At 43.6% G+C, this 121,896-nt stretch overlaps 1 protein-coding gene across 7 annotated transcripts; it reads left to right on the top strand.

Moving 5' to 3' along the window:
• The first annotated feature begins 15,742 nt into the window (after positions 1-15,742).
• Positions 15,743-114,133, top strand: LOC6585241 (optomotor-blind protein). 7 transcript variants are annotated; one of them, XM_032732580.2, is made up of 7 exons: positions 15,743-16,923; positions 60,983-61,096; positions 61,186-61,348; positions 103,016-103,162; positions 103,243-103,319; positions 110,107-110,366; positions 110,500-114,133. In XM_032732580.2, exons 1-7 carry the CDS (start codon positions 15,887-15,889, stop codon positions 111,615-111,617), a joined length of 2,916 nt encoding a protein of 971 aa, XP_032588471.1. In that variant the 5' UTR covers positions 15,743-15,886; the 3' UTR covers positions 111,618-114,133. The 7 variants fall into 7 exon arrangements, with proteins under 7 accessions (XP_032588471.1, XP_043866642.1, XP_032588474.1 ...); XM_044010707.1 differs by having other exon boundaries at positions 110,110-110,366; XM_032732583.2 differs by having other exon boundaries at positions 110,116-110,366.
• The last annotated feature ends 7,763 nt before the right edge of the window (positions 114,134-121,896 follow it).

Raw genomic sequence — 121,896 nt, forward strand, 5'->3', positions numbered from 1 at the left:
GAGCTATTCAGTTTTAAATGTGGCGCTCCAGCCCTTCGCAGCAAGGGCTTGAGCTGAGGGGGCAGTGAAGAGAGGGCGGTGAGGGGGGTGGGGGGTTGGGGGTGCTGAAAGTGGTGGCATTGAAATTATTGTAAGCTGTTAAGCGGAGAGACGAACAACGAGGTCAAAGTCGGCAGTTGGCAGTGGAGAGCGAAGTGCGCGCCAGAGACGCTGAGAGTACGGGCTGTTGCATGGGGGAGTACGGGCAGTAAGGGAGGCCCGGATAGTAGTCCTATAGAGTGCTGCTGCAGAGTGTTGTATGCTATGCTCCATTGTTATGATGATTGTTGTTGTTGCTGTTGCTGTTGTTGTTGCTGTTGTTGTTGTTGTTGTTGTTGTTGTTGTTATTACCGGCGGAAGAATGGAATTGCCGTTGGATGGATGCTTCTTAGCTAAGCGAACCGGCGAGGGTTGAAACCTTCGAGCACATTGTCGCGCACTTAACTAAACTTTATACATATATACAGTTATATACATACATATATATATATATATATACATATATTGTTGTTGTTGTTGTTGTATCTAACTGATATCTATATCTATATGTCTATTGAGCGACTAACGCGCCAGCTGACGTCCCTGAAGGTCCTTTAGCCGTGGCATCCCTGCTGCTGCATGCGGCTGGGTTGGTTTGGCCTCAACAACATTTGAGTTTCATTTACAGCGCACGCAATTTTGTATCTATAGACAAACACTCGACTATGCTTGTTGTTGTTGCTGTTGTTGTTGTTGGTAGTAGGGGTTGCTGCTGCTGCTGCTGCTGCTGATTTTGAACGTGTTGTAATCCCATTTGCAGGATTGCGGATTCAGGAATCAATTACGAATTTAATTTATAACAGCGCGCGCGTCCTGCACAGGAAGCCAACAATATTTAGAGAGAAAGAGATGGAGTGAGACAGGCAGAGCCAGGGGGAGAGCGAGCACTCTTTCTTTCCTTTTTCCTTTTTTTTTTTTTTTTTTTTTTTTTTTTTTTTTTTTGATCATATTGATTTTGCTCAAGCTGCAGGTTTTTGGCCTTCAGCTGAAGCACTTCATTGAGCGCTTGAAAGCTGTCAAGTCAATGCAGACCATGTTACTTGACTAGGCAGAGCAGACAGAGAGTGAGAGGGGGGGGGGGTAGTCGCCGAGAGCGGGCAGGAGACGGGCTATGCGGAACAGCTTGCTGCTGTCTGACAATGTCAGGTGCTCAACTTGAACTGCTGCAAGTTTCAGTTGCCACCCCCACTCTATCAGCCACCCTACCACCCCCTCTCCGCCCTCCATCCCGCACTTCGCCCCGCTCTATTTGCCTGTCAAAACCAAGCTGAAATTCTTTTTTATTTCTTCACATTGCTGAAATGATTTCGGCTACATAAGTTGTGCGCCATTTCCTACTCTGCCCCCACTCCCCACTCCCCACTCCGCCCTCAGCCTCTGCTTCTGCTTCTGCTCCACCTTGTTCATCTCCATTCAGCTTCATCTGCATAATGTATACAACAATTTTCTTCTCAATTTTTATTTATTTTTATTTTTTTCTTTTTTTGTTCCCTTAGTTTCGTCTAACAATTTGGCGCATTTTCACGCGATTTTTGTTTGTTTTGGCTTCGTTTGGGGCTTGTTGTTTGGCTTGGCTTTAATTGCTGTGCAAATGTTGTCGAAAGCTTCGAAAGCTTTAAGTGAATTACTCTTAAAGCTGCTTAACTAGGCGTCTGATTCGAGAAACGCAATTACTTGACTCGAAATCCGATTTTCTTAAGTGAAGCTAGAAAAATCGCTTCTTTTTTTTTTAAAGAAAAGTAACTTTTTCCATATGCAATTTATGGGGTGGATCCAAAAGTGAAATAAAAGTAACATAGAATACTTGATTTCAATTGAATTTATAATAAATTAGATAATTTCCAACATTACTAATTTACTGAAACTTTCACATAAAGCTGCTGAAAGCTCTTTGTTTCGAGCCTTTCGCACTTTTCAATTGAGTTGTGTCTCTTATGCACTTTATACATTCTTAAAGCTCTCTGTCAACTACTCTAGATTTCAGCTCGAGCTTCTTCTTCTTAGATCATTTTTTCCATTACTAATTTACTAAAGCTTTCTCATAAAGTAGCTGAAAGCTCTTTGTTATCCGCTTGAGCTTGATTTGCAGCTAAAGAGACATTCGTAATTGAAGCTTTAATTGAATTGAACTTGTGTCTAGCATGCACTTTCTACATTCTTAAAGCTCTCTATCAGCTACTCTAGATGTCAGTGCGAGCTTTAAGCGACGCTGACTCATCAAGTCAATGCGACTTTTGCCAACAGCTTCACTTGGCATCACTTAATACAATATCATAATGGCCAAGGAGCTGGCTGCCAGCTGCCCTCGCCCCCGCCCCCGCCCCCCACTGGGCTCGGGGCGTCCTGCGTGTGGAGCTGGACGTGGGACGCTGTTTTGTCGCAGTCGACACAAAAGTGAATTCCAATTTCAATTGCACGTCCAAGGAGCCATTCGCATTGTCAGCCAGGGCCCAGGAACCCACCACCCAGCGAGTGTCAGCCGCTATCTATCTATCTCGCTCTCTCTCTCTCTTTCACTCTCACTCTCTCGCTCGCTCTTGTTGCTTGCCTGCGTCTGACTTTTACATTAATGAGCATGTTTTTATTTATAAGTGCTGCTGCTTCTTCTTCTTATGTTTTTCTCTTTTCTTTTGGCTTTCTTTTCCTTTCTTGTCTTTTTCCGTTTATGCTCTTTCTCTTTCTGTTTTGCCTTTGTTTGCGCTGTGCTGTTGTTCGAGGCTTTTCTCGCAGTGTATTTACATTTATTGCGCACAGTTTGACATTTTTCTTCCTCTTGCTCCTCCTCTTTCTCCTCCTCCTCCTCCGCCTCTTCTTCTTCTTCTCCTTTTTCTTGTGCTTGTGAAACGCTCGATTTCATTTGATGTGCCCGCTGGCGCGTCCTTTTCCTTCGGCCTGGTCACTCATTTAGCTGATTGCAGGAGCAGTCCCCCATCCCCACCCCCACGCCCCCCATCGCCCCTGCACTACCCACCCCACTGATCCATTGTTGTGCTGTGCAGTGTCCGACACGCAAAGCTCTCGCGCTGCCTTGTTTACAATCGCACCTCGGCATCGGGCGTTTGCTTTTGCGTTTGCGTCTATTGACCTGCAGAGGGCGCCACTGTGCGCAGCCTGTGGCATAATTGCTGAGAGTTTCGTCTGCCTGGCGCCTTTTTATGGCACCTGCTGGCTCGCTCGCACGCTCTCTACCTCTCTCTCTCGCTCTCTCTCTCTCTCTGTCTCTCACACCTCGGCTTAGTCAAATGCAGGCAAATAAACTTTACACACACGCACACTCACACACACACGTACACAGACACTCAGAGAGAGAAAGAACTGCAATTCTAAGAGTTTTTTTTTTTTTTTTTTTAATGAGTTGAGTTCGCCTCGTGCGGTCAGCAGGGGCGGCGGCAGAGCGAAGGGGGCGTGTCTAGTGGCTAGTGGCAGCCTCTACTCCGGCTCAGTTGTTTTTTGCACTTTTGCTCTGCTGTTGATTTGCGCTTTTTGCATATTAAATGAAAAGTTTTGCTTTTTAGCTCATCATAAAAAACTTCTCTATGCTGGCCCAGGTGTCGTGTTTTCATTTACACCTGCTGCCTGCCCGCCAGCCCGCCAGCCCGCCTGCCGCCTGTTGCTTCTTTGTCGTGGTTGTTGTTGCTGTTGTTGTTGTTGCAGGGCAAGTTTTAGTTGCAATAAATTTGCAATTGATAATTTCTTTTAGGCTAATTGAGGCCTGTGGCCATATAGAGAAACTCTGCTAAGAGAGATTATCGAAGTTGTTAAGCTGAGCTGAGGAAGAAGCAGAAAGCTCTCTCTTAGCTGCAGCGAACGTGGCCTATAGCCAAGCAATCTCAGGCCAGACTAAGTTCTAGCTCTGTCTTGGTGTAATACGCTTTGAGGACATTAGAAAAATAATTTGCTTCCAAAATATTAATAGAATTCCCTTTGACTGGATCAAAATTGAATTTAGAATACCTTAGCTCTCGCCTCTCTATGCAATTCTCATCAATTCAGCTCAACTGTCCTAACTCTATGATAGGAAAAGATTTAGTAAAGAACAATTCGATTGATATGAACAATGTATTTGATATGAGAATCCATAAGAAACGCCTCTCTTTGCAATTCTCAATATTGATTTGCATATTAACTCAGTGAGAATTGATGTACCATCTATATTGAACTCAAAAATAATAAAAATACGATAAATTGTCAAGCTATTTGATATCGGCATGGGTATAACAATCGCCTCTCTATGCAATTCTCATAAGCTCAATTCAAGTGAATTGCATGAAATATGATAGGAATGAAGTAAACAGTGATTACATTTTTGTTTGATCTATCTGCTTATACAATAGTGAAACATAAAAAAAGGGAATATAAATTATATTATATAATTTATTATAGGACTCAAAGGGAAATAATGAAGGGGTCTCCCACCCCTCGCTCTATTCCTCTCTATCTCTATTCTTCTCTCTCTCTCTCTCTCTCTCTCTCTCTTCTCTCTCTCTCTCTCTCTCTCTCTCTCTCTCTCCCCTCTCCCTCTCTCTCGCTGCCCTTCTATGCAATTCTCAAACATCAAATAAACTAAATTTCCAGCAGCCCATTTGACGCAATTAACCTGGCTGAGCGCATGAAATCAAGATGAAATAATAGGTATTATGTTACATATTCAGATTAAGCGGCAATTGTTATCTGACTACGGAATGGAAATGCCAAAGCGATTAAGACGTAAGCATCGATTACCCAATGCCCAAAATAATTGCATAGATAATAATTTAACACGAAATTGTAATAGGATTCCAAGGAGAGAGGGAACAAGAGAGAGAGGGAGAGTGAGGGAGGGAGAGTGAGGGTGCGGGTGGTAGGAAAGTGTATATATAAAGTTGACATTTATCAAAATCTTGTTTTTTTTTTTTTTTTTTTTTTTTTTTTGCCTTGAAAGAAATGAGGCCAAATCAATCTGAAAATGGCAAATTGAAAGCAGAAAATGCCAGACCAAATAATGGGCGACAATTTCAGATATATGTGCACACAAACGCGCGCACACACACACACACACACACACATATATGTATATATGTATACACATATATATAGCGAAGTTAGCTCTTGGCTGGCAGGAGACGCCATTTGCTGGCCAAGTAGCAAGCGGCATGTGCTGTAGGTGCTGTAGGGGGCGTGGGCCATGAGGGGGGGTGGGAGGGTCAGACAACAAGGGAAGCTGATGCTGGTGCTGCTGCTGCTGCTGCTACGGCTGCTGCTCAGACAGAGACAACGCGAAGACTGCGGAAAGCATTAGACTTCAGTGTGTGTGTAAATGTCTCCAGTGTGTGTGCGTGTGTGTGTGTGGTGTTAGGAATATTGTCAAGCTGCTGCTGTTGTTGCTGTCGGTGTGAATCTTGTGTACTTTTGGCCACTCCTTTGGCTGACGCCCAGCATTTGGCTCACAGCACAGCCCATTCGCCTGCGTCTTGGCCAATCGCTTGTGTAAACAAGCCAAGGCAGTTTCCCTCTTGGGCTCCTCGACACCCTCAGCCCCCGCCCTCAGCGCCCTCAGCCCACCCTCCCCGCCAAGTCCGCTCAGCTCGTGAAGTTTTTCACACAAAAAGTGTTGGCTGCCCAGTCGTTGCTCCCTCTGCCGCACCACCCCTGTCTCCCTCTCCCACTCTCTCTCTCTCTCTCTCCCACTCTCTCTCTCTCTCTCGCTCGCTCTCTCTTCGCCAAATGCAGAACGATTATTCATATTGCAGCTTGTGCTTTGCCATCCATTTATCTTGCCACATTGTGTTGCCACGCCACGCCTGCCGCCCCTCGCACCTCCTTGCTCTGTCCTCGCCTCGTTTCGCTAGCGGCGTGGCTCGCAAAACGCTTTTGTGTGTTTAATTGCTTGTGAAGAGCGCTTTTCAATGGAAAATGCACACACAAAAAGCAAAAAAAAAAAAAAAAACAAAATGTGGAAGTCGAGAGAAGAAAGAAATGCTGAATAGAAGCTAAAGTCGCAGCAGCAGCAGCAGCAGCCGCAGCCGGAGCAGGGGCAGGGGCAGCTGCAGCAGCAGCAGAAGAAGAATAAGACGAAGAAGTTGTAAATGGCAAATGGCAAAAGTGAAAAATTTTGACATTTTGTGGCCTGGCCTGAAACGTTATTTGGCACCTGCACTTGCGTTGCCCTCCAAGAGCAACTCCCCTTGCCCCCTCGCCCTAGCCAGCTGTAATCAGCTCTGCCCCCTGCTCTGGCTGTGCATTAATTAAAACACAAATGATTCGCAACACGTTTGCACAAAAAGTTCCTTAATTCCATTTGTGCAGACAATGAAAATGCCAAAGCATACTTTACAGCAGCTCTTAGGAGTGTGTGAGAGAGAGAGAGGGAGAGGGAGAGGGAGAGGGAGAGAAGGATGTATTACATGTGTGTGAATTAGTTTCATTCACAAGAAACTTTACAGCAGGAGTTGAGCGACAACGAGCCAGAAATACCCTGTACAAAAAATGTAGATAGAGAGATAGATGGAAAAGGAGTGAGAGAATGAGAGAGAATGAGATAGAGAGAGAGAAAGAGAGAAACACACAGAGAGGATGAAAGAGAGACAGAGATGGTGAAAGTGATGAAGAAGAAGAGGAATGTAAGTGAGAGAGACAGAGGAATATAAGGAAACAGCTGTGGGGAGGAAAACGAGAAAGCAAAATAGCCAGAAAGAGAGTAGAGATGAGATAGACAGAGTAAAACGAATACATATAGAGAATGAAAATGAGAATGAGAATGAAAATGAGAATGAGAATGAGACTGAGAATGAGAATGAGAATGAGAATGAGAATGAGAATGAGAATGATAATGATAATGATAATGATAATGATAATGATAATGATAATGATAATGATAATGATAATGATAATGATAATGATAATGATAATGATAATGATAATGATAATGATAATGATAATGATAATGATAATGATAATGATAATGATAATGATAATGATAATGATAATGATAATGATAATGATAATGATAATGATAATGATAATGATAATGATAATGATAATGATAATGATAATGATAATGATAATGATAATGATAATGATAATGATAATGATGATAATGATAATGATAATGATAATGATAATGATAATGATAATGATAATGATAATGATAATGATAATGATAATGATAATGATAATGATAATGATAATGATAATGATAATGATAATGATAATGATAATGATAATGATAATGATAATGATAATGATAATGATAATGATAATGATAATGATAATGATAATGATAATGATAATGATAATGATAATGATAATGATAATGATAATGATAATGATAATGATAATGATAATGATAATGATAATGATAATGATAATGATAATGATAATGATAATGATAATGATAATGATAATGATAATGATAATGATAATGATAATGATAATGATAATGATAATGATAATGATAATGATAATGATAATGATAATGATAATGATAATGATAATGATAATGATAATGATAATGATAATGATAATGATAATGATAATGATAATGATAATGATAATGATAATGATAATGATAATGATAATGATAATGATAATGATAATGATAATGATAATGATAATGATAATGATAATGATAATGATAATGATAATGATAATGATAATGATAATGAGAATGAGAATGAGAATGAGAATGAGAATGAGAATGAGAATGAGAATGAGAATGAGAATGAGAATGAGAATGAGAATGAGAATGAGAATGAGAATGATAATGATAATGATAATGATAATGATAATGATAATGAGAAGGAGAAGGAGAAGGAGAAGGAGAAGGAGAATGAAAATGAGAATGAAAATGAAAATGATAATGAGAATGAGAATAAAGAAATATGGAAAAGGAACTGCATCGAGAATGAAGCTCATAGAGGCAGCACAAGAGCAAATAGAGAAAAAAACGAGAGCAATAAAGAGTGAGGCAGAAAAAGTAATGGAATAGGAGAGACTTGTAGAGAGATTATATGTACGAGAATGCGACAGAGAGCTAGAAAGAGGGAGAGAGACAAATGGGAACCAAATAAAGGCCTACCAAGAGAGAAAGAGAGGGAGATACATACATATATGCATATATGTAGATAAAAATTTAAACCTAGGATAGTTTGAAGAATCCTTGTGTAACTCACCTAGAAGCTTTTAACATGAGGGAGCACAGCCATTCCAAATGAATCTCTAGCTTAACAATATCCGACAAAGGGAAAAGATGAATCCATAATAAAAAATCTGTATATGTATTTCCATTTCTACTTCAATTCAGTGTCTGCACTCTGCATACCCTTTGTGTGCAGTTGCCAGGGCATTCAACGGGCAGCAGACGGCAGACGGCATCAGGCATCAGGCATCAGCTCGGAATGCACTTTGTTTTTCACACATTGCCCTAACTGATTAACTTTTGTGTGAGCTGAAAAAACAAAAACAGTTGCAGCAGTAGCAGCAGCTCAAAGCTGCTGCATGCGTATGCTTTGTACAGTTATACAAACACACACACACACACACACATAGAGAGACAGAGAGTGAGGGCGAGAGCAGAGCAGACAGCGCAGTGCAAACAACGTATAAAGGCAATGTCTGTGCTGTGTCTGACTGTGTGCGTGTGTGTGTGTGCGTGTGTGTGCGTGTGTGTGTGCGTGTGTGATAGACAGGCGTGAAGTTAATTAAACAATAAATACACACACACACATACACATACGCGCGAGCTTGCATACAGTAGCAGAGAGAGAGAGCGAGAGCGAGTGAGAGCGAGAGCGAGAGCGAGTGAGAGCGAGAGCGCGCGTGAGTTAAAAATGGCGAAAAACTATGGACTACACTTGGCAGCTGCTGGCGTGAAATTCAACACAACACCAATGCCTATCTGTGTGCGTGTGTGTGTGTGTGTCTGCACACATATGCATTAAGGCTGCTGTTGCTGTTGTTGTTGTTGTTGTTGTTGCTGTTGCTGTCGCTTTGCGCTGTAATTGAGCAATTGCCGTTTGCTGGCGGCCTTTTTGCCGGCATTTGGCAATTTGCTTGGCGCTCCAAAGTAGGCAACAAAACATGGCCAGCGGCTAGAGAGAGACATAGAGATAGCGCGACAGCACACCATTCAGCTGCAGGTGTGTGTGTGTGCAGGTGTGTGACTGTGCGCGAATGTGTGTAAATAGTTGCCTACAATTAGCTGTTTTGGGGCAACCAAATCGTTTCAAGTGCTCACAAGACTCGCTGCCAAAGTAACGAGTAAGAAGAGGGATAGAGGGAGATGTAGACAGAGAGAGAGAGAGGGTGAAGAATTCCTCTCTTCTTCATCCTCTCTCTCGCCCCCCTCTGAGAGGGGAAGAGGGAGAGAGAGACAGAATGAATTTAATCTTTACTCGCTCAACTGCAACGAGTTAAAGTTAAGAAAATCTGAAAAAAAAAAATAAAAGAAAAATGTAAGAAATATAAAGTACGTTCCATAAGCAAATATACAGTAGAATCCGGCTATAACGACTCCGCTTATAGCGTCTGTACGGCTATAGCGACAAAAATTCTGGTCCCCAGACCCGGGTATAACGACAATCCCTTGAGTATCGTTATAGCCGGATTCTACTGTACATAGAACATTCAAATCGCTGTTGAGAAATGAGACGCAAGTAGTTCGAGCATTGCTTCAGAAGAGTGCAATGATGTGCATTAACAGATATGCTTTACTCACTGCAAAGTAACGAGTGCAAGAGAAAAGAAGAAATGCAATCAAAATTGAAATGGAAGACATATATAGACATAGTTGTTATTGCTCAAGAAACACAGTAACGACTCGAAAGTAGCGAGTGGAGAGTAAGCTGCGACGAGTGAATAGCAAAATGGAAATTAAATGGCGAAAAGTAGAGAGTGGAGTAAGCAGATGGAAAGCTGAGCAGAAGGAGAAAGAGAACAGAGCGAATTCAGAGTAGGAAAGAGAGGGAGAGAGAGCAGTGCAACGAATGCAAAGTAACGAGTCGAAAGTAGCGAGAACAAAAATGAAATGAATTGCGCGAAATACAACGAAGTCAATAAATAATAAATAAAAAGTAGAGGATGAAAACTAACGAATGAAGATAAACGAGTGAGTACATAGAGACATAGCTACATAGCGAGTGATTAACTGTTATTTCGCTGGCTTGGCAAGAGAAATGGAAACTCAGTCTGTCTGTGGATTACTCTCTATTGGATTCACAAAAATCCAAGCCAATTCGCTGCAATCAGAAGAGAGGCGCAGTCAGTGCGAATCCTGAATGCCCTGCAACTATATTATAGTATTATAAGGCCTACACGGTTTTTACAGTTCATCATTAATTGAACAAAAACAAAAACATGCGCGAGCGAAATTAATCGCCTTAATTTTTGATAATGATATTAATAAGCTTTTTGCCAAAGAGCATTGGAATTCGCACACATGAAGCAGAAGCCAGAGCGAGCGTGAGAAAGGGGGGGAGGGGGGAGGGGGTGAGGGGGAGAGAGCTTGCTACACGGCTCCATTAATATGCGGCATATGAACTGTGCTTATGTGGCGCCCGAGTGCCTTGGTGCTCGGCTTGCTGCCCCCTGCATCCTTCGTCCTATGTAAATGCTGCGATTCTTATCCAATCGTGTGTCCGTCTGCATGGCTGTGTGTGTCTGAGAGTGTCGGTGCACACACACACGCACACACACACACACACACGTACAGCTAGAGCTACTCTGTCTGCGTTTACATAAGGCTAGACATTTATTATGGCGCGATTCTTTGGCTTTGTATTTGTGTTTGTTAAAGCCAAGCCATGTGCGTGTGGGTGTATGTGTGTGTGTATGTGTAACAAGCTTTCATTGTTTTTGGCAGCGTGAAATTCAAGTTTATGCTAATTTTATTGATTGCCATTGCACAGGCAGACAGAGGCAGTGGGCGTGGCCTGGGCAAAGACAAGCTCGGCATGCGACATTTTTCTCAGTGAGAGAGAAAGAGAGAGAGAGAGAGAGAGAGAGAGTGAGAGTAAGAGCAATAGAGCTAAATCTAAACGCTTGAAGCTGGCTAATGGCCAGCATAATGTTGTTTATTATTTACACACACAAACACGCACACACACACACGCTCGCACACACACACACACAGACACGCGCTAGTCAAAGTGTTAACCCATTCGTCGTCACCTTTTGCCCCCAACATATTTGGATAATTTAACGCGCGCCGCTTGTAAATTTTCACACACACACACACACACACACACACACATGCATACACAAATACAGGCGCAACTAAACCATGTTAAGCAAATAAACATGCCCACACACAGGCGTGTGAGCGAGCGCGATAGAGAGACCTCTCATCTTCCACCCCCTCCCCTCTCTCACTCCCCCTCTCTGTTGATCCCATTGGGGAAGGCAGCCAGTCAAATAAACGCCGTCAAATAAAGTTTTTCAGATAATTATGAGGCAGCTAGCAGCTGCCCTGTCTCTCTGTATGTGTGTGTGCGTCCACGTGTATGTGTGTGTGTGTGTGTGTGCACATATAAACTTTTAATTAGCTACAAAGCGCCAACAAAAAATCAGACGAAATTTACTATGCGACGCTTGTATGGCCAAATAGCCAAAACGAGTGCGAGCGAGAGAGCAAACGAACGACAGGGTGCGAGTGGAAGCGAGAGCGCGAGAGTGGAGAGTAGTAGTAAACGAGAGCGCACTTACGGCTAAGCTCGCTCGCTCTCGCGCCAGCTGCAGATGCTGTGGTGTAAGTCTTATTCAACACACCACGGCGGCAGCAGCAGCTGCTGCACACTCACACACACACACACAAACACTGAGCTAAATCAATACACAAACAAGCGGCAGAGAGTGAACAGCAGCAGCAGCAGCAGCAGCGGCAGCCGATTTTGGCCAGGCGTTAGTCGGCATTTTGGTTGGTTGTTTTTTAACACCTTCTGAGCATACTTCGAGCATTTGCTGTTGTTGTTGTTGCTGCTTTTGTTGCTGTTGTTGTTGCTGTTAATATTCATTTGCTCTTTAAGTTACAGCGCCGCAGCAGCAGCAGCGCCTTCATAGCCTTAGCATTAGCGTCGAGTGCGGCCAATTGAACTGCAATTAATGTAAGAAGGCTTTGCGTTTACTTAGCCCATTGTTTATGTCTGGGCCCAAAATATACATTTTGACTATGTACACCCGTTTGGGCTTCTAAGCCAACTAATCGCCTTTCACTCCAACAACAACAACAACTGCAACAGCAACAACAACAACAAGACTCGCCACAGGTTTGGCTGACGTGTAGCATCCTCATTGTCTTTTCTTCACCACAGCAACAGCTACGACGACGACGTTGGCGTCGCTGCTGCTGTAATTTTTCACACCACAGACACCGACACACACGCACACATATATACATACGTACACTCTCGCACACATCCATGCAAAGAAATGTTGTCACCTCTTACACAGTTACAACAACAACAGCAACAACAGCAAGAGCAGCAGCAGCCACCACGACGTCGCGCCATTTCACTCACACACACGGCACGGCTAAGGCACGGCGCAGAGGAGTTAACATTGCCGCCGCCATTGTGAGGTGTGGTGTTAACTAGCTGGCGCGTCGCTACGTACGTGTGTGTGTGCATGTGTGTGTGTGCATGCTCTCTGTGCGTATGTATTTGTGGTTAAACTTGTCACACAAGCTGAGCACTGCTCAGTAGCAGCAGCAACAGCAACAACAACAACAATGGGAACAGCCTGTCGGGTAGCAAGTTCAACGTCGTCGTCGTCGTCGTTGTCGCTGTCGTTGCGCTTGTCGTCTTTTTCTTGCGCACAGGCGACGCAAATAGTGCCAGCCAGCTCACTCACACACACACATACACGGCTTGTGTGTGTTATTATACTGTATGTGTGTGTGTGAGTATATGTATGAAAACGTGTGACAAAATACATTTGCGTTGCCGTTTTTGCTTTTTGGCGCCGTCGCCGTCGTCGCTGCCAAAGCTTCTTTGTCTGCTGCTGCTGTTGTCAGTGTACGTGTGTGTGTGTGTGTGTGTGTGTGTGTGTGTGTGTGTCTATGCTTGTGTGCGTGTGTATGTCTTCTGCTTGAGCTTTGCCTTTCATTTGCACGCCTCGTCTCGTGCCGTCTCGCTCACACCCACGCCCACCGCCACTGGCCGTGTTTGCGCAAACTTAGCGTCAAGTTTGTCACACGCGCGCCTGTCCAGCTCTTCTTCTTCTTGCTGCTGCTGCTGTAGTTGGTTTTGTTTTTGCTGCTCCTCTTTTTGCTCGGCTTTTTCGCACTTGCGAATTTGTACGTTGCTTAGGCGTCGGCAACGGCATCGGCATCGGCGTCAGCGTCGTCAGCGCCGAAGTTGCTGCCTCTTCCGCTGCTGCTGCTGCTGCTGCTCCTGTCGCGACATAAATCTCCTGTATTTACATTTACGGACGCACAAAAGCTGCCAAAGCGGCAAAAGCGCGTTTAACTTTGAAATGCGGCGCCTAATCCGCACTTATCGCCCGCCCCCTACCCCACAATGCCGTAGGTGTGGCCGTTAGTTGGAAGTGATATTCTAATTGGACATGTACATGTACATATGTAGTTTTCGTGTAGCGCTCGCAATTCAATTGGAAAATCGGCAGAAATAATTCCAATAAGGAAAAAGCTTTAATTCCAATTGCCAAGGGGTTCAATAAATTGTGTCACAAGTTCTGATTGGGGAATCGGCACCGGTAGCTTCAATTAAACATTTTAATTGGAAAAAATCAATTCAATCATATTTTTTTAAGAACTGAAAAGTAGAATTAGTCATCATACATTTTATTACCATATAATTGGGCATTTCTTAACAGTATTTCGTAATAATTTGAAGCGCAATAGTACATTTTCAGAATTATTAAAAATATTAAAAGTTTAGTTTAATTTTGTAAGAGCTTTGCCTGCGATCACTTTTGCTGTTGCTCTCTCGCTCTCTCACAGGCGCTTTCTACATATATTCTGATCAGAAAAAGGTCAGTCTAGGTCAAATCAGCACGCGTTGTGTTCCAACTCGACTGTCTCCCCCCTTCCCCTGTCACTCCTCGCTTTACTGTTGTTTGCCTTATCTGTGTTGCCTTTTATCGCATTTACTGTGCTTTACTCACCTCTGCCCGCCAAGCGAACACCCCACAGCCCACAAGAACCCACCCCACCCCATAGCACATCACATACGCTATGCTCCTTGCGCAGCACATTCATCAAGCCTCCCTCTCACTTTAGCTCAGCGCCCCCTCTCCCTCTCTCACCCACTCACCTCCCCCTTCGTCGGTCCATCAAAACATTTGACCATTGAAGCGCATTTTTCGCTTGCGCGTCATTTGTCAACTTGGCCGTTACCCCAAAACCCAACACATCTCCCGTCCCCGTCTCCCCTGGAGCTAACAGCTTTTTTTTGCTTTCTTTTGTACTCGGACGTTTTTTTTTTTTTTTTTTTTGGCTATGATTTACTACACTCTAGCAGATTATTTTTATTTTAGTTTTTTTTTTTTATACATACATATATATATGTATATTTGTTTGTGTGTGCTTTTATGTGCTGCTCTCATTTTGAGGCATTTTTCTGGCGCGCTGCACTTTTGGTGTCAGCTGCCTTGTTACTTCTAACACGCTTCATGCTGCTTGTCACACGCCTTGCGACGGCCTGACGCTGCCGACGTCGGCGCCGCTGCCGCTGGTTGGTTTGTCACAGTCGTCTTGTTGTTTGTCTGCACGCACACATATACACGCTCTCACACAAGCCAATACACACACACACACACATATACAGTAAAGCGTCAACTCAACACTTTGGTTTTAGGTTTTCTTATTGGAGTCGCACTCTCAGCGTATGTCTCTCAGTCTGCCCTGCTCCCACACTCTAGCAGCCGTAGTGCGCAACATACCCAATCCGACTCACTCGCACGCCCAGCAACAAAAACTCAACACACCACACCATACACACACACACACACACGGTACACTCTCTCACTCACTCTCGCTCACTCAACACTCGTCTGCTACTCGCCAAAAAGCGCTGCCCACCCGGGCAGCGACTGAGGCAGCATTGTCGTCGTCGTCGTTGCTCGTGTATTGTTTGTTGTCTTCGGGGGTTGCGCTGCCTGCGTACGTCTGTGTATTTTCCAGTTTGGAAGCGACCGGCGTGTAGTTCGTATCGGCGTCGTCGTCGTTGGCCCGTCTCTGTCAGTTATTTTGTCGTGAACGTTCTCTAGCAAACAAATAATTCCCATTACTCTTTTTTTTTCTGGTTGGAAGCTGCACAATTTGTTAATAACAATAAAAGCCCAGCTGTGCCAGCAGCAGCAGCTCAAGTAAAAGTGACTGCAGCAGCAGTAGCAGCAGCAGCAGCTTTCAATAAGCCTGCGTCGCCGTCGCCGTTGCCGTCGTCGCGTTGACGTTTTGCCGCCGCCAAAACAAATAATTTTTTTGAAATTTGATTGAAACCAAAAAGAGAAGCAAAATTTATAAAGAAAAAAAATATTTATAATTTTTTTTTAAACATATGAAGCACAGCAAAAATAACAACAACAAAACAACAGCAACAAAAGAAAATAGAAAAATATACTACACAAATATGTGCGTGTGTGTGTGTGTGTGTGTGTGTGCAAACAAAAAGTATATAAATAAATAAATTAAAATTTATATTGAATATATAAATATATATCTAGAAAGAGATAGAGATAGAGAGAGAGATAGAGAGAGAGAGATACATATATCAAAGTACCTGTTCAACTGGCGAACTCGAACTCGAATTCAAACTCGAAACGTAGTTTGTACAATTTATTGCGTGACGCACATGTTGTTGTAAATTGTAATGTAATGAGATACGACGTCCAGGAGCTGCTACTTCATCAGTCTGCTGAGGATCCATTCGCCAGGTTCGCAAATGGGATGGCATATCATCCATTTCTGCAGCTCTCGCAAAGACCCACTGACTTCAGCGTCTCGTCGCTGTTGACGGCGGGTAGCAACAGCAACAGCAACAACAACACCAACAACAGCAACAACAACAACAACAGCAACAACAACAACAACAGCAACAACAACAGCAGCAACAACAACGCAGCTCAAGCTCTCAGTTCGCCAGGCTCGGGCGGTGCTGCAAATTTTCGCGGCTCGCCCTCGCAGCTCTCCCCGCTCAGTAATCACAGCAACAACAATAACAACAACAACAACAACAACAGCAACAATAAGAACAACAATCACTTGAACAGCAGCGAATCAGCATTGAGCGGCAGCCAGGCCAATACGCCAACGGCGACGCCGCCGCCGCCGCTGCCGCCCGTTGGAGTTGCTGCCGCTGGGCCGCTGCCATCTCTACCCGCGCACCACTCACCCAGCGTTGCACCGCCGCCGCCGCCACCGCCACAGCAGCAACCACCTGCAGCTGGACTGCCACAGCATCCAGTGCATCCAACGCATCCGCCGCCGCTGCCCCAACAGCAACAGCAACAACAACAACAACAGCAGCAGCAGCAGCAGCATTTGGGAACGCAGCAACAGCAGCCGCCGCCGCCGCCATATTTTCCGGCTGCAGCGCTTGCCGCACTGGCCGGCAGTCCGGCGGGGCCGCATCATCCGGGGCTGTATAGCGCCGCCGGCGGTTTGCGCTTCCCACCGCATCCAGCGCATCCGCACGCCCACCATCCGCTGGGCACCGCCTACACCACCGCCGAGGACGTGGTGCTCGCCTCGGCCGTCGCCCATCAGCTGCATCCGGCGATGCGACCGCTGCGCGCCCTGCAGCCCGAGGACGATGGCGTCGTCGACGATCCCAAGGTCACGCTCGAGGGCAAGGATCTATGGGAGAAGTTCCACAAGCTCGGCACCGAAATGGTCATCACCAAGAGCGGCAGGTAAGCAGAGTGTCAATGCTAACATCGATCCAAAACCAGATCCAAATCCAGATCGAACATTAGGGACATAGAGCAGGGTATCCCTGCAATAATTTGTTGAGTGGGGTCTCCCAGGAACCCATAAGGTGTTTCTGATTGAGAGTTCTTAGTGATCCATCGATCGATTGGTAAATCCTATTGACTCTTGAGATCTTGAAAGTGAAAGTCCTTAAGTGCATATGAAAGTTCCACAACTTGAATAAGATCTTTTGATCTGAATCTTTGAGCAACAGCTCTATGTGATACACACACACATCTACATATATAGATCTTTGGAGTGAACTATCCTAGTTAATGAAATTGAAAAGTGCTTACTATAAATATATATCAAGAGATCTTTGATGGTTCTTCGGCTTCCTCCTGGGGGTTTTGAGTTCTTAAAAGAGAATACAATTGGTATACAATTTTTTCTATGATGTCAACTTCAAGCAAGATCTGTGTGATATATGTACCTTTTGTCCAGTGAAAATATTCTAGTTAAAGAAAGTCTAGAAGATCTATGATCTCCTAAACCCTTAGCCCCTTTTCTCTCAGTGAAAAATTCAAAGTTGTGTTTTACTTAGAATATTGATTAGAATGTGAAAATAAAGTCTAGAAAGCAACTTCCTTAGTGAACTGTTTCTCTCTGATCCTTCGATCCATAATACCTACTTGATCTAAAATAATTCTCTAAAAAGTGCTTAATTCGTATGGAATAAATCTGTCAATAAAATTGCTGAGCCCAAATTTAAACTGTGAAATGATAAAAATCTTTACCAAAAATAAGTTTGGATATAAGAATGTTCCCCCGAGATCTTTGATCTATGATACTTGTGTGAGTTTCAATTTCTAGGTGAATCTCTGGGTATTAGCCCAGACACTCACACTCGAATATATATTTTGATAGAATATTAAATTCTATTTCATTTTCATTTGACTAATGATAGTTTTTCGAGCTTTCATTTCAAGTGCGGTTTTTGTGATAAAATGCAATAGCAAAGTAAACTTCCGAAAAGGTTCTTTGTGATCCCTACATAGACACATCGCTTAGAGTAGCTCCAGCTGTTTTTTTTTTTTTTTTTTTTTTTTTTTTTTTTTTTTTTTTTAAATCCCCAGTCTAGCCTCTATTATGATTAGGAATTTATTTGGTATGGAGCATATAAAATATAAATTTTCAACGAAGAACATGTCTACAAGCACCCTTCACGAAAATTTCATAGGGTCTCTAGATCTGCCTTTACATCAAAACTTTCAATTTTTGTAATATAATTATACAATTAAAATTTAGATGCTCAATTCCAGTTCTGATGTTTACTTTGATTATTTTTCAATTCTCTTAACTGAGAAATATCGATATAAAGATTCTGCAAAAAAAAAAAAAAAATAATTTATTCTTCTATCAATTTCCACCCAATTCCAATTCGTACAGCTAACTATTTTTATAGAGTTCTTCTCTACATAAACTATATAAATTGTGATATACATGTATATCTATAATATATATGTGTATCTATATATATCTACATATATGAAAATAATGAAAATATTATTTAGGCCACTTATCATTCTAAGCTGCCTTTCTTAGTTGGTTTTTACCTACCTAGTAATACCCATTAGATTTCCATTAATACAAATTAAGAGCTGCATAGTTTGTTTGCTTCAGTTTGAGACAGTCTATTGGGATAGATGTGAATATTCTTAAGTTCATGGCAGCGTTGCCAGATCAACAATTATAATTCGAAATCGCTTTTTTTGTTCACCAATATCTCTGCCTCCTTTCTATGAATTTATATGCTCTTTGATCTAATCGCCCTCAGTTCTCTTCGTCTAGCCAAAGGAAAATATTTTCTTATTTTATGGTTATACCAATTACCACTAAGTGCTCTATATACTCGATATGTTTGCCTTGTAAATCGCATCTGAATGTTTCAAAAGCTTCTAGATGTGCTCACTTGCTGAACTTGCCTTCCTTCCTTCCGTTTGTACGTTCGTCCTTCCCTCGCTCCTTTCGTCCTTTGCCAATTGATATAGATCCCCTTTGGTAGACCTTCTCTATGATGCACTTCCTGACATTTTGTAGGACAAATAGCTCTTAGCCAGATATGCTGTTTGGCTTTTTCGCTCAATCTTTTTGGCCATGGCCCGTCGAACGGACACCGTTCGCTCAAAACGTTTTCGCGTAGGTCAATGCTTGAGCATCACGAGTTGGACGAGATGAGCGAGCGAACCCCAATGCCTGGGCAACCTTTATCCTTGCCAGCTACTTGAGCACGTGTGGCGTCTCAAGCATCCTAACGTTCTAATGTGCCACACACACTCTCTCACTCCCACTCTCCCTCTCTCTCTCTCTCTCTCTCTCTCTCTCTCTCTCTCTCTCTGTCTCTCTCTCTCTCTCTCTGTCCTGCTGTTGGCGAATGTAGGTGAAAAAGCAACGCATTTTAGAATCCTCGCCAGGATATATTCACAAACCTCTGTCTGTGCGTGCCTTCGTTATCCTCTTTAGACGCTGTGCCTGGCGCGTGAAAATGCGTTTCAAGATTCACACCTACTTGAGAGAGCGAGCGTTATTCATATGAGTGTCTGGTGAATGGCAACTGAATCTCTCCGAGTGCCAATTGAAGTGCGCCACAGCGACACGGTGAATGACTCAAGTGAATTTAAGTGAATGTGTTAGCATAATACTCGGCGAATAGTCAGCAAGTGCATTCATGTGCACTCATGAGTGGACATGTCATAGCAATGTGAAGTACAACAGTTGTATTCACTTGCATTCGTTCAATATTGCTTGAGTGTTTCTTTCCGAATTCAACTACACATATGCATGTATTCACTTGACACTCATGAATACACTCATGAAGTAAACTAATCATTTTTTTTTTGAGTACAGATATGTGTATGTGTAATATCAAAAATATTCACTGGTATTCAATCATTCATTCTGTACATATACTCATTTAGGGTTTCGAATACTTTTTGTACTCATTTTTATTCATTGTTTGATTAGATTGATTTCTTATGTATTCATGTTAGGCTCAACTGAAATCACATTTCTGATTGAGTATATATGAATCTATAGCAAAACAATTGTATTCGGAATTCATATTCATCTGATTCATATGAATATTATTTGCTTTGCATTTCCTTTCACATTCAGAGATTTTCCGAAGCCGCTCTTATTTTAAGCAAGTGAATGTTTATTCACTCAACTGTTTCATTTGATTCATGACTGCCAATGATTCGTTTACTCTTGAATGCATTTTCATATTCACTCAATTGTTATTGATTTAAATGATTCATTTGTACTTTTACTATTTGAGTATTCGTTTTGAGTTCGTTCATATCTCATTAAATTTTCAGCTTATGTATGCCCGCTGTTTCACAGCTTTGGCATTTATTCACTTATTCACTCAATGATTCATTGCGTTTTCGCTTTTGTTTGCCAAACTACAAATTTCTTTGACGCCTCGAACGGCGCTTTAAGCTCTTTGCCCTTCGGTCGCACCTCCCTCACCCCTCCTGAAATGCCCTAGTGGTGGGTGGTGGGCGGTGGGCGGTGCTGGGTAGCGGCTGTTCGCGCTGTCAGCCGTTGCAGTTGCCCAACAACAACACCAAAAGCTAAGCAAATATTTGCAAAAATAGTTTTTCGCTCGCACCCCGCCAAACCACCCCCCCCTCCCCGCCTCACCCGCCAGCCGCTCCGCTAACAGAAAAGAAAAGTTTCTCGTGCACCGGCGTCTGTTGGGCGTCTGTTGGCGCTGGGCGTGGCGCCATACTATGGCCACGCCCACCATTGACGCGCCCAAACAAAGCAGGCGCGCCGCCTTTATAAATATGTAAACTTGCATTGCGCCGCTCAGCGCCAAAAAGTTTATTGCCCCCACTCCAGCCCCCTCTACCACTCCCACACTCTCTCTCTCTCTATCTCTGTCTCTCTCTCTCTCTTTCTGTGGCACTCGCTCGTTAATCCTTAAGCTCATTAGCAGCTGGCGCTCAAGTGTGAAACTAAACCAAGTGGCCATCCATAAACATAACCACTCCAACTGCCACGCCCACCGCGCGCCCTCAAGCCCACACTGCCGCTCTCTCTCTCTCTCTCTCTCGCTCTCTCTAATGAGTTGAGCCGGGGTCAGCGCACAGAAGCTGAATGCTGCGAAAGTGTTGCGCCTAACATGCAATTGTTGTAGCTAGCCCCAGCGCCTCCTGCCGCCCCCTGCTGCTGCTGCTGCCACTGCTGCTGCTGCTGCTGTTGTGGCAGCTGCCCCCACCACGTTTTGAGTGGCTTGTAAAAAGTTTTTTAAGTACTCATTCATTTGTTCTACCGTACAGCACACACACACACACACACACACACACACACACACACACACTGTGAGAGAGACGGCCGCAGCTTGTGGCAAGGCGCTTGCCACATGTGTAAGTTGCAACTTTTGTGCACGCCACATGCGCCTGCTGCACGTTGTTGCTGTTGTTGTTGTTGTTGCTGTGGCATGCAAATCGCATTGAGACGTCGCTCCCTACAATGAGCCCCCTCACGAGCGCCCCACCCCCTCGTTGGCCCAGCTAGTGCGAAAACTACAAGTTGTTTGTTGTTGTTGCCCGTGGTGCAACGTGTTGTTGCAACACCACCACCACCACCACCACCAACACCACCACCACCAACAACACCAACACCATCATCATCATCATCATCATCATCATCATCATCAATGTCAAAATTATTGTTTTTGTTATTTGCCAGCAGCAATAATAACCAGCCCCCGCCCCTGCCCCCCCTGCTCCCTGTTCGTGCCCCTACTTGAGCAACCACTCGACAGTTGGAGCTGAGTGTGAATGAGTGTTTGTTGTTTGTTAGCGTATTTATTTATTTATTTAGCACACACATTTGAATGTTTATGTTTTAATTGCACGCACTCACTTCTTATTCACATCCGATGTCAGTGAGTGCAGTGTGAATGAGTATGAGCAGCTCTGAGTGGGTGCGTAATATGAGTAGCTTGGATAGTAAACTCCATTCGAATTTGGTGTAGTGCATTCATTCACGTGAATACACCCAAATATGCATAATATGTATTGTGAATACATGCAATTTGGACTATGAATAGTTCATGAACATAAAGCCTATATCAGCTACTCATTCATATATATCAAAGTATGTGAATGCTATATGAATAAGAATGCGTGTAGATAATTGTATTCACATATTCATTGAGCAGCAATTTGAATAGTTGCTGATGATTCACTGTGGCTTTACACACTGCTCTCAAGATTATTCAATCATTCCATGAATGAATATATAAAGTTGTGAACTTAACTATTGCCTGAAATGATGAATATATTCACTTCTTCAACTGAATGAATTCATAGGACAACTTTGTCTAGAAACATTCGTTTAATATTCATAGCCACATTCGCAAGTCTATTCATATTCATGATTCACCATTCGTCAAACGTTATTTGAAATCACTATTCGAATATATTCACGTATTGTAAGCAAATATTCAAAGTATTCATACAATATACTTTATAAATTTATTTAATATAATCCATTCAATGGAAAATATTCAATATGATTGTAAATTTGATATTCGTATTCACAGCTGAATAGTGAATAAACTCGCCTATTCAAACACTCGCATTGTCACCTTATATTCACATATCCCCCACGACTCGAGATTTTCCCTTTGCTTGGCTTCCGAATCGGAATGTCAAAATGTGTTGTAATTCATTTGATTTATTCGAATCATCTGACTACGATTCGAACCAGCCAACATTTGGCCACTCTCCCTCTCTCACTTATTGTCCCTCTCTCTCACTCCTTCTCGCCCAATCAGGGGCTGGCCGACAGTCGCGTCTGTCGCTGATTCAATTAGAATCTTGTTATTCGACTCGCAAATGCGCGACAAAATGTCGCTGGCAATTAAATTGCCTAGCCCCAATGCCTCCCTCTCCCTCTCCCTATCTCTATCTCTCTCTCCCTCTCGCTCTTGGGACTTATCAATTAATTGAAATGATTTCTCGACACGACTCGCAGTTTTTTTTTTTTTTTTTGCCTCTTGCTTTTACGACTCGCTCGACCGACTTGACAACACTTTTTGGCGCGTGAAAGTGCAAAAAATCAAGCAGCTGGCATTATCGCCCGATATGATAGTTCCCATATACCCTACAGTATATAGATATATAGAAATAGATGATATAGATATAAATATAGATATAGATATAGATATAGATATAGATATAGATATAGATATAGATATAGATATAGATATAGATATAGATATAGATATAGATATAGATATAGATATAGATATAGATATAGATATAGATATAGATATAGATATAGATATAGATATAGATATAGATATAGATATAGATATAGATATAGATATAGATATAGATATAGATATAGATATAGATATAGATATAGATATAGATATAGATATAGATATAGATATAGATATAGATATAGATATAGATATAGATATAGATATAGATATAGATATAGATATAGATCTCTCTCTATCTATCTCTTAGATCTTTCTATGCGACTGCCTCGTAATACCCTACATAGTATATACCCTATAAATTTTTCGCCTAGATGAATTGCTTTGATTCGCTGCTTGCAATTCGCAGTTGGCAATTGAGGACGACAGCGCATAGACGAGCATCATTTGCCGCCTGCCCCACCCCCTCGCCAGCCCTCTGTCGACAACTGTAATTGATGTCAGGCCCGTTTGTTTCGTGCGTTAATGTGTTATAAGGGATCGGGCCAAGGCATCGGCTCGACAAATGTTTAATGACACGGCCCGAAAGGCAGCAACAGTCCCACCCCCAACCCCCAGCCCCCAACACACGACCTCCTACCCTTAGCCCCGCTGCCTCATGGCCCAAAGTCCAACTAAAACCCCCTACTCACGGGCCGGGGCTGGGGGTGAGGGGTCAGCCCTGTGAGCAACCGCCTGTCAAAGTTCACTTGTTTAATTTTCATAAATAAAAATGGTTCGGCTCCTGCTGCTCCTGCTGCTCCTCCTGCTACGACCTGGCTGCGATACTTTGGGTAAATATTCAGCTGACGTTTCTTTCGGGGGCAATCAAAGTGCACTGGCACGCCCCCCAGCAGACTCTCCCCCAGCTCTGCTGCTCCGCAAAGCTTCAATTAAATGGGCGTAACGCATTTGCTTTTCCTTCATATTAGGGCTTTTCTTTGCTTCAACTTCCAGTTCTTCAATTTTCTTTTCCATTTTTATTTGCCACACGCTTTGCGCTGTTTTTTTTTTTTTCCACACACCAAAGTCATTAGAGGCGGGAGGGTCTAAAATTTTGTTACACTCGCCACGGATCCCTGACTCTACCCAATCAACGGCCGCCCGGCTAACCCCCCACCCAAAAAGCGTTTTTCATAATTGTGTGGAAATTGTTGTTCGGAAAGAAGTTCGAGTCGGGCTAGGCGAGGCTAGGCGAGGCTAGGGTCTTCTCGATGTGCTAAGTTGACAAATGCGTGGCAAGTGCCTTTAGTCCTTTGAGTCCTTTGAGTCCCCCCTCATTCCGCTGCACGTAATTTGCCTGGCTGGTTGGCTATCTGCTGTCATTTTTTGCTCGACAATTTTGGCCCATGAAAAATGCATAATAATTGCAGTACTTTATCGAGGCGAACTCCTGACCCATCCTGCCAGCGATTTGTGCATTATTCAACAGACGAACTCGTCGTAATCGCTGCCATCTAATAACCTAACTAATTGGCCAAACCATTAACGATCCATCAATAAACCAAAGATTACGCACTTAACTAACATCCATCGCTATGAATATCCAATGATGTTTGCCTGACTTCATTCCTGAGAACGTCTACTCTATATATAGAGGCCTGGCCTATAATATCTAGAATTATGATAGTATTAGGCTTATGCGTAGGCAATTTCGAGTTATGGTCTGAAAACTGAACCTCTCAACTGACTTTTATTACCGTTTCATAGTTTCAAACGGTTTTTATGTTTTTTTTTTTGTAGCTCCAATAATTTGAGAACTAATCTAAACTTCCTTAGATCTAATTAGATTGATGGTTATGTTGGGAGAGATGTGTATAAAAGAAGCTAAAGTGGGAAAAGTGCGACTATATGTGGGTGTACGGGTATGCTCGACTGGCAGCTGCCCTGGTTAAGATAAGACGAACAAAGCACAGGGAGAAATGCCATGGGGGAAACAAAGGCAGTGAGAGAGAGAGAGCGTGAGAAAGAGGGAGAATGGGAGGGAGAGAAAGAGAGAGAGAGAGAGACGATAAAGAGAGAAACAAAGGGGAGAGCGAGGGAGAGAGACCGTGAGGTTGACAAAGCGAGAGAGAGTGTGAGAGAGAGAGAGAGAGAGAGAGACATATAGAGCGAGAGGTGGTGAGATAGATAGAGAGACATAGAAAGAAGCAGAAAGAGAGAGAGATAGAGAAACTGTGAGCTACGCAGTTTTATACATTAGCCAAAAAGCCAATATACCCACCTCTAGCATTGCGTACAGGGTATTCTCAAGCACAGACACAATGCACAAATTACAATAAAAATGCAATAAACTGAAAGGGTCACAAGCCGCAGCAAAAGCAGAAGAAGAGGAGGAAGAAGAAGAAGCGGACTGAAGAAGCAGTAGCAGTAGGCCAGGGTCAGTGGCAGGGGCAGGGGCAGGGGCAGAGGCAGGGGGTAAGTTGAAGTAGAGGAAGAGCCCGGCGCAGTGCGTTCGCTTGACAAACGATTTGCATAATAAACGCTTATCAAATAATGTTTAACGGCTAATGGGCAGGCGCGTTTGGCTTTGGGTTTGCTGTTAATTTAAATTGCATTTGCGCCCACTTAAAATTAAATGAAAATTAATTTGACGAAATACAGAATGAGAGTGAGTGAGTGAGTGAGAGAGAGTGGCAGAGAGTGGGAGAGAGAGAGAGAGAGGAGAGCAGTAGAAGAAGCTAATTAAGTGAACGCTTCCGTCGCCTACGCAGCGGAAGTCAAAGCTTGGCTTAATGGGCGACTCTCCGAAATTGGGCATCAAGCGAAACCGAAACCGAGACCCGGACCCGAAAAAACAACAACAACAGCATAAAACAACAATCAGAATGAAAAAAAAAAAAATACTGTCTGAAATTGGTAACAAAATGCCGCTAAGTGGCTAACTAAATCGAGAATTCCGCTGTTTACACGCTCCGCTTGCCTAATGAGTCTCTCTTTAGTGCCCCCTCCCCTGCCCTCCCCTGCCCTGCGCTGCCGCTGTCGCTTAGTCTCCGCTGATAAGGTGAATGCGTATGTATTTGCTCTAACTGGCCGACAGGTGGCGCTGTGCCGTTTGTGGGGGGCGCCAGCGAACGCAACTGTACTTGGCAAAACGTCGTCTAGTCGAAACTTTCGCTTTTAGCGCAGACGAAGATGAAGAGATAGAGAGAGAGAGAGAGAGCGACAGACAAAGTAGAAGAAGATGTAGAAGAAGCAGAAGCAGCAGCAGAAGGACAAGACAAAGTGGAAAGGAACAGGAACAAGAATTGAATATTAAACGCATATTGCATACATTTTGTGAAGTATGCATGAAATGCATAAAGCAAAGATGGCAAAAAGGAGAAAAATATGATGACAAGAAGAACAAAAATGATGATCATAATGATAAAGCGTTCTATATGTGTGTGCTCATAATGATCTTGTTGACGGGCCTGCTTTATAATGAAGAACATGACTTCGATTCGCCAGAACCAGAACCAGGCGAACGGAGGAACCCCAAAAAAAAAAAAAAAAAAAAAAAAACAAAACAAAACAAAAAAGAACCACAGCACAAGAGAACACAAAAAGGAAAAGGAAGAATGGAGCCAGCAACAAAAACAAAAACAAAAATAAAAAAATATAATAAAAAGCTGCGACGGCGTCTTTTTGGCGCCAGAAAAATAACGACAATGCCTGACGAAATGCGACGTGTAGAGCAGGAGCAGGAGCAGGAGAGCAGGAGGGCAGAGAGAGGGGAAATAAGCATGACAAGAAGGTCGCTCTGTCAGTGGGTGTGGAGAGAGCGAGCGCAGGTTAAAAGCACTGCCTGTGTGTAGAAAGTGAATTGGAGACTGAGAGCCAAAGACAAAGCGGGCGAATGAGAAGGTCAATGGGTGTAGAAACTGGGCTGGAGACTTGGAAACAAATTGAGAAGAGAGCGCAGGCAGCACATGTGCATGTGCGTGTATGCGTGCGCGTGTGTTTGTGTTAGAGCAGCAGTAGCTAAATGCAAACAAAATTGCAGCACAGCGTGAAAGTGCAAAAGGGACGGGAGAAAGCAACATACGAGCAGAGCCAGAGAAACAGATAGCAGCGGCAACGACGCCGCATTCGGCTAAAAAGAAATGTCAAAAACAATGAGAACGGTCCAATGAATTTGACAAACATTTCCTAGATGTGCGCTGGCAGATCAAAGAAGGCGACGGCGACGACAACGACAGCAGCGACGACGCAACGGCGACGACGACGACGACAATCTGCAGACGTAGATCTGTGTGTGTGCGCTGGCTCTCTTTCTCTCTCTGTCTCTGTTACTCGCACATTTTGGCCAAGCTGGCAAATTAGTCAAATTAGCTGAGAGGATCCTCGCCTCTCTGCGAGCTTTTTCTTTTTTGTTTTTTTTGTTGCTTCGCCTGCTCTTTTGTCTCGTGGCATATTCACGCGTTGTGCGCAAACCCGGCTTGGCTTTTAGCATTAGTTTACACTTGATTAGAACGCTAATTGGCTCAGTGTAGGTAGAAGAAGGAAGGATGCGCGTTGCTTCGGGCAATACAATCGTCGTCTGTCGTCGGCTGTCGTCGGTCGGCTGTTGGTTATCGGTCGTCGGTTGTCGGTTGTCGGTTGTCGGGCGAGCAGCAGCGAGTGCTCGCAGCGCACTCATTGAGCTATTCACTGAGCTGCGCAATTTTCGCGGAAATGAGCGCAAAAGAAAGAAAGAACAAAAACAAAACTTGTTAAGACAGATGTGTGTCAGGGCCTCAGTGTGTGAGAGCAAGAGAAAAAGAGAGAGTTACTAATTGGCTGTATAAGCGCTCAATCTATAAGCTACGCACTAAGCAGGTTTTGTCTTTCTATTTATGTATATTGTCTACAAGTGCAAGTGTATATACACATGTATGTGTGTGTTGCTTTCCTTGTGGAGCGATCGAGCTTTGTTCTGCTGCTGCTGCTGCTGTCATGAAAGCTTTTTTGTCTTGTGATTCCTTCATTTGCGCTGTGCTTTGGTGTTGATTATTAATTTTGATTTCAATTCTCCACTTGACTCGCGCTGTCTCGCTCGCACGCATGCCGCTGCTGCTGCATGCTGCTGCTGCTGCTGGTGGTGCTGCTGCTGCTGCGCTGTCACCGTCAACGAAAACGCTTTATGAATTTTAAGTGGCAAAAATTGACGAGCTGCTGCTTTGGTTTTATTCCTTTTTTTATTGTCGCTTATACATATTTATGTAATTCTGCCTCTCTCTCACACTCCCTTTATAGCTATTTATTTAATATTTCTGTGGAGTCGAGAAGAAGTTAAATATATTATATGTACAAATTGTATGAAACATTTATTTGGTGCGTTTTTAACTGCGCTGCGTGTTCTGTGTGCCTGATGCGACGCCAGCAGCGACATCAACTGAGATTACGTTTTTGGTAACACACACACACACACACGCACCGAGCGAGACACAAACACACACACAAAATATGTAGACCCGTTTGAAATTTATGAATAAAAATTCATTTTTTCTGAGAAATAAAAATCAAATTTATGTAGCACCTACGTAGGAACGTTGCATTGAAATTAACACGCAGCAGCAGCAGCAGAAACATAAAAACAGAATCACAAAAAACAGTAAAATAAAAGCAATTACGCACGCACGCAAAGCCAGAGCCACTATGAAAAGAAGCAGAGCTTAAGAGAGGGGGAGGGAGAGAGAGAATGTAGAATGACTGACTGAGTGAGCAAGGCAGTGAGAGTGAGCGAGAGTGTGAGTGTGAACGAGCGAGCCTAAGTCCATGCTTGTGCTCGCCAGCTAACCACCACCACCCACAGTCGTTGAGCTCAATGGCTCGTGGATTCGGCTGACGCGACGTCGGTGCTGCTGCTGCTGCTGTTGCTGTTGCTGTTGCTGCCGGCGCTGCTGCGTTATAGGTGTCAATGACGTGCGCTATCAGTTTTCATTCATGCCTCTGTTAACTTTGGCTTTGGCTGCTAAACTACTTGGCCACAACAACAACAACAACAACAACAACAACAGCAGCAGCAGCAGCAACTGCATTTTTCCTACTCTCCTTGTTGTTGTTTTTTAAGCTTTACGCTATTTTGCATGCGTCTGCTGCCGGCTGTTTGCAATTTCGCACTCTCTTTCACTCTCCCGCTCTCTGCGTGTTCGCGTCTGTGTGTATGTGTGTGTTTGTGCAGTCAATTAACGCCAAACAAAAGCTTTGTGTGCGAGAGTGTGTGTGTGTGTATAACGGTGTCTGCGCCTCTGTGTATGTGTGGGTGGTGCGCTCAAAAAATGAACAAAATGCAGCACTGAAAGTTTTGCATTTTTGCTGTATTTTATGCGCTGTATATTTGTGTGTTTATGCCTACGTGTGTTTGTGTTTGTGTGCGCTTCTGTTGTTGTTTGTCTGCAGCGTGTTAATTGAGTGTGAAGTTCAGCTTTTGTTGTTGTTGATATTAATTGTTAAGCAACAAAGGCGCGAAATATGTTTTAGCTGCCAAAAGCTCTGCGACAGCACCAACACCAACAACAACACCAACAACAGTCACAGCTGAGGCTTGCGTGCCGACGTCGCGTCTCAGCAGCTGCGCCTGCCACAGCAAGTGTTGATTTCATTAATGCAATTGCAACCAACAATAACAGCGCTAGCAACAACAACAACAACAACTACAGCAAGTGCAGCTAGCAGAGCGACAAGTTTCTTGCGCGCTCTCCCCCTCTGCCCGCGTCCTCTGCCGGCGCTCTCCAACTCTCCAACTCTCTTTCGCTTTGCTGCGTTTGCTTTTGGTGTGATCGTGTGTTGACTGCACTTAATTGTCGTCGCCGTTGCCGTCGCCGTTGCCGTTGTCGCTGCCGCTATCGCTGTCGCTGTCGACGTCGACGTCGCCGCCACGTTCGTTGTCACTTTGAGTTAACAACTCGATTACACGCAGCGACTGCGCTGCCGCCGGCCATGTGCAATTTTTGAATTATTAATGAATCTCAGCTACGGCTACAATAAAAAAAAGGAAAAGAAAAAGAAAAAATACAGAAACTGAGCAGCAGCAGAGACTGCGCTAATAAAAAACAATTAATATAAAGTGTATGTTTAGTGTTGACAGTGTTGTATTTGTTGTTGTTGTTGTTGCTGTTCTTGTTGCTGTTGTTGCCGTTGCCGTTGCTTTGGCTGTTGTTGCACTCTTTGATTATTTGTACTATTAACGCGTCGAGAACTCGTTATTCGCTGTCTTGGTGGATGTGTGTGCGCGCACCTCGTCGTATGTAATTACTTTTAGTTGGCCATAATTTGTCAATTGCTATTTTGTTGCACTGGCAATCGCAGCAGCGACCGAGACAACAGCAGCTACAACAACAACAGCGATGCTAGCAGCAGCGGAAGTGCAAGTGCGCAATCAAGGGCCAAGGCGAGGGAGCGAGAAAGAGAGAGAGAGAGAGAGAGAGAGAGAGAGAATGAAATAGACAGGCAGCGTAGCTAGCGAAAAGACTTGTGGAAAGATGCAGCTAGTCGCTACTCCTTACCAATTACTCGCTAATCGTTACTCGTTACTCGCTACTCGCTACTCGTTGCTTCTGCTAAGCTGTCTGTTTCTCTATCTCGTTCTCTTAAATGCAAGGCAAAGCTTTGAGTTATTTTAGCGCGTTTGTAGAACTCGCTCTTTTTGCAGCGATTTCTCCTTCACACTTACTCGTTATATTATTTTCAGCTTCTCAGCTGTTTGTTTGCTACTCTTTAGCTGGCTTCGAATCACAACATTTTATTCCGTAAACTGTTTGTTGTTATCTACTCGTTACTCGCTACTCGCTGCTCGCTACTCTTTGTTGGGAAAGACTCTTTGCTACTATCTAATCATTGTTTATACTTATCTGATAAGTTTTTAATTCAGAGCATATTATCAAGCGGGCTGCTCAAGTTCTTCTCGTTACTCGTTACTCGTTACTCGCTTTTCGCTACTCTTTGTTGGGAAAGACTCTTTGCTACTATCTAATCATTGCTTATACTTATCTGATAAGTTTTTAATTCAGAGCATATTATCAAGCGGGCTGCTCAAGTTCTTCTCGTTACTTGTTACTCGCTACTCGCTACGCGCTACTCGTTGTTGGTATAGACTTTATGCTACTATCTAGTCATTGTTTATACTTATCTGATAAGTTTTTGATACATAGCATTTATCATTGTTCAAGCAAGTTCTTCTCGCTAATCGTTACTCGTTACTCGTCATTCGCCACTCGCCAGGCTTTAGCCAGTAGTGATACGCTAAGCAAATCAAACCCACTCACCCACACACTTACGCACATCCAGAGCCTCGTTTAGTACAATTCATAAACAATCTCTCGTTTCTTTCTACTCGCTGAACCTGTCCGACTGCAGCGGCGCCTAGCTGCGTTCCTCTTGGCCGCTTCGCAAGCCCAGCAGCCGCAGCCGCAGCAACAGCAGCAACAACAACAAAGTAAATTTGCCAAACGAGCCGCAACTCAGGCTCAAGTCTCGGGATCCAGTGTCCAGTTGTTGTTGTTGTTGCTTTTGTATTTTTTTGGGTCTTCGCTCTCGTTTGTTTGTCCGTCCGTCCGTCCGTCCGGCCGTCTGTCTGTTTGTCTGTGGGCTCATTCGTCTGTGCTGCGGCATGTCCTGTCTTGAGAGCCGCTTTGTTCGCCTGCCATCAGGGACAACAGAATCGACGCTTTGTTTGCGTTTCTTCTTATTTATAAGCCAGGTCAGCTGTCCCTCTTCCCTCTCTCGCGCTCTCTCTCTCTCTCTCTCTCTCTCTCTGATCGAGGCAACCCTCATCCAGTCAACATGCAACCCTGTTACCCTGTTTGTTTTGTTTGTTTGTTTGTTGTTTTCTTATTCACATTTTGTTGTTGCTCTTGTTGATCGTTCAATAATGGGCCTGGAGCGCCAGGTAAGCCACATTCGCATTCACATTCACATTCACATGAAACACTCACACTCACACACACACTCGCCTCTGTCTTGTCTGCCCTGGGCCCTCGGCTTGGCCTGTTTGCTTTGTCCATTGAGGCATCCATCAGTGCATGGATGCCGTCCGCCCTCGCTGCCGGCTCAGCTCCGCTCGGAGTTCGGTTTTCGGTATCTGCATTTCATTATCATGAGCCGCTGGGCTTCGAGCGTGTTTGCCTGTCAACGATTATCACGCAGCTGAATCAGCTGATTCGGACAGAGAGCTTTTAGCTGAAAGCTCAGCTGCATCCCAACAAGAACAACGAGGCGAATAAGAAGATGAAGTGAACACAGCCCGAAGGAGGTAGTTCGATCAAACACCTGCCTCCTCGAATTGATTTTCGTATGGGGCTTTCCTATTAGCTAGCCAATCTTAAAGCTATGCGAGCTTTTCGCTTAAGCTGCAAAATCGAATTTTGTTTTGCTTTCTAGAGTTATCCAGCTAATGGATTGATACATATGATAAATTTATTTAAGCACAGTTTGATTATACATAGAAATCCAATATTGATATTATTCAGATAGAGATTTTCACGAAAGAGCTTTGCACATATTAGGACTTATATAAAAATAATAATTACTTAAAAATATATATATGAAAAATGTTTATGTTATTAATATTACCAAGAAATATATTATTATACACGCAGAGCTTAAAGCTCTGGGGATCCAATTATAAGTGCAAGATTTTATTAGCTGTGTAATCTAAGTCGAGTTAAGAATATGGTAAAGCTAAAGCTAAACCTGATAGAATCAGCATTTCAATAATCTATTACTCTATTTGTACTCAAAACTTTTGGGTCAAGCTTAAAACTGTATTAAAAGCTTAAATGCTGTTGAGCTGTAAGCGTAGGGCACGTAAATAGTTCAACAAATGAACAATATATCTCAATAAATTTATGATATTCATACATATCTCATAGGAAAATATATTGTAAATTTGTTGAGCTTCAATTTATTGCTAAAGCTTGCAGCTTATACTCTTTCTCTCTCACTCTCCCTTGCTCTGACTGTCGCAGCATCTGTCAGCCGCTCACCTCTCTCAGCCTAGGAGCTTAAAGCTCATTAATAATATTTATTATTATTATTATTATTATTATTATTATTATTATTATTATTAATATTATTATTATTATTATTATATGATAATTACATATTAAAATATATATAAATATTCAGAATAATCATATTAAAAAATAATAAAAAATTAAAAATGAAATAAATTAATTATAGTCACAATAAAAATGAGTAATAATAAAATTGATAAAAATCATAAATATTAATAAGAATATATATTTGGCATGCCCTCATTATGCAGTTGAGCCAACGGAATGAGAAATGAATTTCTTGTCGCTCCTCTGTCGATCAGCTCGATTAATACGTTGTTTGGCACCAGCCACGCCCACTTGTGCAATTGGCCCCCTCCGTCTGCCACTCTCTCTCTCCTCTCTCCTCTCGCCTCTCTCTCTCTCTCTCTCGATGTTGCGCCCTTTGCCCGGCTGCTGATGAAAAGTAAACACACCACAAATTGGACAGTGGAACACATGTTTGGCGCGTTAAATGCTCGAGCGTGTTATTTATAACGTTTTTCTCTGCTGCCCGCTGCCCGTTGGCCGCTGCCCTCAGTCTGTCGTCGTTTGTTGCTGTTATTTTTTTGTTTTTTTTTTCTGCTCACTAACCAGGCCAACAGCGGACAAACGGCAACAGCTCTGGCTGCGCCTTCGTCTGCGGCATTGGCTCCGCTGCCTCCAGACACCTAACCATTCCCAGTGTTCTCTTGGCTCTCGTTGTTGTTGTTGCTGTTGTTGTTGCTGCTGTAGTTGTTGTTCTTGTTAAGACGCGTGTACCTCTGTTGCCAGTTGTTGTTGTTGTTGTTGCTGTTTGGTCAACACCTTTTGTAGACTTTGGCTCTGGGCAAGAAAGTTCCACAAAAACAAAAAACAACAAAAATGAGGAGAAGAAAAACGGCAGCAGTTGTAAGTGGCCCTCGTTGCTGCTGCTGCTGCTGCTGCTGTTGCTGCTGCTCGGCAACCGCAAGAAATATGCGTGTGGATAGAACGTCTGCTCTGGCTCGTCCTTTTGAGCCCTGTTTATGACAGTCGCAGCTAGCTGGCGTCATCAGCCAGAGATCAGCTGGGTCCTTGAGCACAACTGACGCCAGCGAAGCAACAGCCGCAACACGAGCACAGCGACACGCAATGCCACGCAATGCCACTGCTGCCAAGCTGACTGCTAATTGTATCTGAAAGATACATTGCTCAGTAGCAGCAACTAGCACTGGCTAAGCAATGGGAACTAGACTGAATTCGATCACCAGGTACCCTGTGCTAGGCTGATCGGGAATATCTATAATATATAATATCTGATCTATAGCTATAACATATATAAATATATAGCAGCTAGATTATATAATACTCTATAATGTGCTGACTGGGAAACCGTATCTGAAACTGCTAAAAGATACTCTATAATGTGCTGACTAGGAAACAGTATCTGATAGATACTTTAAGGGTAGTATATGTCATGCTTCTTATTAGGGAAAAGTATCTAAGAGTTACTATCACACGTTTTGTATTGAAGAACTACTATCACAGTTGTTTATGCAATGCTGGTTTTGAATGGATATCTCAGATAAGGAAAAATAAGAAAAAAGTATCTAACAGATACTTAAAACAAATAAAATGTCATGCTTCTACTGGAAAAGTATCTATGTAATACTATCCATGTTTTATATACCAAGCTCATTGGGAGAAAGTAACTGAATACCCTATATACATTATAGATGCTCTATCTAAAATACTCTATAGCTATACTTATGATAGGCAAAGCTCAACTGTTAAATAGAAGTTAGGGTAAAAGTTTCTTAAAGATACTTTTAGACGCACAATCTATTACGAATGGAACTTAAGACTATATATATAGAGTATATAGAGTGTAGATGGATAGAGTAAATATAGAGCATATAGAGTGTAGAGTATACAGAGAGTATAGAGTATATAGAGATAATAGAGTATATATACCATATCAGAAAGATAGTCTTGCATTGTCGTGCTATATATGTATCTATAAATATATAACAATAACTGTATCTATATATTTATCCATACCTATATATTTACAATCATATGTATATGTATTTATTTACACCCATATCTTGACATATCTATATGTCTGATCCATATTATATTTCTGACTTTTTTGAAGTATTCTTAGATTACATTTATATGATTCGCAACAGAAGCCCTAGAGTCTTATCAAGTGATCGATTATAAATAAAGTTTCATTTCGTTTTGCATAAATTTCTCTGCCTACCTCTCTCCCTCCCTCCCTCCCTCTCTCTCTCTCTCTCTCTCTTTCTCTCTGCCTCTTTCATTGTTTGAGCAGCTTTTTAGCTGGCTAATAAGATAATAATCAGATAAGATTAGATAAGCTCGTTTCAGTTTCAAGTTTGATTTGCATGGAATTTCTCGAAATTTTCAATTGTTGCTGCTTCAGGTCTAGCGACATGAGAAAGAGAGTTTTGACTAGCCTATGGCATTCAAGCAGATCTGTATATGTGTGTATGTGTATAGTATATATGTATGTGTGTATATCAATGCGTATATGTTAGCAGTTTATCTTGAATCTATGCAACTCGCTCACATCCTGGCGGAAACCTTATCCAAAAAGTGTACAACTTTTGCGCTCTCTCTCTCTCTCTTTCTCTCTCTCTCTCTGTTGACTGCCCACTCGCAACAGGTGCCCGAAGAGAGACGAGCTAAAGGCTTTTGCTGTTTTGTTGTTGTTGCTGTTTTTCGGCCAGGCTGCTGTTGTTGTCGCGTCTGTTCGCTTATCAGCCAGGTAAGCAGGCAGTCAGCAAGGCAGCCAGCCAGCCAGCCAGCCGGCCAGCCAGCCAGCCAGCCAGGTAGGTTGGCTGAGGTTTCTGCACAGTTTCTGCGAATCGTGTTGATTTGATTTATTTAAACAAGAAGGCAAAAGCCAAGAGTTGGCCAGCCTTATCGCAGCGCCTCGATCATAAATAAGAATTATGCTTATAAACATGCATTCGCTGGCGAACCACATGCAGCACCACATGCACCACCCATGAATGAAGCCAGGCGTGTGGATGTGCAACCTACCTGAAGTCGCAGCAACAAGTTCTGCTCGCTCTCTGTGGGCAGTTGCAGTCACACACACACACACACACACACACACACACACACACACACACACACACGCACACACACACATACAGAGAGGCACACACACTTACAGAGCGGCACACTCTGTGTGTGGGACATTAGAAATGGCCACATTCTGTTTCCTCAAACAAAAACCCCTCTCGGCCCGCCCCCTGCCCCTGCCCCTGCCCCTGCCCCGAATGGCATCCAGTTTGTGGGGCCTGTTAACAACATTTAAACGCAGCTCGTTTAGAATCTGATTGTTTTCTGCTGCGTCCGTTGCTCGGGCTCCTCGTTGACTCGTTATGACGCCACTCCAACTCCATCTCTCTCTCTCACACTCTCTTTCTCTGCCACTCTGTTTCTCTCTCTCTCTCTTTCTTGGTCTGCTCACTTGGAGCTTGTTGACTTTGAGGATTTATGAGTGTCTGACGTGTGTGATGACTGTTATTAGCCCCAGCTGCCCCTGCTGCGTCCTCTCTCGCTCTCGCTCTCGCTCGCTCGTCTCCCTCCCTCTCCCTCTCTCTCCCGTTGCTCGCTGATTGCCTTGAACGGATGTGCGGCTGGGCAAGTGCCTGTGGCTATGTGGCCAAAGCCTGCTGCGATCCTCGTCTCTTTGATTAGCATCATTCGCTTCATTCCGATCAATCTCATCATTCATTCATTCAATTCCATCACTTTCCACGCACTTATCTTTCGCTTTAACCTGATTACATATATTCATTCACATTATTTGCGTTGCCATTCAAATCACTCAATATATTTGCATTTATCCTCCTTCATATTGGATGAGCATCAATACTATGATCATCGTCATGTCTTACATCGCTTGAATGTGTCTCATTACATTGACATCATCATCATCATCCTGTTCATCATTCTGATCATTTATATCACTTTTATCATTATCCGTATCATTTTTGTTTTATCTATATCAATATTCATTATCCATATGTTTATTATTATCCCTTATCCTATATCAATAGTCTTCTATATATAATTTTCTCTGTTCTTATTACTCACTTTTATTATCCACATCCTTATCGTTTCTCCCTTAACCACGTTTATTTCTATTCACTCCCTTCTAATCATTCCTCAGCATTATCCATATCCTTTCCATCACTCATCTGATTCGCTTCACTCTCAAGATATCTTATAGCTCTATATAAATATCGACATCCTTCTCCTTATTCTGTTGCCCTTATCATTATCCTTTTGTGCTTTATCCAAAATACTAACTTCATTCTTTACACTTAATATCCACATCCCTTTGTCCATTATGATTATCCTTTAAAAATATGCTTTATTCTGTACCATTATCCGTTAATGGATAATGGTTCATTTAAGCCTTTCTTATCATGCTCACACTTATCCATATCAATGTCCGCACCCATCCTATCATTTTCACTCCAGTTAATATAAATTTCGGTATTTCTTAGGGTTTTCCCATCATTCTTAGACCATTCAAGCATTAGCCACATAGGAACACTTGGGTTATTTACATGCTAAGGGCACCATTGCCAACCCCTCCCTCTACTGCCACTCGCACTCCGCACCCACATATAGTAGGCGTGGCAGCAACAAGTCCAGCGAACGCATTTCGAACTGTTGCTATATTTATATATTTAAATTTAATTTGGCTTGCAGCCCCCAGTCACAAACCGAACCGCCTCCGCCCACCCGGCGCCCACTATCTGCCAGCCGCCAGCCACGCCCATTTGGTTTCTTAAGCGTTTCTTTATCTTGGCTTTGCTTTAAGCTCACTTAAGCGCTAAATGCGCATAAATTACTTACACTTTGCCAAGCAAACATTGACAGCGCGCCGACACGCAGTACAGCCACGCCCCCGCCCACCCAGCGCCCAACTGAATCGCCGCCCCGCCCCCGTCGACAATTCGTGAAGAGCGACGAGCGCAAATCAACGAGCCGAAAAACATTTGACGCACAATTTAATTAAAAAACAAGACAAGCAAACGAAAAGCTTGATCCAGCCAACCCCCAACCACCCCCTAGGCTAAGGGCAGCAACCCCCAACCCTCTGTCTCGCTCTCCGTCTCTCTCTCTCTCTCTCTCTCTCTCTCTCTCTCTTACTGTCTGTGCTGCTCAAGCATATTTAAAACTTGGTCATAAATATTTAAATAGCGTCTTCTATCTGGTTTGTCTCCTTGCTTTCTCGCTTCATCTCCTGCTCCTCGTCCGTCTCCGGCCATCTATCTATTTGTAGCTGCATCTCAGTTATTATTATTTTTATTTTTTTGTACCTAGTTTGCCAAGCGCCGCCCCACTCTGTATTTTTTTTTCTCTGCTTCTGTGAAGTGTTTCCACTTGCGTATCTATGAGATACTTTTTGTATCTTTTGTGCTGCTTTCCATCCACTTGTCAATTGAGCACAAAGATACTTGTAAATTCCTAAGCTTAAGTGTAGCTACAGAATTTACCTGCATAGATATACTTTGCATCTGTATCTCAATTTCTGTATATATAAATGCTTATATATCTTTATCTATTTCTATATTTATATCGATCTATATTTTTTTCTCTTTATAGATATTAAAAGATTTATTTATTGTTGCACTCAAATTATCTGCTTTGAAGTACTTATAATAAAAAGCTGTTTTTTTTTTTTTTTTAATTTGCAACTTCAATTAGAGCGAAAAAACAACAAATGCACTTATAAAAGTTGCAATTGAAATAAAAAATTGCTGCAAAATTGTTTTCATTTTCTTTTTCATTTTTTTTGCCTCGGCCTTTTATTGTTATTGTGGCTTTTGATTATTGTGCGAAAAATCACACAACGCACGCAGCCAGCGGCATGCATATTAAACAGCATGCGTGCGAGCGAGACAGCCAGAGGGAGTGGGAAAGGGAAAGGGTGGCGGGGACGGACAGCTGAACAAAAATTAATAAATAAATTGCCTTAAATAAGCGACAAGTAGCATAAAACGGCGGCAAATGCGCACGCAAAACAAAAAAAAACACACACACACACACACATCAACCAAATTTATATAAACGAGTTGAAGATGAGCAGTAAAAAGCAGCAACAACAACAGCGAAATAAAATAATAAAGCAACAAAACTGGCAAATCACAATCAAAATTAAGCAGCAGCAACAACAAAAGCAACAGTAATAACCGTTTGCTGCTTTGCATGCAAAAGAGGCAGCGCCCGGTTGCTGTCGCTTTCGCAGTCGCCGTCGCCGTCGCCGTTACCGTTGCCGTTGCAGTCGCCTTTGCTGTCGACGGCGTGACAAGTGTAGTGAAATGAGCAAACACATGTGCTTCGCACACACACACACATGCATATGCACATGCATATAAGCACACACAGATAGAACGCAGGGCATAGGACAAGCAAAACGGCAACAACAAAACAACTGACCAACAGCGCAAAAATAAAAATTAAGCAAAGCACAAAGCAAACAAAGCAAAATGCCAACACACACACGTACATGCACACATGCATAGAGAGACAGCGAGACAAAAGCACCAAATAAAACTGTTGTGCGGGGGCGTGTGCTATCTCGCTTGCGCTCACCCACTCAACCGCATGCAGCGCAAATGAACTGCGTGCGGGCAGAACGAGAGCGCGAGCGAGAGCAAACAATGTGTGCAGAACTTTGTCGTTTTTTGCGTTCTTTTTGTGTGTTTTGTTTTTGAACTAAGACAGCGCAAGCGAGTGAGCGAGCGAGAGAGAGCGAGCAAGCGAATGTGCAAGAGAGGGGTGGGCATGGGCTTGAGCATGGGCTGGCTGGTGTGGTGGGCTCGTTGGCAAAGTCCGAGGCCAGGGTGTGCAAACTGTCGGCGTCGCTGCTGTCGCTTGCGCCGTCGTCGTCGTGTGTTTTGTGTGTCTGTGTCAATTGACCGAAAATGATGGCGACGGCGTCCAAAATGTTGAGCAAAAATGGCGCACATGTGTGTGCGTGTGTGTGCATGTGCATGTGTGCGCTTGACAGCAGCCGCAATTATGAGCAATTATGACAAAACAAAAAAAAAAAAAAAAAAACCAAAAAATAAATAAAACCCCGAAAACAATCAAACAAACAAAAGCGACGGCCATTTGAGGTGCTCGGATTCGAGCTGGATTCGTGTCTGGTTGGCGGTGGGGGTGGTGGTTGAAGTGAGTGCCTGTGGGTGGGGTGGGGCTGCGCAGGGGCGTTGTGGCGCCCATGTAAATAATAACTGTAATAAGCAGCAAAGCAACAACAACAACAAATAGAAAACATAAAATTAGAGTTTTATGCAAACAAAATGTAACAAATAAAACAAATGTGAATTGGGGTTAGGTAAGTGGACAAAGCTTTAGCTAAGTGTGTGTGAGTGCGTGTGTAGGGGTAGCTGAAGGCCAGCTAATTAGGCGCGCTGTAGCCAGCTATGATTTAAGTGAATAATTTCATAAAAATAGAATTTTGATAAAGTTTTCAACAGAGAGAAATCGAAAACTGTTCCTAGAGCTGATTGTGTTTTATGAATGTCTTTTAATCCATTGGGAATACCCTGCGCTCTCTCTATACACATTTCGCTCTCTCTCTCTCTCTCTCTCTCTCTCGCTTTTTGTCTCTCTGCTCTTATCAGTGTAGCAATAATTCAGTGAACTCGAGCTATAGATCTTTTTAATGTCATTTGCGTCTTGTGTCGGAGAAGTGACATACGAAATGCCACATAAATCAACACCCAGAGTCGCATCCCCGTACAGCCATGTCGGCGCTTATCGATTGGGGGACGATCTACAACTGCATTTCAATTCATAACAATTAAATCGAAACAATAAACAAAACAAACAGAACTTGAAGCGCGGCTTGCGAGTGGAAGCCGACGCCGAAACTGTGCGAGATTAGAGAAACGGCCCGAAATATAAATATTTCGATGGGGCCAACGGGTTCAGCACGGTTTTTAAACGGCAGACAGAGAGAGAGAGAGAGAGGGGGGAGAAGGAGAGAAGGATAGTGGGTGAGTGAGGGGGCTGCAGCAGTGAGGGGGCTCTGCGCTGTGTAGTTATCAAGCACTTGCTCTGAAGACGCGCTGAGTTATGCGCCCTGCCCCCGACTCGACCGTTAGCCGTCGCTGTTGACAGGCCCCGCATAATCTACCCCCTCCTTAACCTACCCAATTCTTATCTGCTGCAGCGGAGCTGCTGATAAGTTCAGTCTCTGTGGCTCAGATGCTGCATACTCTATGGATGCAGAGGCAATTGTGACTTACTTGGTGATTTGGTTGAATTCGGGTGGAGAGATAGAGAGAAAAAGAGAGCGAGAGAGAGAAGAGATAATATTAATAATCATAATAATATTAACTATACAGAAGAGAGGGGAAAAATAGGTTAAAGAAAGAGAATTATATAGAGAAGGAATAAACTAGATGGAGGGCAGCTAAACAAAGAGAAGGTTAAATAAAGAGAGAAAGATATAGGGAAGGATAGGTAAGTAAAGAAGGAGAAGTCGATAGAGAGGGAGACAAAGAGAGCAAGAGATTGAGATAAATAGAGAGAGAGAGAACGAGAAAGAATGGAGAAAAGAGAGTGGAAGCAAGAGATAATAAACATGGAAAGAAAATGATAGTAAGGCAGAAAAAGTGAAAAATATTAGAAAACGAGGAAGAGATTGATAATATAGACTATATAGATAGAAAATATAGACTATATATAGGTAAAGAGCGAAAGGCGTAGAAGGAGAGACAAAGATTAAAACAATAAAAGAGAAAGATTGAAAGCAAAAATGGAAGCAAGATAGGCATAGCTTAAGTATATGTATAAAGTAGATTTACTATGAAGATAAATAGATGGATAGATAGCTGCAAACATCTGAATAATCTATATAGGAGAAATGAGAATCTTTACTTTTATTTTCAGATCGAAAGTTGCTATGGGTATTACTTATCAGAAGCTGTACATAACTCGTTAAAAAAATTTCAAATATAAAAATCTATAAAAAAAAAAAAACAGTACATAACTCAAAAATTCATCACATAGGCTTGATCGTAACTCGAATAAACTCAAAATACAGAAATGATCCACTTAAGTTGAAGTAGTCTTAAGTAAATAGATATACATGTAGATAGATATAGCTATATAGATATCTATTTAGCATTGTTACTCGCCCACTTAGCCTCCATTTCGTGCAGAGAATTTGAAATTCGTTTCACTCACTCGAGCCTCAGTCGCATTTGTTGACTTCGGCTCGTTTCACGCATTTTCCATAATTAAGCGCACAAATTGTAATTACATGCGATTTGATTTATACATATGTGTGCATACATATATTTATAGTGATTGGGAGTTATTTATGTTTAATATATATTATATTTATATTCATGCATATGCGAGCTGGAAGCGCCTGGCCATGGAATTCCCACAGCGCGCCGGACAGCTGAGCACTTAATCCTAGCGCCACACAAGCAACAGTCGCAGCCTGGCAACAGGATTGCCTTTTTTTTCACTTCTCTTTCTCCTTCTCGTTGTTGTTGTTGTTGTTGCTGTTGTTGTAGAGGCATCAGCGCTCAGCGGGTCGCTTGGTCCCTCCGGTCCGTTTGCGTCTGGGCCCCGCTTAATGACATGGCCATTCATTCTGGGCCGCAACGAGCGAGGCTGAGACGCTTGTGGGCGTTGCCGCTAACTGACAGCCAGCCAAGGGGCAGGGCAGGACGCGTTTCGCTGCATGCGAATGTGCAAGAATGAGAGAGCGAGAGAGAGAGAGAGAGTGAGTGGAGGAGTGTAGGAGGGTTATCTGTTGTTATGCCTTCATAAATTGTTTTATTATTATATAGACTTGAAATATGGCCTATAAGCAGACGTAAGCGGTCGCTGTCAGTTTATTGGTTTAACTAATTTGGGTTACCTTGTCCCTGTCCCTGTCCGTGTCCCTATCGCTACCCCCCTGCCCCCTCCACCAGAGGCACCTACCCATGCCAGCAACCTGTGCTGCTCTCTGCGCCTTGGGTAATTAGTCTTTATGGCTGCAGCTGCTCCTGCTGCTGTTGTTGCTGTTGTTGTTGCTGCTGCTGCTGCTGCTGCTGCGGGCGCTGACAGCAACTTTGACAACTACTTTGACGTGCGCTGGCTGGACTATTTTTCACTTTCATCTGGCAAATTTGTCATACTTACTTTGTATGCTGCTTGAGTAATTGATATTTTGCACTGACGTGCACTTTGACAGCTACTTTAATGTGCATGTTAAAGTTTAATTGGCTCTTTTCATGGTATATGTCAATAATATAGAAGTTTCTTATAATGATTTTGATATTTGGCTTAATATTCACTTTGACAACCACTTTGACAGCAACTTTAATGTTCAAGTTAAAGATGCATCGAGTATTTTTATGATATATGTCAATAATATAATTGCATATTATAATGATTTTGATAGTAGGTCTACCGATCACTTTGACAACCACTTTGACAGCAACTTTTATGTTCATGTTAAAGTTTCATTGGGTATTTTCATGGTATATATTAATAATATAGTTCTATATTATAATGATTTTGATATTTCGCTTAACATTCACTTTGACAACCACTTTGACATTCATGCTCATAATAATTCTTATTGAATTTTAACTTGAATATAAATATAATTTGGTCAATTTTGACACTGACTAGAAATTGACGACCGGTTTGACAGCCACTTTCAAGTGACTGCGATTTGAATTATTCACGATATTTTGTTCGTTTGTTTGCATGAACTGCATGTCAGTTTTGATCATCACTTTGACGTTCACGTTAAACTGCAGCTTGTTTGCCTTAATGAAACTTAACATCTTCATTTATCGCTTATGTTCCACAAGCAGCAGCTGCCGCTGACATCCGCTTTGACGTTCACGTCAAATGCTAATTCAACTTAATTCACAAAAATTTGTCAAATAAATTTCAGAATTCGCAATTTGCATGCAATTGTAATTCAATAAAATTCAAATTAAATGCCAACAGCTGCTGCCCAATTGGGCTCCTGTTTCATTTCCTTTCGTTTTTTTTTTGGGAGCATATGTAAAGAGCGTTGTAATCTCCATGTTAAGTATATGCACCCTCGTTGCGCCAGTTATCGATAGTTATCGATGCACATTCGAAAATGTGTTGACAAACCTGCCCAAAGAGATTAAAGGATATCTCCAGACTCTCCCTCTGTCTCTCCCCTTCTCTCTCTCTCTCTCTCTCTCTCTTTCTCTTGCTCGCTCCCCGGTGTCAAACAAAACTAAAACAACGAAAATAAAATATATGTAAAAAAAAAAAAATCGACAACAATTTTGTTGTCACAAAGGCGAACTGTCAACAGCCGTCGCTGCTGTTGTTGCTGCTCCTGTTGTTGTTGTTGTTGTTGTTGGCAGCTGCAGGTGCTCCTTTAATCCCCGCGCTTGTTGACAAAGCAGCGACGGGGCGCGCGGGACGCCGCTCGAGTCTGCATTTTGCCAGAGTCTTTGTTTTAACGTCTGCACACACACACACACACACACACACAGAGCGACTGTCGATTTGAACAGCAGATAAAAAACATTGACAATTGACGCTTCTTTGGCAGGCTGGCAGCGTCTTTGAACCCTCAACCTCAACGATAAACGACGACGCTGCACAGGTGCATCAATGGACAGCATTTAGCTGCGGCTGATAGCGCAACGCCTTTTAAATGTGCCACTGTGCCACACGGCTACTGTCTTGTGCCATGTGTGTGAGTCTGAGTGTGTGTGCGTGTGTGTGTGTGTGTGTGTGTGCGTGTGTGTGTCATCTAATTTCCATTAGGCTTACCAAACTCAACTCCAAATGAAGTCGGAAGCAAACTTTGACTGTGAGCCAGGCGTGCATCATGCTAAATGCATATCTAAATATTTCATGATTATTTGAAATAGAATTTGAGAGAGCTGAAAACATTTGATAGTTGATAGGAATTAGTTACAAAGTATAGTAGAAGCAGAATATATCAGTAGAGAGGAACTGAGCAAACGGATAGTTTGAGGGAAGAGGAAATCGAAAAGCAACAGAAAAGTTAGAGATGATATAGGGGAAATATATAGAGCTAGACTTATTGTCAAATATATAGAGTAAAAGGGAGCTAAACAGGATTTTGTTGAATGGGATACACAAGGATCTGAGCAGGTTTGTCAATCTATCTAAGCAGCCTCTTGGTTAGATCCTTCTGAATCTAACCAGCTTCATGGTTAGATCGTTCTGAATCTACATTTACCCCCACTTTCTTCGTATATCTGATTCCCTTTCTTTGATTGTATTCCGCTATAATCTATAGCGAGTAATACTCTAGGCTTGAGGTCGCTTAGAGAGCTCTACACATTTGAGCTCTACTCTTTAACCAACTTTAAGTATCAAGCTTAATCAGTGAGCTGTTTAGGGAATTATTATCGCGTGAAGCTCAAGGCAGAGTCAGCTTTATGTGAGTTTAAAGCTTTAATCAATTTCTCCCGCTGCTTCTCTCTCCCTCTAGCGCTCTCTGTCTTCCTCTCTTTGGCTTTCTCGATGAGTTGTACATCTAGTGATATATAGCCAAAGTCTAGTGATATAATCCAAAACTTTATTTAACTTTCTCTTTCTTGCCTTCTCTCTTCCACCTAATGTCGAGCTAGGCTCCAACTCTGAGATATAGCTAAAATTTAGGCATATAATTCAAGACTCTCTGTCTCCCTCCCTCTCTCTCTCTCTCTCTCTCTCTCTATCTATTTATCTCTCATACTTTACCCCTCCCTTCCTCGTTTCCTTCGATAAAGGATAGCAAACTGCTTGCTAGACCTCCCTCAGCTGCCCAATCGGACTATAGAAAATTGTGTGGCTACCGCTAAACTGGATAGAGTCACCAAAGTCACGATGAGTCGCTGGCTCATTCGTTTGATATGCCGCACACCTTGCCCCGGCCATTTGATAGCATTTAGTGTTCTGTCATTACGTAATTCGGGCGGCATTTATATATATGTGTATGTGTATGTGTGTATGTCTGCAATATAAATATATTTTATCAGCGTTAACAATAACTGTATCTATATATTTATCCATACCTATATATTTACAATCATATGTATATGTATTTATTTACACCCATATCTTGACATATCTATATGTCTGATCCATATTATATTTCTGACTTTTTTGAAGTATTCTTAGATTACATTTATATGATTCGCAACAGAAGCCCTAGAGTCTTATCAAGTGATCGATTATAAATAAAGTTTCATTTCGTTTTGCATAAATTTCTCTGCCTACCTCTCCCTCCCTCCCTCCCTCTCTCTCTCTCTCTCTCTCTCTCTTTCTCTCTGCCTCTTTCATTGTTTGAGCAGCTTTTTAGCTGGCTAATAAGATAATAATCAGATAAGATTAGATAAGCTCGTTTCAGTTTCAAGTTTGATTTGCATGGAATTTCTCGAAATTTTCAATTGTTGCTGCTTCAGGTCTAGCGACATGAGAAAGAGAGTTTTGACTAGCCTATGGCATTCAAGCAGATCTGTATATGTGTGTATGTGTATAGTATATATGTATGTGTGTATATCAATGCGTATATGTTAGCAGTTTATCTTGAATCTATGCAACTCGCTCACATCCTGGCGGAAACCTTATCCAAAAAGTGTACAACTTTTGCGCTCTCTCTCTCTCTCTCTTTCTCTCTCTCTCTCTGTTGACTGCCCACTCGCAACAGGTGCCCGAAGAGAGACGAGCTAAAGGCTTTTGCTGTTTTGTTGTTGTTGCTGTTTTTCGGCCAGGCTGCTGTTGTTGTCGCGTCTGTTCGCTTATCAGCCAGGTAAGCAGGCAGTCAGCAAGGCAGCCAGCCAGCCAGCCAGCCAGCCGGCCAGCCAGCCAGCCAGCCAGGTAGGTTGGCTGAGGTTTCTGCACAGTTTCTGCGAATCGTGTTGATTTGATTTATTTAAACAAGAAGGCAAAAGCCAAGAGTTGGCCAGCCTTATCGCAGCGCCTCGATCATAAATAAGAATTATGCTTATAAACATGCATTCGCTGGCGAACCACATGCAGCACCACATGCACCACCCATGAATGAAGCCAGGCGTGTGGATGTGCAACCTACCTGAAGTCGCAGCAACAAGTTCTGCTCGCTCTCTGTGGGCAGTTGCAGTCACACACACACACACACACACACACACACACACACACACACACGCACGCACACACACATACAGAGAGGCACACACACTTACAGAGCGGCACACTCTGTGTGTGGGACATTAGAAATGGCCACATTCTGTTTCCCTCAAACAAAAAAACCCCTCTCGGCCCGCCCCCTGCCCCTGCCCCTGCCCCTGCCCCGAATGGCATCCAGTTTGTGGGGCCTGTTAACAACATTTAAACGCAGCTCGTTTAGAATCTGATTGTTTTCTGCTGCGTCCGTTGCTCGGGCTCCTCGTTGACTCGTTATGACGCCACTCCAACTCCATCTCTCTCTCTCACACTCTCTTTCTCTGCCACTCTGTTTCTCTCTCTCTCTCTTTCTTGGTCTGCTCACTTGGAGCTTGTTGACTTTGAGGATTTATGAGTGTCTGACGTGTGTGATGACTGTTATTAGCCCCAGCTGCCCCTGCTGCGTCCTCTCTCGCTCTCGCTCTCGCTCGCTCGTCTCCTCCCTCTCCCTCTCTCTCCCGTTGCTCGCTGATTGCCTTGAACGGATGTGCGGCTGGGCAAGTGCCTGTGGCTATGTGGCCAAAGCCTGCTGCGATCCTCGTCTCTTTGATTAGCATCATTCGCTTCATTCCGATCAATCTCATCATTCATTCATTCAATTCCATCACTTTCCACGCACTTATCTTTCGCTTTAACCTGATTACATATATTCATTCACATTATTTGCGTTGCCATTCAAATCACTCAATATATTTGCATTTATCCTCCTTCATATTGGATGAGCATCAATACTATGATCATCGTCATGTCTTACATCGCTTGAATGTGTCTCATTACATTGACATCATCATCATCATCATCCTGTTCATCATTCTGATCATTTATATCACTTTTATCATTATCCGTATCATTTTTGTTTTATCTATATCAATATTCATTATCCATATGTTTATTATTATCCCTTATCCTATATCAATAGTCTTCTATATATAATTTTCTCTGTTCTTATTACTCACTTTTATTATCCACATCCTTATCGTTTCTCCCTTAACCACGTTTATTTCTATTCACTCCCTTCTAATCATTCCTCAGCATTATCCATATCCTTTCCATCACTCATCTGATTCGCTTCACTCTCAAGATATCTTATAGCTCTATATAAATATCGACATCCTTCTCCTTATTCTGTTGCCCTTATCATTATCCTTTTGTGCTTTATCCAAAATACTAACTTCATTCTTTACACTTAATATCCACATCCCTTTGTCCATTATGATTATCCTTTAAAAATATGCTTTATTCTGTACCATTATCCGTTAATGGATAATGGTTCATTTAAGCCTTTCTTATCATGCTCACACTTATCCATATCAATGTCCGCACCCATCCTATCATTTTCACTCCAGTTAATATAAATTTCGGTATTTCTTAGGGTTTTCCCATCATTCTTAGACCATTCAAGCATTAGCCACATAGGAACACTTGGGTTATTTACATGCTAAGGGCACCATTGCCAACCCCTCCCTCTACTGCCACTCGCACTCCGCACCCACATATAGTAGGCGTGGCAGCAACAAGTCCAGCGAACGCATTTCGAACTGTTGCTATATTTATATATTTAAATTTAATTTGGCTTGCAGCCCCCAGTCACAAACCGAACCGCCTCCGCCCACCCGGCGCCCACTATCTGCCAGCCGCCAGCCACGCCCATTTGGTTTCTTAAGCGTTTCTTTATCTTGGCTTTGCTTTAAGCTCACTTAAGCGCTAAATGCGCATAAATTACTTACACTTTGCCAAGCAAACATTGACAGCGCGCCGACACGCAGTACAGCCACGCCCCCGCCCACCCAGCGCCCAACTGAATCGCCGCCCCGCCCCCGTCGACAATTCGTGAAGAGCGACGAGCGCAAATCAACGAGCCGAAAAACATTTGACGCACAATTTAATTAAAAAACAAGACAAGCAAACGAAAAGCTTGATCCAGCCAACCCCCAACCACCCCCTAGGCTAAGGGCAGCAACCCCCAACCCTCTGTCTCGCTCTCCGTCTCTCTCTCTCTCTCTCTCTCTCTCTCTCTCTCTTACTGTCTGTGCTGCTCAAGCATATTTAAAACTTGGTCATAAATATTTAAATAGCGTCTTCTATCTGGTTTGTCTCCTTGCTTTCTCGCTTCATCTCCTGCTCCTCGTCCGTCTCCGGCCATCTATCTATTTGTAGCTGCATCTCAGTTATTATTATTTTTATTTTTTTGTACCTAGTTTGCCAAGCGCCGCCCCACTCTGTATTTTTTTTCTCTCTGCTTCTGTGAAGTGTTTCCACTTGCGTATCTATGAGATACTTTTTGTATCTTTTGTGCTGCTTTCCATCCACTTGTCAATTGAGCACAAAGATACTTGTAAATTCCTAAGCTTAAGTGTAGCTACAGAATTTACCTGCATAGATATACTTTGCATCTGTATCTCAATTTCTGTATATATAAATGCTTATATATCTTTATCTATTTCTATATTTATATCGATCTATATTTTTTTCTCTTTATAGATATTAAAAGATTTATTTATTGTTGCACTCAAATTATCTGCTTTGAAGTACTTATAATAAAAAGCTGTTTTTTTTTTTTTTTTAATTTGCAACTTCAATTAGAGCGAAAAAACAACAAATGCACTTATAAAAGTTGCAATTGAAATAAAAAATTGCTGCAAAATTGTTTTCATTTTCTTTTTCATTTTTTTGCCTCGGCCTTTTATTGTTATTGTGGCTTTTGATTATTGTGCGAAAAATCACACAACGCACGCAGCCAGCGGCATGCATATTAAACAGCATGCGTGCGAGCGAGACAGCCAGAGGGAGTGGGAAAGGGAAAGGGTGGCGGGGACGGACAGCTGAACAAAAATTAATAAATAAATTGCCTTAAATAAGCGACAAGTAGCATAAAACGGCGGCAAATGCGCACGCAAAACAAAAAAAAAAACACACACACACACACATCAACCAAATTTATATAAACGAGTTGAAGATGAGCAGTAAAAAGCAGCAACAACAACAGCGAAATAAAATAATAAAGCAACAAAACTGGCAAATCACAATCAAAATTAAGCAGCAGCAACAACAAAAGCAACAGTAATAACCGTTTGCTGCTTTGCATGCAAAAGAGGCAGCGCCCGGTTGCTGTCGCTTTCGCAGTCGCCGTCGCCGTCGCCGTTACCGTTGCCGTTGCAGTCGCCTTTGCTGTCGACGGCGTGACAAGTGTAGTGAAATGAGCAAACACATGTGCTTCGCACACACACACACATGCATATGCACATGCATATAAGCACACACAGATAGAACGCAGGGCATAGGACAAGCAAAACGGCAACAACAAAACAACTGACCAACAGCGCAAAAATAAAAATTAAGCAAAGCACAAAGCAAACAAAGCAAAATGCCAACACACACACGTACATGCACACATGCATAGAGAGACAGCGAGACAAAAGCACCAAATAAAACTGTTGTGCGGGGGCGTGTGCTATCTCGCTTGCGCTCACCCACTCAACCGCATGCAGCGCAAATGAACTGCGTGCGGGCAGAACGAGAGCGCGAGCGAGAGCAAACAATGTGTGCAGAACTTTGTCGTTTTTTGCGTTCTTTTTGTGTGTTTTGTTTTTGAACTAAGACAGCGCAAGCGAGTGAGCGAGCGAGAGAGAGCGAGCAAGCGAATGTGCAAGAGAGGGGTGGGCATGGGCTTGAGCATGGGCTGGCTGGTGTGGTGGGCTCGTTGGCAAAGTCCGAGGCCAGGGTGTGCAAACTGTCGGCGTCGCTGCTGTCGCTTGCGCCGTCGTCGTCGTGTGTTTTGTGTGTCTGTGTCAATTGACCGAAAATGATGGCGACGGCGTCCAAAATGTTGAGCAAAAATGGCGCACATGTGTGTGCGTGTGTGTGCATGTGCATGTGTGCGCTTGACAGCAGCCGCAATTATGAGCAATTATGACAAAACAAAAAAAAAAAAAAAACCAAAAAATAAATAAAACCCCGAAAACAATCAAACAAACAAAAGCGACGGCCATTTGAGGTGCTCGGATTCGAGCTGGATTCGTGTATGGTTGGCGGTGGGGGTGGTGGTTGAAGTGAGTGCCTGTGGGGGGGGGGGGGCTGCGCAGGGGCGTTGTGGCGCCCATGTAAATAATAACTGTAATAAGCAGCAAAGCAACAACAACAACAAATAGAAAACATAAAATTAGAGTTTTATGCAAACAAAATGTAACAAATAAAACAAATGTGAATTGGGGTTAGGTAAGTGGACAAAGCTTTAGCTAAGTGTGTGTGAGTGCGTGTGTAGGGGTAGCTGAAGGCCAGCTAATTAGGCGCGCTGTAGCCAGCTATGATTTAAGTGAATAATTTCATAAAAATAGAATTTTGATAAAGTTTTCAACAGAGAGAAATCGAAAACTGTTCCTAGAGCTGATTGTGTTTTATGAATGTCTTTTAATCCATTGGGAATACCCTGCGCTCTCTCTATACACATTTCGCTCTCTCTCTCTCTCTCTCTCTCTCTCGCTTTTTGTCTCTCTGCTCTTATCAGTGTAGCAATAATTCAGTGAACTCGAGCTATAGATCTTTTTAATGTCATTTGCGTCTTGTGTCGGAGAAGTGACATACGAAATGCCACATAAATCAACACCCAGAGTCGCATCCCCGTACAGCCATGTCGGCGCTTATCGATTGGGGGACGATCTACAACTGCATTTCAATTCATAACAATTAAATCGAAACAATAAACAAAACAAACAGAACTTGAAGCGCGGCTTGCGAGTGGAAGCCGACGCCGAAACTGTGCGAGATTAGAGAAACGGCCCGAAATATAAATATTTCGATGGGGCCAACGGGTTCAGCACGGTTTTTAAACGGCAGACAGAGAGAGAGAGAGAGAGGGGGGAGAAGGAGAGAAGGATAGTGGGTGAGTGAGGGGGGCTGCAGCAGTGAGGGGGCTCTGCGCTGTGTAGTTATCAAGCACTTGCTCTGAAGACGCGCTGAGTTATGCGCCCTGCCCCCGACTCGACCGTTAGCCGTCGCTGTTGACAGGCCCCGCATAATCTACCCCCTCCTTAACCTACCCAATTCTTATCTGCTGCAGCGGAGCTGCTGATAAGTTCAGTCTCTGTGGCTCAGATGCTGCATACTCTATGGATGCAGAGGCAATTGTGACTTACTTGGTGATTTGGTTGAATTCGGGTGGAGAGATAGAGAGAAAAAGAGAGCGAGAGAGAGAAGAGATAATATTAATAATCATAATAATATTAACTATACAGAAGAGAGGGGAAAAATAGGTTAAAGAAAGAGAATTATATAGAGAAGGAATAAACTAGATGGAGGGCAGCTAAACAAAGAGAAGGTTAAATAAAGAGAGAAAGATATAGGGAAGGATAGGTAAGTAAAGAAGGAGAAGTCGATAGAGAGGGAGACAAAGAGAGCAAGAGATTGAGATAAATAGAGAGAGAGAGAACGAGAAAGAATGGAGAAAAGAGAGTGGAAGCAAGAGATAATAAACATGGAAAGAAAATGATAGTAAGGCAGAAAAAGTGAAAAATATTAGAAAACGAGGAAGAGATTGATAATATAGACTATATAGATAGAAAATATAGACTATATATAGGTAAAGAGCGAAAGGCGTAGAAGGAGAGACAAAGATTAAAACAATAAAAGAGAAAGATTGAAAGCAAAAATGGAAGCAAGATAGGCATAGCTTAAGTATATGTATAAAGTAGATTTACTATGAAGATAAATAGATGGATAGATAGCTGCAAACATCTGAATAATCTATATAGGAGAAATGAGAATCTTTACTTTTATTTTCAGATCGAAAGTTGCTATGGGTATTACTTATCAGAAGCTGTACATAACTCGTTAAAAAAATTTCAAATATAAAAATCTATAAAAAGAAAAAAAAACAGTACATAACTCAAAAATTCATCACATAGGCTTGATCGTAACTCGAATAAACTCAAAATACAGAAATGATCCACTTAAGTTGAAGTAGTCTTAAGTAAATAGATATACATGTAGATAGATATAGCTATATAGATATCTATTTAGCATTGTTACTCGCCCACTTAGCCTCCATTTCGTGCAGAGAATTTGAAATTCGTTTCACTCACTCGAGCCTCAGTCGCATTTGTTGACTTCGGCTCGTTTCACGCATTTTCCATAATTAAGCGCACAAATTGTAATTACATGCGATTTGATTTATACATATGTGTGCATACATATATTTATAGTGATTGGGAGTTATTTATGTTTAATATATATTATATTTATATTCATGCATATGCGAGCTGGAAGCGCCTGGCCATGGAATTCCCACAGCGCGCCGGACAGCTGAGCACTTAATCCTAGCGCCACACAAGCAACAGTCGCAGCCTGGCAACAGGATTGCCTTTTTTTTCACTTCTCTTTCTCCTTCTCGTTGTTGTTGTTGTTGTTGCTGTTGTTGTAGAGGCATCAGCGCTCAGCGGGTCGCTTGGTCCCTCCGGTCCGTTTGCGTCTGGGCCCCGCTTAATGACATGGCCATTCATTCTGGGCCGCAACGAGCGAGGCTGAGACGCTTGTGGGCGTTGCCGCTAACTGACAGCCAGCCAAGGGGCAGGGCAGGACGCGTTTCGCTGCATGCGAATGTGCAAGAATGAGAGAGCGAGAGAGAGAGAGAGAGTGAGTGGAGGAGTGTAGGAGGGTTATCTGTTGTTATGCCTTCATAAATTGTTTTATTATTATATAGACTTGAAATATGGCCTATAAGCAGACGTAAGCGGTCGCTGTCAGTTTATTGGTTTAACTAATTTGGGTTACCTTGTCCCTGTCCCTGTCCGTGTCCCTATCGCTACCCCCCTGCCCCCTCCACCAGAGGCACCTACCCATGCCAGCAACCTGTGCTGCTCTCTGCGCCTTGGGTAATTAGTCTTTATGGCTGCAGCTGCTCCCTGCTGTTGTTGCTGTTGTTGTTGCTGCTGCTGCTGCTGCTGCTGCGGGCGCTGACAGCAACTTTGACAACTACTTTGACGTGCGCTGGCTGGACTATTTTTCACTTTCATCTGGCAAATTTGTCATACTTACTTTGTATGCTGCTTGAGTAATTGATATTTTGCACTGACGTGCACTTTGACAGCTACTTTAATGTGCATGTTAAAGTTTAATTGGCTCTTTTCATGGTATATGTCAATAATATAGAAGTTTCTTATAATGATTTTGATATTTGGCTTAATATTCACTTTGACAACCACTTTGACAGCAACTTTAATGTTCAAGTTAAAGATGCATCGAGTATTTTTATGATATATGTCAATAATATAATTGCATATTATAATGATTTTGATAGTAGGTCTACCGATCACTTTGACAACCACTTTGACAGCAACTTTTATGTTCATGTTAAAGTTTCATTGGGTATTTTCATGGTATATATTAATAATATAGTTCTATATTATAATGATTTTGATATTTCGCTTAACATTCACTTTGACAACCACTTTGACATTCATGCTCATAATAATTCTTATTGAATTTTAACTTGAATATAAATATAATTTGGTCAATTTTGACACTGACTAGAAATTGACGACCGGTTTGACAGCCACTTTCAAGTGACTGCGATTTGAATTATTCACGATATTTTGTTCGTTTGTTTGCATGAACTGCATGTCAGTTTTGATCATCACTTTGACGTTCACGTTAAACTGCAGCTTGTTTGCCTTAATGAAACTTAACATCTTCATTTATCGCTTATGTTCCACAAGCAGCAGCTGCCGCTGACATCCGCTTTGACGTTCACGTCAAATGCTAATTCAACTTAATTCACAAAAATTTGTCAAATAAATTTCAGAATTCGCAATTTGCATGCAATTGTAATTCAATAAAATTCAAATTAAATGCCAACAGCTGCTGCCCAATTGGGCTCCTGTTTCATTTCCTTTCGTTTTTTTTTTTGGGAGCATATGTAAAGAGCGTTGTAATCTCCATGTTAAGTATATGCACCCTCGTTGCGCCAGTTATCGATAGTTATCGATGCACATTCGAAAATGTGTTGACAAACCTGCCCAAAGAGATTAAAGGATATCTCCAGACTCTCCCTCTGTCTCTCCCCTTCTCTCTCTCTCTCTCTCTCTCTCTTTCTCTTGCTCGCTCCCCGGTGTCAAACAAAACTAAAACAACGAAAATAAAATATATGTATAAAAAAAAAAAATCGACAACAATTTTGTTGTCACAAAGGCGAACTGTCAACAGCCGTCGCTGCTGTTGTTGCTGCTCCTGTTGTTGTTGTTGTTGTTGTTGGCAGCTGCAGGTGCTCCTTTAATCCCCGCGCTTGTTGACAAAGCAGCGACGGGGCGCGCGGGACGCCGCTCGAGTCTGCATTTTGCCAGAGTCTTTGTTTTAACGTCTGCACACACACACACACACACACACAGAGCGACTGTCGATTTGAACCGCAGATAAAAAACATTGACAATTGACGCTTCTTTGGCAGGCTGGCAGCGTCTTTGAACCCTCAACCTCAACGATAAACGACGACGCTGCACAGGTGCATCAATGGACAGCATTTAGCTGCGGCTGATAGCGCAACGCCTTTTAAATGTGCCACTGTGCCACACGGCTACTGTCTTGTGCCATGTGTGTGAGTCTGAGTGTGTGTGTGTGTGTGTGTGTGTGTGTGTGTGCGTGTGTGTGTCATCTAATTTCCATTAGGCTTACCAAACTCAACTCCAAATGAAGTCGGAAGCAAACTTTGACTGTGAGCCAGGCGTGCATCATGCTAAATGCATATCTAAATATTTCATGATTATTTGAAATAGAATTTGAGAGAGCTGAAAACATTTGATAGTTGATAGGAATTAGTTACAAAGTATAGTAGAAGCAGAATATATCAGTAGAGAGGAACTGAGCAAACGGATAGTTTGAGGGAAGAGGAAATCGAAAAGCAACAGAAAAGTTAGAGATGATATAGGGGAAATATATAGAGCTAGACTTATTGTCAAATATATAGAGTAAAAGGGAGCTAAACAGGATTTTGTTGAATGGGATACACAAGGATCTGAGCAGGTTTGTCAATCTATCTAAGCAGCCTCTTGGTTAGATCCTTCTGAATCTAACCAGCTTCATGGTTAGATCGTTCTGAATCTACATTTACCCCCACTTTCTTCGTATATCTGATTCCCTTTCTTTGATTGTATTCCGCTATAATCTATAGCGAGTAATACTCTAGGCTTGAGGTCGCTTAGAGAGCTCTACACATTTGAGCTCTACTCTTTAACCAACTTTAAGTATCAAGCTTAATCAGTGAGCTGTTTAGGGAATTATTATCGCGTGAAGCTCAAGGCAGAGTCAGCTTTATGTGAGTTTAAAGCTTTAATCAATTTCTCCCGCTGCTTCTCTCTCCCTCTAGCGCTCTCTGTCTTCCTCTCTTTGGCTTTCTCGATGAGTTGTACATCTAGTGATATATAGCCAAAGTCTAGTGATATAATCCAAAACTTTATTTAACTTTCTCTTTCTTGCCTTCTCTCTTCCACCTAATGTCGAGCTAGGCTCCAACTCTGAGATATAGCTAAAATTTAGGCATATAATTCAAGACTCTCTGTCTCCCTCCCTCTCTCTCTCTCTCTCTCTCTCTATCTATTTATCTCTCATACTTTACCCCTCCCTTCCTCGTTTCCTTCGATAAAGGATAGCAAACTGCTTGCTAGACCTCCCTCAGCTGCCCAATCGGACTATAGAAAATTGTGTGGCTACCGCTAAACTGGATAGAGTCACCAAAGTCACGATGAGTCGCTGGCTCATTCGTTTGATATGCCGCACACCTTGCCCCGGCCATTTGATAGCATTTAGTGTTCTGTCATTACGTAATTCGGGCGGCATTTATATATATGTGTATGTGTATGTGTGTATGTCTGCAATATAAATATATTTTATCAGCGTTATCTGTGGCTCTGGCATTGACTTTGGGCCTGGAGCATGTCAATGGAAAATCGAAATGCCAATTACAACTCAATCGCTGTGGCAGGCAGAGGCAGAGGCAGAGGTAGAGGCACAGGGAATGCAGCAGGCAGCAGGAGCCGAGCCCAAGTGCTTGAAGCCAGGGCTAATTGATTAGCCATTAACCTCAATAGGGATGCGAGCGAGTGAGCCAGAAGTATGCAGCGGTACAGCTCACACCTCACACACACACACACACACACACACACGCACACGCACACAGTCGTTGGCTTAATTAGGCTTAATTATGGGCTCTGGGTTGCTGCGAGCAGCGCGCTGGGTCGAGCCCAAGTAGCCTGCCAAACACTTTCAAGCCACATTAACAGCTCGTTGTTGTTTGTTATTGCTCTGCAATAAAAACAGCCAGCAGCAGCAGCAGCAGCAGCAGCAGCAGCAGAGAGAGAGAGAGAGAGAGTTGGTCATATGAGGAAATTGAATTAGCTGCAACAACAACAAGGAAAGAAAGAAATAATGTGTGGCCTCTTGAGCAAAACAAACAACTTTCGGTCAAAAGGTGCAAGTTTTACACGTAACGATTTGCACGAAGCCAAGAAGACGACGAAGAAGAAGCAGACGAAGAAGCTGAAGCAGAAGAAGAGGAAGATGAAGAGGCAGAAGCAGCAGCCACAGACTCAGCCTCAGCCTCAGCTTTGGCAAACACAAACGAGAGCAAATCGTTTTGTTGTCGAGCACAGCTCGAGCTACCTACACACACACACACACACACACACATAGAGAGCGCGAGAGAGACGCAAGAGGGGGACAGGGGGCCGACAGGGTGTGGGGCGTTGCTGTGCGCGTGTGGTGGGCCGATTTGTTTTTAGGGGCCAAGCGTCTTGGCTCCAGTTGGCGCTTGCGGCTATGGGGCTATGCGTCTCGACTCGAGCTCCAGCTTCAGCTTCAGCTCCAGCTCTGGCTCTGGCTCTGGCTCTGGCTCCAGCTCTGGCCATAACAAGCTGCCAACAACTGGCGCCAAGTGCTCAATAATGTTAACGAGCTATTCAGTTAAGACAACAGCACAGCAACAAAACCCAAAAAAAAAAAACAGAAAAAAATTGAAGAGAAGACAAAAAGGAGCAGAACAGAAACGATGCCAAAAGGAGCCCAACTAACCAGGCAGACGTGCCACGGCCTCAGTTGCCAGTGCCATGTCCCAAGTCTCTTGCTCTGTCGCTGTCTCTATCTCTGTCTCTGTCTCTGTCTCTGTCTCTGCCAGTGTCTCAGCCTCGTTGCGAGTCTCGTTTGCTGCTGGCTCGCAAATAAAAAATAATTTGCAGTCGAAAAAGGCAGTCGAACGTGGTGGGGGGAACGCAGAGGCCCAGCCCGGCTCAAGGCAGACGCTGCCTGGCAAGACGTGGGCCGCTGGCAGCAGCTTTTTGGCATTGCGAATGGCCCGAAACGTTGGAATACCCTGGAAATGGCGAGTGGGTATTAGAGAGCAATAGAGAGAGAGAGAAAGAGAAAGAGAGAGAGAGAGAGAGGTACAGATAGGGGGAGAAAGAGGATAACAAATAAAGGAAAAAGAAGTTAGCAGATAGAGTGAAAGAGGGCAATAACAGATAGAAGGTGAGAGAGGATTACGGATAGACAGAGATATAAAGGATAACAGACAGACAGTGAGAGAGAGCGAGAGAGAGGATTACGGATAGACAGAGTGAGAGAGAGGATAGCGGATAGACAGAGAAAAAGAGAGAAAGAGAGAGAGGATAACGGATAGACAGAGTGAGAGAGAGAATAACCGATAGACAGAGAGGGAGAGAGAGTGTGAGGATATCAGATAGATGGAGCGAAGGTAACAGATAGAGCGAGAAAGAATCTAACAAATAGAGCGAGAGGGTAATAGATTGAGGAAGATGGGAGAGCAGAATGATAGATAGATAGAGAGAGAGAGAGAAAATAACAGATAAAGAGAGAGGGAACGTTACAGATAAATTGAGATGCTATAACAGCTAGAAAGAGAGGGGATAACAAATAAAGGGCGGTGAGTTAACAGATAGAAGGAAGTGAAAAAAGAGATAGGTAACTGATAGTTGAATAGAGGGTAACAGAAATAGAGGTAGAGGTAGGAGGTTAGCAAATAGAGAGAGAGAGTTTAAGAACTGAAATTGACCGATAGAGGAAGAGAGGGTAGTCAACAGGAGGCATAATCGTCAAAGACCATAAAGCATACAGTTCCTGAATTTTCGTAATACAAGGTTACGTATAATATATGATATATGTGATTTATCATAATTACATATGATATATTTTAATTAGGCATTTTCATAAATATCTATAAAAAGCTTAATCGACAAAGGTTTTTAGTTACGATTTAAGAACTCCTTGAACTCCTTCAAGTTCGTTTCATTCATTGCTCAAGTTCCGCTTCGATTCCTTATATAACTCTTTATGTATATATGTATATCTCTCTTTCGTTATAAATATCTCTCCTCTCCGCATCCTCGCTCACTTTTACGCACTTACAGCGTATGCTTGTCGTCGTGCATGCCCAGCTGGCGCATCTTGAGCGCTCCTGCTCTGCCCACTGGCTCTGCTGGCTGCTGGCCCCGCTTCATCTTTTGCAGCTCTCTAAATAGAAACATCGCTGCAGTTCGTTCAGTTAGTGCCTCGGCCTGTCTTTCGTCCGTTTCGTCTGCCTGTCCAGCCGTCCATTCGTCTGTCCGTCTGTCCGTTCGTCAGTTAGTCATTTAGGCAGTCAGACATCAGTCAGCTTGTTAGCCTCTGCCCAGAGTCAGGCTCTCTTGTTGGCCCGGGCTTGTTTGGGGGCCTTTTTGTTGGAGTTTTTGCCTTTTCGCTTTTTTTTTTCGTTTTTCGTTTTTTTTTTTTTTTTTTTTATCAAAATGCAGGCGCAGCTGATGATGATCTGTGAACATGAACAAGACGTTCGTTAAATTTGATTCATGAGGCGCTGGCGCTCGACCAGAGCCGGAGCCAGAGCTGGAGTCGAAGACGGCGACCAGGGCAGCGATTGAGTGATTGCTACTTAAACTTATAATTTTCATATTTGTGTGTGTGTGTGTGTGTGTGTGTGTGAGGGTGCAGCCCTTTACTTGGGTGGTTAGCTGAGGCGAGCTAGAGCCTTAGCCTGGTCACTGATCGCCTTGGCTTGGCCATGTAATTTTCGAGTTTGCGCATTGCCACCAACATGGCCAGAACATGGACTAAGGCTAATCAACAAGCCTCGGTCTCAGTCCCAGTCGCAGTCGCAGTCGCAGTCGCAGTCTTAGCCTTAGCCGTGGCCGTGGCCAATTTGAATTTCGGACTCGACTGCGCTCGAGCGCCAGTCTGGAGCTGGAAACAATTTGCGGCTTGGCGCCACTTGATAACCTGGCAACGACGTGGCGACTCGACTGATCGCCGTTTGGGGTTTTGTTTGCTTTTCGCCAGGCACTGATAATGATGATGATGATGATTGTGATTGTGAGAGAGTGCCTGTGTGCATGTGCATGTGCATGTGTGTGTGCGTCAGTGTGTGTGCATCTGCTGGGGCATTTTGTGGAGCCTGCTGGTGGGCTCCCTGAGAACCGCTGCTGCGTTTAGGCTTTATGCCGTGCTGATTAATGTTTTATTTGATTACCCAGCCAAAATGACTTGTGCTCCAGCTCGCTCTAACCACAACTCTTCCCCCCTTTCTCTCTCTCTCTCTCTCTGTTGCAGACAAATGTTTCCGCAAATGAAATTTCGTGTTTCGGGTCTGGATGCCAAGGCTAAATACATATTGCTACTGGATATCGTTGCGGCGGATGATTATCGTTATAAATTTCACAATAGGTAAGTGTGTGTGTGTGTGTGTGTGTGTGAGTGTATGTATATACTTATATATATATTTCAATAAATATGAATCTCCTTTTCTCCAACAGTCGCTGGATGGTCGCTGGCAAAGCGGATCCCGAAATGCCAAAACGCATGTACATCCATCCAGATTCGCCCACAACGGGTGAGCAATGGATGCAAAAAGTTGTTTCATTTCACAAATTAAAATTGACCAACAATATTAGTGATAAACATGGATTTGTAAGTACTGTACGTCTTCTTTGTTTACCGCATTAGTTATTTAAGCCCTAGATCCTGACAACAAAAAACGTATATCGATGAAAAAAAAAAAAAAAAAACAGATCAAAACAAAATACACGATATATATTTTCAGTTCATTCTTATCAGTTATCATTGTAACTGAACAAATGGCATCGATGGTTACAAAACTTGACAGGTTGCAGAAGTTTCGGAGTGATGCATAACTTAAAGTCGGACTGATGACTTGTTTTTCGGAGTAATGTGAATCATGAATTTGTACTATCAAGGCGTGTTTTATATAGGAAATATATTTTATATACCAAAAGTTATATGAAGAGTAATTCGGAGTAGTGACGACTCTTTCGGATTCAATTCGGACTAATGTACATTATGAAGTTCTGCTTGCTGTGCGTATTTGTTATACGTTCGATGTAGTATATGTGGTCTCAGAAGCCATTCGGAGTGATGACTACTTTTTCGGAGTAATGTCATTCATGAATTTTTACTAGCAACTAAATTCGGACTAATGCATAGTGAGTTGCTGCTAGCAATACGTAGCTGATATAGGTTTAATGGAGTATAGGTGGCCTTGGGAGTCATTCGGAGTGATGAGTAGTTTTTCGGAGTATTGCAAATATTGAATTTTTGCCAGTAATGCCCATTGTGTTTAAAGTGTAATTAAAGTATGTATTACAAGAAATTCAGAGTAATTCGAGTTATTCGTAGTAATTCGGAGTGTGCATTTTAGCTCGGTTTTCAAATGATTTGAATGTTTTCGATACGGATGTGTGTTTAGTAAAGTAATTATCAAACTTTCGGAGTACTTCGGAGTTGGCTCTGGTATATCTATTGACAAAGTTGTTGATCTGCTAGTTTCGCATTGCTGCAACTGGAAATGTCTCTCATTTCCGCAGCTCGATGACAGCTGGACGAACACGTGCTGCAGCGGCAGCCGCTGCCGACTTCAAAGCAAATCATTATCTAACTGTATCACACATAAAGACATGCATATATGCGTGTGTGTGTGTAGAGGATGCTCTGCTGCGGCACCTAACACTCGCCTCCACTGCCTCCAAGTTCCTGCTCCCAGCTGGCTTATCAATGCAAAATTTGCGTAGCTGGCGAATGCTTTAAGCGCTGCCCGGCGCCCACTTTGAAGTATCGCAGCCAAGCAGCGCCACAGACGGCGGGACAGCGGGACAGAGAGCAGCGAACAGCGTCTTATCTAAAACTTCTCACACGCACGGATAAGACGCACATAAAGACGGGAACGGCGTCTATGACGACGACGACGACGACGACGACGACGACAACTTTCGTTTCATTGCTGGGGCGCAGTGAGCGCCAAACAAATTGGCGGCTTGGCTTTTGGCGGCTACTCGATGGTGGCCGATGGTGCACGGTGGTGCATGGTGGTGCACGGTGGTGCTCGGCGGCTGCTTGGTGGTCAGTTTGTTTAGCCGCCAAGGCCGCTGCTTTTGAACTTTGCCGCTGCCGATCGCGTAAATTTCATCAACTGCTGCGCAAATTTTGCAGTTTCTTTTTTATTGATCAGGCAAAGGCAGCGGCGGCAACGGCAACGGCAACGGCGGCGGCGGCGGCGGCGGCATCGCAACGGGTGGGCAAAACAGCGCGCAGCGTCGCAATGATGGCGACGCTGGCGGGCGCCATGCAGTTTTGTCATGTCTGCTGGCCCGGCTGCCCCGCCTACCCCGCCTACCCCCACCGCCTTTAGCTGTGCTTTGCCTCTTTGCATGCCAAGTCATAAATCGCGCGAGCCGAACAAGACGGCGCAGACATCAGCGAATGCCATAAGGGCTACAACAACAACATCGTCGTCGTTGTCGTTGTTGTTGCTGTTGTTGCTGTTTTTGCTGTTGTTGTTGTCTCTGTGTGCGTGGGCTTTGGCTCCTCCGCTAAGTAGCCTGTGTTGGCCATTAATTTCGCTTAGTTCAAACGCCGCGTGCCGACACAAGGCGCTGCGTGTGTTCCCCGCCCAAGACAGAGAGAGAGAGAGAGAGAGAGAGAGAGAGAGAGCTGTAGAGAGAGAGAGGCAGTGCTCCAACAGCTGTTGTCGCTCTCAGCAAACGCTCAAATCTATAATTTAACACATTTTGCGGTCAGCGGACGGCACCTGGCACCGAGGTCAGCCCCGCTGGCCGCCTCCCTCCTCCCGCCTGCCCACCGCACTCACGCGCTCGACTCCTGCCTGAATGCTTGAATTTGTGCCCGCTGGCTGCGTGTCAAAACAACAGTAAGTCGTTGCTGCAACGCCCACCGCCCACATCTATATAATTGTATATATATATGTGTGTGTGTGTTGTGAACTGTGCTTGCATGCCCATTTGACCTGCCAACCTGAGTCGACATTGAAATGCACTTAGCTCGCAGGCCAGCAGCAAAAGCTAGAAAAGAATTTCACAAAATTATGAACAACAAACAAACGGAAAAAAACGCGCGCGTTTTAAAACGCCCCAAGCGCATATGTGTGTGCGTGCCGGTGTATGTGTGTGTGTGTATGTGTGTTTATACTGTCGGCCATATTGCGGCTGTCGCAACCCTAAAATACGAACAACAACAACAACAAATTTATTGAAATGAACTGCACCGAGGGTTGGCCTCACTTCTCGTTCAGTGTCTGAGGTGTTGGCTAATGCGTTTAATTGTTGTAGCTGGCGCAATGCCTTTGCCAATTAAGCCGCCCGCCCCACGTAGGCTAAAGACTGATCCCCCCCCCCATCCTCACTCTCCTGCTCCTGCTCCTCCTCCTCCCTGCCTGGCAGCACTTTAAGCGGTGCCCTGAGACGTTGTCAAGCAGCGGTCCAGCTACAGTGCCAAGGACCTAACGACCCAAAGTGCTGCAGCAGCTCATCCGACTCCTGCTCGTCGTCTCGCCGACTCCCTCTGCCTGTCTGCCTGCCTGTCTGCCTGTCTCTTGGTCTGCCTGTCTGGCATTAGTTTCATTTATAGTTCAAAGCATAGTTGGCCATCTTCAAATGGCATCTGCAGTGGCTCGTTGTGTGCTCATTCAGCCATGGCCAAGTGGTCGTCGCCCTTGCGTCGCTGTCGCAGGAGCGGCAGGAGCAGACCAAGCGCAAAAAATTTATCACAGCCAAGTTGACAAATAAACTGAAGTGGAGTTCCATTTCCGCTGCTCGACTGGCCCTTGAAACGCAAATCAAATTAATTGAAGCTCACATGTCCTGTCAAGCCTTTTCAATCCTTATCCTGTTATCCAGCCTCAGATCCTGCTCCTGCCGCTGCCACTGCCGCCGGTCGAGCGACCGTTGCTCCTGTGGCTTGTCTTGAAACAATTCGCTTAGAAAATCAAAGGCGGCCCGCAAAATCATGTGCGCCCGCCCCCTCTCTCTCTCTCTCTCTGTCTCTCTTTCTCTCTCTCGATGTGTGTGTGTGTTTGCATTGAGATATGGGATATGGCCAATTTGTCTGTCATAGCCAGGCAGGTAGTCATCTTGTCTTGCCTGCTAGGTGTTGCCCAAAATACAACTTGAAAGGCTGCTTTGAAGTTGACAGCAGACCCCGTGGCACTAACCATAGTCCTGCCCCTGCCTCTGCCCCTGTTCCTGCCCCTGTTCCTGTTCCTGTCCCAGGACCTGGTTCGTGGTTGCTTTGCCTCCATTTTCAATATGGAGCCAATTAAATGAATCAACTAACTATTACATATATCTTTAGATATATACATATAAATACATTTTTAGATTCCTCCACCATTTTGTTATGGAACTAACACAAAACTTTCTCGCATCAAACCAAATATGAGTTGAGCTATTCAATATTCCACAAGAACTTTCTAAGCAAGTTTGGGGTAATATAAATAATAATTCTCTAATGTGGTGTATGATGATAAATAATAGTAACATAATACTATGTGATTCCATTAAAGATAGACCATAATCAAAAGTCGACTTATAGAAGGTAGTGCTATGGAAGTAGATCAGATTGATGTGAATCGTTGGGAGCCCTTGTATTCATATTAATTTAAATGTAGTTGAAATATGCATGGATGTATATAAAATATGTTGAATTTCATAATGAAGATTCTGTATATCATGAAAAAGTTCCATTTGAGGTACATGAAAAGGCATGAAAAGTTTTTATCTGAGACTTTTGTTAGACTTTGCTAGGAGGTGTTGGCTATCTAACACATACATCTTCGATCTCTGTCTACATCTCTATCTATCTCCCTCTCTTTCTTTCTTCCTTTCTCCATCTCGCCCTTCATTTCTTAATTGATATACTTAAAAGTTTCGACTTTAATCTACCAAAAATCCTTGAGACATCTCAAGGAAAATGCAGGCAGAATTCTTTGAGTTAGACCCAAAGTTCTTAGACTATTTCGACTGCTGTCGACTAGACCTATGTACCTTACTATATAAACCCCTTTTTGGTTAATTCTAAACAACTTCGATTGGCAAATCTTTACTTTAGAAGCATTGGCAAATCTTGTGCAGCCTCTACCACGCTCAGCTGAAGTTCCCCTGTCCATGGACAGCAATTGGCAATTCTTAGCCATCCATTAATTGTGGCAAACTTCTTAGCATTCCATCAACGAGATGTTTCAGACAAAGGGTCTGAGTAGTTCACATGGGCAATGGCTGCTTGGAAGAGGACCTCTTTGTATTCCTCTCTCCCTCTCTCTCACGCTCTCACTTTGGCAAAATAAAATCGAAATTAGTTGCTACCCTTGGCGGTGCTCAACCCCTGAGTGCTGCTGGCCTAACCCCTAAGCTATTTAATGATAGCTCTGCCCGCTGGATGATTATGATGTTGTTGTTCTTCCTCTTCTTCTGCTGCTGCTGCTGCTGCTGCTTTTGCTGCTGCTTGCTGTTGTTCGAGTAGTCCCCTGGTTCGTCCGTCCTTTCGTCCCTGTGTGCCTATAAATGTCTGATTTCTTATCTAATGCCTAATGCCATCAATTGCGGCGCTGCGGCTCACTATCTAAGCGTATATCGTGACGCTGAACGGCGCACGCACCCAGACGACAGACAGACAGACAGCAGACAACGAGTCAACGAGACCAGGGGACCAACATACATCATGCCATCCGCATACGAAGACAGCAGACGGGCGTCGAGAGATGAGAGAGTGCAAAGGGTATCTGCAGCTTGGCTACAATAAATAACCCAAAAAACCGAAAAAAAAATGAGAAGAAGAAGAAGAAGAAGAAATAACCAACCGAAACCCATTGGCTATCAGTTTGCGATCAAGTTTGGTGCTGCTGCTGGGCAGATTAGGCAACAGCAGCTTGAATCGTGTCCTGTGCGCATCCTTGGGCAACGCGCGGCGTTTTAGATTTTGTTGTTGCAGCAGCTGTTGCAAGTTGCGGCGGCTGCGGCGGCTGCGGCGGCTGCTGCTGCTGCTCCGGAAATAGTTGCCTTAATTGCTTGCATATTTTTGGCAAACAGTTTTACAAGTGCCTGCCACGCCCCGCACTCCCCCACACACAGCAGCAGCAGCAGCAGCAGCAGCAGCAGCAGCAGCAGCAGCAGCAGCAGCAGCAGCAGCAGCAGCAGCAGCAGCAGCAGCAGCAGCAGCAGCAGCAGCAGCAGCAGCAGCAGCACCAGCAGCAGCAGCAGCAGCAGACCGCCCTCCCAGTTGGCCCATCAATTATCCTTTCTCAGCCAAGCTGTGTGTATTTCCACTTTGCCACACGCAGAGACAGAGACAGAGAGTGATAGAGAGAGAGAGAGGGCGGGATAGAGTGGAGTAGAGCTGGAAACTGTGAGTCGACGACTCTGGCTGCATTTCAAGAATTTTGCCAGAAATATTTTCATAGTTTTTCATTTCACAGCTCGACAATAAACCAACTCACGTTCATCAGAAATCATTCAGAAATCTACTTCAATGTCTCCCATGAGCTTAATCAAAGCTGAGTCGCTGCTATGCAGCATAAGGAGTCTAGCTGCTCCACTCTGCTCTACATTTGCTTTGATGGGGAGAATGTGTGCAGCACTCCACCTCACTTCATAGATCAGATCTTTATGGGTGTGTTTAATGTTGTTTCAAATGTATAGGAATCGGAACTAACTTTGCATTTTAAAGTCGTTTACCGAATTAGGGGAAATTTCAATTGGAGGGCAGGAACGGTGCTCGACAGCCAACTAGTTCGCTTAGCAAAGAATTTTTTTGGCTTTCTAGACATGGCGGACTTTGTGGAACGTTTTCTTTAGCCTGTCTCTTTCGCTCAGCTTCTGGGTCTCGCTATTTCTCTTTCATTAGTCTACATTCGCCTCCTTCTTTAGCCACTCTCTCTACTAGAATCCGTACTTCCTTCAATCATTTTCCGCATCTCTTTTATTGTTGTTCCTGGAAAGCTTCTCTCCTCCTGTGTGTCTCTCTCTATGTCTGACTTTTTCTATCGCTCTCCCTCCTTTGCCTTCCTCTTCATTTTGTTTTCTTATAATATTTTACCCCAATCTACGATTCTTCCTTGCTTCACTAGCTCCATGGTATCATACCTCCCTTTTTCTCTCTCCCATTCTCCCTCTATCTCTTTCTCTCTCTTTCTCTCCCTCTCTCCCTCTTACACTAGCCTTTCTACCTTTCACTTTCCATAACTTTGTCTTCTTTGAAATGCTTCCTTGCTTCACTGCTTCATTTCTGCTCTCTCTCTCTCTCTCTCTCTCTTCTCCCTCGTTCCCCTCGCTCGTTACTTTTCACTTTTCGCTCACCTATGAATATTCGTTCTCGGCCTAGCCCCGCATTTTGTAGTTCATTTCCAATCTTATCAGACGGCTGCCTTGAGTGGGCAAGTGTTAACCTCAATTGCGTACAGCTAGCTACACGCAGATAAAACGAAACGCCATCAGATTCCAGAGGCCAGCGACTGCGCCCAGACATCTGTCATATTTGTAAGTGGCACGCGGGGCATTAGCATTGCGCATTAGGCATTAGGCATCAGACATCAGCCATCAGCCATCAGCCATTGGGCATTGGGCATTAGCATAACGCCAGCTCTACCAGCTCTACCAGCTCTGACTTTTTCGAGTTGACGAGTTGACGTGACCGACGGTACTTAAGCCACAGCCCGGCACCACACTCAGCGGCGCTGCAGTGGTTCGTTCCCGTTCCCGTTCCCGTTCTCATTCCCGTTCTCGTTTTCATTCTCATGTCTCATTACCAAATGTGTCAACCTCTGAGTTTTCGCTTTGCTCTGACTTTGGCGCTAAAACTTGAACATTTTAGTTAATTTTGCGCTTGTGCACTACCCCCCCCCCTCTCTCTCTCTTTCCCTCTCGCACTCTCTCTCTGCCGCTGTCTGTGGGTGGGGCGTTGAAACTTATTAACATATTTAATGTTTTTAGCACGTTGCGTTTTGGGGCCCAGCCCTGCTTGGCCCTGGCCCTGGCCCTGGCGCCAGTCCTATATATTAGGCTAGTTAAAATCTAATAAAAACCTGAGCATGCCTCATAAATTTCAATGCCCCATAAAAAGGCGGGCGAGAGGGGCGGCTATGAGGGGGTGGGGCGGGTGGTTAGTTAGCTAGGGGGTTGGTTAAAGCGCCTAATGGTGAACGCGCTTTTATGTTAAATTAAACCGGGACGTTGACTGTGATCCGTGATAAAATGAAAAGAAACGCGGAAGAGGGAGAGGGAGAGGGAGAGGGCGGGCGAGAGGGAGAGGAATGAAAAAAGCAAACAGCTCGGGCCAGGTCAGGTTAGGCCAGGCTAGCACCGTCCCGTCCAGTCCGGCTCAGTTTGGCCGGGGAACGAGAAGGCATGGCCGCATTTTGGACTTAATTTCGTTGTCGTGCCGCACTGAGAGACGTTGACGAGGTGGCAAGTACGTTGTCGCTGAGGTGCGACAAAATATCACAAATAAAAATACCTTTTATGTTTTGGAATTTTTTAATATTCAAATCAAGTTGACGGCCATGCGAAAAATACGAGTGCTCCGTCTTGTGTGCAGAAACGAAAATAGCGAACAACTGAAAATAACTGGAAAAACAATTGCGTGGCGGCAACACCAACAACAACAACAACAACAACAACTACAGTAACAGCAACAGCAACGGCCAAGTTTCTCATAAAAAAGAGCAGAAATATTTCCTTGGTATTTGGCACACGCTGCAATGATGGCTGCCAGTTGGCCAGAGATGTGGGCTGAATGCTTCGCTACTCAGACTTAAAGCGGGAACTTAAAGCGCTAGGCAAACAGAAATACTTTATACAAAGGCTGGTAAAGAGGGAGCGAAAGAGAAATAGCGAGCGAGAGCGAGAAAGTGAGCGAGATGGAGAAACTTCTTGAGGTTGTAGCTAGATCAGTCCGAAGTGTGATTGAGATTTAGATGCAATTGCAGGCAGAGAAGGTTCAAGTTTAGATTGAATAGAGGGTCAGAGAGAGGGAGAGAATGGGGTAGAGAGAGGGTATATCAGAGAGTAAGCTGCGTATTCAGATTGTAGAAGGAAGAGTAAGACAAATTAGATGGATTTGAGTTGACAATAGACAAAGAGGGAGAAAAAGAGAGAGAGAGACAGAGAGAGAGAGAGAGAGAGGGAGAGAGAGAGGGAAAGAAAAATATATAGAGAGAGAGAAAGGAAGAAAGTGAGATTTTTTTTAGGTTATAGTTAGGCGAGTCTGAGAGACAGAGAGAGAGAGAGAGAGAGCGAGTGAGAGAGAGAAAGAGAGAGAGACAGAGAGAGGGAGAGAGAGAGAGAGAGAGAGAATTTCAATTTTATAACTTTTCAGGTAAATGCTTGTGGACGTCGAGTTCTAATCTTAAAAGAAAGAGAGAAGGAGAGAGAAAGTGAAAGAGAGAGATACATACAAAGAGAGAGAGAGAGAGAGAGAGGAGATAGAGAGATATAATTTGCAGGTCATAATGATTGCGAGCCCTAAATTTAAACTAAATAGAGAGAGAGAAAGAGAGAGATATAATAAGAGAGAGTAAGAATGAGAGAGAGAATTAAAAATTCATAATTAGTGCTCAAGGAAGTTGTTGGATTCCAAACCCAGAGATCTGCAGATCTGGAGAGGCAAAGTGCGGGCTAAGCCACTTTAACTGTAGACTCGTAAGAGTTTTTGGTGATCTATAAGCCATAGCAAGCCAATCAATACGAAACGAGTGATAAAGTAGGTAAAGTAAAAGGCGAGAACAAAGGGAACAAAGGCCAATGAGGCTAAATACGGCAGTTCGATGCCTGTGTGAGAAGCCGAAGATCGACAGCGGACAGGAGATAGGAGAGAGGAGACAGGAGAGAGGAGAGAGGAGAGGCTAATGACTGCCTCGAGAGGGGTTCGGGCAAGGACTAATCGCAGGCGAAACAGGATCAGGAGAAAGGACAAGATGACATCAGGCGAGCTGCCGACAGATGTCAAGTGAGCTCTGAATGAATCTCTGAATGCCAATGCGAGCCATGAAATTGCCGAAGTCAGCCAGACAAAGGCGAGAGCGGCGGCTAATGATGAGCCCAAAAGACGTTGACAGGAGCTGACAAAAGCGAATGGAAAGGACGAGTCGGGACGAAGCAGCAGCAGCAGCAGCCGCAGCCGAACTGAACGGATCGGATCTGCTCCTAATCCGGCGTGCCACACAAAGCCGTAGGCGGGCTGAGCTGATCAGAGCGGAGCGATTAGCGAACCGCACAAACAAGATTAGAGACGCCCACGTTAACGTTGCATTTGCTTCAAATGCCGCAACAACATAATTTGCCGCGGGGCATCCCTCCCTGGCCCTTTCCCTTTGCCTTTTGTATTCCTTCTGCCTTTTCTTTGTGTTTTCCCATTTAGTTTTCCGTTGGCGCATATTGCGCATACGCCGCATTTGACTGGCAGCTCCCGCCGGGAGGACGCACACGCTGCAGGATATCAAATGCTCTCGCTGTTGCCGTCGACGTCGCTGTCGCTGTCGCTGTCGCCGTCGACTGCGGGCAGCCTCTTTTCGTGCCATGTCCAAACAAATGCTTAGGAATTGAGGCCGACGACAGCTGAAGACAAATTTATTATAGCGCCGCGTTTCCGTTGTGAGACGTTTTGTCTGCACGGCGCACTCTCACTCTCCCTCTCTAACTCTCCCTCTCTCACTCTCCCTCTCTCTTTCTCACACTGCTGCACAATGGAAAAACGGAGCAAATCTAACGATTAAGTCGTCTAACAATGCCTAAAAAGTAAACCCCGGCTTTTGTCTCTGCCCCCGCCAGCCAAATGAGCAGCAGCTGCGGCTGCTGCTATGCGTGGGCAATTGTAACAAGTTCCAGACACTAACCCCCACGCCCCCCCCACCGCTCGTACGCCCACAATAACAAGGCACATCTCTCCAGCTCTGGCAGCGCTTTTGTTGCCACTCGCCTCATTGTTGCCAAAAAAAAAAAAGAAAAACAAATTATATATATGTAGCTGATAGAATGAAAGAGGCAGCAGAGCACAAGAGGCCAAGAGGGTTGCCAGGGCGGGAGGTGGGCGTGCCCCGACTGCGGCTGTTGCCAGTGGCAGCTGCTGTCAGCGGCTCTTCCATTAGCCGTAAGCAAATAGACAAGCTTGACTTGAATTTCGGCATCGTCGCATTGAAACGGAAGTGCAATATTTGCTGCCAGCGCGATGCAAATAGATTTCTAAACGCATATCACAATGCCCTGCCAAGTGCAAGCGAATGGGCATATTAGTTGGGCCTATTAACTATTTAGTTTTAGTTTAATTAATTGCTTTCGTTGTCTTCGATTGCATTCAATAAAGTCTCATTTAGAAACGTTCTCAGCTGAATTACAGGGTATTCAGCAGTCAGAAAGGGGGTTTTAGCTCCACAGCAAATTCAATAAACTCAAATTAAAATTTGTAAAACATGAAAAATATGCATAAACATATTTTTTATTATTATTATTACTTTATTTTTTTACAGGGTATTCACTATTCGTTGCTTTCTTTTGTCTTCTCGCGTTTAATAGGCTTTTGGTGTATTGTTTGCCCAGCTAGATTTTGGGTTTTGTTTGTTTTTATTTGTTGTCTTTTGGCTGTTTGAACGGCCAAATATGCCAAGCGCCACTCGGCCTCTCCCTCGCTCTGCCCCGCTCGCTCGCCCTGTCTCCCTCTCCCACTCGCTCATTATCTTTGCCTGTGGCTTAAGTCTTAGGTGACAGTTAAACACCTTGAAGTTAGCTACCTTATTCTCATTGAAGTTGAAATTTGTTGATGATTGCATTTGCATGCACTTAATCAGTTGACTTACCTGTTGCCCACACCTGCTGAGCACCTGTAAACTGACAACCTACTCTCCCCCCTCTCGCTCTCTCTCTCTCTCTCTCTCTCTCACTCTCTCTCCTTCTGCATTGTCTGTGCTGTTGTTTGTATTTGCTTTTGTTTCTATTTGAGCTAGAGATATTTGTCCTCCCTTTGTTTAAATTCTCTTCATCACTCACTCTCTCCCTCTCTCTTTCTCTCTCTGTATATTTGTCTGCCTGTTATCTGGTTAGATAAGCCTGGCGCTTGCAGACGGAAGTGCTCCGCATCTTCAGTCTTTTGTCTTTCCCAACATCTGGCGCCGCACAGCTAATCAGCCTCAAAGTCAGTTGGCAAATGCTGCGAACTGCTCAGCTCTGCCCGCTCTGCCCTGGCCGTCGTCTGGCCCCTTAACCGCTCAGCTTACCTGTGCCATGTACCTGTGCTCCATATTGCTGATCTGTCGACCAGGTGAAAATCTTCCACAAGGTGTTGTCTCTTCCGTTGTGGAAGTTTATCAATTTTATCGCAAATGAAATCTATGCAGCTTTTTTTTATTATTTGACTGGCTTGTTGAGCTTTCAGCTTGAATGAAGCTTTTTAATCGATTTTTGTATGTTTTGCTTAGGTTAAATTTTGATTTTTGAATACCAAATGTGAAAATCGAACTGAATTTGACTTCATTAGGGTTTTCAAACTTGCTTGGCATGAGCTCTTAGGGCAAAAGCTTTTGGTAAACCTTATGCTTAATATAATAGCTTCAACTTAATCGAGTTCAACGAGCAGCTTAAAGCTCCTTTATTTTTTTTTTTGTGCTAGGGAAGTATGAAGCTTGTGCAACAAGTTTTTCCGCTCTTACTTACGTTCACTTCTTCAGATCTCACTTTAGCTGTTATTCTCTTATTCTTTTTCTTACTCTTTCTTTGACCCTCTCCTTTTATTTGCTTCTCCCTACTTTCCTTGTCTTCCTCTCAAACTTTCTCTCTCTTTCTCTCTCTCTCTCTCTCTGTCTATCTCTCTTTCTCTCTCTCACACTCTATCCTCTCTTTCTCTGTCTCTGACTATCGCTCTCTCCCAATTCCTATCTCCTTCTCACTCTCTACTTTCTCTACAATTGTCTGACCTTTTCTCTCTGTCTCTCTCTATCTTTATCTGTCTTCCTCTCTTCCTCTCTCTCTCTCTCTCTCTCTCTCTCTCTCTCTCTATCGCTCTGCGTGCTGCACCCACAATTTTTGTCAAATGCGTGCTGACACTTTTATTGACTGACAAATGTCAAATGTGTTTGCTGTTTGATTATTGGCAGGCAGGTGAAAAGGTAACAGCAACAGCAACAACAACAACAACGACAACAGCAGCTACAACAAAGACAGCAACAAAGTTGCTTTGGGCCTTTGTTTTGTGCAAACGTCACGCAAATTGTGTGTTGGCTCATTAAGAAAAGCTTTGCGCGTTGCTTTAGATGATGATAATTGTTGTTGTTGTTGTTGTTGTTACTGTTGCTGTTGCTGTGTGACATGATTTTTGCGTGTCACATGGCAAATGGGCAACAATGTATCAAACAATGCGTCAATCATTTCGCTCGAGTTCAGTTCGCTTCGTGTTAAGCACAAATTGTTGTTGCTAGTGTTGTTGTTGTTGTTGTTATTCTTGTTTGATGTTGCTGTTGCTGTTGCTGTTCTATAAAGTCGTTAATAAATATGTTTATGCATAAACAATAGCAACAGCTAGACAACTATATTGCCTGTAATTAAGTTTGTCTACAGCTGAAACCTGATTAAAAACGCGCATATGCAGAGCGCAAGAGAGCGAGAGAGAGAGAGAGAGAGGGAGTGAGAGAGAGAGAAAAAATAATGAAAAAAATAAAATACTATTAGCGTTAATTAATTAAATTAATTTTACGCTGCGAGCAGCAGCAACGTTTATTTATTTATTTTTTTTCTCTATTCTTTTTTTTCACCTTTTTGTTAAATCTTGCAACACTCTGTCTTTCCTAGCTCGTTTTTTTTTTTTTTTTACTCGCTCACAGTGCGAGAGCAGTGTATTAGTTTTCGATTTTTGTTTATTCAATTAATGTTTTGTTGGTCGCCTGTCTGGCTGGTCATTCATCTGTCCGTCCGTCTGTTTATCTGTCCCTCGCTCCGTACGTTTGCCTCTCTGTCTGCCCATCAGTCTGGCTGTCCGTCCGTTTATCCGTACGTCTGACTCTTGTTGGCTGTGTGGCTAGCTATTCGCCTGTCCGTCCGCCTGTTGAACCATCCGTACCATTCGCCTGTCTGTCTGTCTGCCCATCAGTCTTTCTGTCTGGCTAACCGTACGTCCGTCCATCTGTTTGGCCGTGATTCTGGCTATTCGTCTATCCGTCCGTTTGTTGATCTATCCGTCTATCCCTACTTCTGCATGTCTGTCTGCCCCACAGTCTCCCTATCTAGCTGTCCGGTTCGTAATCTGTCCATCCATCCGTACGTTTGCTTGTATGCCTGCTCTTCCGCCTGTCTTCCCTTCATTCGTTTTACTGTCCGATCGTTCTTCTGCTAGAGAGAGGGGGGAGAGAGAGAGGGGAGAGGGAGAGGGATATGCGTATTTGATCAATATCGAACTTGAGCGAGTATTATGCAGTCGGGTGTGCTCTCACTGCTTTTCTTGGTTTCCTATGTGGCGCCTCGTCTTAAGAGGCGGGCAATGTAAATGCTCTAAAACTACCTGAAGTGCCTTTTGTATTCCATCTAGTTTTCTAGTTGTTCATATTGTGGCTTTTCTTCTTCTTCTTGCTGTTGTTGTTGTTGTTGTTGTTGTTGTTGCTGTTCATAGAGTGGAAAAACGTAGCTGAAAACAAAACGAACAATAACTAATTCACATTTTCACATTTTATTCTCGCACTATTCCGACGGCCGCTGTCAGCCGACTTGGCCGTAGCTCTTGAATTACAGTTACAAATGCTAGAGTCTGCCTCTATATACATATATAGATATAATATGGTATATCTCTATATATATCTCTTAAATTGCATCTATTAGTTTCTCAACACTTTAGACCGTCGCGAACTCGTATTTTATTGCCCGGCAAACTCGACTGCACGCTAGACTCGTGCTTGCTTTTCTGTTTCTCTGTTTTTCTCTTTCTTTTATTTTGCACGCCCACCAATTAATAAAGCATTTAGTAATATATAGAGAAAAATAAAAACTCCACTATAACTGGGCATATATGCACTTAACTGTACATTTTAAATGCGCTCGCTCAATTCGATTTGAAGCCACAATTGGATTTGCCACCTACCATGAATAATTGAGCTGTAATTGAAGTCAATTCCTAAGCGAATCAGCTGAAACATGGTATACGATTTTAGGAGATAGATACTATAACATGAATGCAAAAGATGTTTAAGATATCTTTAATTGAAGTGTTTAAGTTTTGCTGAAACTCTCAAGTGAATCTACAGAAAGTTGGTATATGATTGCAGGAGCTAGTTATACAGAGAAATGCATATGACTATGCGTTGGGCATTTCTCGAGTTGTATAGAACTGAATATATTCCACTGAAACTTGATGATATCTAGAGATGTTTATATGAGACAATGTAAACGATTTTGAGATATCCATGAGTATTTATCGAGTTGTATAGAAATCTATCTAAATCTATAGGCTCTACTGAAACTTGGAATAGTTCCGAAAGAATATGAAAAAGATTGGGAGATTTGCATAAGAGTTTCGAAATTAACAGGAATCGAATACGGATTGTGTATAAGGAATATCATTCGATATTTTGATATTTATATATTTTATTCACATTTTATGAGCTATACATATACCAATATGATATTAAGGCCTTTGTGTAACTGCTGAAAATTTTTAATCTGGCATCTATGGATAGTTCTATGAATGTGTGTCAAGGAACAGGCCATATGCCATACTATAGCTCGAGTTATATAGATTTGAAGTTCTCATCCAGCTTATCCCTAATTTGATATATGCGCTTCACACTTAATAGCATTTACTTTTGGCAAATGTCATGTAAATCGCTTAATGCTTTCTTGAGACTGCGCAAGATGGCGGTGGAGAGAGGGGGCGATTTAGAGGGAGGAGGAGCGAGAAAGAGGGAGTGCAACGCTTTGGACATTGCACATGCAACTCAGGCAGCCAGCGAGAGGCAAAGAAATGAAAACACACCAAAAATTATTAATGAATTATTTGGAAAAACAAACGCAACGGGAGCGAGTGCAGGCCACGGGGCACGGTGCAGGGGGGCACCGGGGCGCGGGGCACGGGGCAGACAAAATTAGGCATTTAATTGTCTCGACTCTTGGCCGGAGCTCAGAGTCAGGGCCACTCACTAACTGGCTATGGCTTATAACCTGGCTGGCAGCTGACAGGCGTCACGTTGGAAAAACCAACAACAAAAAAAAAAAAAAAAAAATTAAAAAAAAATTTAACTACCAGCAACTGGCAACACGGGGCAATGCATGCAACGGCGCTACAGTTGCAAACGCCTGGCGCCAGTTGAACAGTTGCCCCTGCCCCAGCGCCTGGCCCCGTCACTGTTGCAGCCACAGAAAACTGGGCGCAACGTGGCCAACCACCAAATAAAATATAATTAGTATGCGTCGGCAACTTCATTTTTCGATGATTTATGAAATGAAAAATAACTGAGAGAGTGAAAGAAGAGGAAGAAGCAGCAGCAGCAGCAGCAGAAGAAGAAGCAGACGGAGAAACATATTTGTGTATATTATAGATTGTTGCCAGGATCAGAGAGAGTGTGCGAGAGAGAGAGGGAGAGAGAGAGTGCGAGGGAGAGAGGGAGTCAGAGAGAGGGCGAAGGCTGCGCACATTTCAACACGCGTCTCATTATAAAAATTGAAATTATACTTTTTATTATAGATTATTAATAATTTGTGACACGTACGTCGTCCATTGATTTCCAATGAAACTGAACCACGAGAATTCCCATAACCGAAAAAACAAATCGAAATAAAATAACATGAAAAAAATAAAAACCCATAAAGAGCGACGTGTTACATTTGCCTCTACAGCGGAAAAGAGTTGCAAAGAAGAAGGGGTAAGAGACGGTGCTAGTAGAGTTGTGATTAGTTCTGGGATATGAGAAAGAGAGAGAGAGAGAGAGAGAAAGAGAGGCTGAATGGGAGAAGAAGAAACAGACAGAAAGCGAGATATGCCGAGAAAGAGACAGAGAGATTGAAGAGAATGTGTGAGAGGGAGATAGGCAGAAAGAGGTGCAGAAAAAGAGGGATACAGAGGGAAGCTTATTAGAGAATGATAGAGAGTAAGTTATTGAGAGAGAAAGAAAGAGGTAAAGAGAGAGACGTAGATAAAGCTAAAATAAGAGACAGATATATGGGGAAAAAGACAGATATATATAGGGAAAGAGACAAAGAAAGATTAAGTGAAAGAGAGGCAGAGAAAGACAGACTTATAGAGGAAGAGCAAGATAGGGAGAGAGAGAGATAGAAGGAGAGATAAAGATGTAACATGAAACATATGAAGAGTTGAATGAGTTCTTAAGAGTTCATAACGAAAAAAATTGTTGAGGCAGCTGGACGATGTGTCTATAATAGTTCTTAAGAATTAAAACACAATCTTTATGAATATATATAATTATCTCATATATGAAACATAATTGATTGATTAAGACTAAGATAATATGCAATTGTGTATATCTCAGGCACAGATAAAAGATATAGCGATATTTCTGAGAAGACTTCAGAAGACTCGTTTAATAGTTCCTATATATTTCTATAGCACATTGATTGCAATTCATATTAAAATTCTCACCTTGAATGAAGAGCTAGAGAATAAAATAAAAATATGAAATCTAGATGTTTGTGCACATTGATTGCTCAATTTGTGCAACAATTAGGAATGTATGTATGTATTGAGGCATATACACACATACATATATGTATACATAGATATATAGATACATATTTATATTGGAAGACATTGTCTATTATTGAGGGCTTAATGACTGCAGCGGGCTATATTTATTGATGACGATTATAAAGCAATTTGTGCAGCCAGATTGAGCGGGCACTTCAACAGAAGAGGGTGTGCATGAGCACATGCATACATATGCATATGAGCATATATATGTACATATATATGTGTATGTGTGTATGTAGCTACACCTATATCTATACATTCAGCGGTAATAGACACATATGGGGATCGAAGCTTTTTGTAATTAAGCGAGCGCGTTTGAAGCACAGCCAGTTCATAAAGTGGGTTAGCAATTAACCCTTGGCTGGCCGTTCTGATTGCCAAGGCTCCAAGCGCCCGATTTACCCCCATCCCTCTTCACCTGCTCGCTCCCTCAGCGCTTGTGTTACGTTTAACTATTTTGTATATGATTATTGTTGCTGCTGTTGCTGTTGCTGTTGTTGTTGATGTTTTTGTTGTTGTTGATGTTTTTGTTGTTGTTGCTTTTGCTGCATTAAATGACTGGGCGATTAAAATGCACTCAAGACGACGACAATTTGCTGCAAATTGCACGGCGGCCGGCCAAAAGGGTTAAGAGGCGAACGAGCGAGCGAGCGAGCGATTGAGGCTGGCCGGGTGAAGCAGGGGCGCCAGCAGCAGCTACTACTAATTGCCTTATCGAATGCGTTTTTATATTATTTTTTGGGCGCGTTTTGCGCGCGATTTAAAACGCACGCGCGTAAGCGTTTGCACGCACGCATCCACACACACACACACACGTACTTTAGTGCTAATTAAACACACACATGCAGCCATACACACACACACACACACGCACATACATATGTGTGTGTGCGTGTGTGTGCCTTACCTTAGGCTAGGGCGCGTCAACGCCTTTTCTGCCCTCATTCACACATTTCCGCCATTGCGGCCCAGCCATGACTGCAATCGGGCGCCTCTCGCTCTCGCCTTTTTGCTCATGCACTCACACTCGATAGGCGCTGTCTCGCTCGCACGCGCGCACTGCCCTCGCGCCGGCTCTGTCGCTCTGCTTGTGCCATAGCTTCGTCATCTTTATTTATGTTTAACTTTTATTTCATTTTCTGCTCGCAGCTTTTTTTTTTGCGTTTTTTCTTTTTTGCTCTTCTTTTCGTGTTGTTGTTGTTGCTGTTGCTGTTTGCCTGAAGTGTCTTTTGTCAAGCGGCCATCGTCAGCGCCGTTTGCCACACCCTCTGCTGCTGCTGCTGCTGCTGCTGCTCTGCTGCTGTTATTGCTGTCACTGCTTGTTCTGCTTCTTCTGCCGCTTCTTCTGCATCATCTGCCCGATCTCTGCCCTGTCGAGTCTTGTCTGTTTTTTGTTGTTTCACTTTTTTGTTTCGCCTCGCTTTGTCTTAATTTATTCTGCTCATTTGCGCGTTGCACTCTGCATGCAAATTGACAGCAGCAGCCACAGCAGCAGGAGCAGCAGCAGCAGCAGCCACAGCAGCAGCAGCAGCAGCAGGAGCAGCAGTGGTCCCCCTCCCTCTGCTGGTCGACTCCATCTGCTCGGCTCGTGCTCGCTCGCCTTGCCCTCACTGTTGCCGTCCCGCTTGCTCTGCCGGACGAAGCGGTGTGGCCCAGGCACTTGACAAACACCCGAAAGCTTTTTACCAACAATTGGCAGTCAATCAATAGACTCGCCCGCTCCCCTCTCGCTCGCACTCATTAGCGCGCTCGCACATTTGGTAAAATAAAACACTTCCGTTCAATAAGTGGCAGCCGCATTTCCGCTTATCCTGCAATCCGGCCGGTCTACGGGCCGTCCCGCTTCCGATTGCCTGCTGGCTACGCTGGTCGCACCACCCGGCATTGCCCGGGTTCAAGTGCGCTAATGTCTTTGGAGTGTTTCGCGCTCTTCAGCCGGCTTCACATTCATTCACTCATTCAGTCACTCAGTCAGTCAGCCAGCCAGCCAGCCAGCCAGCCAGTCAGCCAGTCATTCAGTCATTATGCACGTATTATTATGCACAGATTCTACTGCTGTCGTTCCGAGTCCCATCCAGCTTATTGTCACGGCTTCATTTGGAGTCGCAGCCACTTGGATATTTATTTTTTTTCTACTTTTCGGTTTTAATTGGATTTCTTAAAGCTGCGCCTTGACTTAATAGGATTGCAATTTACCCGAATACGATTGCCATTACGTTTGTGACTGAATTTTACATCTCTCTCTCTCTTCCTCTGCCTCCCTCTCTATGCATCCCGTTTCTGTCACTTGAAGCGCTTGAATCGCGTTTGTCAGGTGGTTCTTTCCAGTCAAACACTCAGCGCCGGATTAGCGCAGCTCCTGCTGCTGCTTAGCCCCAGATTTGATTATATATAATTGTGCATATTACGAATCAGAGCTATATATTTAAGCCCTAATCACTATGCCGGCTGTCAGAGCTTTTGGCGCTTGTTAGATGGGAGTCTTATTATTTTCCACATTTCCACTTGCCCAAGATTCCCATTGTTGTCTATATATAGTATATGGGATCTGAACTTTAGTTGGGCTATGCCATAGATTCATATGTAATATCGAGAAAATTCCACTGAACTGATCGAGACTGATTAATCGAGGTAGATTCTTATATATATAGATATGTGAAATCTTATTATTTCGTGTATTTTAAGAGATGTTTTATACTGTCTTATAGTTTAGCTAGTTTCTTAACTCTTAAGGTAGATCTATTGATAACTTTGATTATCTGACTAGTCTTATATATGCACATCTATATATATTCATATATGAGAGTCTATCAAGTCTAATGTCCATCGATCGCTCACTAATGATCAGTTAAATCGCTATACGTGAGCTTAGCTTTTGCTTCTACTTTGCTATAAGAATTGTTAGCCATCAATCCGGCTTGGCTCCCACTCGAATAGGCCCGTATGGCCCCGATCGACGGAGTGCGTGTGTTCCAGTTGTGTCTGGCAGCCATTTACGAGCAATTTGTCAACTGGCTAAGGAGCTGAAGACGTGGCTGACAGCGAGACTCGGGATTGTCAGAATCAGAGTCTGAGTTGGAGTTAAAGTCCGATTTGATGCCTGCAGCGAAGAACTACTCAAAAACATATTAATCATCGCATCTGCTTGGCTTTGCAGCCGTGCTGTCAGAGGCAGAGGCAGAGGCAGAGGCAACGGCAGAGAATCGGGAGTAAACAAAATCAAAAATCGGTTAATTGCCCCACCTCGAGATGTGAGATGCTCAAGTCGAGCCAAGCTCAATCTGCAGAGGCCAATCATTGACGTGACTCAGATTAGACTTCAATTATTGCAGACTGCCAAAACACACATGCTACCTATACCTGTACCTATATAAATATTTGAGTATGCATATAAGGGAGAGAGAGAGAGAGAGAGAGAGAGAGAGAGAGAGATTGAAAAATTGCCTTCATTTTTATCTCATATAAACTGCTTAAGTTTGATCTGTAATGTCGTCCTATATATTATGATTATCAAATTTTTTCTATTTTATCTTCACATTTGCCATAGACAAAATTGCTTTGTGTATTTTTCCCAAAATTTCCTACAGATTTTCTACTAATTTTCTTCTGATTTTTCCCTGAGTTTCCTTAGATTTTTAGTCTTAAGATCAACAATTTGGATACTAAATACTTCTTTCATATTCAGTTATTAATTTTGTGTGGATTTTTTCTAGATTTTCTCTTCATGTTCCTCAGATTTTGTAGCTTTAAATTCCAAAATTTTGGAATGTCAAGCATATCTAAACATTGCCAAATTTCTATTGATAATCAGCCTTACTTAAAAAAGTGTTTATAATTGATTAATAATGGAATTATAACATTTAAAGAAAGCAACTTAAACAAATTTTAGTTTTATGAGAACTATACAGAAGTTAAGCACCAGTTAGGCATTCTGAGAGCTTTCTATATTGGCTAGACAGTGCATAGCTTTTGCATAGGTCTGTGTTATATCTTATGTACATGCTTCAAAATCGATCTTTATCGAACTTAAATTGAGCTATCTATGGTTTATTTTGGCTATGATCGAAAGGGTGTTAAATAATATAGAAAAGTTCTGCATCACTCTCTCCCTCTCTCTGGGTCTCTGTCTCTCTCTGGATTTATGGTTTCTCTCTTTCTCTCTCTCCCTTTCTCTGTCTCTCTCGCTCTCTCTCTCTCGCTCTCTCTCTTTTTCTGTGTGCCTATTCTGCTTCACTTTTTTTTTTTTTGGCAGCTTCATATTCCAGTTAATCAACAATGCTAATACGCAGTCATAGCTAGGCCGCCCGCAGGCTGAGACGAAATATTCACAAGTCAAATACAATACACACACACACACACACACACACACACACACACACAGCGCTTACTAATTTCAGTTTCCCACGAAGATTTGAAAATTAACATTTTTGCTGTTTGATTTTTGGATTTCGTTGGGGATTTCGTTGTTGTTGTTGGTTTTTTTTAGTCCAAGCGACGTTGTCTTAGGTCTTGTTACAGTTCCTGCGGCAATGCGTGGACACAAACTACACCTGCTTGCATGTGTGTGCGTGTGCGTGTGTGTGTGTATAGCAGCAGCTAAAAAACCCAATAATTTTGTAATTAATGATGTGAGAATGAGCTACGGACAGGGCTCGAAGAGGCTCCACTTGACCTTTTTTTTTTTTTTTTTTTTTTGGTTTGTGTTTTCGTTTTGGTTTTCATTTGGCTGCTGAGCGACCTGTCGACAGTAGGGTGCCCGCAGACCTCCAGGCAGCTGCTGGTCGCTTGTTTGGCATTTTGTCATCATCATCATCAACAACAGCAGCAGCAGCAGCAGCAATAACAGCAACAACAACAACAACAACAACAACAACAACAACAGCAATCAGCATGAGCATCATCAACATCATCTCGCAGCATTGTCATTAGAGTGGATTAGAGGCTCTTATATGTGTGTCTGCTGCCCCCGTTTGCTTCTGCCTCATCCTCAGCCCCAGCTCCTGCGCCTGCCTCTGCCTCTGCCTCTGCTTCGGCCTCTGCCGCGGCCTTTTCGATTCGAATCGTATATCGTGTATGCTAGGTCTATGTCGCCAGGGGCCACAGATTTCTATTGTTATTGATTAATTGACAATAGTCGTGAGCTACTTGAACAACGCAATATACAACAACAACAACAACAACAAGAAATGTTCATTTTTTTTTTTGTACCCTCCTCTTCTTCTTCATTTTTGGGGGGCCCACACACAAAACGCTTTTAGGTAATCCAACTAACCGGGCTCGAAATGAGAGATGAGCCCGGCTAATCAAATGTGTGTCGTGTCTCTGCTTGCTGCTTCTGCTTCTTCTTCTTCTTCTTCTCCCTCCCCACTATGCGTGTCATAGATGGCCACCAGATGGGAGCAGCAGTAGTAGCTGCTACCGCGGATCACTGATCTCTTTTTTTTTTATGTTAAACAGATGCTGCGATTCAGCTGTAAATGCCTGGGTCTAATGACAATCAGAGGAATCCACTTTATGATCTTATACTAACTACGAGAGAGATTTACTTTGGACTTGACTTGCAATCGATTGCATTGGCTTGATCTCGTTTTGCTCTAGACGAGACTTGAGACAGATCAGAAATGATATTTGAGCATGTATATCAGCTACAGGCTGTATAAGACTTTTGAGCCTTACAGCTTGATTTCAACTTGAGTTTTCTGCTTTAATCGACAGCTTGGATTATTTAACTATTGTATTGGAATATTTCAAAATTGTAAACTTCTATTGCCATTGCTAAATAAACCTTCCATTTTTTTTCGCTTTTTGTTCAATTTCTTTTCTTATTTCAATTTCAATGTCAATGACAACTTTTATTGCAACTCAGCATAAAGCTCATTTCAATTTCTGCTCCTAGAGAGTTGAAATTGCATCGCAGAAATAGTTTCTCTGCATATCGATTACAATGTAGACAATATATATTCCATATAAAAACTTTGATCAAAGATTACACATCTTCCTCTCCATCAGGAAATGATGGATTGAATGGCATAGCTATTTTTTGTGCAAATGCAAATTGAAAGTGAAATTGAAATTGAAATTGAAAATGCGTAGAGCTCATATTGATTACAGTTGATGCAGATGCTCAAAGAAATAAAATTGAATTCTATTGCAATATAGAAAATATCTTTGCAATTGAATTTCGATTTCTTGCACTTCTTCTACAGCTCTAATCATGTTCAATTTCACTTTCAATTTCTAGCCTGATATCAACTTCAATTTAAGTTACGTGTACTTTCCTTACTATTCAATTGCAATTTCGATTCAAAGTCCCCTTTTATCGAATACATTCTATTACTTTTTATCGACTCTACGCCTGTTCAATTTTGAATGCCCATTTCAATTTCAATTGAAAGCCAGCTCAACAGAGTTCGTTGCATTGGCGGTTCGCTTATCGCATCGCATCTGGAGCGCAATTCTGAAACTTTCAAACATTGCTCATATACCGAGAGTCGCAACTCTCTCTCTCTCTCTCTCTCTCTCTCGCTGCCCCCTCTCTCACCAACTGCTTCTGTCAACCGGCCCCCTGCCAAAGGAGCTCGGTCGGCCATTGTGGCCGCCCGTCGAGCCGTCGAGCCGTCGAGCCCAAGCTCTGATAGGCTAGGCTGTGTGGCAAGCCGAACTACTGTGGTGGTGCCCGGCGGTGCTAAGTGTTGTATTGCTTGTAATTTTAAGCCATTTTGCTGCCGTTGCTGGCTGGCGCTCCTGCACGGCCACGTCCAAGGGTGGACAGGTAAGCTAGGTGCCTGGTGCAAAGGTCAAACACGTTGGGGCCGCCCACTGGCTGAGCTGCTGCTGCTGTTGCTGCTGTTGCTGCTGCTGTTGCTGTTGCTGTCGTGCCAGCCAAGAAGTGCACGGCAACATGTGTACTCCATCACATGGTTGCCACGACACCAACAACAGCGACAACAACAACGACGACAACGACAACGACAACGACAACGTTGTCTGCCCGCAAAGACACTCTGAATGCTTTTTAACGGGCCGTGGTTTATACCCCTTTTGCCTACTCCTACTCCTCCTCCTCCTCCTCTTCCTCTTCCTCCTCCTCCCTCTTCTTCTCTCTTGCTTTTTGGATTTGTAGCAACCGCCCCCGTTGTTGTTGTTGTTGTTGCGATTTCGATTTCTATCGATGAATTTCATTTGTGTTCTATTTACTGATAGCCATCTAAAATGCGCCGCTACCGACGCCGTTCTTAGCCAATTTGTATGCCAAAAAGAGGAAGAAGAAGAAAAAAAAACAACACATAACCGAGGCGAAGAGCGCGAAGAGACGCGCTGGGTCTGAATGGGGTCTGCGTCTGCGACTGAGACTGAGACTGAGACTGGGAATTGATTCTGTTTCTCTGTCTCTGGCTCTGGCTCTGGCTCTGGCTCGCTTGCCCCTTGCTGTTTCTCATGGCAAACAAATTTTATGCAGGCAGCAGGCAGGCCTCATTCGCCAAAATCGTCGTCATCAATATGAAACCGGTCGTCGTCGTTCCAAAATAAAATATATATATATATGTATAAAAGAAGAAGAAGAAGAAGCAAACTTCATTGCTGTCGCTTCCTTTTTGCGCGCGCACGAGTTTTCAGCAAAAATTTCTTATCTGCAGCTCCACGGTGCGCCGCAGCAACCCCTTTGGGTAGCCTGCCCCCCCGCTAGCCCCTAACCCCCAGCTCCGACTCCAGCAACGACCACTGACCAGAGCGCCAAAAGCTGGCGACTGGCGTTAGCCGTTCGACCTTCACGAAGACGTCGAAGACGACGACGACGACGACGACGACGACGACGACGACGCATTTGTCTCTTTGCCCAGTGGAGGGTCCATAAAACTCAGCAGCGCCTGCCACTGGACGGCAGCCTGGGCCTAGGGTCTAAGGGCGCCCAGTGGACGCTGCTGCTGCGCTCTCTGCTTATTATTTTGGCAGCTCGAATTTGTTTGGCGCTGGCGTTCGCGTTCGAATCGCGTTCGCGTTCGCCCGTTGATTTCAAGTTAAGATTTGAATGTCGCTCGGGCAAAGACAATGCCACGACTGCAGCCTCCTGCCTGCCTGCCTGCCTGGCGCTCAGCTCTTGTCGGCTGCCTCTGTGGCAGCTCGTGCGTCGTTTCTCTGAATGCATAGCCAAGCCAAAAACCAAAAAAAAAAGGCCAGAAAAAAATCTAAAAAAGACGAACAAATTTCCTTCAACCCGCGCTCAGCCTGCGTTCCGGCTCGTTTTTGAGCTCGTTTTCGAGCTGGACGCTGGTCGCCGCCGTCGCCGTCGTCGTCGTCGTCGTCGTCGTTGTCTGGCTGTCTGGTTGTTTGTTTTTGGGGCCTGGCGCCTGCGGTATGCCTTTGTCGTCGTCTTGGACCTGGGTCTTGGGGTCTTGTCGTCGCCTGCTCGCCTATATGAGAAATGATCGGACATGAGAAACAAAAGATTTGCAAATGTCTTTGGCTTTTTGGTTGCCGATGCCGAAGTTGTTGTTGTTGCTGCTGTTGTTGCTGTTGTTGCTGTTGTTGTTGTGCTTGTCTTCGTCGCCAGGCAGCTGCTGTTGCTGTTGCTGTTGCTGTTGCTGTACCCGCAAGTTAACTACAATCTGGTCTGTCCACAGTAGGCGACAGGTGACGCCGGCAGTGCGACCCATGCGCCCCATCTATTAAGAGCCAAGCCAATTACATACAAAATACAAGAGCTGACAAGGCTGGCAACGAGCGCCAAGACGCCAAGACGACAACAGACAACAGACAACGACACACATTCATCTTCAAGCAGCGCCGCAACAATTGAGGCGCGGGGGGCGTAGAGCAATGAGGCGCCGGCTCAGCCACCATCGTCGCAGCCACAGCAGCCGCAGCCACAGCAGCAGCTGTCGAATTGTCCTTTTGGACTGTTTTGTAACAAGCTCTGGTTGCTGCTTTGCATGGTGAGGTGCGTGCCGTCGGCTGGCTGAATCTTGCCACCAAATCGACGCCAATTGTGTGGCAGCAATCGCCTTTCCCATCGCCAGCGACAATTCCAGTTGCGCGTGCGCATTTGATGCATTTGCAATACTATGCAAGACTTGTTAATTAGCCTTTGAAAAGATAGCGAGAGGGAGAGCGAGAGGGAGAGGGAGAGATAGAGAGAGGAGAGAGGAGTAATCAAGGGTAAGCTCACTTCTAAAGCAGAACTGATCATACTGGAGCCTCGGCCTGCTCTGCCTTAGATCTGTTGCAGTTGTTATACACAAATTCCTAAGCTGATAAATATCATATCTTAGATATAGTCTAAGTCAGGTTTCCCGACGTCCTAGGAACTTTGCTTTGAGTGTGGGTAGAAGGAAGCTTCATATGCCAATGTATGAGCTGAGGGGTAAGAAGGCATAAGCAGAAAGGTATGCGATATATTTAAGAGATCTATGGAGGGATCTATAAAGGCAGCTAGCTAAAGAGGGATATGAGCTGTGAATAAGTTCAGAAGTATCTACCTAGCTAAAGGGTATCTGAGCGTAGTTCAGCGCCTGATCAGTGCTGATGTTGTTTATGACAGAGAGAGAGAGAACGAGTAAGAGAGAGAGAATGAGAGAGATTAAGACAGAGAGAGAGAGAGAGAAAGAGAGAGAGAGAGACCACCAAGTGCTGTTGGTGTCGCCTGTGTGGCCACATTTTTGGTAGGGGTAGCACCCCAACGGTAGCGCCGCAGACGCTTCACAAACAACAACAACAACAACAACGGCAAGGAAACGCAATGCGGCACTTAAGCTAGCCATTCGGCCAGCTACTGCTGCCAGCACGCTACGCAGACGCAATAGTCCACAGAGGGCGACTGCGAGAGAGAGAGAGAGGGAGAAAGAGAGAGGACGAGACTTGGTCAGCTCCAAGCTGAAGTCAAAGTCGTTTGCGTTCTTCTTTATCATTAAACGCATAAATGCGAATCTACAAAAGCCGCTGCTGCAGCGGCACAGCTCGAGCTTCAGCCTTGTGTGGAAATTTATGGCACGTAAATTTTATTGCCTCGCAAGTTGCAAGCAGAGGCAGCAGCCGCAGCAGGCTCATTGACGTTGTCGTTGTCGTTGTCGTTGGCGTTGTCGTTGTTGTCGTTGTTATACTTATAGCCAGGGTCGTATTTCCCACCAAACGCGTCGGTAGCAGCGCCGTCGCCGTCGCCATCGCCATCGCCATCGTCGTCATCGTCATCATCGTCATCGTCATCGTCATCGTCACATGAATCTGCCATTTTATTGCCAACTTTACTTTGGCGGCAATGTTATTAACGCACATTTTTATGGCTTTGATGGGCAACTGATGCTCGGCCCCAAAAGCTGTTGGCCCCAAACACACAGCTTGCCGCTCGGCCACCTTATAAATTAGCGTCTTTTGGTTACTGCTTTTGTTTCGACTTTGAGCACATTTGTTTTTTTTTTCTTCGGACTTTCCTTTGGGCCACCTAAATAGATTGGGCATTAGCATAGCGCACGGAAATTGTGGGCTGAAACCAGTGACGGCTTACCCTTTCCCCATCTCCCATCTCTCCCGACTCCCCCCATTCTCTGCCGCTCATTCAGTCAACGTCTACTTATGCATATGGCATACATTTTTGGGATTTCCGTTGCATTTAGCCCACTGATTAGCTGCCAATTTGGAACAAACGACAAACGTCGACAATTTCCTCAATCAACGAAAAAGCAATCAAGAAACGAAACAGCAACAGCAACAACAACAGCAACTGAGAGAAACAGGTAAATCGACCTGTCTCGGGGGCGGGCGAACGTATCGAACATTTTCGGTGGGGCCAACTTACTAAACCCTATTGATAGAAATTTGCATAAATTTACACTTAATTATGAGCAGCAAAAGAAAAATACAAATAGTAATAATAATAATAATAATAATAATAAAAAAATCAAACAAGACACAAAACACACACACACACACAGAGGGAGGTAGAGGGCGCGGGAGAGAGAGGGAAGACTAGGCAATGGGCACGTAATTTGATTAGAAACGCAGCTCATTTGGTGAATGAATTTCAATTTGATGTAGCTTGAGCCAGCTTCGAATTCAAAATATTAAATACGACTAGCTCTAAGTGGTTCCATGTGTAGAGTTACAATCAGCAAATGTCTGATCCGTTGGATTCTAGATTAAAATGAGTTAGACCTGAAGCAATTGTTGATCGTTGTCTAGTAATGTGTCTAGTCTTTTGAGTCTATGCGGTCTATTACTCTTTGGCTAAAGAGTAAAGTCTTATACACCTTATAAATATATCATATTTATACCTCCCATTCATCATCTTCAATCAATAAATGCGCTAGCCTAAAGCTTGCTGAGGTTTTCTGATAGATCCTAGGTCTCTGAGAGTTTCTGAGAGCCTCTGAGATTTTGATTTTAGAATTCACTAAGTTGGATCGAAATGTTCTAGATCCCTGAATTCGTTGCCTGGTACAGCTAGTATAAAGCTGAGAATTTAGTATTGCTTAAGTCTATGCGGGGTATTCTCCTATTCTAGACCCGCTTCAGTAGCCAATAGCTGATTTAGGCAGGCTCCACTGTTTATTCGCTTGTCGAGTAATTTCTAGCTTGAATCAATCTCAGGCGTTGAACGTGCTGGGCACGCCCACCTGGCACGTATGCGCACAGCGCCTACCTGTGCCCTGCGCCCACCTGCCTCAGGTGGCTCATATGTGGACGCACGTTCGAGTTGGAGTTGGAGTTTGTCATGCATTTGATTTTTTTGTTGTTGTTGTTTTTTTTTTTTGGTGCTGCTAATTAATTTTTATGTCCCATTCTTCGCTACGCTTTGCGTTTTCCTTTCGTTAATTAAGCAAAGAACTTAAATAGATGCTGCCCCTGTTGCTGCTTATCCGGCCTAGTCCAAGTGCCATAAAACAAGAAGAAGAAGACGAAGAGGCAGCAGAAGATGAAGAGACAGCAGCAGCAGCAGCACAGCGTGTGGTGGTCACGTCTTGGAGCCACCGGCTGGGGCTGTGCCCACACACAGACCCCGTTTTCATTCATTAAAATGCCCATGAGGAGAGCCAAAGGAGAGGAAAGGAGAGGCAAGGCAAGGCAAGGCAAGGCAAGGCAATGAAAGGAAAAGAGACAAAACGAACGAAATGAAACGAAAAGCAAAGCAAACGCAACGCAACGCAACGCAACGCAAAGACAACAAATTATAATCAAAATTTAAATTTAAATATTAAACAAGTGTCGATTTGTTGTTGCGCCCCGCCACTCTGAATGCCCCGGCCAAAATTAAGTTATAAAACAAAGTTAATGGTGTGACGGGCCCGGCCCGGCCAGGCACTCAGCTACTTACGTCCCGATAAGATAGCGGCAAACATCAAACACCTCGCATTTGGATGCTGTAACACGCACTCACTTTTATGACACACACACACACCAGCACACACTCATACAGGCGCACACACACATTGCACTAGCTGCGCTGATCGTGATCCATGATCCGTGATCCGTGATCCGTGATCTGTGATCTGTGATCGTTGTCAAGTAAATCTGCGATAAGCACAGCCTCAAGCTAAGCAATTTCATTCACCAATGTTGTTTTTTAGATATTTGACTGGAAGAGCTTTAAGCAACTTATTAAAGCTCAGCTTCAACCAGTAAAACTTTTAAAGATATTAAGAAAGCTCAATGAAGACAGCATTAGAATTCGCTCAAGGCTCTTCGAATTCTCATGTGTGGCAAAGCTTGAAGCGAAAGTAGTTTAAAACACTTAAAGCTTCTCTTAAATTTAGTGCCTATAATCTTTATATTCATTTAATTTATTTACGTACTTTTATATCTGAATGGAAGAATGAATTACAAGAAAATGTTCGTAAATTGCTTCAAATTTTTCTTTATAGGATACCAAATCAATTTCCAAAGCTTTTAAGCTCCATGTACACAGCTTACCTTGTACTAACTTCAGCTTAAACCTAGGCGTATAAAACTAAAAGTTGGTTCATCATAAAGCCACCAAGGCCGTAAGCTTTTTATAAATTCAGTAGCTTTCAAAGAGCTTTCTTCAATTTCAAGTTAATTTAGAGTTTCAACATTTTCATCTTTGAAAAAATTAATTCATAAACCCAAATTGAGTCAGCCTCTACTGTGCTTCTATTTAAGACTTTTCGCAGAGAGAGCTTTAAAGTTTGTTGCGCCTTGTGGCCGTAGCATTATATTAAAACCGAGCGTGAACAGTTTTATTGACTTAAGCCCACTTTAATGGCTCTAATCATGCATTAAGCCTGCTTTCACGCTTTTATAATGCCTTCAAGTATCGTTTCGAGCCCCGATTTGTCAAGCTTTGCGACTTAGGCGACTTCGGAACGCACTGTGAAACGTATTTCAGCCAAAACCCAAACTTTTCGACAGGCGGGTCAACAACATACATATACATATGCCAGCTTGGTTCTCAGGCTGAGCGCTGTTCTAGGCTTGGAGCGGTACAAATGATGCTCATTAGTCGCTCGGCTCGATGATCATTAATTGTCCGGCTATCCGGCTGAGATCTGTTTTGGGTAACTATTGAATCAGAGCCAGAGCCTGTGAGGGCTTTTTGGCTACTGTTCGATGATGATGATGATGATACAGAGGCTGAGGCGGAGGCTGAGGCTGAGGCTGCGATAAAGGCAGATGCAGTAGCTGCTGTTGGGGCTTTCACCTGGCTCCACTTTTATTTTCATTAACATAAAATGTTTTGTGTTGATTTTTATGCGCTGTAAATTAACAGAAATTTATGCGCAGAGACAAGAAATGCCTTTCACAATTTCTCAACGGAACGCTGAGGCCAAAAGGCTCATTCATAAAAATCGACTGCCGCCAGTAGCTGCGTTCACAGATCAAAAGATAGATAGTCCATAGTTGAGAGCTGAGCGCTGTCTTTGTGTGTGATTGTGAGTGAGTGAGTGTGTGTGTGTGTGTGTATGTGTGTGTGTGGGGCTGTAGTTCGGGCGGGCGCACATTGCGTATGCTTAATTTATCGACACTTAACGCCAATGAGGCGACGCGGCCGCACTTCAATTAAGGTCTCTACCCCTACCCCTACCCCTACTCCTGCTGCTGCCCGCTCAAGACAGATCTAAGTGTGTCTGCATTATGCTTAACACTTGTCCACGTCGCCGACGAACAGAGTCGCTGAAAAACACAGCACAGTAGCCAGAGACCCCAGAGTCGGACTCGAGTCGGACTCGAGTCGAAGCCCGCATCATATGCATGCGTGCAAATAAATTTGTCTTTTAGTAATTGCCGAGTGTTGACTATAAACAGGCGCAGTCCGCGACATCGGCTATCGGGAATGGCCAGAAAGAGCCGCGGATAAAGCCAGAGAGACAGCGAGAGAAAAAGAGAGAGAGATAGAGAGAAAGAGAAAGGGATAGTGGCTTGGGGAATGAAGCCCAGTTGCTGGTATCATCATTAACGCTTTAACTTGAATTTCATTAAGCAGGCAACCAGTCAGGCAGTCAAGCAGGGAGTCAGGGAGTCAGGGAGTCAGGGAGTCAGGGAGCTGGCCAAAAGGCAGCAGGAATCGGCAATGCGTTCGTAGGTACGAAATATAGCGGCTGCAACAGCAGCTCCCAATGTCACATTGACAAGGAAAAGAGAAGCAGAAGACAGAGAATCGTCCAAAATTGCGAAGGGCAGCAGCCACACAGACAGCTGAATGCGCTACGCAGTAAAGAAATGATATTTGAGTGATCTTTCAAAGAAACTTTGATAATACTAAGAAAATTATTCTAATCACAGATCAAGACTCATGCAGAGTCATATGCATATTCTCAAATGAGCTGAAGGAATATATGAGATAGAAAGTGAATTGCCAAATCAGAGTGTAGTGCTAAGAGATATTTAAGGGATCTAGACAACTATTGATAAAACAGATTGCCAGATAATAGATAGATAAACACAATATATGTATATGACAGATGGATATTTTGTACATTTCTGTATATGTTATAATATAATATAATAATATAAAATATAATACACCAATATATTATATAATATAATAATATATAAATATTCATGACAGATAGATAAAACAGAGATATAGCTGAATAAACCAAATTGATAGGGCTGAAAGATCGCTTAAGAAGACAGATAATATAAATAAATGTAAATACATACAGATTAATGCAAAAGTTAATAGATAAAACAGAAAAGCAAATATGTTAAATACAAACATAGATAAAGGAAAAATGGATAGATAAAAAATATATAAAGTATAGAAAAAAATATATAAGTAAAATATATAAGACATCTGGATAATATAAATATATGTGATACAGGGTGTTAGATATAACAGACAGAGAGAATAAAATAGATATGCAGATACGAAATATAAACTATATAGATAGATAAAACAGACAAATAGGATAGATAATTATATAGATTAAACAGATATGACATCTTGATAACACAAATAATGTACATATAAGTATTTCTATCTACATATATATTATATGTAGGGTGATAGATATAGACCAATATAAGAGAACGATAGACAAATAGATAATCGATGCCACAGATATGTTCAAAGATATGAAAAATATATGGCTACACATAATTAAGATGGATATTCAACGCAAATTAGTGCTAGATAAACATCTAAATACAATGCAAATATAATACAGATAGATGGTCAGTAATGTTATGGAACAGTTATACAGATAGATAAAGAAAAAAAAAACTCTTTAATGAAATCTAAAAAAGTGACTTTGGAAATTGCTTTCCCTCTAGAGAAAATAAAAAAATTCGCCGAATGAAAAGCAAATCAAATTCCTCAATCAATTCTAATAGAGCGTCTATTCAGCTGTTTATGTCGTCTACCTGCTCGATTGATATTTATAAATGTATTTTGAATGATTATGTGGATCTAATCGAACTGTTAAACTAGATTAGGCTAAAGAGCAGCAACACATTCAGACACACATTTCATTTCACTAAATATACAGCGAGCGAGCAACAGCAGCAACAGCAACAGCAACAGCAACAACAACAACAACAGCAACAACAACTTGAGGTGGACAATCGCTTAATGGCTCGCCTGCGAAACATGAAAAAATACTCAAGTGTTATCGATTAATGTCCAAGTCTAGCAGCTACCGAACGAGCTGCTGAGGCCCGAGCCCAAAGCCCAGGCCCAAAGCCAAACTCGAACAGCAACAAAAACTCGCTTGGCGGTTGCGGCTGCTCATCCAAAACTCAGTGGCTAAATGGACGACAACAACAACAACAACAACAACAGGAACAGCAACAGCAACAGCAACAGCAGCAACAACGTTGTTGGTTCTTTATTATGATTATTCGCCTTTTTAATAAAGAAGAACAAAAGGTGCCGACAAATATGGCAAAACGACAACAGCAACAGCAGCAGCAGCAGCAGCAGCAGCAGCAACAACTGCGGGTTCTGCGGGCCAGTTGATTGCGAGCTTGCCACATGGGGCATGCGGCATGCGGCATTTGGCTGGTGCTAATGTCATCGAGCGTTGAACACCTTTATCAGTGTTGCATTGAAATGCACACACGCATGCGCGCAGTCAAGTTGCATGCCGCATGCAACACACAGCCACACAGCTGCCAATGTGCGAGAGAGGGAGGGGGCGTGAGTGAGGCAGCGATAGCTGCTTATCGACGCAAATAGTTTGGTCGGCGTGGTGGGTCGCCATTCAATTTATTAGCTGCAATAAAACGCAAATCAACTGCGCGCCAGCGGCGGCCAAAGGCGGCAAAAGTGTTGAAATCATTTGAAATATTTGTCATACGGCAAATCGACGCGAGCAGCGTGTGGGCGAAAGGGGGGGGGGCGGAACGGGAGCCGTGAGCCGGGTCGACTAGTTGCTGCTGGCCATTAGCCGCTCCTCGTTTATCTATGACAGGATGGCCATAACTAACTGAGCTCATTTGTAAGCAGCAATCGGCTCGACTCTGGCGCATTATTTATGATGCGGCCCGCTCGCAATGCCAGCGATAAATGTGTATCGATATTTATGCAATTATGAGTGGTTGCGCCGTGAGTGGCGGAGGCCCATTGCTAAGTGCGACAAATCATCGATATGTCAGCGAGCATTCTGCTATCGATAGCCTAGAGCACATACAACAATAATTCGCGATAACTAGTAATCGATATTAGCTAAATTGGTGCGTAATGCAATTTCAAGTACATTTTCATTACTATACGCACTATGTATAGTTGACTAAGTATAATTGCTGAGATTAGTGCAATCGATAACATATCGACTATCGATATTTCCTGATAACTATCGATGATTATACCAAATGCTATGTAACAATAAATTACAAATGTTAAAATCGAAAATATTTCATGATCATTGTTATCGACTAACAATTATCTATATTATATAACCAACTAAATGTTATTTTCGTTATTTTTGATAAGAGGTTTGTCAGCAGTAAAGATACTCTCTCTACATTTTGCATTACTGTAAACAGATACTGATCACTTATTATCGATAACATATCGATAGTATCATATGGCACGCTCTTTTATATGCTTCATTTGAGTTGCGGCTCAAATAACTATTGCAATGAGTTTGATTTGATTGCACTCGTCACTAGTCATCGGTTATCGGTTATCGACTGAGCATTTGCTCACTCGGCTCATTGGTCGCTCGCTTCAGCGAACCGCAACGCAAATGCAAAATCGAAAGACCAAAAACTACGAAACCAAATAAAAGCAAATACAAATTCTAAAGCTCAATCGACTGTGACTTCCAGCAGCAGCAGCAGCAGCAGCAGGAGCAGCAAAGTCAGTGGCAGGAGGCGGGGGCGCCAGGTGGAGTCGCAGGTGAGGGCAGACAGTGCAGTGGAGCGATTTGCATACGGCAAAATCTGCGCAGTCGCAGCAGTTGGGTCCAGGCATCATTAGCTGCAACTTTGTTGAAAGTGCCCCCAAATGTTGTCTGCCCCATTGTTTCTCTCTCCCTCTCGCTATATGCGCGCGCGTGTGTGTGTGTGTGTGTGTGTGTGTTTATGGTCGCAAACGCCGCCCATTTTGTTAAGCAAATTTGCAATTGGCTGCCGTCGTTGACCGTCGCACAGACGCCACCAAAAATGGACGAAGCCAGAACGGAGCCCAGACGCTGGACAACAGGCGAGACAACTGGAGCCAAGTCGGGGGCAGCTGTGCCTGTGTCTGTCTGCCAGTGTGTGTGTGAGTGTGTGAGTGTGTGTGTGTGTGGGGCAACAACTCTCTTGCCATGCTGTATCTCAATCTGTTGCCGAGCTGCTGTTTCGCTTCGTGTTGTCATTAAAATGTAAATCCATTTAATTAACATTTTCCGTTCAACGACGACCACCAAAAGATAGCAGCAGCAGCAACAACAGCAACAGCAACAACAGCAACAGCAACAGCAACAGCAACAACAGCAACAACAGCAGCTCGAAAGAATTGTTATAAATTGTAAATAAATTTTGACATTATTTAAATGAAATGTCCATAAACTTTTTGGCTAGACGGCTGCTGCGGCAGCGTGAGAGTTGTGACATGGACCAAAAACAAATCAGTGGCTGAGTGAAAGAGAGAGGGAGAGAGCGCGAAACAGAGACAGAAAGACAACTGCATGTGCGACTTATGTATACCCAGCGTATTTATAAAATACCATTTCCAATTGACTTTGGATATCAGCTAAGCTTGATCAATGAGCATCAATAGCAATCAGCTGTAGAGGCGACTAATGAATACCCTGTAAATCTAGAAAATCAGTGCCTGACTAGTTTTAGATATGATCTGCCATGCCAAATCAAAGATCATTAGTAACATAGGCGGCTAGTGAATACCCTGTATAACAATCCTTGATCCTCAACTACAATTTTGATTTTGAGGCAATAATTATGCTTATCTTAAATCTTACAGCTCGTATCTCCTTTATGATATGCAAATCCGATAGTGGAAGCAACAGAGTACTACAATTTGGCATTCCAACTCTACTTGTAGACATACCCAATGTAGTGCTGTAGCGGCCTCTACTGGGTATTGGAAAAATTAACGCCTGGGTGGCGTTTCAGTCGAATCAGGCCAATATTCTTTGATATGGCTCGTATTTTGTAGCTTTTGTCTTTGTTCACTTTAGCTTCGACCATAAAAATATGCATAATTTAGAGATGAATATTAAAGAGTCGCTGCATGGTGGGTCGCCTCTACATCGACATCTACGTCTACACCTGCGCGACCGCCCGCCCCATGCGCAGTGTCTGGCTGTTGGCCTGGGCTTAATTAAGACATGTTTCGGGCCGCGTTTCGTGTTGATCTTTATGGTATAGATCTCTCAATATGCATATCGATTTAGCTTTCGGAAAGCAGCTTAAGACAATCCAGCGACAGCTTCATAAAATCCCAAATGCTTAGTCAACATATTCCCAGTTCCCATTTGCTCCAACAGGCGACAACGCCATTGTCATCATCACGATCACCAGCACCGTCGTCATCATCATCACCATCATCATCATGATCATGATGATTGCCGTTGTCGGCGCCTTCAATTATGTCCATAATTGGTGAACAGGTAGCCGAAAATGGTTTTGGAGGCAGCCCCTCGCACAGCGTCGACCCAACGATCCGCCTGGCTGTTGCCCGTGTTGCCTAATTGAGCAGCCAGCAAACAACTGAGCCACTGAGCAGGCAGCTCAGCAGCCGGACAACACTGTGACAACTCTGGATTGCAGAGTGTAGAGTGTGGACTGTGGAGTGTGGAGTGGAGTGAGTGAGAGCAAGCCAAAGATTAGCGACGTACAGCGGCGCCTTAGAACTTGGCTAAAGCGAGTGCTGACAGTTCAATTGCCAAATTTATTGCGCGCTTGCTAATCGACAACAATCGATATGTCTATGAATCGATTGAGTGGCACTGGCTTATCGATAAGCAAGTATATCGATACCTATTTTACTTTTCTGATTTTTACTATCAAGAGCAAGTCGATACATGAGCCAACTTGTTTAGTATTTACTAATCGATAAGCACATGAATTTACTATCGATAGTTATCGATAATGCCCTAGGGCTATGCAGTGAGTGCATCTTTGAAGTTTCTTCAGCGTAAATCAATTATCCAGCTCAGTAAATTAGTAGTTATCGATAAATCGTTATCGGCATTTCTTGCTTCTTCATAATGTCGAAGCCCCATTACAGGCCAAAACAAGTGTAAATGTGAATTCGAGCCATAATCAGAAATCTGGTTTGCAGCAACAATGTCCCGGCGAGCAATTAGCACAGAGCTCGAACACGCTCGCCAGTTAATCGATATATCGATAAACAGACTATATTAGTGCCCAGAGCGATTTACATGCCTGCACGACATTTTAGATTTTCGCAGCTACTCAAATAGCAGAACATTGCAACTAGTTGCTATATTTTGAGGCAGTTGTTGTTGTTGCTATAGCTGTAGCTGTAGCTGTTGCTGTTGCTGTGGCTGGCATTCAGTCACGATCAAGTGGAGATATCGCTGTGGTAGTTGATGCAACTGTCGATAACCGTTAGCGATCGTCCGTTTTATTGCTGCTGTCGCTGCTGGTTGCATGTGAACAAAACATGCCAAATCAAAGTGTGAGTGATCATTCAATTAAGCAGCACGCCAACCGACAACAACAACACTAGCCGACGTACGACAGCAGCAACATGAGCAGCAACAGCCACAACAACAGCAACAGCAACAACAATGCCAACGACAGCAATCACACAGCAACAGCAACTGCGGTGCCATCATCAGTTAAATTATGTGATAATATGCCAACAATGAGTGTGCAACAGCAACAGCGACAGCAATCGCAACAACAGCAACTACAACAGCAGCAGCAGCAGCAGCAGCAATCAACACGCAAAAGCCCAAAACAAACGTGTCACAAGCAGCACAGGGCAGGCTGGCAGGCAGGCAGGCAGGAGGTGGGCAATTGAGCAGCGTGAAAGATGCGGCCCCAACGGCAACAGCACGTACATGCCCCGCAGCAGCATCACCAGCACCAGCAGCAACAGCTACAGCTACAGCAACAGCAACAACGCCAAAATTGCTGCTGCCTTTTTTGGTTGTTGCTGCCGGCGCGGCTCAATCAGTTTGTCACCCGGGCGATATATAGAGTGATTAAGTGGCCCACGGATTGGATTGGATTGGTATTGACCAACTGGTGCAGCAGCAGCAGCAGCAGGGGCCGCGACATAGAGACGTGCCGCAATGCAACAGCAACAGTTGCTGAATTTTGCATTAGTCGCTGGCTCGCAATGCAATATGAACAAACAAGAAAAAAAGTAGACAATATTTGACGCATAATTGCATTAGAGCTGCTTGCCAATCAATTCAATCAGCGAATGAAATCAGAAGCAGCAACAGCAGCAGCAACAACAGCAGCAGCAGCAGCAGCAGCAGCAACAGCAGCAGCAGCAACTAGAGCTGTCTGTCTTTTGTCTGGCTTGGCAAAGCAACAACAGCAACTGTTGCTGACTTGTAGCTTGTTGTGTGACGACGACGACGACGACGACGACTGCGTGGCGTCCGTGTAATCGCACTTCATGTCTAATTAGACTTGTTTATGCCCATTTGAAAAAAACTGAAATGCAGCAGCAACAACAACAGCAGCAACAGCAGCAACAGCAGCAGCAGCAACAGCAACAACCACATTGCTGCAGTGCATGCACATATTATATTATTTTTTATGGCTATCTTCACGGTTATTTTCATTTAAATCGCAATTCAAACTCGACATTGTCGTCGAATGACATTTTAAATGACAATTTTGCGCCTTTTGCAACTGTTGTCAACAGTGCGTGAGAGAGAGAGAGAGAGAGAGAGAGAGACTGCGAGCAGTAGAGGCTGAGAGTGAGTGAGTGAGCGAGAGAAGCAAATTGTATGTAATAATGCAAATTGTTTTTATCAATAAATTCTAGACGCGCCACGAGTAATTCAGTTAATGTTGCCACTGAATGAATTTATGCGTTAATAAATTTAAAGCAAATTAGCTAAACGACATCGACGACGATTTATGGACTAAGCAACGATTGCGACTCATTCAGCAGAGCCTCAGCTCAGCTCAGCTCAGCTCAGCTCCGACTCGACTCAGCTTCGACTCAGCTCAACGACTTGGCAATTTGATTGATGAGGCTTGCCAATAAACGGTGTTTGCCTTTTAAAGTCTGCCCAAATCGGTGCGAGTCGGCGGCAATTGCGTTTCCAATTGCCGTGTGCAGTTCCCCTAGCCAGCGCCAGCTGCAGCGAGTGTGGCGGGCTCCAAAATGGCGACGCCGGCAATTAATCAGTTTTTCAGCCTTCGGCCTTTTTGGCCAGGCAATAAAACCCACACAGAGAGAGAGAAAGAGAGAGAAGGAGAGAGATAGAGACAGGCACTTGCTTAGTGCATGAATTAATGGCAGCGCATTTAGCGCTTAGTCGTTATACTATTCACATTAATTAACGTGACACGTCAACGAGTAGACCACTCAAATTGACGAGTCGTGCGAAAATATTTTAATTTACGATTTTACGTACTTCATCGTAATGAGATTTTTATCTTTGCTTGCTTTACGCCTTGCCACATAAAGCCTGCATATGTTGGTCCACTCGATGTGGCTCTACTCGTTGCAGTTTCATTAGTCACTTAGTTAAGCATATTTGTTTGTCAGCTCATTGTCTCTTTAGTAGTTTCGTATGATTTCTCGCTCTAGCTGTACTATGTGTTTAGTCGTTGATGGTCTATTATATCCTAGTTCTACTCGTTATGGTTCTACTCATTATATCTCCACTTGTTACGATTCTGCTCATCATATCTCTACTTATTAAGGATCTACTCGTTATAGCTCTGGTCACTATATTTTTAGTCATTATACCTCTGCTCCTTATATCTCCACTCGTTATATCTCTACACATTACATGCTTATTCTATACGTCTCTACTCGATATATTTCTACTCATCATATCTCTACTCGTTATATTTCTACTCGTTATATTTCTACTCATCATATCTCTACTCGTTATATCTCTACTTGTTATAGCTCTACTAGTTATATCTCTACTCATTAAAGCTCTACTCGTCGTCTCTCTACTCGTTAGATTTCTACTCATCATATTTCTACTCGTTATATATCTACCCATCTTATCTCTACTCTTTATACCTCTACGCGTAGCCTCTCTGCCCATTATGGTTCACTGCTTATCTATCCGTTATTTCTCCACTCGTTGTAGCCACACTCGCATTATGCATTGTATCCACATGTATAGTCATTGCTGCTCTACCTCTTCTCGCTTCAGTTGAACTTTTCACTCTCTGCTGTCTTACGCCCTGTAATTAACTTGTAGCCGCATTTATTGCGAGTCTCGCCGCGCTTTGCTTATGGCTGCCTGACGGCACGTACTTGTCTAGCTTCACTCGCAGCGCACCGTCTGCATCAGCTACCAGCAACTATTGCTGCTTATGCCATTCTCCTGCTTTGTTCTGCTGTGCGCTGCGATCTGTTTCGTTTAGTCTGGCCTGCGCTTTGTCGCATTATTTAGTTGTATTCAGCACTTCTGAAGCGTTAACACGGCCAGCACCAGCTTTCAGCTCTATACATACAATTATAATGCTGACAACATGAGCAACAACCACAAGCATCTTATTAGTCACACCTTTGTGTGCATGACACCGCAATCGCCATTGGTGGTCTTGCCCAGTGGGAGAGGGACAGCGGCAGAGACAGAGGCAGAGAGAGAGAGATACACACAATGTATATAGCCAACCAGTTGTTGTTGCTGCTGTCGCCATCAGCAACAGCAGCAGCACCAGCAGCAACAGTGTAAGCAGCTAGAGCTATAGCCTAAAGTCTAAGTCTGAGTCAAAGTCGCAGCTTGTTTTCTTTTTAAATTACATGAACAAAATGGCGTTGCCAGACTCAGCAGCAGCAACAGCAACGGCAGCAACAGCAAAGACAGCAACAGCAACGACAGCAACAGCAACGACAGCAGCAGCTTGTGAGGTCCACACGCAGCAGCAGGAACCGAAAACAAGCCAACAGAGCACAGAGACTTTGGCTGGCCGCATCGGACCCGGTCTATAGAGCCTGGCTGCCTAGACTAGACCTGGGACTATGCTTACAGTTGGTCCGTCGGTCCGTTGGTCGGTCTGTCGTTCGCTCCTTCGTTTTAATCGAAGTCGATTCGACGAGTTATGGTAATTAAAAAGGTGTTCCTTTTGCAACAGTCGCGCATGTCGTTGCTTGGGGGGTCTCGCGGCTTCGTCTCTGCTTGCTGCAGACAAATTCATATTTTATGACAAAACTTCTGGCCACTCCCCGCACCCCACTCTCTCTATCTCTCTCTCTCTCTCTCTCGCTCACTCTGTGTGTGTCTCTGTGGCGGCACTCGTGCACTTTGGTGGGTGGTCGCCTACAGGAATGTCGCCGACGTGCCACAGTCCACAGCCATTTGCAATATCTTTTCTACAGCTCAACTCCAAGCCATGTGTGTGTGTGTGTATGCCTCTGTTTGAGCCTGTCAAGTTTTGTCAAGTTACTGCCGCCAAAACGGAATACCTTGTGCCGTGCTTTTTTTTTTTTTTTTTTTTTTTTTTTTTTTTGTCCCATTGCATTTTGCATGCTAAGCTAACTAATCTTATGCTCTCTTTCTCTGGCCATCTCTTTCGTTCGCCTTATAGACAATACTGAACTCAATGCATAAATATCAGCCGCGCTTTCATTTGGTGCGAGCCAACGATATCTTGAAGCTACCATATTCCACGTTTCGCACGTACGTGTTCAAGGAGACGGAGTTCATAGCCGTGACTGCATATCAAAATGAGAAGGTAAACCATATCCCCATATAAATAGAATTGTGATAATCCAGCCATATGGCATATAACTAAACACACATTAACATTTCCAGATAACTCAGCTGAAAATCGACAACAATCCCTTTGCGAAGGGCTTTCGTGATACTGGTGCTGGCAAACGGGAAAAGAAGTGAGTATCACTAGTGTTAAGCAACGACTCGAGTTAACGGAATATGGGCGCTTAGAGAGAGGTCAATAATAGGAAGAAGTCGATTTGATTTGGGAGTAATTGAAGTTAGTTAAAGCAGGTTTTTTAGGGTTTTTTTAGTGCTGGGTTCTTAAGATGATTTGATTCCGTATAGGAAAAAGGTTTTCCTAGACCAAACTATTATAATTGTTCAATCATTAAAGTTTGTTTAAAGCAAGACTTTTGAGTTTTTAGTGCTGGGTTCTTGAGATGATTTGATGATTCCATTCGGGAAAAGGTTTTTCCTAGTTCAAACTATTAAAATTGTTCAATCATTAAAGTTTGTTTAAAGCAAGGGTTTTGGGATTTTTTGTTTTGGGCTATGTTAGGCTAGAGGTGATTTAATATGTACCATATAGGAAAAGGGGTTTCCTAGTTCTGTTCATAGAGCCCCTCATGCCCAGATAACTGAGTTTTTCTTGTGAGCAGCCTAGCTAGGCTCTAGTTCTACCCGTCCAAGGAACCTCCTTAGATAGGCTCATATAGGAAAAGGTTTTTCCTAGTTCATAGAGCCCCTCATGCCCAGATAACTGAGTTTATCCGGTGAGCAGCCTAGCTAGGCTCTATTTCTACCCGTCCAAGGAACTTCCTTAGTTAAGCCGGAGATCCTAGTCAAGTCTAGGTAAAATCTATGGATATATTGCTCAGATACACACAACACTCAAGCAATAGGGTTATCCATTACTAATTCCTTGAGCAAATACCAAGTTGCTGCGCTCTAGCTCAGCCTAACTTGGAGTGGGGAAAAATCTTGCCGAAATGCAAATTCTCTGCTCGCTCGAAAATTGCATTAGGTAGATTTTGCTTAAAGTATATGCGAATGGCAGCTGACTGGCTTATTAGCAGCTGCCCTCGGCCAGTTGGTGCTGCAATTATGTGTTGTAGATCCGTGCAAAGGACCTCATTGATTCAATTAGTTCATAAGTTAACTCCGGCTACCGAGTGCAGTCCCTGGCAAATCGAATTCAACACAATCGAGCGAAGCCCTTTCAGCTAGCTGCCCGTTCGCCTCAAAAAGCAAACTAATCAGCACTTTGAGCTGCACTTCACATCACAGCAATCGTCGTGTTTGGGGTCAGCAATTCGGTTTGTTTTCCTATTTGTTAGCAGCGGGCTCGTTGGCTCGTTTGTCTAACTGTCTATCCATTTGTATCTCTATCTCTATCTCTATCTCTATCTCTATCTCTATCTCCATCTGTATCTGTATCTGTATCTGTATCTGTTTCTGTATCTCTGCTGTAGCTTGATTAGCAGACATTAATTTTTGTCAAATCTGTGCGGAACTAATTAGCCTGCTGCTTGTCAAATTGCAACTCATACAAAGCGCCAATGTGGACGAGGGGGCGTATTGCGGCTGCTGGCTAACATCGACGCTCAGCTGGAGGCCAAGTGGCCACAAAGTCAACACAATGATGAGGCCGATGATAATCATGCTGAGGATGATGACTGGCACCTTGGTCTGGCCATGGTCCACCCCAACTCCCACTCCCACTCCCACTGCCGATATGTGTGTGTAGAGAAATAGAGAGAGACAGGGGGAGACATCCTCTCGACAGCAGCCCAGCTGCTGGGCCAGCTCTCCAGCTGAGCGCCTGTAATCCATATTGATGGATTGATTTCAATTTCCTGTTGGTCGATTTGGTCGGCCGTCAGCGTGGGCGCTGATCAAAATGCTTTTGACTTTTTTCCACAATTGTTTTTGCGCAGGATAACCAAAAAGTCAACATCGGCGTGGGGGAGTGGAACTTGGACTGGTTCCGGTTTCCGGCCACCGTCGGGCTGCCGGGCTGCCGAGCTGCACTCGCTTCGCTTTCAATCTGCCCTGACTTAGCATAATGATGAATGACATTTAATAGCTGGCTCAACGTTTTCCTAAACGTTACAAATCAATTTTCACTCTCCCCGCTACCATCTCTCTCTCTCACTCCCTCTCTCTATCCCTCTCTCTCTCTCTGTGTGTGTGACTGACAATGACAAGACGATGATGAGCTGTGGCGTATTTGGACAGGCCAAGGAACGACTTCATCAGTCTTCTGTTTGCTGCATTGACACAAACAATTTACTTGCGGCCCTTCCTGTTGAGTTGTTGTAAAACTGATTACAGCGCCTTGATTGGCATTAGCTGCCAAGCCGCAAGCCCCAACGCCCCACCGAGTGTACCCCAGCCTAGCCTAGCCCAGCCCAGCCTAGCTGTCTATTCAGTCCTCCAGTCCCGCAATCCTAGCTGTCTTTTATACCCAGCAAACATTTAAATTGCCAACAGGGAAATGCGCGCTGAGTTGCTTTTAGCTGCCTGTCTTAAATAAGTTATTTGATGCCCGCTTGGCATATGCAAAAATCGATAACTATCGATTGTGCTGTTGTCTATATTCTTGGCTGATGCATTGAGTGCATATAGTAAAATCCCAAGACTTTCAGCTAACTGAGTACTTTCTACAAGGTTATTTCATTTCTCGCCTAAAATCGATAATTATCGATATGCAAGCTAGCTGCTTCTGTATTAAATATGTATATAGGCGGATTGCTATGGATTGACGTTTATATACATATATTCAATTGACTTTGATTTAAGGCAGCTTTTTTCACTTTAATAATTCAAAATCGATTGTTATCGAACTTGAAGAGCAACATACTATCAACTTTCAAAGCAAGCAGCAAATATTCTTCTATGCTTCATATGTCGTTCTTGTAAATGATTATAACTATAGCTATATCCCTTCGATAACATATGCCGATAGCACCAAAGCGATAAATATCGATTCATAGGTAGCTGTAAAAGCAATTGTGCAATTCATTTGTCTTTCCCGGCTTTTTTGTTTCATTTGTTGGATTTCCTTAATAGAGTTCAACTCATTTGTGGCTGTTATCGATAACAGCCAGCAATTGCTTTTATACTTTAGCTTCCGTCTTAGCTCTCGCTAGCCTCTTGCAGGGTATCTGCGTGTGTGGCTCTGCTAGCTGCGCCTATTTGCCTATGCCGCCTGTCTGGCTGTCAGCAAAAATCATGCACTGCCTGTTTTTTATCTGCATGTCAGCCGCAGTCCCGCCTGCCACGCCCACTGGCAAAAAATCTGACTGGTCATTGCTGGGACAGTCATGTGTCAGTTGTTTGGCCTGGGCGACGGATTTGGTTTCGGTTTTTTGGTCTCGGGCTTCTCTGTTCAACTGGACGTCGATTATTAATAAAACGCCAGCACTCAAAAGTATACTACACTCTGTGTGTGTGAGAGTGTGTGTGTAGGTGTGGGTGTGGGCGATTTACAGCCGCTAAAGCGCTTAGCTAACTTTTTGCATAGACTTTTAATTAGTCTGAAATGCCTGGGCAATTAGTGCGACTTAGTCAAAACTCCAGTCTTGCCTTTTTTGTTTGTCAAATTGCCAGCAACAACAACAACAGCAACAACAACAATAACAAGCAGCAGCAGCACTTTTTAAGTAGCTCAATGCGGCGGCAACTTTTTGTGGTTAACTCTTTTAGCAGCCAGCCGCTGGGCTGCGCTTCATTAGTAACAACAACAACAACAACAACGATAGCAACAACAATAGCAACAACAACAGCCACATAAACAATGCCATGACGACATTTTCGTCCTGCGACTTGGGTGTCACAGCTCACAGCAAGCGGCGCTAATTGGTGGCAACTATGTCGCAGCCGAGGCGCAACCCTCTCGCAGCTTAACTGCGCAACTTCCGCCGGAATGATATTCATCTCTGGCAAAGACCAGTCGAGCCCGGCCCGGCCCCTGCTGCATGCTGCCTGCCTCCTGGCAAACTCTTTGCAATTGCTTTTGCATTGCCCGCGGCCGCAGCGGAAATCTAAAGTGAAAACCGTTTTAACAGCAGCAGCAGCAGCAGCGGCAGCAGCGGTTGAGAAGCTGGCAGCAATTGAAATTCCTTTTCATATTTATTTGCCACACTCTCTCACACCGCTCGCCCCGACCTGCCACGCCCCGCCTCCTGCTGTTGCAGACAAATAGCTGCAGGCGTTAGTTGACAATTGGCGCACTTTTTTCTTTTTCCTTTCTTTCGACTGCTGTCCGCGCTCTTCTTCTACCTCCCTCCCTCTCTCTATCTGCTTCTCTGTTAATTTGCCAATGTTGTGGTGGGCGGGGCTGGGCGTGGGCGTGTGTGGAACTGGAACTGGAACTGGTTTTAGCCGCACATTTAGATATAATTCAAAAATTACAGAGCACCGCCATTTGCCACGCCCCTGCCCCCGTCACCGCCCCGCACCCGTTGCCGGGCCGTGCATAAAAACCAAGATAAACGTCTTAGTTGCCCTTTGTGCGAGTGTTGCAAATTTATGGTTGAGTTACATGTGAGACACAGGAGCGGTTCAGCCCCCAGGCGCGCTGGCCCCAAATGCAGCATTTACTGGCACTTGCTGCCTCTGAGGCCTAGAGACTTGATCTTTACTTTGAAGTGTGTGAGAAGGTTTTCACAACTTACAAAAATTCTATACATATATATCTTAAAAGCATTGAATATATGAAAGATAGTATTTCTTTAGTATTTGTCTCAATTTCTGATTATATCTCAAGCTGAAGAGTTCTATTTGAATATTCATTCAGTTGCAAAATAGTTCTTGAGGGCCATTAGCATATATCCTATGGTATACATCAGTATATACTATAATAGCATGTATATATACTGAAATACTGCTATATATACTGATAACATATGGTATATATCAGTATATACTAGAATAGTATCTGCCAGTATTTACCATAAAGCATATATCATTATATAATATTTTCCAGTATATACCATATAGTATATATTATTATATACTACAATAGCATATGTTATATCTCAGTATATGCTAGAATGGTATATAGCAGTATATACCATATATTAATGCACTGTGTACTATTTATGTCTATTCATAAAGTATACCATACACAAATATACTAGAATACTATGTACCATATACCATATAGTGTATATACTATTATATACTATTATAATATATGGCAGTATATATATTATATGTCATACTAGTATGGTATCTAGCAGTATATACCATATATTAAAGCACTACACCCCATATGTCTATTCATAAATCGCTATCAGAAAACCTCTTGAGTGCTATTAGCATATACCAAATAGTAGCAGTATATACTAGAAAAGTATATGGCAGTATATATCATATAGTACATATCAGTATATACCATATATATGATCTATAGCTGTATATACCATATATACCAAAAGCCACTGAAAGCAAATGTTGCTTTCCGTTGCTGAAAAGCTAATAGATTTCTAGTTAAACAATTTTCGCTTCTGGTTAATTAGAGTTTTGGAGCCCAAACTTTTTTTAGAGCGCCCCATTTTGGGCGTTCGCTTGGGCTGTGCGGCGTCGCTAGTTGCTGTTGGGTGGGTGAGCTCGTAGCGCTGCCTAGATTAACACAAATTGATTTGCTATTAAATTAGGTATATACACAACACACACACGCACATGCACACACACACACACACACACACACACGCAGACACAGGTGATGCGAAATACGTGGAAAAACAGTTAAGTGTAAAAGAAGACGCCTGTGGCGAAATTGCTAACTCCTGTCTATGGGTGGTTCCGGGCTCAGTGGTTGCTGTGATAATGATACACACATGCCGCTCGCCCGCTCCCCCTCTGTGTGTGTGTGTGTGTGTGCTAGTAAATTGCCCAATTTGCGAACACGGGGCCTGGCGCTGGCATCGTTGCTTTGATGTGTGAACAACAAAAAAATAAACGCAGAAAATGCACGGACGTAGTTTTTCGGCTAAAGGGCGGCGCAGTAACGGAGATGCGGTGTATTTGTTGGCGCTTGCGGGGCAGTGCGAGTCGAGGCCAGTGTAGACACTAAATTACACTAACGTGTTTTGAATTATTTTTCAATTTCATTGTCGGCCCAGACACAAACTGCCGGCTGTTTCCGCCTGCCATTGTTACATTTCAATTAAGGTTCCGGCTATACGGCGATCCCCAACCAGACCGCCCAACAGCCAAACCGAGCGACCGCCCGCCCGCCCGCCTGCCTGCCTGTCCCACCGCTTATTCATATGCCGGCAGCGTCGTTTTATCATTTAACAGATATTCCTGCTAGCGAAAATATTATGCCAGTGCCTCGTCTATCCAAAAAGCCTAATGCAACATGGACTGTAGAGAGGGAGAGAGAAAGAAAGAGAGAGAGAGAGAGAGAAAAAAAACAATGTCTAAAACGCTTGCGGCCTATGCGTGCTCCAAAATTTCCGATTACAATTCGCTTTTTCAATTTGCAATTTACATTATTCAGGTTTTTTTTTTTGTAGTCTCGGGATCCAATATTATCGAGAGCCTTAAGTCTTATGCGGGGAGTATCTGAGCAGAAGAGCTGGGCATGATCCCAAATGGAACCCTTTAGCTCTTTAGCCTTTCAGTTGTGGCGGATGAATGAGCTGCATTAGTAACTCCCATCTTGACAACCCTAGCTTTCATCGACGATCCCTCTTGTCATTGTCCTGAATAGACAGCTAGGTATGATCCCATGCGTAAATCTAGATACCACTTGAGTCAGCTTTCTAGATTTTCAGTTACAAATGTAGATTATGTATATAATTAGCTCCCCGAGTAGGAAATGCCATTTCCCACATCATTAGCCTTTACTCCTGATCCATATCGATGCGCCTAGCTCCCTTGACGATGGAACCCGCTTCGCCTTAGACAATTGGATGTTCTAATTTGTTTCGTTTTCTCGTACTACTGTTGTTACAGGCAGGCGCTGATGTCCAACCGAGGGTCCGACTCGGACAAATTGAATCCCACGCACGTGAGCAGCTCCCGGGCGCCGCTCCATCTGGGCCATGCTGGACGGCCGCCACATCTGCATCCGGCGCATGCGGCCGCGCTGCTGGACAATCAGCAGGACGACGACGACAAGCTGCTCGATGTGGTGGGCCCGCCCCAGAGTCCGCTGCTCCCGCTCAGCCACTCGCTGCAGCAGATGCACGCGCACCAGCATTCGGGTAAGCAGTCAAGCAGCATTAGCATCAGCATCAGTTGATCAGCTGATCATCTCTCGAGATTCGCGCATGCCCGGAGTCTGTCTAACTGAGCCAATCTCTGGCTTCTCTTTCTTCTCGTTTCATTCCAACTCAGCAGCTTTGGCCGCCTGGTTCAATCACTTGGCTGGCGCTGGCGCCGGCGAGCATGCGGCCGCGGCGAATGCGGAGGATGCACTGCGCCGCCGCCTGCAGGCGGACGATGTGGAGCGCGATGGCAGCGATTCGAGCTGCTCGGAGAGCGTCGGCGGCAGCACCGGCGGTGCCTTTCGCCCCACCTCGACGGGCAGTCCCAAGGAGGGCGTGGGCGGCGGCGGTGCGGCTGCTGCGGCCGCAGCGGCAGCGGCCGGACTCAATGCGGCCGGCAGCTATCCGTCGCCGAATATCTCAGTGGGCCCGCCCATACACCCGTCGCCGCATCTGTTGCCTTACCTCTATCCGCACGGCCTCTATCCGCCGCCGCACCTGGGACTGCTGCACAATCCGGCGGCGGCCGCTGCCATGAATCCGGCCGGACTCAATCCGGGCCTGCTGTTCAACGCGCAGCTCGCGCTGGCCGCCCAGCATCCGGCGCTGTTCGGCCACGCCTACGCGGCGGCTGGCCACACGCCCGTCTCGCCGCTGCAGGGCCTGAAGAGTCATCGCTTCTCGCCGTACAGCCTGCCGGGCAGCTTGGGCTCTGCCTTCGATGCGGTCACGCCCGGCTCGAATGCGAATCGCAGCGGTGGCAATGGCAGCGCCGACGCAGCTGCGCCGCCCAATCTTCTACCCTCCGCAGGAGGCGGGGGCGGCGCTGGCGCTGGCGGTGGCGCCGGTGGCGGCCTGGGCCTGGACAATGGACCACGCAGCTTGAGCTCCAGCCCGAGACCGCGCGCCTCTTCGCACTCGCCGCCCACGCGGCCCATATCAATGTCGCCGACGACGCCGCCGTCGCTGCTGAAGCGACAGTCGCAGCACTCGCCGTCGGAGCTGAAGAGCATGGAGAAGATGGTCAACGGGCTGGAGGTGCAGCACAATGGCAGCGCAGCAGCAGCGGCGGCGGCAGCGGCAGCGGCGGCAGCAGCAGCAGCGGCCGCCTCGCTGCTGTCGGAGGAGTCGTCGCAGCTGCAGCATCACACGCAGGCGCATCACACACATCCGCACACACATCCGCACGGACATCCGCACGGGCTGACGCACGCGACGCACCATGCGTCGGCTGGGACGGATCAGTGACAATTACAGGACGGCCGCTCCGACTGCGAGGAGGGCGGCCCCCACGAGCTGGACGACGACGAGGACGACGACCACGATCGCAGCTCGGTGATCGATCTGGATGTCGATGTCTGACCGCATCCGGTGCAGCTGCAGCAGCTTTAGCGTGCAATGCCGTTGACCAGCTGCTGTCGGGCAGTCGAAGCGGTTCCAGTTCCGGTCCCAGTTCCGGTTCCGGTTCCGGTTCAGGCTAGCATCGGAAGCAGCTCCGGCGGCAGTTAACCAACACTGCTAAACAGTGTAAATAGCGCCAGCGTTCTATATAGGCATTGTAGCATATAGCATAGAGTCCACACACACACACACACACACACACACACTCACACTCACAGCCACACACACTAACACACACACGCACGTAATACCCTAATAGAGCCTAGAGACGTTGCGGGTCGCTTTGCGCATAGTTATAGTGCACCGATATATATCGGCTATACATATATATATATATACATCTTTTTTTTTTTTATATTATTGATTATTGTAAGCAACGCCTGTTTGTGATGCGCAGGACCCGCCAGCTTTTAAAACCTAGTTTAAAGAGGGACACAAACAGTGAGAGAGAGCGAGAGAGAGAGAGAGAGAGAGAGAGAGGCGTGACAGACAGCGACAGATATATTAGATTTCTTTACTAATTACTATTTTTTTTTTTTTTTTTTTTTGCTCGTTTCCTTAAACGTGGCCCAGTGCTCTTGCAATTAGTTGCAGCTAAAAATATATATATAAATAAAAATAAAAAAATTAAAAAAAAAAATTAAAAAATATAACCCTTTCAAATGCCCGCAAAACACTTTTTAGCACTTAGGCATAATATATATAAATATATATGTGTATGTATATATATTTATGTATATATGTAACACTCACACACACACAACACTTATATATATAAACATATATATTTACTATATAGCAAAGATAAAGAAAGAGATACACAGAGAGCGAAATAGAGTTGAAAAGCGCAGACAAATTTATATATACATATATATGTATATATATAAAGCATATACAGATATATATATATATCTATACATATATTGATATATTGATATTCATTGAAGCAACATCAAAGATGGCGCCCATATATATATATATATATATATATATATATATATATATATATACACACACACACTCACATACAAATCTAAATACAATGTAACCTTTAACAACAACAAAAAAAAGCAGAAAAAGCAAAAAAAAAAAAAAAAAAAAAAAAAAACAAAAAAAAAACCAAGCGAAATGCGTAAATTTTTTTTCTTAGTCTTAGGATGAACAATTTTTTTTTTAGTATTCGTAAATTGATGGAAATAAGCTAAAAGAAAATATATATAAAAAAAAAAAAAAAAAAAAAAATACAAATAAAAATAAAAAACAAATCTAATGCAAAAAACAACAACAACAATTGCGTAAAATGCGAATAAAAAACTATAATTAAATTAATTTATGTAGCTCTTAAGTACCGTGTACCGTAACATCCACGAAAGCAAAATGCATAATTTATATTCATTTGGAACAAGTCCTCGAGAGGTAACGCCCCACGCACCGCGCACCGCGCACCACGCCCCCTAGCCCGCCCCTCGCCCAGCCCCAGCGGGCTTCAGGCTTTGGCAGACCTGCCTCGACCAAAATGAAATGTTTCCGCCGCTTCTTCAACCACTTCTCTTCTTCTTCTCATAGACACTCAGTAGCAGCGACTCACACGCACACACACATACAAACACACAGCCAGTTATAATGCAGCACTTTCAACCTGTAATACAAGTTCTCATATAGATTTTTTTTACAACTATTTTTTTTTTTTTTTTTTTTTTTTGCTAATTTTTAAGTTCTAAAACCAAAGAACAAGACACTTTTTTTTTTTGTATAATTATAATTCTTTAGAACAGACTCGGAATAGCTACTTAGTATTATATTATTGTGTGTGTTTTATTTTAATACTATTGCATATATATATATATATATATCGTATATATGTATATACATATATAAATCAATTTTTTTTTATATATTAAGCAATTTATGAAATGGCATTCAACGCATGTTCCTCGCATAAGTTTAGAGCGACAAGACGCAGCTAACACAGCCCCCTCCAAGCCCCCTACCATCACACACGCACACTCATTCAACTGTCCCACACACACACGCACACACACACACTCATACAATATTCGAACAAATTATCAAGAGAAAATGAGAAAAAAAAGCAAAAATTTGTAGCGCAGTTTGTTTGTCTTTATATACCGATACATATATATATATATATATACATATATATAATTGATTTTTTTTTTTGGGTTTGTTTAGCTGTTTTTTGAATGAATTATACGCAAAAGCAATATTAATTATAGTTAATTAAATTTAATGCAAACAAAAACACGGCAAGCGATAAAAACAAAGGAATGAAGAAAAGCATTACAAACATATATATGTATATATATAGTGCATATATATATATATATATACATATATATAAATAAATATAAATTTAACGATGAAGCAACAACACCTCATGTCACTGCAATTATATTAAAATTAATTAAACAACAACAAAACAAAGGAAATTAAATAAAAATTATTACTAAAAGACAAAAAAAAAAAAAAAAACAACAACAACAACAAACAAACAAAATAATAATAAAAAATAAATATAAAAAATAAAACGAAAATACAAAAAAAAAAAACAAACAACAACAACATACATGCAACAAGATAAACGTGTTTTATTATTATTAATATTATTATTATTATTATTACTATTAGCATTACTCGCACTATTATTAGTATGATTATTGTTGTTTGCATTGTGCCCCAAATGGAAACTTTAATGCGCGTGCGGCACACAAAGGACTTTTTACTGTTTGCAGGACAACCGAAGCGAATTCCCCAATATTTACACAAATGAGCAATGAATTCTTTTCCATATATGCATATGCACATCTGTATGCGTATACAAACACACACACACACATGCACACATGCACATCTGTGCAAGTGCATATTTACATTTATATTTATTGCGTATACGCAAATAAAGCGTTTGCTGTCATTCGATGTCTTAATTAAGCGCTGCCAGCCATATTTCGCAGCTGGCCAGCGCCAGGGCTGCAGATAGATTTCTATTTGCATTTGCATTTGCAGCAGTTGCAGTTGCAGCAGCAGGGATGCAGGTGCCAAAATGGCTGCAGCTGCTGTTGCAGTTGGCTAGATACTTTTGGCAGCCAGATGCAGATGCATTAGTGTGAAGCTGCAGCTGCATTTGCTGATAGTCATAGAGATGCAAAGACAACTGCAGCTGAGGTAGATGGATGTCAGCTTGACTACATATGCAGATACTTTTGGTGCTAGATATTAAGATACATGCAGGGACAGAGATACAAATGAAAAGATGGCGCAGTTACAATCGCTGCTTGATTACAGATATTTTAGATGCAATTGCGGCTGCAATTGTGGTTGCCAATGCAGATACATTTACAGCTAGATGCACATACATAAGCATATGCAGAGAGCAGTTACTGATGTCTGAGTTGACTGCAGATACATTTGCAGCCATAAGATGCAGCGGGCCATGCGAATGCACATGCAGATACATTTGCAGATACATTCACCAAGTCAGATACAAATGCAAGTGCAGATGCCTTGGCTAGCCCATATATATGCATGTAGATACGAATATAACTGCAATCGTAATTACATCCGATTTTAGATTGTTTAGATGCAGATACATTTGCCATTAGTTAAATAAAGTAAGTATGTATATGTAAGTATATGAATCATGCGATTCAGATGAGTGACAGCTGCAGATACTTAAACTACAGAGATTGCACTGATAAAGATACAAATGCAGTTGGCTGCCATAATCAAAATACAGATACAACTGTTGTTATGCACAAAGATACAAATGTATCTACATTATCGACACTTGCCTATAGGCAGCGGCAGGTCAGTTCGACGGCAGGTACAAGGCGCATTGCAGTTACAAGTGCCGAGCGGAGCTGCAGATACATAACTTATTGAGATACAAATGCAAATTACGCATTAGCGTGGCATCAGTTGAGGAGGCAGCAGAGACTGAGGCGAATACAGATACAAGATACATTGGTTAGTCTTAGATACACAAATGCAAATATTGAATTGGATGCATGAATAGTCTTAGCTTGGCTTGAGCCTGTGGAACGAAGCCCGCTTTCGATATACTCGCATGCATCTGCGATTGATATTAACCTAACGGTTAATTGAGAGTCATCACTGGCTGGCACTCGAGAGTGAATGCAACCGGCACGGATATGAGAGGTGTAACATTTAATTTAATAACGGCTCAGTTAGTCATCGCCGTTGGGGTGGGGGGGAAGGAGGTGCTCGGTGGTGCTCGGTGGATGGATTAAGCGCGGGGCAGCTAACCCCTGGGCGGGCGGCTAAGCCAAGCGTTAAGGCCTCGACTAGCCGAGCCGTCAAAGGCTCACTAATAGAATTTGGCACGAATGACAGCTAAACTAACTATAACTAACTGTTGCGACCGCCGCGGATTAGCCCGCCCCGATATGGGGCGCAAGGAAGCGCGGCCCTGGCTAGACTAGATTACCATCATCGATAGAGCTAATTTCGGGTAATTGAAAGCACTGAGCCCGCATTCAGCAGGCTAGACCCCGACCGAGAGCCAGGCCCTGACCCATACCCATGCCCATATCCATATCCATATCCAGTACCAGAAAGCTGTACAAATAGCTGGTTCCACATGACTGGCTGGGCATGAGGTTGTAAATTGTAACGCTTCAATAGGAGTTGCCGGAGTTTGAAGTGCAGCAATAAAAGGCGGCCAAGAAGCGGCCCCCTCCTCCTCCCCCTCACCAGCTACAGCCACAGCCACAGTCACAGTCATAGCCCGAACCCTAACCCGTGACTCGATGGCTGTTACCCGTTACCCGTTAGCCGTAACCCTTTTAGTTTTATTTATTTCATTCGCTCGCTTTCTTGAGCCCACGCACAGGCCATGGAAAAAACTGTCAATAAGTTTGAGTGTTTTGGCCCAAAAAGTCAAATGCTCAGCATAAATTACGTATTATTAATTGCTGCCGCTGCCGCTGTCGCTGTCGCTGCTGCCGTCACCAATGTCAGCAATGTCAGCAACGCCACCGGCAGTGCCGCAACTGCCGATGCCCGCTGAAGGGTTATGGCGATGTTGACAACACTTGCCCCGACCCCAGCCGCAAACCCGCCAGCACAGCCAGGCCTGCCGAGCTGGCAATTTGCAGCATGATTAATGAGATTGTTTACCAGGCGGCCGGGGTGAGTCGCACGGCATATTTCTGCAACTGCTGAACTAACGAGTGAAATGTGGCGAGTATGCCTTACTGACCTAGACTAGCTGTGAGCAGACTCATGAGTTCCTCACCTGCATGGCCTCAATCGATGATTGTCTACACCGATTACATGCTAGCTGACGAGTAAAAAGTAACGAGTGAACTTACAGCTAATACTAGTAAAGGGCTAGTACAATATATTATTGATAATCAATTTAGAGCATACAGTAACGAGTTCTACGAGCGAGTTTAAAGTAACGAGACAATCAAGACAACTCTTTGTATGTAACTCAAAAATATGTAACGAGTAAAAACAGCGAGTAGATGTAGTCTTGTGAGTATACGACGAGTTGGTTGCACTCATACATCACCATTTCCCTTAGATATTCATCTACTCGCCACATTCGAATGCGACAGTAACGAGTAGCTGTACTCATTTGAGTAGCTAGAGTCTAGCGAGCTACTCGTTCACATATATCACTATATCTCTAACACACTTACTCGTTTCATACATAAATGAGAATTTGTAACGAGTAAAAGCAACGAGTAGATGAAGTCTTGTGAGTATGCAACGAGTTAATTGTACTCATTCTTCATACTCACACACTGTTTCTCCAGGTATTCAACTATTCGTTACATTCTAATACGAAAGTAACGAGTAAGCGTTCTAATTTGAGTAGATGGAGTCTAACGAGCTACTCGTTCACATACATCACTGTATCTTATAAGTATGCAACGAGTTGATTGTACTCATACAACACCATTTCCTTTAGATATTCATCTACTCGCCACATTCGAATACGAAAGTAACGAGTAGCTGTACTCATATGGGTAGATGGAGTCTAACGAGCTTCTCATTCACATACTTCTCTAAACACTTACTCGTTTCATACATAAATGAGAATATGTAACGAGTAAAAGTAACGAGTAGAGGATGGTGTTTCTCATGTCTTACATCATGTGTGCCTCATCTCTTACAACATGTACTCCTGCACACATTCAGCTACTCGTCACACTCACGGCAAGCCAGCGAGTGGAACGGCTCCATTAAGAAACCACAATGTTGGCTGTAACGCAAATTGAATGTGCGTACGCATAACCTTTCAGCGGAGTCAACAACAAATCGCCCATTATTGTCGCAGCTCTCGTCATCAATTGAAATTTTCTGCATGTCATGCGGCTGTGACAAGTCGCTGCCGCTGTCAATGTGCATTATCATAAGTTGCGTTTTATTGCCAAAACATTTATGAGACAGGGCGACAGGGCGACAGGGCGACAGCGCCACAAAGTGCGTGCTGAAAGTTGCGATTGGGACTGGGATTGGGACTGGGATGGGGACTGGGACTAGGACTGGGATTGGGGGCAGCCCAACAGTAATGATCATAATAATAGTTTTACGGGTTAGAGAAGTCACAGTCACAGCGACAGCGGCAACGACCAACAATTTAACAGCCAGAGCAACAACGGCAACGAAATTGTTTTCATACTTTCGATTTTTAACCCTTTTCACAATGGTGCGTAGCGCATTGCGTGCGACAGCCCCGCTACAAAGGACTAGACCAGATAGGACTTATGGGGTTGCATGGCATGGGTTGAGGGGTTAGGTAGAGGATAGTGGATAGGGTGTAGGATTGTTTGTTGGAGTTGAACCTCGTTTGACTCAAGTTTGTTATGCATATTTTATTAGCGCATTCTGTGGATACGCACAGCCAGTTGACTCTTTGCGTGCAACCGCCTATCCCCGTCCCTGGCCCCTGGCCCCTGCCCGCCGCCCAGCACACGCGCGCCCAGCTTAAGCCTGAAAGGGTTGCAGCCACAAAAATTTGTTGCTAGTGCAACTGTTGTTGCTGGCATTGTTGACATTTAACTTAAGCGGCCGCACGGCAGCAATTAAAATGCTCAACTTGTCAACGACGACGACGAGGATGGGAATGAGAATGAGGACGTGGATGAGGACGTGGATGAGGACGTGGATGAGGACGTGGATGAGGACGTGGTTGCCCTTAACACCCAACCAACCAACCAAGCCACCAAGCCACCAACCCACCGCCCAATCAGCCACCTGCACCCCACACTCTCTCACCTGACTTTGATTTGATTTGTGAACAACAAAGAGCCAAAATGTTGACAGGCACTATAAAATTATCAAGGCTTAAATGTATTTTGATGTGCCAGCCGGATTTCATTTGTATAGGTGCATATGTATGTGTGTATATGCGCGTGTGTTACATAACAGCAGAGCTGTTTGTGCTGATCGGGCGTGCTCGACTAGCGGATGCCCTGCCGTGTTATTTTCGATAATAGTGAAGGTGAAGTTAGAGATATTTTATCTCTTTCTATCATTCTTACTCTCTGCACAGCTCTCTCTCTCTCGCTCTATATATATATTTTTATATGTTTATATATCTATCTCTATCTCATTCTCTCTCTCTCTCTCTTTCGCGCTTTCTCCCTTTCTCATATTCTATATCTCTCTCATATTCTCCCTTCTCTCTCTCGGTCTCTCTTTCTCATTCTCTCTCTCTCTATTTTATATGTTTATATATCTATCTCTATCTCATTCTCTCTCTCTCTCTCTCTTTCGCGCTTTCTCCCTTTCTCATATTCTATATCTCTCTCACATTCTCCCTTCTCTCTCTCGGTCTCTCTTTCTCATTCTCTCTCTCTCTCTCTATTTTATATGTTTATATATCTATCTCTATCTCATTCTCTCTCTCTCTCTCTTTCGCGCTTTCTCCCTTTCACATATTCTATATCTCTCTCACATTCTCCCTTCTCTCTCTCGGTCTCACTTTCTCATTCTCTCTCACTCTCTCACCACTCACTCTCTCTTTTTTTCTCTCTCTCTCTCTCTCTTTCTCTCTCTCTCTTTCTCTCTCTCTCTCTCTCTCTCTCTCTCTCTCTTTCTCTCTCTCTCAATGTGTTGCTTGTAACAAACAGTTTTACTAAAACTAATATACCCTGTTCATAAATTTGCAATTGACTTGGGCTATAAATAAGTTAGCTTGGCTAAATGCTCATAGCTTTAGTCCTGTGTTTATGATATGAAGCTGCGTTAGCTTAGAGCTCACTAAATGTTTAAAGCTATTGATTTATGATAAAGCTAATAGGGTCAGCTAAAGGAAGACTTACACAGGAGAGCTGCTCCGAAAAATAACTTGAAAGAACTAGTCAGAAGTACTATTCAGAAAAACACCTCAGCAGAAGTAGTTAAAAGAACTATTCGATAAACTTTTCAGAATTTGAAGTACTTCATTTGAGCTTTCGATTTCTATCGATATATATTTTACAAACTATTTTTTACGAAATAATTAATATAAATTCGTTCATGAGCTGGTTCACATGTGATTGTAAGCATTGCCAAAGTAGCTCAGATTATAATGACAGCTCACATAGATTTGGAACTGGTTCAAATGAACAACAGGAAGTTCACAATCAAATATTTTGGAATATTATATTCTCATGTTTAATTTGCCTGCCCCGCAAACGATTCACAGCTCAAGTCACTCGAAGGAGGTTCACGGACTACCGAGCTTTGATCTTCTCAATCTTGACATCTCCTTCAAAGTGTTGAAATTTTCTTGAGAATCCAATGAATTTAATTAAAATTTGTGTAACTTCTCACGTTCAAACTAAACTCTGAGAGAGGCAAAACGAATTCAGTTTGTTCGACTCGCAGCTACAGCTCCTGACACTGCAGCTCTTTATAGGTGACATTGCATCTGGGTTTTGGCAGTGCCGAGCGAAGAAGAAGAAGACAAAACATTTTATGGTCTTCGATTGCATTGGGCTACGATTTGATGTCAATGCTAATGAGTTGGAAGGGCGTGCAGGAGACAGGTGTATGCCAGCCATGCCAGGGCGGTGTTAGTTTTCTCAACAGCTTCTGCTTCCTCTTCTTGCTCTTCTTGCTCTTTTTTCGATAACAACACAAGCAGCAGCAATGCCATAAAATCCGCAAATGAGAGCCTGAAATCGCGAGGCCAAAAAGCAACTCGAAAAGCAGCGGCTGTCAGCACCTAGCGGCCTAATCAACCTAAACAGCAACCACATGAGCTTCCCCCATGCATTCACACACACACACACACACACACATACATAAGTTTTGTAGCTCTGCTCTGAGCTGTCGTTACGTGCGCGCTTTTGATCATTTTATAAGCGCAATTTCCCTTTTTACGATTATCTTCTCATGCGCAACCGAAAAAGGCAGAACCCCCAACAGCACACCAATACACATAGCCACACACACACACACACACACACACATATCTACCGACAATGCTTACCCCCCGCAAAGTGCGACCATCAATATGTGGAAATTTGTTTTCAATTTTTTGGTTACAAATGGTCATAAAAACTCACACACACACCTGTGTGGCTGCGTGCGTGCGTGTGTGTGTGTGTGTGTGTGTGTGTGCATGAAAGGGTTAAGGCTGACAGAGGCAGAGGCAGAGGGCGGAGCAGAAGCAGGAGCTGGAGCAGGAGCTGGCCATCAAAATGCAAATGCGCGACCATAAATAACGTAAAACGGACAGGCAAACAGGGACAGACAGAGAGAGAGAGACAGAGAGAGTGCGTGTGAGAAGGCAAAAGAGAGAGAGACATAGAGAGAAAAAGAGAAGAGAAAGAAAGAGAGAGAGAAGAGAGAGAAGCGGGCTAATAAAAACCACCCAACGATTTAAAACTGCCAAAAAAGCAAACAAAACAAAAATGAAACGAAGGTAACAAATGTATTGAAAACGACAGCAGCGGGCGGTTAGGTGCGGCGCAGCACAGTGGGCGTGGCATGTGGGCATCATGCGGCGTATGTGTTTGTATGTGTGTGCAACGCTTGAATGAATGCGATGACGCCAGAGCTGACGGCGTTAAAAGGTTACCCCCACCCCACCACAAAGACTCCACGCCATCACACACACACACACACACATACACACATACAT

Source organism: Drosophila mojavensis, unplaced genomic scaffold (assembly GCF_018153725.1).
Source record: "Drosophila mojavensis isolate 15081-1352.22 unplaced genomic scaffold, ASM1815372v1 contig_136, whole genome shotgun sequence".
Classification (NCBI taxonomy): domain Eukaryota; kingdom Metazoa; phylum Arthropoda; class Insecta; order Diptera; family Drosophilidae; genus Drosophila; species Drosophila mojavensis.

Excerpts from the sequence above, each read along its gene's own strand:
- LOC6585241 (XM_032732580.2), top strand. The coding sequence starts at position 15,887 with ATGAGATACGACGTCCAGGAGCTGCTACTTCATCAGTCTGCTGAGGAT. Across the intron at positions 103,320-110,106 it reads GCTGGCAAACGGGAAAAGAA|TTGTTACAGGCAGGCGCTGA; the intron begins GTGAGTATCACT and ends CTCGTACTACTG. Across the intron at positions 110,367-110,499 it reads GCACGCGCACCAGCATTCGG|CAGCTTTGGCCGCCTGGTTC; the intron begins GTAAGCAGTCAA and ends ATTCCAACTCAG.